The sequence below is a fragment of the Epinephelus lanceolatus genome, chromosome 8 (assembly GCF_041903045.1).
Source record: "Epinephelus lanceolatus isolate andai-2023 chromosome 8, ASM4190304v1, whole genome shotgun sequence".
Taxonomy (NCBI): Eukaryota; Metazoa; Chordata; class Actinopteri; order Perciformes; family Serranidae; genus Epinephelus; species Epinephelus lanceolatus.
The window spans coordinates 1,440,824-1,559,007 of NC_135741.1; the positions used below are offsets into that span (position 1 = coordinate 1,440,824).

Sequence of the window (118,184 nt, forward strand, 5' to 3'; positions counted from 1 at the left end):
GAACAGGAAGCACTAACATGCTAAATCATTTCCAGGTTTAAGGACCTGTTCCTGGTGCAGTCGATGACACCTCTGGCTGCGGCTGTCGCCATGCCGACGCATAATAAAACAAAATCATTTCAAACTTGTTCATGTTTGCAGGAGCCGAAGCTTCTGATGACAAACCTGCCAGTTCATCAACAAACAACAGTTGTCTCCATGGAGATGACCAACAACACTTTTCTCATGGCCTCTGAAATTATTTAATTGCAACCTCTTTTTTCAGTGTGGCCACGACTTAATGATCTCATTCTCACTCACTGTCAATGTGTGTCGACACATTTATGATTACAGATGTCACCAGGCGTGCTGGCTGTTCTCAGTCAGAGACTTTGAATGAAAGAACATGAATGAGTTTGTTGCTTCGCCGTGTCACCTGAAGGTTCCTCCTCTCAGCGGTGAGAACGACGCTTAAACGCTCTGCTCGCTTTGAAGAAGAATCTCATTCATCTCCCGTCAGCTCCAGTCGGCTCTCAGGTGTTTCCTAGAAGACTACAGATCTTTGATGTGAAAGACTACAACTCCCAGAGGAGTCAGTGAGTCAGTGTTTGTTGTGTCTGTGAGCAGTGAGTGATGTGTTTGAGACGAGAGCTGCGAGGCTGGAGGTGAAGCGACTCTGTCTGCCGCTGACAGCTCGTTCCTCTGGGACACATTACTGAGAGCGCTGTAAAATATCTCAAACACACTTCCTGTTTCTCATCAGTGTCGATAACCTGCGTCTAAAACTGACGCCTGATTACAGCTCGGACACACTGTCTGACCCGCTGAGATTTATGTAGTTTGTTTCCAGATTATATTTTACATTCATGCTAATTTTCATGGACGTTTGACCTTCCTCAGTGATGATCTGTTGGTTGTAACTAAGTACAGTTACTCAACTGCTGGACTGAAAGGTTCTGTGTGTTCAGGACTCATAGTTCTCTACAGTCAGTTTGTTGTGTCTTGACTTTAAGATTAAAGAGATTTAGTGGCGTCTAACAGTGAGGATTACAGATTACAGATTACAGATTACAACCATCTGAAACTTCTCCTGGTTAGAATTCCTTCAGTGTTGATTGTTGAGGAGCTGAATTATACTCAGAGGTCTGTTCCTCTCAGAAACACACACACCAGCTGATTTACACCTGGAAACTACGTTTCATGTGAAAAAAAACTGTGTTTTTCACATCCTCACTGTGACCTCGTCACATGTCCACGTTTGGTCATGGACTTTCCACGTCCACATATGACGTCCAAGGTACCCTGGGTGTGTTGGTTGTTGACGTTCTGGGACACCGTGTCAACTTCAGCCTGTTACATGCATTGTCTGTTTTCAAAATACACTTCTGTTTTCACAGGAAATGTACAGTTTGCATACAGTCTCTTTCAAAATAAAAGCACTACATCGCTACAACACCACCAACTGATGTTTTTTTCCTTCAACAACACACACACGTGGTTACGTTTAGCCAACACACACACATGGTTACGTTTAGCCAACACACACACGTGGTTACGTTTAGCCGACACACACACGTGGTTACGTTTAGCCGACACACACACGTGGTAGCGTTTAGCTGTCACACACACGTGGTAACGTTTAGCTGTCACACACACGTGGTTACGTTTAGCCAACAAACACACATGTAGTTACGTTTAGCCAACACACACACATGGTAACGTTTAGCCGACACACACACGTGGTTACGTTTAGCCAACACACACACGTGGTTACGTTTAGCCGACACACACACGTGGTTACGTTTAGCCGACACACACACGTGGTAACGTTTAGCTGTCACACACACGTGGTTACGTTTAGCTGACACACACACATGGTAACGTTTAGCTGTCACACACACGTGGTTACGTTTAGCCAACAAACACACATGTAGTTACGTTTAGCCAACACACACACGTGGTTACGTTTAGCCAACACACACACACGTGGTTACGTTTAGCCAACACACACACGTGGTTACGTTTAGCCGACACACACACGTGGTTACGTTTAGCCGACACACACACGTGGTAACGTTTAGCTGTCACACACACGTGGTTACGTTTAGCCAACACACACACATGGTAACGTTTAGCCGACACACACACGGTTGGGTTTAGGAAAAAAGAACAGGGTTTGGCTTTACAGTTTTACAGGAAGTGAACACCAGCCTCCTGGGTGAAAGTTGATGGTTGTTGGACCCATCCACCGCCCCTCCGACCCATCCTACTCGGACTTCTACCACCTTAACTAACATTGTTGAATGTATATGTTCATGTGTACAATAAGTTCCACCTCGGCCGACAGAGAAACGTCGTCCGTGCAGCTCTGTGACAGCAGAGTAACTGGACTGGTTCCACCCAGTGACTCCGCCCTCTGGATTCAAGATTCAAGAAGTTTATTGCACAGTAAAAACTCAGTGGTTTACACCCTACAATGAAATTCTTAAGTGCCCCCAATAAATCTGTAAATATCTGTGATGCTGAACTCCACATTGTCTTTAATAATAATTAGTTTTCTCTGTTTTCTGTCTGAATGTCTTTGGGTTCTGATCGAGACATGTGACGACATCAAGTTGGCCTTTTTGTGACTAAACATTTAAAAGAACCTTCAGATTAATAAATGATAAACTGATCCTCAGCTGCAGTGTTTGTGTTCTCTCTGACGCAGCGTTCAGACTTCTTTGCTCTCATATTTCTGTGTTCAGCTCCACGGGGTCAGAGGTCACTGCAGCCTGACAGGAGAGGAGCGTGATGATGATAATGATGAAGATGATGGAGGAGGAAGAGTAGGATGAAGAGGAGGAGGAGCAGCTCTGTGAGTTGTTGTTTCCTGTCTGGTGACTGTGAGCCTCTCTGACAGCAGCTGTCAGTCTGAATCTCTGCAGACACACAGTGAGCAGCCGCCGATGACATCATCACCACACAGGACAGAGCCTACTATGATGTCATCAGCAGGGAGACGAGCGTTGAACCCTGCTCTGCCAGGGGTCAAAGGTCGAGGTAACGATGATATGTTGGTACACTTCCTCCTGTTTGTCTTTATAAAGTCAGTCAAATGTTTGGAGTGACGTCACCTCGATGACACGAACACTGATTTTATTCACTGAGTCAGTTTTAAGTCAGTTTTACTGTGAAGTTTGAGTTTAATAGAGATCGAGTGTTTTAATCGAAGAATGAAAACAAAATTATTTTCTGTTTGAAATGTCAGAAAATAATGAAAAATGTCTCCGGTGTTGTTTTGTCAAATCAACATATGACCACATGTCATTTATTCCTCTTGTCTAAAATGAACCACAACAGTGTTTCAGAAATTAGCGCCCAAAATGATGTCACAAGATCATCACATCCTCGTACGTAAACAACAGAGGAGCTCGTATACAACCGTCAACTGTTGCAATTTTAAAAACGTGGTTATATTTAGGAAAGGATCCTTCTGTGGGTTAAAATACAGATGTTTGTTAACAGAAATTATGTATGTGAGTCAAAATAAAGGCTCATTTATCCAGAGCCGTGACTTTTTGGACGGACCAAATGTACAGAGCTGTAAAGTTGTCCACCATGGTAGCAGTTAGCTGCTAGCTAACCGTAGCTAACTTGTTTGTCCATTGTTTGGTCTGTGACGTAATAGGTCAACAGGAAAAAGGTCCAATACTAACAAGCTGAAAGGGGGCATATCTCCACCTATCGTAGAGGAGTCGCACATACTTGGCTCAATAAATGGATTCCCCTCCCGTGCTTGTATACTGGGACAAGGACAGTAGGCCAGTTAGATGTCCTCGTCCAGCTGGGACTGTAGCTCCACTTCACTGTGACTGGAGACACACTGAGTGTGATTTGAGGCTTGAGCCAACATCAGCTACATAAATGAAAGCATGAAGCTGTGCACCATGAGGCTGAGGTTAGCAGAAGGCTAAACTGTTAGCCATTAAAACATGATCTAATATTATGATAAAAATAGCATTGAGTTGATATATTTCTTATTCACAGTAAACAAAGAGGCGACAGAAGGAAACAGCGTTGAAGCAGCAGGAGACTGACTCCAGATCAGCTGAGTCAGACTGCAGAGACTGAAGCTGCTGACAGATCAGATCCACTCCAGCTGATCTCAGAGCAGCTTCTGTCTGTCATCTATCCATCTGAATGATCCCACATCCTCCAAACTCTTCTTCTGTGGTTTCCTCCCTCATCCTTCACCTCCTTTCTCCTCCATTCTGCCTCCTTGTTCCCTTGTTTCCTCTTCTTCTCTCCTCCCTTCCTCTCCTTACAGTGAGAACACAGACCGATGCAGGTCTCTGAGCTTTCCTGGATAGAAGTTTGGTACAGTTGAGGTCACATGGTTGTAATCTGTGCTGCTGATTGGTCAGATGTTTGATCAGAGGTCAGAGGTCAGACGAGAGAACGGGACAAACTGAGGGAAACACAGAGGTCGTGCTGTTGACTGAAAACTGTCGTCTCTGATGTGTTTTCTTTATTGTGTGTGTGAAGTGGACCTGAGTCTGAGATGTCCCATAAAGGCCACCATACTATGATTTCATACTTTGGTGCAGACTGCAGATATTAGCCTGCAGTCAAACCTCTCAGTTAATTTTAGATTTCATTGTGTGTGGGGCCCACTGCAGGAGATTAAAAAGCAGCTGTTAGCAGTTAGCAGCTAGTTACACTGCATTAGCCTAGCGGCTAGCAGAGGGTTCCTCTGCTCATTTAAAACCAGGGACAACAGCAACATTTAACAAAGGTGACGTTACAAAATTCAGGTTCCTTACAACTCACAAGGTTCACTGACAAAACAACTGTCTGATGCTAAACATGTTTTCCATACAAATACAACCTGCTAACATTATTAGCACAAGCTAATTGTTACATCTCTGGGGAGTCGCACTGCATAGACGCATCTGCTGTAGCTGCAGCATTGAGCCAACACACATGTATAAATCCTGCTTTACATTCACTTCCTGTGCGCCGTATGCTGTCTGTCATCACACACTGGAGCGACATGATGCCGTTCCATGTAAAACTGTAAATGTGGCGTAGATACGGGACCTTGTAGCGTTTCTGTAGTTCCATAAACACTGTAACACGTAAGTCATATTGTGTTAAACAGTCACTGTTAGGTAAAGGCAACAAAACTGTTTAGTTGGATTTAGAAAAAGATCATGTTTTGGGTTAAAGTACGTACATTTGTTACGTCACAGTAATATAACATCAAGTAAATACATCAGAAGTTACGTTAAAACAGCTTTGTCACCTTGTTTCACACGAGACAAGAACTGTGATGAAAGTCCTGTGTTTGTTTGACTCACCGCCCCCCCGCCTGTCCCCGCCACCCCACGCCCACTTTCTCGCTCTTTATACGTCAGCTGACCTCAGCGCCAGGTGTTGCTGTGGATGGGTTTACACTGAACGCTTGGTGCATCTCATCTTTGTGTTAAAGCTCCTCAAGTTGTCAGTCATCGTCTGAACCCCGCCCCCACATCAGATAAACTGCTGTGATTGGTTGCCTATAAATCAGTGTGACCAATAGGAGGAGCAGACGCCAGTGCAGAGCTGCAGGTCGGTCTGGTTTCCATGGTAACAGTAGGTAAATATTCACTGATTATTCCTTTATTATTCTGCAGGTTTTGTTCCCAGCCGACCTGCTGAGCTCCGAGGATTAACTCAGCAATTAATATGAACGAATTAATGAAGTGAACTCATTCAACAGTGTCGTCGTTATGTCACCGTCGTCACAGCCCAACACTTTCTGCACTCTGTTTCCTGCTGACTGATCGACACCACGGCCTCACTCTGACTTTATTATATTTAATATGAGCATCCCGTTGGTATCAGAGTGTCTGAGTGTGTCAGCTGCTCTCACATCAGTTCGTCTGTTGTGTTGACTCTTTGGTCACATTCCTGTGTGAGTGTCTCTGCAGTGCGTTCACTGATCTGCTGGATAAATATGAACCTGAGGACGTCCACACCTTCCTGCTCTGAAACACACACACACACACACACACACACACACACACACACACACACACCTCAACTCTGTGACCAGGTTTTCCTCCACACTGAGAAATATACAATCAGACTGTGTCGTCCTTTCTACACAGAGATGGTGCTGTGGACTGAATCACAGTGTTTACATACTTATAACCTCCGGGTAGAAAATCCTCACGTCACCAGTGGTGTAGTGGAGGGTATACTCAGGTATACGGGGTATACCCACTTCTTTTTCTATCCAGTGACAGTATACCCACCTATCAGCTAAAAAGCCATTGTAATGTATAGGAGAGTATGCCTACCTCCTCATCGGTAACCTACCTATCTACCTAGCAGTACACCCACCTCATCAACTACCACTACACCACTGCACATCACGTACATAAAACTAAACGGCGCTGAGCAAACATTGCCTCAATCAGATTGTTTTTAACTAACTCAAAAAAGGCCCACCAAAGAAAACGTGTACACTATCCACCTTATTTTCAAACACGAAAGTAAATAGTGATCAACTTCCGTTTTTTTTTGTGCATGACTTCCGGTCAGCCGCTTTCCCTCATGCTTTCCCTTACCGGAGCTAACGGTGCAAGCTAATTTTTTTTTTCAATTTTCAGTTGTTTATGTTAGTCAATCAGTTAGTTAGTTAGTTAGTTAGTTAGTCTGTGTATTTTGTATAACGTTAGATAACTGTGCCCACGTTTCCGTTATAACGGAAATTTATTCCCTCTAAACGCGAATAAATCGCACGTCAATCATAAACTATGAACCAAAAAAGCACAATCTATCCCGAGTGAGACAAACTGCTTGATCCCCGTCTCCAGTGTACCAGCAGAGAACCTGCAGAACCGAATCAGTGAAAAAACACACCGGGCTACACAGCCTCTCTACCTGAGCAGCTGAAGCTGTGGCTCGCACCCTCGACACACAGACACACAGACGGTGCTTCTGCATGCCAGCCACACGTGTGCACAACTGTGAGAAATAAATATGTGAGGTGTACGCTGCTTTTCTATCTTTTTTCCCCTTTTCTTTCTGTCAGCGACACACACTCCTAACACAGGACGGGTTGTTTTAATTGACTGAGTTGATCATGAAGCCATAGTGATGCGCGGATCGGCTCTGATAGCACCTGAATCAGCATGTACGCATCAACCATCCAGCTGTTACAACATGATTGAGCTAGCAAAGCAGTTTTGTGTTGCTATGTATGGTATTTATTCAGTTTTGGGAAATCACGATGTCTAGAAAGCATCAGTGGCTGCAGCTGACAGGGACAGCTAACGTTAACACTAGCAGCAAAGCTAACATCAGGATCGTCATCCGTTAAAAGCCTCCCGTTGTCGAATACGACATGAAACTACTCCAGTTAGCTCAATCATGTTGTAACTAAGACATCCGCTGGAGAAAATAATTTTTTCACGGGCCACTTTGTGAGTTTAGTGAGTTATTACAGACACGGCTAACGGCTAACAGCTAACGGTTAGCCTAGCTAATCTACGATAACAATGTTATTAATTACACACAGAGAAAATACTAATGTTTTTTCAGTCATTGTGTTTATAGACTTTACAAACATCAGATTAGTCTAAACGGTGATATAGTGACGTGAAAAATGTGATATATACATATATATATAGCTAAACTCAGCAAGGTAAACAACAAGGCGATTCCCATTTACACAGTGGTAAGAGTGCTGGACCAGAAGTGTCGCACAAAAAAACGGAAGCTGGCTGCGTTCTGTTTTGCCTCCGTGTTTCCGTGAAAAATAAGGTGGATATTTAGAATATTTTTACCGTCAGACTGCTCTTTCTGACGGGGAACTGGAATCGTTATCTCAAGGCCAATAATGGTCTACTGCTGCCTTCCCCGGTTCGTGTGCAGTGTTGGGCTCATTACTCTAAAAATGTAATATATTACTCGTTACTCTGTTCAAGAATTATCAGTGTTGCCTGTACCATTATACTGAGGGGCCAATTCCAGCACGTGAATAGGCCATAGCACAACACAGCAGGATGTCAAGTGGGCCGAACCCGAGCACAATGTTTGATTTGGTATCTTTGTGACATGCCTGCACATCATGACCAAAATGAGTCCACTGTCTGTTGCATTGTAAGTCAGCAGTGACCTAAAAACAAAAGTAAGGTTGTAACCAGTTGTTTGGTTTTTGGGGAAACTGCGATTTTATTACTGACATTTATTAGCAATTAGCTGCTAACTGCTAACAGCTACTTTTCCAAATGTCCTGCAGTGGGTTGCACTCATAACACTTTGTCAAAACATCACGCCTGTCCCGTCCTGTCAGCTGTTCCTTTCACACAAACGTTGATTTGACCCTGTTACTCCCTCCTCTGAGGGGAGGTGGGATTATGGCGTGATTTTCCCGCCTTAAAGACGCAGAGTCAGAGGAGCTCCTGCTTCAGTCAGAGGAGATTTTTCACACGTCGCTGCTTCAGTTCAAGTTTCACTAAAAAGATTTTTTACTGAGATTTCATTCAGTGAACAGACTGATGCTCTGCAGACTTCTACTCCTCAACACCTCCTCCTCCTCCTTTATATATACACCTCCTCTTTGGTTAGAACAAACATCTCCTCAACAACAGCTCCTCCTCATAATACAACTATCTCTCAATAAACCTCTTCCTCCTCCTTAATAACACCTCCTCCTCCCCTATATGTACACCTCCTCCCTCATAATAAACCTCCTCACATTCTAAGTGGCCCTCATCCCCCTCCTCCTCCTCCTCCTCCTCCTCCTCATAATACACCTCTTCAGTGCAAATGAACAACTCCTCTTCTCTTCTCTTTCTATATATTTACTTCCTCACTCTTAATAAACCTCCTGTTCCTCCTCCTCCTCCCCTACTTCCTCTTCATTAAGAACAAACATCTTCTTCTCCTCAACATCTCCTCCTCTTCCTCCTCCTTAATAACACCCTCTCCTCTATATACACCTCCACTCTCTAAATATATGTCCCATTCTGTGTGACCCCCACCTTCTACTCCTCCTTCTCATAAAACACCTCCTCTTCAATAAGAATGAAGGACTTCACCTTAATAACACCTCGTCCTCCTCCTCTCATTCTGAGTGACCCTTACCTCCTCCCAAAGTACACCTCCTCATCTGTAAGAACAACTTGCACTCATGCACTCTCATTAACACACCTCCTCCTCCTCCTCTGTAACATACAGTCTGATTACTCCTCACTGTGTTACTTCCTCCTGATGATTCACCTCCTCTTTAATGAGAAATAACCGCACCACCTCCTTCTCAGCCTGCTCCTCACAACAGAACATGTGTAGATACATGCACTCCCATTATTACACCTTAACTGCACTTTACTCCTTACAGCACGTGAAGGAGGAGGTACATTTAGGAGCATGTATAGATGCATGCACTCCCATTATTGCACCTCCTCCTGCTCCTCAGTAACATAGTGTAGTCTATGTTTACTCCTCAGTTTGTGTTACTTGCTCCTGATGATTCACCTCCTCCTTCACAACCTGCTCCTCACAACAGAACATGTGTAGACATGCACTCTTGTTATTACACCTCCTCCTCCTCCTCTTCCTCTTCCTCCTCAACAATACCTCCTCCTCTATATGTACAACTCCTCTCTCTTTATAAACCTCCTCCCATTCTGAGTGACCCTCACCTCCTCCTCCCCTGCTCCTCCTCAGTAACATACAGTCTGTTTACTCCTCAGTTTGTGTTACTTCCTCCTGATGATTCACCTCCTCTTTAATGATAAAGTAACTCCACCTCCTCCTTCACATCCTGCTCCTCAGAATGAAACGTATGATTACACGCACTCTCATTATTACACCTTAACTCCATGTTACTCCTGAAAGCATCTCCTCCTTCACAGCCTGTAGGAGCATGTGTAGATACATGCACTTTCATTATTGCACCTCCTCCTCCTGCTCCTCCTCAGTGACATACAGTCTGTTTAGTCCTCACTGTATTACTTCCTCCTGATGATTCACCTCCTCCTTCACAACCTGCTCCTCACAACAGAACATGTGTAGACACATGCACTCCCATTACTGCACCTCCTCCTCCTGCTCCTCCTGCTCCTCAGTAACATAGTGTATGTTTACTCCTCACTGTTACCTCCTCCTGATGATTCACCTCCTCCTTCACAACCTGCTCCTCACAACAGAACATGTGTAGACACATGCACTCTCATTACTGCACCTCCTCCTCCTGCTCCTCCTGCTCCTCAGTAACATAGTGTATGTTTACTCCTCACTGTGTTACCTCCTCCTGATGATTCACCTCCTCCTTCACAACCTGCTCCTCACAACAGAACATGTGTAGACACATGCACTCTCATTACTGCACCTCCTCCTCCTGCTCCTCCTGCTCCTCAGTAACATAGTGTATGTTTACTCCTCACTGTGTTACTTCCTCCTGATGATTCACCTCCTCCTTCACAACCTGCTCCTCACGACAGAACATGTGTAGATACATGCACTCTCATTACTGCACCTCCTCCTCCTGCTCCTCCTGCTCCTCAGTAACATAGTGTATGTTTACTCCTCACTGTGTTACCTCCTCCTGATGATTCACCTCCTCTTTAGTAAGGAGTAACTCCACTTAATGCACCTCCTGCTCCTCACATGCACTCCCATTGTTGCACCTCCTCCTCTGCTTAATGCACCTCCATCAGTCAGTTCCTGTGTGAACCTCCTCCTGCTGCCATTCATTAGAACCGCTGAGAGCAGACAAAGAGCAGCTTCTATAGCACACACACACACCATGTAAACACACACACACACACACACACACACACGGTGTCACCTCACACTGATCCCAGAGCAGCTGGTAGTTTACAGTTGTGTTTTACACGGTGACAGATGAGACCTTCAGGTGCACACACACACACACACACACACACACACACACACACACACACACACACACACACAAACGGTGCACGGAGGGATGGATGGAGGATGTGACCGACAGCTCGCAGCTCGTGTGTCCGGGCAGCGGGCTGCATGTCTCGGCTCAATGTGCTGACAGCGCCGTTTTACCTGCACGAGCACAAACACTCCGACAAACCGGGTTTGTCGGTCAGAACGGCCAAGAACGCGCCCCGGAGCCTCGTGCCACACACAGGGTACAAACAAACCGGGATCCCGGTGTTCCGTTACCTTCATTGTTCCTGCCGTTTTCCTCCGGTTCCTCCAGCCCCGCGCGACGCGTCTCTTCTCCGCTCCCGTTAAAAATCCTCTCCGGGCTTTTAGTGTATTGATCGCTCCCTCGGTGCTGCTGCTGCTGCTGCGTGCATGCGCGAGCGTGCGCGGAAAGAGGGGGCGCGTGCACGCGTGACAGTGCGTGATGTCCACTGCAGGTAAAAACGCAAAGCGCTGAAAGGTGGAAGATCACACACACACACACACACACACACACACTCTGTGATTGTGTGTGTGTGTGTGTGTGTGTGTGTGTGTATGCGTGTGTATGTGTGTGTGAGGGCCGCAGCAGCTTTACTACAGAGAGAGAGAGAGCAATGACCAGTTAATGTCTCTCCACCATCCTCCTCCTCTCTCTGAGAGGCAATAAGGAAAGACAGAGTGATGATAGAGGAAGTGTGTGTGTGTGTGTGTGTGTGTGTGTGTGTGTGTGCGTGGAGGGGGGCGGGGCACCAGGAAGGAAAGAGGAAGGAAGTGAGAGAGAGGAAGCTCCGCCCCCAGAGGGAGGGGTCTGTGATGATGAGGAGGGTATTCAGGGTGATAGGCTGACATCAGCGTGTGTGTGTGTGTGTGTGTGTGTGTGTGTGTGTGTGTGTGTGTGTGCGTGTGTGTGTGTGTGTGTGTAGACAGGGCTGTAAACAGAGATCCTGACGTCAGGAGTCCGACCCCCCTCATCGTCAGATTTTGAAACCAGAATTAAAAATCTGTCCTGTTTTTATGCACATTTTCAATTTACCCATAAAAACCCTGCAAACCAGAGACACAGTACATGATGAAGAAGATGATGATGATGATGATTTGTTTTTATTTTGTGTCACACACACAAACGTGCCAAACCCTCATGGGTTAACAACTCAGGGTGATATGGCCAAAACTCAAATTTTTCATGACCATCCAATCCAAAGAAATCAACACAGACACAGGTCATGTGACTGTAAGGTGCGGCCCTCGTGTCTTCATATACAGTAAAACAAGAAATGACCCTCATTCTCAACTTCACTTTAATTACTCAACAAACAAATTATGTTTGCATGTTATTATGTAATGGAAGTATGTTTAAACAGCACTGTGGTTACTGTGTGATCAGGATTAGGTGCAAAAAACATTTGGTTATGTTTAGAAAAAGCAGTGACGTCTCTGTATCACTGTCCCAGCTGGGTAAACACCAGCTGTTCCAAAACAACCCAGACGCTCAAGAACTAACCCTGCAGTTCCTCTAATGTCCACTAGAGGCTGGCTCCAACAGTGAGTCAGTCCCCACAGACCTCCATGTTCACATGTAGAAATAAACATGTTTACAGCCTGGTACAAAACAGTTTGGTCTCTGGAGCTCATTTCAACATTCATGACGACTGTACAGACTGAGTTTATATAGAACTCACCTGTTTGTATTTTATTAAGGATTAAAGTTACAGTTAATGAAGGGGGCGGGGCCTCTTTGAGTGACAGGCTGTCAGATCCACCCCTCGCTCCTCCACAGCCCAAATATGGTCAACATTTTCTCCTGGTCCCTGCGTTATAGATTAGGGTTACAGTTTCCTGTTCTGAGGTCTGAAGGTTTCTGTCCGTCACAGTGAAGTCTGATCTTCTGTCTTTGGTTGTTTGTCTTGATCAGTGATGAAGATGATCCAGTGATGAAGATGGTCCAGTGATGAAGAAGACCAACCAGAAACATGAAGACTCAAATTCAGACCGCCAGAGGTTTGTGACACAGACGTGTGTATAAAGGTGGATTTATGTGTGCGGGCATGACATTTTACACATGAGCTTCTTCCTGTTTGTCTGTGGGACAGATGTGACAGATGTGACAGCTTTGCACTAATGTGATCAACTTCTCCATATTTATCACTGGGGATGCACTCGATTAGTCGTCCGCCCCCTCGCTAGTCGGCACCAGTTGGTTAGTTGGTTAAACCTATTAGTGTTTTATTCATGTACAAAGCTGCTTAACTGTCATGCAGCCGCCCACCACTAGTGGGTGTTACAGAGCTGTCAGACAGCAGTCCCCCTCCCCACAGTAATGCACTGAGGTTTTGAAACAGCATGGTGAGAAATAGGAGAGATGTCCTCTCACAAAACCAGCGTGGTTTGGCAGCACTTTGATCTAGAAAATGAAAACAAGATAGCATGTAGGCTGTGTCAGAAAATAAACTGACATATAATCACTCCACTGGAACAATGTGCAACCACATTCAACTCAAGCATTTCAATGTTAAGCTGCACAGAGTGGCGGTGCTCGCCACACTCAGACCAATTTGACATTGTTCACCCGGAGATGTTGTGATCCCGCCCAGTCTGAGAAGATAACGCAGTGACCTCGCGAGATATGCTTCCACTATGCAAGAAACATCTCATCGATGCACTGGGACGCATCCTCAGTGATGTATCCTGGGGTCATTGAGTGTTTCGGGTCTCGCAACATCAGACACCCTTACCCAGGCGATCCAGCCGGGTGTGATCAGGCCCCAACTTGCATCCCAGTAGCAACCCACGGGTCAGCCCTCTGCGGCTTCACTTGCAGATTGGATGATCCTCTTCTTGGCCGCCCCTGTGATGCCCAATTGGCTGAGGACTTTGCAGAGTGAGTATCCTGCAAAGCCTCTACAGCCAACTTCTATGGGCTCGTAGAATGTCCTCCAGCCCCTGCCCCTGCTGTAACGGGGTGTCATAGTATCCAAATGCAGCACTCAGAGAGGCAGGCAGACAGTTAGTAATGACTTTAATTAAGCTTGCAGCAGACAGGGAAATGGAGAGGAATAATCCAGCAGGTAAAAATCGACACAGCACAAACACAGAGACCAGTGTGGCAACACAGCAAGAGTCTCTGCTTAACAGGGAGTCACAGGTTGTAAGGACAAAACTCACACTGTTGCGACAAGGCAGGAAATCTCCAAGCAGCCACAGGAACAGGCAGACAGAAACCAGGAGGGCAAAAGCAGAACTCGTGGTCGGGCACAGAAAACCGGCAATTACCAGGATTCAGGCAAGGTTGGCTGGTCAAAGGCAGGCAACAGGAAATCAGTCTGCGAAGTAGTGCTGGAGAGTCTTGCATGCAAAGAGGTGAAGAACAATCTGGCAGTGAGTGTGTGGAGAGCAGGAGTCTTTATACTGAGCCAGTAAGTGATTGAAAGCAGGTGAGTGGAGTTGGGCTGATGAGGTGGCAGGCTGAGAAGAGCAGATGAGCAGAGTTCCCTTGATGAGATGGGTGTGGCTGGCAGTCAGCAGCGGAACAGGTGGGGTAAACGGAAAAGTACTGCATGAGGTGAGCAGAGGAGCAGAATTGTGACACCTGCACTCCTCCATCAGTTCCTGGTACTTTGCGCGTTTCCTCTCATTGGCTTCCTCAATCCACTCTTCCCAGGGCACTGTGAGTTCCAGCATGATCAGATGTTTTGAAGCCTCAGAGGTGATGATCATGTCTGGCCGGAGGGATGTTGTTGTAATGTGCTGGGGGAACTTCAGCTGCTTTCCCAGGTTGACCTACAGCTGCCAATCATTGGCTGTGTGGAGAAGGCCTGTTGTTGTCTGTGGACGCACTCGTGGTTTCTCTTCAGCTTTGATGAAGGGGATTGTCTTCTTAGGAGCATGATGGTGTTTGCTGGTGCTGACGCTATGCTCTCAGCAACTGCTTTGAGCACCTGGTCATGGCGCCAACGATAGCGGCCATCAGCCAGGGCCTTTGGGCAGCTGCTGAGGAGGTGTTCTAAGGAGCCTCTTCCAGAGCAAAGGAGGCAGGAAGGTGTCTCACTCTTCCACCCAGGGATGGAGGTTTGCGGGGCTTGGCAGAACATCACAGACTACTTGCACAAGGAACCGGACGTGATGGAAATCTGCCTGCATGATGTTAGACCAGGTGACCTTGCGCTGCAATGTGCTCTCCCACCTTGTCCATGACCCCTGCTGCCAGAATTCAACTGCCCTGCTCACTCGCTCTCCCTCCACGCCTGCCCAGAACTCTTCCTGGAGTAGCTGGTGTCATTCCATGCCCCAGGCCTTGCTGATCTGGGTCTTTGGGAAGTAGCCCAAGCCTGCTCTTCCTGTTGCCAAGGTCCCCACCAGTGCCTTTTGCCTGAAGCGTGACTCCACCACCTCCACTGCCTTCTCTGCCTTCCATTTCCTCCCTGTCCTCACCTTAATGCTGGCTAATGACACCTTACAGTCCCGGGAATCTCTGTACTGTAGGGCTTCTCTCGTGCATGCCACCATGAATTCTTCCGTGAGACCGCTGAAGGGTAAGTGCACAGTGTTACTCGTCCCGTACAGTGCAGCGCTGGTGAGGCTGCAGGGAAGTCCCAGCCCCTTCCGAAGAAAGCCACTGATCTTCCTTCTGAGGGATTCCACTGTTGTCACTGAGACTGCGTAGACGAGCAGAGCATTTACCAGGCAGACCAGACTTGTCCACCTTAGTGAGCCAAGCTCCAAGCTCTTCATTGGACTTCTGGATGGCAGCAGAGTCTTTTAGGCTAGAGTCGAAAATCTTCAGTCTCAGGCAGTCTTGACCACCATGTTCATCGCAAGGGCGAAGAGGGTAACAGAGATGGTGCAGCCTGCTATTATTCCTTTCCCAAGGTGATGCCAGTCTGATGTTTCTGACCCAGAAGTGACCCTGAGCCTGAAATTGTTGTAATAATCCAGGATCAGGTCCTTGATCTTGCTGGGAACATGGTGGAGGTGTAGAGCAACCAGTTTGTGTTGCATCGACTCGTAGGTGTTGGTCAGGTCCAACCACAACACAGCTTGGTTGCCTCTGTTCTCATGGGCCTCTCTGATGAGCTGTGTGATTATACCAGTGTGCTCTAGGCAGCTGGGAGCTCCAGGAATCCCGCCCTCTGCACTGAAGGGTCAATGTAGTTGTTCTTGAGGAGAAACTTGGTCAGTCTCCGGGAGACGCTGAAAAACACCTTCCCTTCAACACTCAGTAGTGAGATTGTCCGAAACTGGTTGATGTTCTTCGAGTTCTCCTCCTTGGGAATCCAAACTCCCTCATGCGCACCTCCACTGGTTGGCAACTCTTCCCCTTCGCCAAATCACCTTCAAGGTCTTCCACAGGTGCTTTCCATTCCATCTATTTCTTTGACCCATTTACTCCAGTTTCTTTTATATTCTTCTTCTGTATTTCTTAACTTAAAAGTGATTCTTTCCATTTCTTTAATCTCTTCAACTGTTGATTTCCAGGTATTAATTGATGGTGATTTAACGTCTAACCAGTTTCGTGTAATTTGTTTTAATGCTGCTATATGTAATATTGTGTACAAGTATTTATCTCCTTCTTTATCACTTTCTGAAGGGATAATACCTAAAAGAATATTAACTGGTTGTAATGGCTTCTTTAAATGAAAAATACTTTTAATTTTCTCCTGAACTACCCTCCAAAATTCCTTCAGCACTGGACAGAAATAGAAAATATGTGCATGGTTAGCTTCTTGCTCTTCACATTCCCTCCAGCATTTAGCACTTCTTGATGAGCTATATTTGGATTTGATTATTGGTGTTAGAAACAGCTTCATATTGATTTTCCAGGCAAATTCTTTCCAGTATTTTGATTGTGTTGTCTTAAATATTCTCTTACATGCTTCTTTCCACTCTTCTTCCGAGATTGTAATTGTCAGTTCCATTTCCCATTTTTCTTTAGTATTATCCACAGTCTCCTTTGTTTCCTCTAAGATTTTATACAATTTTGAGATTTTACTACAAAGACTATTTCTGTTTTTGTTTATGAATTCCATTAAACTGTGCGTTTGCTGACTCTGTTCTTCCCTCTGTTTCTTTATGAGATTGCTCCTTATTTGAAAATATTGGAATAAATCATTTTTACCTAAATTAAATTTATTTGCTATTGTTTCAAAAGAGTCCAGCACATTATTTGTAATCAATTGTGAATACAGTTATCATGATAATACATACAGTTATACAGTTATAAATCTCAGTAAAAGCTTCAGGGAGTTAATGCAATATGTTGAGCTTGAATGTTCATGTTCACATTCATAGCACACGGCGCAGTGTCTCGTACTTCAGCGGCATTTAAAAATGAGATTAAAAGCTTCAAAGGGCTCTTAATACACACAATATTTTTTGGGACAATGTTTCAAATACAAACAATAAACTGCGCTGCATTTTGACTGTTTCCCTATTTTAGAGTAGTCTTAATTAAATTTTTCGTTTAGTCGACTGGGAAATTAGGCGCCAGGAACAGACCTATTTATCACAGACTGATATATGTACTGAAGAAAGACAGATATCTGTGGGCTGTGTTTGGTTGGTCCTCATCACATGACATGTGGTGCGCACAGCTGCTTTCAAAAGTTAAACTCGGTGTCACCCTGGCGTCCCTCAGCTGTTTTAGCGCACCTGCTGGGCATCTATATTGAAAACAATGAATTTGAGGGCGCAGCGTGTGTACGGCCCCTAAATCTGCAGTCAAACAATGTTCCTCTGTTTTCTGTTCATGTCAAGTATGTTTTTGTTGTATCGATTTGATTCACAGCACAGACTGTTTAACCTGGGAACAACTGCAGCTGGCTCAAACGTGATTGGTCAATATCATGCAGACTACAAACAGCCTACAACCGGAAACCAGGGCTCTTCCACTCTTCTTCCAGAGACAAGATCTCCGGGGTTTACCTACAGACTCTACATTCACTGAATGTAGAGTCTGTATATAGAGACTAAACTCCAGTTATTACTGTGATTTAGTGGCGTACCTCTGTAAAATTACTACCTGCATGAATTTCGCAATAAAATTCCAAATATGGTTAAGTATCACAGTGAAAGCCTGTGTGTGTTAATAATGTGATTTATATGTGAAATATTAGTTACATGTTGTAACTTCCTGGAAATAATTTGCAGTTCAGACTTAATTTTAAATTGCAAGTTTTCCTTCTGGGCATTTAACTTATTCTGTAAATTTTCGGTTGAGTAAGACGTCAGCGAATTATTAAACTCTGATAATATTCCGTTTCTCAGCTGTCTTTGATCGTCATCTTTTCTGAGCTGAGTGTCGGGGACTGCTCAGTACATTATTTGATTGACATTAACGAAGCTTCTTAGCTGAAGATAAATGTTTTCTGTTGAGGTTATAATTATCTCATCAGCTCATCTAATGACATCATGATGTCTGAATCTGTCAAATAAATGTTTTGGATTATTTTGCAACCCTTAGTTTTAGATGTTGCATCTGCTCCTCCTGGTACAAAGAACTGATTGCCCCATATTGGACTTTACTGTGATGACACTTGGTTCATTTAAATATTTTCTTTACATCAAACAATATCTTTATCGTGTGTATTACACTTGGATTTTTAGTTTGTTCTGTAGTTTTTTGTCTTTAACAGTGTCTGAGCACATGTATGAGTGAAGAGGTCATGTTAGACCACAAGGGTCCATTTCAGCTCAGTGAGGAGCATCATTTGCTGAAACATAGAGCATTATAAATCTCAGCTGCACAGCCCAGTAATATTGTGATAGTACTGTTACTTCAGTAAAGTATTCGAGTACTTCCTCCACCACAGAGTCCTCTGAGCCTCATCAGAAACTACATATCAGTTTGTAGTTTAAATACTCTGAACTGTGGTACTTGTAGTTTCTACAGAGTGTTTACTCTCTCTGAGGGATTCTCTAATCAATAGATGTTAAGTTATTGTGGAAGCCACCAGGGAACACACACACACACACACACACACACACACACACACACACACACACACACACACACACACACACACTCTCTCAGGTCCATTAGCGTCTCTATCTGCAGGCTGTCATATGAACTCTAATGATCACTTTATCATCTGCTCTGTGTGTGTGTGTGTGTGTGTGTGTGTGTGTGTTCTTTCTGAGCACCAATTAGAGTTTCAGAAGTACTCAGACCCTTCATATCAGCAGAGAAGGAATAATAGAATATAATCAGTGTGTTTACTTTAGTGTGTATTCAGCTGAAAATAACAATGGTTGTGTTCTTGTTCCCTCAGAATGAGCTGTTTATATCTCCACAGGGAGCAGGTCCTCGTCTACACAGATCACCACGTTGCACCTCTAAACTAAAACCACGGCTAATAATTAAAGACAAACTGGATCTAATAATGACTGTGTCGAAAATCACTCTGTCACTATGTAGTGAGCTCACCATTTTGTAGTTCTCTTCGAATGTATAGTGGGAATATTATACCTTATATATCGGACTCACAGTATCCCACAATGCACCGTGACAAGTAATGTATGTATCCCATCATGCATTGCACCAAAGGAACAGACAGACTATATGGGACAGACACCATGATGGATGAGAGCAGAAAGAGCAGCTGGATCACAACCTGCTGTTCATGTTGAACTTCTGATGACACGTTGAAGTCAGTTTTTCTTTGTGCTGTAATAAAGTGTCAGTTTGATGTGTCGCAGGTCCTGAAGAGATCAAAATAAACCTGATCGTCTCTGACAGTCACTGTACAGAGGAGGGCTAATACAGTGAGCTAACATTAGCATGCTGGGTCCTATTTTGTGCTACAATGGTGTAAGGCATGGAGTTAATTTTATTTATGAATTTGTATGGAAAAATCTCAGCACACCCAAAAACAGCAGATGCGTAGGAGAGAGGCTGCAACCCCAAAATATATAAGAATCAAAAAGGCTTCCGCACACTGTCTCACTCTCTTATTTTCATTTTATTTAAGCAACGTTTCGGTCGGTGTGACTTTCATCAGGCATTTCATTGCCATCACAGCACATCGTGAGGAGAGGCATCTCTGTGCAAAGTTTCATGTCTCTACCACATACGGGGCATGAGATATGCCCATTCAAAGTTTGACATTTCAATGGGTTGCTATAGCGCCCCCCTTTGGCCAATTGATGTAATATTGCTTCATTGGCATCCTCCCATGACCCTCTACCACTGTGCCAAATTTCACATGGATTGACCAAGTCAGTGAGGAGAAAAACGTGGAACAGACACACACACACACACAGAGTTTTCATCATTATAATACATCAGTATTTATTATTGATTATATTTGGTATCAATAATCTGAATTGTTAAAATACAACAGAGCTAAAAGTGGAAAACCTCAAAGTACAGATACCTTAAAAATATCACCTGAGTAAATTTACTTAGTTGCTTTGTTTCAGTGTTTTTTAGCTCCATCTCCTCCTCTCCTTCAGCTCCTCCTGTGACTCCTGTTTCTCCTCCCTGCAGCCTGTGTCACCTCCTTCTGTCCTCCTCTACATGCTTATCTCCTATCCTTCTCTTGTTCATCCTCCTCTCCTTCACCTCCTCTTGTTATCCTCCTCCTCCTCTTCTACCTTCAGCCCCTTCTCCTATGACTCCCATTTCTCCTTTTTTATTTTTGCTGCAGCCTGTGTCACCTCCTTCTGTCCTCCTCTACATGCTCCTCTCCTATCCTTCCTCTTTTTCATCCTGTTCCTTCTGCTCCTCCACTCCAACATTCAACTCCTCCTCCTCCTCTCTGGGTGTAACACAGTGTTTGTCCAGCAGGAGGCAGCAGAGCGCTGTTTACTCTCTCAGGGATGACATCATCCAGAGAGGATTATGGGAGATGGATTTATTAAAACGAGATTCAGACACAAAGAGATGATTTTATGTTTCAGCAGAGGATTTTTTTTTTTTCATAAAGAATCAGGATGATCAGATGAAACTTTATTTAAACAGCAGTGATTTACATGTTTGTTGATTTTAAACAGAAAAACAAAACAGTTTGTTTTTACATATATGTCATGTGACACACAGTGACTCTGTGATACAAGAATATTTGTTTATAATACTGAGTCAGTTCTTTTCTAACTCAGCAACATGAATCACATTCACAGTCCTGATATTAAAATACTCTGTGTGAACCTGCAGCTCTGTCTGATGTCACAGACAGACTTTATTATAAATACAGTTAGTACTCTCTGAAGTTTAAGTATTGATACCACGGCACAAAAAGAGTCAGCCAACATTTTAAATGATCATTGTTATTGATGTATTAAAGGGATAGTGCAGGTCCTTTAAGTGGGTTGTATGAAGCACTCGTCCATAGACAGGATGTGAAACACAGTGTCTGTCACGCCCTCAGTTTGGAGACGCAGCTGGAGTCGGACCTGTGAGCTCAGCGATGTACAGCTGTGGAGGGTCAGTGACCAAATGTGTTTCATACACCTAAATAAATCTGTATCAGATCAAGTGTACGTTATATTGAGAGTGACCTCACTGTGACATCACTGTGACATCACTTCTCTTCAGAGTCAGACTGCATTTAAAAAAACAGTGATTTAACGTCAGTGCTGCGTCGACATCATCATTCTCGCTGTGACCTCGTCACATGTCCACGTTTGGTCATGGACTTTCCACGTCCACAAATGACGTCCAAGGTACCCTGGGTGTGACCTTGACTTCTGAGCCTCAAATTCTAATCAGTTTATTCTTCAGTCAAGGTGGACATTTGTGCCAAATTGGAAGAAATTCCCCCAAGGCATTCTTAAGATATTGCTTTAAGTTCACAGTGACCTTTGACCACCAAAATCTAATCAGATCATTGTTCAGTCCACGTGAACGTTTGTGTCAAATTTGACAAAATACGTCGGCTTTTCGGCCGATTGAGCATGTTGAATCAGCGGCAGAGCTTGACGGTGAGAGAGATCACTCTGATTGGCTGTTCAGCTGATTGGCTGTTCAGCTGTTCTTCCTCCTCAGGCTCCACTTCACTCAGCTGCCCCACAGACCCGCTGCTTCTTCACACTTTAACCTGAATAACAAACCGGAGCTAGCTGGGAGCAGCTAGTGGAGCGTTAGCCGCAGCATGACCGGAGGGAAGCACAGCCAGTTAGCCTCCGCTAGTCTCTGAGCTAGCCCCGGCTCTCCGTTTGGATCCAACCGGAGCACCGAGCCCTGGTTTGTTATTCAGGTTAAAGTGGGAAGAAGCAGCGGGTTGAAGTGGAGCCTGAGGAGGAAACACCGGGACCGTCTGGATGTAATAGTCCGTGGAGGTGCTGCGGTGCTCGGCTGCACAGATAGGAAACCCCTCGGCTGACAGGATGTACCACTCTCTCACTCCGCTCTCTCTCACGCAGGCGCAGAACGTACGTGCTACTTGGCCGTCGGATGTAGTCCGTGTAGTGTGTTCAAATGCAACTGACACAGGGCGACGTGAGGCGACGTAGACGACGCAACAGTTGGCTTTCGTCACCGCTAGTTCTTTGATGTCGGCACCTTAAGGATAATTACCTCATACAACCCCACATCAGAAACTCCACACTTTGCTTTAATATGTGAGCAGTAATTTTAATACTTCATATACTTTCGGTACTTTAATCTTCAACAATCATATTAATAAACCGATCAGATGTTCAGATATAAAATCATAATGTGAAACATTAGCTGTCAAATAAACACAGTGAAGTAAAGAGAACAGTGTTTCTCTCTGACACCTAGTTAGTAGATTAAGTTACATGAAATGGAAAGTAAAAGTACCTCAATGTAATCCTTAAGTAAATGTACTTACTTACTTTTTACCACTGGTTATCTCACATAGTGACTTGGGGAACATGTTTTACTTTTCTTTTCTTTAAAATCTGAAACCACATGCTCAGAGAGGAGCTCAAAGTTTACAGGAAGTGGATGAGTTTCTGACAGGAAACAGCTGACTTTTATTTTGTCATTTATTTTGTATTTTATTTTGACACAAACAACAAACGACAGAGAGAAAGAAGTAAATCCTCTCTGAGAGTCCAGCGGCGGGATTATGAACGGATTAATACAGGAGCTTAGTGACACACGCACACACACACACACACACACACACACACTCTCTCTCTCTCTCATCCTGTCATCTCTGATCTGATGGAGACAGATAGAGTTTTTATCTGATCGTCTATAAAACAGTTTCTGAACTGAAAGAGGAGGTGAAGAGGAGAACAGGAAGTAGAGAAGGAGGTGAAGAGGAGAACAGGAAGTAGAACAGAACATAGAGACAGAACATCACACTGAACACGACTTTACAGCCTCGTTGAGGTGACGTTGAGTCATGTGACCGTGCTGTCATTCATTAGTCTGACTTCTGGTGACTGAATTCATACTTCAAAAATCATAAAGTGATGTTCATGTGTAAAAAATGATCTCACTGAACAGAACCTGTCAGTATTATAAACATTTGTTTGTCTCAGACTTTATTTTCTGCAATAATCCAAAATCCAATGGAAACATTTCATTGGTGTTTTTTGACTTTTTGACTCATGTCCCTGTGTTTTACTGTCTCTCTTCAGCTCAGCTGCAGCGCTAACAGTGTGCAACAGTAGCTAACGTAGGCTGAGAAATGTTTGCTAACGTCACCAAATGACCCCCACATGCTGTGTTTCCACCACATGAAGCTCTATGTGCATGAGTTTGATGCTATAGTTGCATATAAGCCACTTCAGTGAATCCCAGTGTGTCCTGCCCTACACTGCCACCCACTGGCCAGGTGTTGTAAGTGCAACACAGATCTCTAAAAACCAAGATAGCCGACGGAACGCAAGAAATACTGAGGGACACTAACACTGCTGCTACAGAGACTGGATCACTTAATTGGCCTAAAAGGTTCTGCACTGAGCTGGTTTAAATCTTATTTATCTGATCGTTTTCAGTTTGTTGACGTTCATAATGAATCATCCTTACGTACTAAAGTTTGTTTTGGAGTTCCGCAAGGTTCTGTGCTCGGACCAATCCTATTTACTCTATATATGCTTCCTTTAGGTAACATCATTAGAAATCACTCTGTAAATTTCCATTGTTATGCGGATGATACACAGTTGTATTTATCTATGAAGCCAGAAGAAAGTAATCAATTAACTAAACTCCATAACTGCCTTAAAGACATAAAAAATTGGATGAGCACCAATTTCCTGATGTTAAATTCAGACAAAACTGAAGTTATTGTTCTTGGCCCCAAACAACTCAGAGACTCTTTATCTGATGACATAGTTTCTCTAGATGGCATTGCTCTGGCCTCTAGCACTACCGTAAGAAACCTCGGAGTAATATTTGATCAAGATTTGTCTTTTAATTCTCATTTAAAACAAACCTCACGGACTGCATTTTTTCATCTGCGTAATATTGTGAAAATTAGGCCTATCCTGACCCGAAAAGATGCAGAAAAATTGGTCCACGCTTTTGTTACCTCAAGGCTGGATTACTGTAACTCTCTATTATCAGGTAGCTCTAGTAAGTCCTTAAAAACTCTCCAGCTAATTCAGAATGCAGCAGCACGTGTACTAACAGGAACTAAGAAACGAGATCATATTTCTCCTGTTTTAGCTTCTCTGCACTGGCTCCCTGTAAAATCCAGAATTGAATTTAAAATCCTACTGTTAACTTATAAAGCTCTAAATGGTCAAGCTCCATCATATCTTAGAGAGCTCATAGTGCCATATTATCCCACCAGAACACTGCGCTCTGAGAACGCAGGGTTACTCGTGGTCCCTAAAGTCTCCAAAAGTAGATCAGGAGCCAGAGCCTTCAGCTATCAGGCTCCTCTCCTGTGGAATCATCTTCCTGTTACGGTCCGGGAGGCAGACACCGTCTCCACATTTAAGACTAGACTTAAGACTTTCCTCTTTGATAAAGCTTATAGTTAGGGCTGGCTCAGGCTTGCCCTGTACCAGCCCCTAGTTAGGCTGACTTAGGCCTAGTCTGCCGGAGGACCCCCCTATAATACACCGGGCACCTTCTCTCCTTCTCTCTCTCCCTCTCTCGTATTCTATTACTGCATCTTGCTAACTCGGCCATTCTGGATGTCACTAACTTGGCTTCTTCTCCGGAGCCTTTGTGCTCCACTGTCTCTCAGATTAACTCATATCACAGCGGTGCCTGGACAGCGTGACGTGTGTGGTTGTGCTGCTGCCGTGGTCCTGCCAGATGCCTCCTGCTGCTGCTGCCATCATTAGTCATTAGTCATACTTCTACTGTTATTATACACATATGACTATTGTCACACATGTATACTGCCAGATATTAATACATACTTTCAACATATTGTACCACAGTAGCCAGAACCAAAACTATAATATTATTACTTTCAATAATGTTGTTGTAAGCTACTGTCATTACCTGCATCTCTCTCTCTCTCTCTCTCTCTCTCTCTCTCTCTCTCTCTCTCTGTCTCATTGTGTCATACGGATTACTGTTAATTTATTATGCTGATCTGTTCTGTACGACATCTATTGCACGTCTGTCCGTCCTGGAAGAGGGATCCCTCCTCAGTTGCTCTTCCTGAGGTTTCTACTGGGTTTTTTTCCCCTGTTAAAGGGTTTTTTGGGGAGTTTTTCCTGATCAGCTGTGAGGGTCATAAGGACAGAGGGATGTCGTATGCTGTAAAGCCCTGTGAGGCAAATTGTGATTTGTGATATTGGGCTTTATAAATAAAATTGATTGATTGATTGATTGAACACTGAGGGACACTGAGGACATATTTCTGTTAATAACAATAAATAAATGGTGATTTTTATTCAGTCTGCGCCTTTAACTCTCAGCTGCCCTCCCCTTTAACACCGAGCTTTTTTTATATGTGTAATCCCAACTGAGAGAAAGACACACACACACACACACACACACACACACACACACACACACACAGATGAACAGAGAGATGAGGAGAGGGATGAACTGAGAGTCAGATTAGTGAAGCGGAGCTGGAAAAAGAAATTGTCTCCTCAGATTTCTGGATTTATTTTCTCACTTTTTTCCTCTGTCCGGATGTAAATCGATGAATCGATGAATTGATCAACAGCTGCAGGAGAAAAAGGAAACGAAGAAGAAAAAGAAAAAGAAGAAGAAGAGGGATTTAAGTGATGTGAATTTGTCCCAGTGATCCGGATTGAGATGCGGTGAAGTTGTGTGTATGTGTGTGTGTGTTTGTGTGTGTGTGGGAACCAGCTCCGGCTGCTGATGAGGATCAAACCGAGCGGAAACTGATCAAAGAGCGGATCGATTAAAGATGATTCTCGGTGTGTGGAGCTGAAAGCAGCGGAGATGTACGAGGAGAGACACAAAAGTAAGAAGCGGTTTGTTTCTTCATCAGATGAGTTCAAGTTCCAGTTTCATGAGTCAGAAACAGCTGATTTATTTTTATTGATTAACTGGATTTAAACAAACAGGGGGAGAAACATCAGCTCACGTGCTCTCAGACTAATCGATCAGTTAGATCATCAAACATGTAGAAGTTACAGTGAAATATAACAATAATAAGATGTATCTGTATGAAGTCTGTCAATATAAAGTAAATGTGAAAAATAATGAATATGATTAATTAATGTGGAGCTCAGGACATGAACATGACGTTTCATAAATGATAATAATCAATAAATAAACTATTCGTACAGCAGTTTTCAAAACAGTCACAAAGTGTTTACAGAGTATATTTAATATAAACACATCAGGCTGAGAGCTCTTCAGGTGAGCAGCTCTAATAACCATCTACACCTGTTTTGTCACGTGACACTGAGAGCTCGGAGTGTTTGACCTGACAGTGCAGGTGTGACATCATCAGCTGACTCACCTGCGTCACACTGAGCAGTTTTCTGTGAACTGGAGACTGAAACTGTACCATGTGACTGATGAAGGACGACACTCAGACGTTCATCCTTCATCAGTTCATCATTTCTTTACTGAACTCACTCAGTCCATTTCCATGGTAACAGTGAAGTGGAGCTCCAGTCCCAGCTGGACGAGGACATCTAACTGGCCTACTGTCCTTGTCCCAGTATACAAGCACGGGAGGGGAATCCATTTATTGAGCCAAGTATGTGCGACTCCTCTACGATAGGTGGAGATATGCCCCCTTTCAGCTTGTTAGTATTGGACCTTTTTCCTGTTGACCTATTACGTCACAGACCAAACAATGGACAAACAAGTTAGCTACGGTTAGCTAGCAGCTAACTGCTACCATGGTGGACAACTTTACAGCTCTGTACATTTGGTCCGTCCAAAAAGTCACGGCTCTGGATGTAGATTTCTCCATGTTGTTACCGGCTTCTTCTTCTCTTACACATTTAATGCTATTGGACTTCCGGGTCAAAGCCCGGGGCGGAAACTGTGGAGCATGCTCAGAGCGCCTCAGCCAGTTTGGGTCTGATTGACTGTATACATGCAGGAGTCACATGATCTGGGTGTGTTTGAACACTAGAATATTTTGTGTTGGCTTTCTTTATATGCACGATAATTTGCGTCATACGTGCACAAAATTGCTGAATCGACGAATGAACTTCCGCCGGCATCGTACGCCATCAGAGGGACTCAATGCTGATTGGCTATCGTGGCACAAATTGGTCGCTGAAGTTCAGATTTTTCAACTCAGGCGAATGAGCAAATGATGTGATATCGCGCTACTTGCTTAATTTGCGCATTTCACGTCAGTTGCATTGCGTCCATTGTGCTCATCACGCCGCTCGGCAGGAATTCGCGTCTAATTGTGTCTTTACATTGACTTCACATGTCACTTGCACAAATTGTTTTATGCGCGCCCGGTGTGAACACAACATCAGTCTGACTTTGAGAAATTCGATTTAGTATGATTTCAGTTGGACTAACATGCAGTTTAACACAATAAATCCATTTCCTCTGATGTCATGGAAACGAACTGAGTGAGTATTCAGTTTGTGAAGTTTGTCCAGAATGAAACAGACGTCGGCCTTCAGTGTGTCTGCAGATTAAAGACATTGACAGCTGGACCCTGTCGACTCTGCTGATGTTCATGTCGCAGCTCAGAGCTCCTCTGTGTCAGTAAAGATTCTCATTTGAACCAAAGTGTGATCTGATCTGTTGGTGTGAGAATGAAGCGTCCCTCTGAGCGCTCAGAGCCTGCAGGACGCCCTGAGGACAGAGAGACAGTTTATCATGTAGGAACAGAATGAATAGACACTGGCCGATTTGCTGGGGTCAAAGTTCAAAAGAAAATGGAGATTGTTGTCAGTTTTTATGATGACATCACATCCACTCAGTCAGCGCACCAAGCCAGTGTTTTAATTTGATGAACAGAATCTGATGACTTACAGTAGAAGTATGAAGCCACAAGGCGACACCTCCCCTCGCTTCATAATGCTCCGCTGCTCGTTTTTCTGGATGTGTGTTATAAGAAGTTCAAGCACAGATAAAGGATTTTTATTGGTCTGAAGAGGCGTTCAGTTACCCTGGGAAACAGGTGAATCTGCAGCTCTGCAGATGTGTCTCCTCCTCCTCCTCCTGTTCACACAGCTTTACCTGCTCACATCGGGCCCATCACAACCATTTTTCCAATATAGAGCGGGTCTCAGACGACATCTGACAACTTGCGGAGCCTCCACACTTTATGTAAAGTACACGATGACGTCCTTTTTGCCTTGTGCATGAATCTATCTTATTAATGAGGAGCCGCTGAAGCATTTTGGAAAACAACCAAGATGGCCTCAGCTGATGTGGAACTTCCTGTTTGAGCAGTATTTTCAGATTCATGCGTTGATGCTCCACCATCTCAGCTCATCTCTGCACGCTGTTGTCTGGTTACATCGCTCAGAACTACATCATGTGTTTTGTTGCTCTGATTGGTTGTAGGTCTGTCCAGTCACGGTTTCAGAGAGGTTTCAGACTGGCTCACATTAGATTTGCTGTGATGGTGTCAGCGTTCAGCATCGTTCAAGAAAAAAAAGCAAAAATTAAAGAAAAGTTCAGCAGTTACAGTGCAGAGTGGAAACAAGTGCAAATAGACTGAATAAGGTACAAAAACCAAGTATAAACATCCCATAATTAATCAGCTAGCTGACGGTGAGGATCATACACATGAACAACATTTATCTCAGGACCTCTGAGGGGTCCAGACTCTCAGGTTGGGAACCATGTTCCTGATTTAAAACCTGACTCTGAGTCTCTGACGTGAGCTGTAACTGACAGGACTGTCAAAATAAAAGCGTGGATGTTTAGTGAGTGTAACCTGAGCAGGTACGCAGCTGTGTGTCAGGACGGGGTTAACAGAGGTCACGACCTCCATCTTTCACAAAGTGACTCAGTTTAATCCTCCTGATCCTGATGGAGGATCAGACTTCCTGCTCTCTGCTCGCTGCATTAAGATGGCCCCTGCGGACCCTCAGATATGGTTGTCATGGAGATGAGCATTAACACGTGACATTATCACAATTCATTAATCCGCCCTTTTGTTCCGTCCATGAAATGAGGCTTATTTTAACTTTATCTAACCTCAGAGAAACCTTCAAAGTGAGCTGATACAGACAGGAAGTCCTTTATTCCAACTGATCCCGTGTTTTTATTGGTTCCTCAGGAGACAATCATCAAACATTGACACTGTAGTAATTAACTCTGTTGTTATTTTACATTAAAAAGGGTTCAGCTCAGATGTCTGAGTGTCCTTGAATGCAGCAGAAGGGAGATTTGCAAAATGTTCCTCTTTGCTGTCGGCTGGTTTATGACCCGCTGATAAAATGGATTAAAGTCTTCAAAGAAATGAAAAAGATCAGTGTAAAAACTCAGAAAATTATCATCAGGAAAGTTTATAAATTAACATTAATTAACTTCAACTTATTTTCGTAATGTGGACAGCAGTGTGTTCAGGTAAATGATGTGAAGTCTTCACCTCCAAACTGTAAACTGGGTGTTCCACAAGGCTCCATACTGGGTCCTCCACTCTTCTCATTATAAATATAAATATGAAAACACAATAAAATATACACTAAAGGTGAACACTGATCAGGGTTGGATTATCTGTTCATAAGTGTATTTTTATTGAATTAAAGTGAAACTAATGTCTGACTGACAACATATTGTACCACAGTAGCCAGAACTATAACTATAATATTATTACTTTCATTAATGTTGTTGTAAGCTACTGTCATTACCTGCATCTCTCTCTCTCTCTCTCTCTCTCTCTCTCTCTCTGTCTCATTGTGTCATATGGATTACTGTTAATTTATTATGCTGATCTGTTCTGTACGACATCTATTGCACGTCTGTCCGTCCTGGAAGAGGGATCCCTCCTCAGTTGCTCTTCCTGAGGTTTCTACCGTTTTTTTTTCCCCGTTAAAGGGGTTTTTTTTGGGGAGTTTTTCCTTATCCGCTGTGAGGGTCTTAAGGACAGAGGGATGTCGTATGCTGTAAAGCCCTGTGAGGCAAATTGTGATTTGTGATATTGGGCTTTATAAATAAAATTGAATTGAATTGAAACTGAAGGGAAGAAAATTTGAATAAAAGCTTTTAAAAGTCCCAAAAGTTTTTAGTTTTAAATCATTTGAGCTTCATTTTATTAACTTCATGTGTTACAGCCTCAATTTCACCAAAAAAACTGATTAAAAGAATATTTTTTGATGTTTTTTTTTTTTGAAAGTAACTTCTGAAAACAAAACTCTGACTAAATATTTTTGTCAATAATTATAAACTACACGATGATGTGAAAGGTCAAAGGAACGGACGAAAAAACAGCATCTTGCATTTAACGTTATGTCGCTGTCAGTAATGTGAGCTAATGTAGCTAACAATCATGGAAGTAAAAAAGAAAGACATTCATCTACGATCTGAAACCACAAGAAGCAACAAAACAGCTGAGACGAACCAGAAAACATTTAATGGTACATTTAAGTAACGTTGTCATGTTAACGTCACTTTGAGTCAACATTAGTCTCAGTTTCTGTCTTCGTTGTGGGAGATTTAAATCTTCCTCCAGATCAGTGTTTCCCAACTGATGGGTCCTGGTCCAAAAGTGGATCACAGGTCTATTTGAATGGACTGAAAGTGACTCGCAAACAAGTCAAGTTTATTTTGGAGTACAGTGAATTTCTGGCACAGAGCTTACGCAGGTTGATTTTAGTCAAAGCATACAGTTTGAAAACGAGGCGCGGCTCCAACTAGAAAACAATGTTTTGATGCATTGGATGTGCTGAATGTGCATATTAAGGCAGTACAGGAGGAGGTGCACATTAATAATCCTCCAGGACTGTAACATGCTCATGTTTAACCCAAACAATGTGTCATGTGACTGCAGTTGCTTCACATCCAGGTCGGAACACCTTCTCACCACAAACCAACCGCACCAGAGTTCCTTTGGAACCGGACTGAGACCACCTCTTCAAGAAGGTCTCAGTCTGGTTGTTTTGGTGTGTTCACACCTGCACAAATGAACCGCACTGAGTTTAATTGAACTGAACCAAACAGGGCAGGTGTGAACACAGCCTTACTTAACAGAGATGGCAAACAAGCTCAACGACATGGCCAAACAGAAGTATGACACTGAATATATTAGACTGTGTGGACACTGATCTAATGACTAAGGAGAAACCTGTTGGGAACCACAGCTCCAGGTGTTTGTTAAAGAAATATCTGTGGTGTTTAATCAGCTGATCCGACCTGAGTACAGTGGAGAGACAAACACAGACATCACTGAACAGGAAGTTAGAAGTTTAAAATCAGCCGGTGGGATGAGACATTCAGGAGTTAAAATCCACTGTAGTTTGTTTCAGTGTTTAGGTCGGGGGGTAAGAGGGGCGAAACAGACCTGAGGTCAGCTGTGGTGAATGATGGAGCTGCTGTAATGACAGAGTGTTTGGATGTAATTAGTTCAGTTAGTGACTGTGTGGGAGACAGAAAGGCTCAGTGACTGTGAGCTGATGAACCAGACGGACATTTAACACATCGTCTTTGTCTCTGGAGTCTCCTCTCTTATAACATCATAATGACACGTGTATTTGTGACACTCGTACACTCGTTTTTTAATCTGAGGTAAAGAAATCGCTGCACTTGAAATCTTGCTTGGATTCACACAGATGACGAGACTTCAACAGGACGAACTGGTTCACCTTCATCTGATAAACTGCAGCACAGAACACTTTCTGTCCTGAAGAGCTGAGGAGATCAAACCAAACTGAGGAGACCACTCAGTGTTTAGTGGCCCGTGGTCAGTTAAACATGCAGTCTCCTCTCTCCATGTGCCACTGTTGCTCATTTTGACTGCAGCCCGACAGAACTGTCTGCGACTGGTCCAAAAGTCGACCTGAATATTCTGAGATAAAAAGTGGATAAACATCAAAATTATGACAAAAAGTAGAAATTATAAGATAAAGAGACAAAATTATGGGATTGAAATTAAAAATGATCACAGACAACGTGTTATTGTCCCGCCTGCGTCTCTACACCTACTAACATGCTTCACCTTTATTGTGACTGAGACTGAGGTTCAGCTTTTTGCTCCACGGAGGTTTCAAACCTGAAACTTTGGTTCAGATTAAACAATTAATATTGAGTCCAGATGATGAACTTTATACAGCACTTCTCAAAAACAAGTTTACAAAGTAGTTTACAGACATAAAACAAAATACAAAGTGCAAGTACAAAACTAGTGTCAGGTCAGTGTCACTTAAAACAGAAACAAATAAGAGACAATAAATAAAAATGTGAGAATAAGCAAATTAATAAAAACATAAAACAAACAGACAAACTCTAATCTCATTTATAGAAATTAGTTTTTAAAGAGTGTTGACAGAGGACAGTGAGGTGACTCGTCTGTGGGAGGCTGTTCCACAGTCATGGAGTCGTCTCAAACCACTCAATGATTTGTGAACAATCAATAAGATTTTAAAATCAGTTCTGACACCACAGGTGCAGTGAGGCAACAACAGGGACGTGTGTTCATATATTTAAGCTCTTGCAAAAACCACAGCTGCAGTATTTTGGACCAGTTGGAGGCAGTTGATTGATTTTTGTGGCAAATGATGAGTTAGAAGTCCAAACAAACACGCTCAACCCTCAGAAGTATGAATGGGTGCTGAATCCTCAATGAAAAATGTAAAAAATGTGTACAAAAGGTACAGGACAGCACTCCAGTTATAATGTTTATTGCCACACGTTTGTGTGTTGTGTGGCAATAAACATTATAATTGGAGTGCTGTCCTGTACCTTTTGTACACATTTTTTAAATGATGAGTTAGAGTCATTGAGACGACTGGAGACAAAAGCATGGCTGAGGATTTGTGCATCGCAAAGAAATATGAGAAAAAATTAGAATAAAATGTCACAAACGAAAAACTAAAACATGTAAAACTGACGAGACGTCAGGTCTGATGTTTTATTGATCCAGCTTCAGTTTAAAAAGCAGCTCTGCAGCTGCTGCGAGTGTGAGTCAGTGAAGAAGAAGAAACACTGCCCCAACATTCACTAAATGAACTGATGACCTTCCAGCTGGACCAGGCTGCAGGGCAGCGTGACACACACACACACACACACACAGAGTTAGAAACAAGGCAGTGAAAAGTAGAAAGTTAACAAGGCGGATGCAGGGTTGTGTGCGAGTGATGGGATGACCCGCTACACACACACACACACACACACACACACACACACACAGTGTGTTGTCATGCTGATGTGAGTTGACTCGGGATAATTCGGGGATAATTAGTCGGTTCTCGTCGTCCTGCGGGTGAAGCAGCAGCAGCAGCTCCTCCACAGGAAGAAACAACGTGACCCACAGTCATGTGACCTGCACCGTCCAAACCTCAGCTGCTCATTGGACGGATGACAAACCTGCTGGGACGCTGCCAGCTCCGAGTTCAGGGGAGGAAAGACTGTAAAGGGCCATTCTGCTGTTTTTAGAACATGTGAACTCTCAGACCGTTTTCAGACTGGAGTCGTCCAATCAGCCGTCAGAGAGAGAATCCATGTTCACAGCTCCATTACCTCGCCTGTCTCTCTGTGTGTCTGTCCTCCTGTCCTCCTGTCTCTCTGTCCTCCTACCTGTCTGTCTGCAGTATGTGGCCCACTAAATATGTGCATGTGTTTGTCCCACTGGCCCCGCCCACAAGTTCCTGCTTGGCTCATAGACTTTATACTGTGATGACGTCACAGATTTTTAAATCTCTTTTCTCAGCTTGAGGAAAGTTTTACAAATATAAACCCTCCATGAATCAAAACTTCAGAATACAAAGAGTCATAATTGACCTTGTTTGCAGTCGGAGGTGTCCTGTCACAGTTTTACAGACGTCTCTTTTATAATTGTGTCTGTGAGGAAAATTATTTTTGGGAATTTTTTCACCAGGCTACCGCGAGAGGCCACTGGGACAGGTTTGCTGCAAGGTTGAGCAGCGCTCCTGGAGGCCTGGGAAGAACCCATTAAATTTTGCGGCATATCCGAATCATGGGAAGAATCCACAAGATATTTTTTACCTATCGACTTGCAGTTTTCACGTGTGGCTCTCACCTCGGACGTCAGTAGCAAACATAGAGTTGGTGAGCTGAAAAGGTGGTAGGTAGCAGTTAGCGCCTAACTTTGGTGAATTTTAGTGAACGCCAGAATATTTTTTGTTGACCCTCGTCATACGTGTGTGAAATTGCTGAAACAATGAATGAACTTTCACTGCTATGTCCTTGGCGTCATATGTTCCCAGAGGATGTCAATGCTGATTGGCTGGTGTGGCGCAAATTGGTCGCTGAAGTTCAGATCAAAATCACACTACTTGCTTCATTCGGGCTACTTAATTTGCATATTTCGCATCACAGTAATATGCAGGTATAACTACTGTAAGATCACAGTGTACAGCTGTCAGCTCACGGTAATTTACTGTAAAAAATGATACAGTAATTTTTTAGTAATAAATTGTAAATGTACAGTCAGATATTTTACAGTGTGATATAAACATGTAGTGAAACAGTGAGTAAAATAAAGTCATCACATCTCCTGAACTCTGAACTCTGAACCAGAATCACTGAGAGGAAAATATAAACGTGTGACGTTCTCATAAACTTGTTTATTTCCCACCGACTGTGAACGTCTCCTCGGTGAGCTCTACCTCTGCACACCTGCATGTGCAAAAACAGCTGGACACAACAGCAAAGCATTCTGGGTAACAGGAAATCTAGGAAACCACTCAACGGGAGAGAGATGATCATCTAATCTCACTGTGCCGTCCAGCACTGGGTTTATCTGTGTGTGTGTGTGTGTTCAGGGTCCTCAGGTACTAACACATAAATCACGGCCCAGATCACACACACACACACACACACACACACTCACACACACACACTGATCTAGGTCACAGCTGTTCACTACAATATTTCTGTTTTCACTTCCTCTGGAAACAGTCACATTTCTCCTTCTCTTCCTCTCGCCGTTCATTTCACCTCCTCCTTTCTCTCTGTCCTCCTGGTCTCCTACTTCTCCTCCTCCTCCTGTCTCCTCCTCTGCGACCTCAATGGAAAAGGTCAAGGAGATAAGTGCAGGAGGAAGAAACCGGCTCTGACACCTCAGTTAGGAACAGTTCAGATAAAAAAAGACAATATTTCTCCACTGTCAGACACAAAGTTCCTCCAAAACACCAGCGTGGAGATTCTCTACAGGAAACACTTTTAAACAATAAAAACAAAACTGAAACGAGCAAATGCTCTGGAAAATTACTGAAACTGAACTGAACTCAAAACAAAACTTAAAAGACAAAGTAAAAAATATATAAATAAAAAACTAATATAATACAATCATTGTTGAGAAGTAACTGGTTACATGTAAATTACATTACAAAATAAATGTTATATTTGTCTTATTATATAATTATAATTAGTTACAGTTACTGAGAAAAAATATGTAATTTAATTACAGTTACTTAACTAATTATTGGTGATTACAGAGACGTTATATCTGAAACCTTATATGAAGGAAATAAAAACATTCTGTTGCTCTGCATCTTTTCGTCGTGCTGGACAGGTCGCTTGTTGAAACACGTGTTAGCAAAGCTGTCGGGACAAATTTCAATGCAACATTTAAGCACTTATGTTCAGGAAGTCTGGGGGTTTGGCTGGATTTTGTAGTTACAGTAATTTTACTGCCTATTTTCACCAGAACAGAACGAGACTGAACCAGGAAGTTTTGTCACGACACAGAACAGATATCCAAATGTTCAACTTAAGTCAAAAGCGATTAGCCTCTGTAAGGCAGTATAGTTATATAACTTCAGTTTTTTGTCTATTGTTTCAAATAATTTTCATGTATTTTTATATCTTACTATATAATGATGAACCTCTGTGTGTGTGTGTGTGTGTGTGTGTGTGTTCCACGTTTTTCTCCTCACTGACTTGGTCAATCCATGTGAAATTTGGCACAGTGGTAGAGGGTCATGGGAGGATGCCAATGAAGCAATATTACATCAATTGGCCAAAGGGGGGCGCTATAGCAACCCATTGAAATGTCAAACTTTGAATGGGCATATCTCATGCCCCGTATGTGGTAGAGACATGAAACTTTGCACAGAGATGCCTCTCCTCATGAGGAACACATTTGCCTCAAGAACCCATAACTTCCGCTTATATAGATTTTCCGCCATTTTGAATTTTTTGAAAAACACTTCAAATGGATCTCTTCCTAGGAAGTTTGAGCGATCTGCATGAAACTGGGTGAACATAATCTAGGGACCAATATCTAAAGTTCCCTCTTGGCAAAAGTTGGAAAACTTACTAAAACTGAGCTTCTATAAGGCAATGAATATTGCGGAGGGCGTGGCTCATCACATAAAGGTGTATAACATCTCAAGGGTTTCACCCATCACCACGCAACTTTGTAGGCATATGACCACACATAATCTGAGGGGACCCCTCCATTATTGACCCCATCAAACAAAATGGGGGCGCTAGAGAGCTCATTTCTTATCTAGGCCTAACCGCCATATGGATTTTTACTAAACTTGGTAGATATGTAGAACAGGACGCCTCAAGGTGACTGGAGAAATTTAACTCTAATTGGCAACTGGGTGGCGCTATAACAACAGAAAAATGCTTCAAAATGGCTAAAATGCGACCGATCGCTGTGGCTCCCCCTGTGGACCAATGTTGGTGTTGTTTTCTAATGTTTGGTATGACTAAGTTATGGTATGGTATGCTGTACATAATGAGTATGGACTAGTTGTCTTGTATTTCCTTTATGTCCTGTCTTAAAGTCATTGAACGTCTCATGTAGCACACTGATTTTTTTTAATTTTTTATTTCACGGTGCTTGTTTAGTTAGAACTTTTGGCTGTTCATCACCTGGTAACCTATAGCAACTGCTCAGTAGCTCCTTAGCAACCACCTAGTAACACAGGTGGTTTCCTAAAAACACCATAGTTAGTTGTAAACCTAACACACCCAGCAACCACCTGATAACACATCAGTTTCCATGCAGATGATACCCTGATGTATGTCTCTGTCTGTCTGTCTGCCTCCAGGTGCTGGTCGTAATGGCTACACCAAAGCAGTGGATGGGGAAGAGGGAGGGGGTGAGGGTGAGGAAGAGGAGGAGGGAGGAGAGGGGGATGGAGGGGGAGAAGGAGAGGGACACGAGAGGGATGCAGACTGGGACGCAGAGCTGGATGGAGAGGACGAAGGAGGAGTGAGGATGACGAGAACCGACACGCTTCATTCAACGACAAGTTCAACGGGGACACAGAGGAAGAGAGGACAACACGCTAAGAAACAGGTGAGACAGAAACACGCTAAGAAACAGGTGAGACAACATGCTAATGAAGCAGAGTCCTGCACGGGTCCAGTTTTCAAGATCCGCCCCGACCCGACCCGACCCGACCCGACCCGACCCAGCGACGTACAAACCCGCACCCGAACCGCAAACCCGCGCATCAGGCCAATTAGTACCGCAACCCGGTCCGACCTGTTGAAACACGACCCGCAGCCTGACCCGTAACCCGGATTTAAAGTAATCATTTTGGGTCACGTTGGCTGAATATTGAACAGCATATCACCACAGTTAAGGTGCCAGTGAGTAAACAACGACCTGAATGAAGCAGCTCTCACAATAAAAACCTGACTTCAGCTCCATCATCAACCCTCTGTGTTCTTCTCCCATACGAGTGTAAAAGAACTCATTTGTTACGTTTAATGCTTTTAAACTTTTAATCTATGTTAAGGAACTTTACATGTGTAATAATAGACATACTTTCGACGTTCAGCAGTTACGAGCTGTCACGTGTTTTTAGAATCCATCGAGGAGAGAAGTAATCCATCAGGGAAACACTTCAGAAACATTATAAAGTGATAGTTGTACGTTTTATCCACTTATTTCTCAAATACCTAAATAATTATTTACTGTTTTGGAAGCGGCGCTTGTTAGACGGTGGCAGCCATGTTGATTCTGTCGTCCAATCACAAATTGTGTTATTAGATGGTGAAACATATGTAAACAGCTGAACCAATGACCAAGATAGTTATCTGTAGTTTACCGAACTAATGACTGATGTGTTTATCTAAAACCTGCGATCTGACCCGCATGTTATTTTTTCCACCCAGATCCGAACCTGGGAAAAAATGTTTTTTTAAAAACCATTCGCAAATCAGCTGTTTTTGCGGGTACCCGACCCGACCCAGTGCAGGACTCTGTAATGAACGGCAGAAACAACAAGCTAACAAATAGGTGAAAAACATGCTAACAAACAGGTGAGACAGACAACACACTAAGAAGCTGAAACTGATGATGATGATGATGGCAATGATGATGATGATGATGATGTCACTCCTCTTCCTCAGGTCCAGGGAAGTAATCAGGTCCAACGAGCTCCCAGAGCATTATACTGTCTAAAACTCAACAATCCAATCAGACGAGCCGCTCTCTCCATCGTCGAGTGGAAGTATCCTTTACTCCGACCAATCAGCTGTCAGCTTTACACCAGATCAATTTTCATCTGCCGACAGGCTCTTTAATGAGTCATCAGTTAAAATCTCCACAGAGCCCAGGATGTAGCTAAGACTAAAAATAATGTTACACGGTCTTGATGTCATTGTGCTTTTTCTTGTTTTGTCCCTGCTGAGCATCCTTACATCTCTCAGACCCTTTGATATCTTCATCCTGTTAGCCATCTTTGCCAACTGTGTGGCTCTGGGAGTTTCCAAACCGTTTCCTGAGGACGACTCCAACTCCACCAACCACGACCTGGTGAGATCAACAAATACACACTTATAGAACATTACATTAAGAGCAGCTGAAGGAGCTGAGGAGGAGTGTGAGAGTGTCTGAGGTGAACAGACTCAGCTGTTGTTAAGATCTGAGCCTGAGGTCAGTGTTCCTCTGTCAGGTGTGTCTAATGTTAGATCACATTGTTAAATGTTAAACTACATTCAGCTGAAACATGAAGCGTTGGAGTTGCTGGAAAATTTTTCTCTTGGTTTCAGTCTCAGAAATAAAGGTTCTTCCTGAGCAGCTAGGGTTCTACCCAGAACCACTGGCCTCTGCAGAAACCTTTATCGATTCAAGAAAGGGTTCTTTGAGGGGTTTTTGTCAGTCTGAAGGCCCTGACACACCAAGCCGACGGTCGGCTGTCGGTGAGCATCTGTCGGCCTAGTTTTTGCGGTGTGTCCCGCACCGTCTGCACTTTGGCGTCGGCGGCTTTTCGGCCGATTAAGCATGTTGAATTGGGAGCGGAGCTTGTCGGTGAGAGAGATCACTCTGATTGGCTGTTCAGGTTTTATTTCCTCGCCCCTGTAGCGAGTGAATCTGCCTGTAGTGAAACCGGGGCTAACCGGTGCTTCCTCCTCAGGCTCCACTTCACTCAGCTGCCCCACAGACCCGCTGCTTCTTCACACTTTAACCTGAATAACAAACCGGAGCTAGCTGGGAGCAGCTAGCGGAGCGTTAGCCGCAGCGTGACCGGAGGGAAGCACAGCCAGTTAGCCTCCGCTAGTCTCTGAGCTAGCCCCGGCTCTCCGTTTGGATCCAACCGGAGCACCGAGCCCTGGTTTGTTATTCAGGTTAAAGTGGGAAGAAGCAGCGGGTTTATCGGGCAGCTGAGTGAAGTGGAGCCTGCGGAGGAAACACCGGGACCGTCTGGATGTAATAGTCTGTGGAGGTGCTGCGGTGCTCAGCTGCACAGATAGGAAACCCCTCGGCTGACAGGATGTACCACTCTCTCACTCCGCTCTCTCTCACGCAGGCGCAGAACGTACGTGCTACTTGGCCGTCGGATGTAGTCCGTGTAGTGTGTTCAAATGCAACTGACACAGGGCGACGTGAGGCGACGTAGACGACGCAACAGTTGGCTTTCGTCGCCACTAGTTCTTTGATGTCAGCTAAGAACCTTTTATGAAAGAAAGAGATCTTTAATGATTGTTGAAAGCATAGGTGTTAAAGAACCCCCACCCTCAGTTATTCAGTTTACCCATGTGGGTTCCAGGTGAAACCCCTGTAATATAAAAGGGTTTTCAGTAGAAGTCCCGGTTGTGTTCTTGTTAGCACCCTTAGAAGATGGAAGGGTTGTGGATAGAACCTCCAGGGAGGGTTCTGTGTGGAAGCATTACACCAAAGAGTAGTATGTTAAACCTCGTATAGGGGCTCCAGGTGGAGCCTTTCACAGATGGTCCTCGGTATAACCCTTTGTGTTCTTGGTAGAACCTCCTGAAAGGAAACCAGGTGGAAACTTGAGGTTCTGCAAGGAACCAAAAAGGTTCTCTTATGGGGAAAAGCTGGAGAATCCTATATGGTTCTAGTTAGAGCTGCTGTTTTTCTGGATAAAAAGAACTATAACGTTTATATTTCTCAGCTGACTGCAATGACTCATTTTTATATTTATGGTTTTAAGATCTACATGTGATAAAAAAAAAAAAACAGTCAAGATACTCAGAATTAAATTGTCTTGTTTTGCTGTTGGATGTCAGAACAGGAACTCAAGCTGCTGAGCGCGCTGTTTGAAGCTAAACAAATTGTTATTGTTGTGAGAATTTGATGTGACCAAAAAATCTATTTATTGTTGACATATATAATTCACAGAACCAACAGCTGCAGCATGAAATAATATTTTGGTCTATATTTAAATCCACCTGGCGGCAGCAGTGTTGATATCATTCTGAAACACATTAAATAATGAAAATACGTTCACACTGACGGAGCCATGACGTGCAGCTTGTTGTTCGTGTCTGATGTAGCCTGGGTTTATGTTGTTGTCGCTGGCTGTGCAGCACAGGAAGGTGTTAACAAGCCTTTCAATAACTCGTCTGGACAGACAGAAATCAGTCTAAACACACATTATGCAACATGAACACAGAACGTGTTTTCTTTCTAAAATGAGCAGCGATGAAAATGACGACATTCTGTTACGATCAAAGAGTTGATAAAGCAGACAGCGTTAGCTAGCGCACTGCTTAGCTGAAAAGTTATGTAGCATTACTTCTGTATTAAATTATATTATATCGGGACATCCAAGAAAAATAAACCAAATTCATCTTTGACAAAGGTGATTTTATAATTTCTCATGACAATGAATTATCTTCCAGCACGTCAGTAATTCAGTTCCTGTCAGTCTGACACTCCTCTGCTGAGCGTCCAGCAGTGATTACAGACTAAATATCAACATTCTGGTTAAATGGAGACAAACTTTTTTCCACTACATGTCGACCACAAACACCTCGACATACCATAATTTTTTTTATCCAGAAAAACTGCAGCTCTTCTGTTTACTGTCATTTATTTACAGCTGAGTTTTGCTTCCTTCAGTGTGATTGCAGCATTGACGTATCGCTGCAACGGGCTGACACAGTCACTGCAGCGTCCACGTATACGTGTCTAAGGCATGACTCACCCTACTCTCCCTCTGATTGGCCGGGACTCGTTGCCTTCATTAGTTGGATTGGTACAGTTTAGGTGTGAGACAGGTGAGACAGGTGAGACAGGTCAGCGTGAGAATACCAGGGTGAGCTCAGGTGTGTTTGTCCGACATGTGAACAGGAAGTGTTTTCCTTCAGTCAGCTGATCTGAACCTCCTCACTGCTGTAAAGGTCAGAGGTCGTGGAGACGTACAGTAGATGAGTGGCAGGTCTGAGATCAGATCTGATCAGCTGAGACTCTGAGAGGTTTCTGCTCTGATGGTTCTCTCTCTGTGTCCTCTGTACGTCTCTGTCTCTTTACCTTCAGTTACACTCCGACTGTACACACTGCTGATGGAGTCATGTTTATCGAAGTGACGGCGCAGCAGCACGCTGCCTCGCTGCCTCGCTGCCTCGCTGTTGTTCTTTGTGGCGTTTCATTCTCACATGATCACACAAAAGACGACAACGACTGCAGATCTGCAGCTGAAGAAGTGTTTAGATTTACTTCAGTTACACTGTAAAAATACTGCCGTCACAATCTGACTCAGGAAAGAAGAAACGTATCAACATGGAAATATAAAGTTCTAAAAGTAAAATAATAATACACAGTTGTATTATATTATAATTATGGTTCATCACTGTAATGTTGCAGTTGGTAAATGTGGAGCTCATGTTAATGACTTTAAATTGTGGTTTCATCTAAAATAATACATCAATATTTATTATTGATCTATTATTATCTGTAAAGTAACTGAAGCTGTCAGATAAATGTAGTGCAGTAATAAGTACAATATTTGCCTCTGAGATGTGGAGAAGTATAAAGTTGTGTACATTGGCAATACTCAAGTACAAGTACGTCATGTTTATGGGCCACTTACATGCAGTATTTCAGTAAATGAACTTTCCAGCACTGCTGCAGATAACCGAGTGGAAGAAAAGATGAAGTGGAAACAGAAGAATAATCTCTGAGTTTTCAACAGTGAACAACAAAAAAATGTAAATTACGAAATGATTTCTGTTCGTAGTTTTTAAAGATGTAAAGCATCAGGTCTTCATGATGTCACACCCAACATTTTGGCTGTTATTGTTTATAATTGATGCTTTTAGCATTAAAACAATAACTTTGGCATTTTTCAACCTGGACTCTATTTCCTCGCGTAAATTAATTGAAGAGACTGATGTGAGCAACAGTTTTCCACAGTATTGTCCATGATAAATCCATGATATTCAAAATCTTTTAGACAACACTAAAATACATTTTCTATAAGCTACTCTGGTTATTACACACTCTCCAGATCTCAAACACACGTCTCGTGACATTTCATAACGTATCAGAGCGAGGCGTCTGCTTAACGAGGCGATAACAAACAGACTGGATCAAGTGAAAGGTGAAGAAATGCTTTGGACACTTTTAATAACAATAACTACTTCTAATGGACATACAGCGACGATGTTGAGTTGCTCCGTGTGCCTCCATTGCAGCTCCTTCCACAGCTGCCATCTCGCTCAGTACTGGACCAATTTGAAAAACTGTTGTTCACATCAGTGTCTTCGATCAGTTTAGCCAGGGGAATGGGGTCCAGGTTGAAAAATGCCGAAGTTATCCTTTAATCCCAGCTGTTACAGCAGCTCAGAGCAAAAGGACCATGATAATAATAAATACTTATCAACAGTAACTGAAATACCATTTTGCTGTGCTTACATTACATCTGTGAGGTGGATACAGTGTAAACCTGCTAAACATCAGCAGGTTAGCATCTACACTGTTAGCATGCTAACCTGCTGATGTTTGCAGTTAGCTTAAAGCTGTTAGCATGACGACAGACTTTCCAACAGTCAGTCAGTGAACTTAAATTCAGTAATTTCCTGCCAGTGTAACAAAAACTGAGGACAGAGAGTGTGTACATGTCCTGTGTCTCTGTGAGGTCCAGTTTGAGTTTCAGCCTGCAGTGAGGACAGTTTGCGACGTGAGACCGGTCCCCACGTTGTCTCACAGGTCTGTGTGGAGTTCACATCTGAAGGTGCAGGCGTCGGACATTCAGTTGTGATGGTTCATGGTTGGGGGCAGGGAATGTATGACATCAGCGAGAGTCCTCACAAGTACAGAAAGGCCAGTGTGTGTGTGTGTGTGTGTGTGTGTGCTTGTGGAGCAGGGATGATGACAGATTGGTAATCCTCTGAAATGCTCACAAATTCTCCACATGCATGTTTACCAGGTCACACACACACACACACACACACACACACAGTTTTATTGTGTAAAACCTTATAAACGCCCTCCAGCGTTCAGACCTCCTCTCAGACAGCAGTAAAGGTTCAGTTCACCCATTTAACAGTGAACAGAGCTCAGTCGGGGCGAAGCACCAAGGTCTGTGTCCTGTGTGTAAACTGTCTCTGTTGATGAAGATGAAAAAGTCTCAGTTTTTCACTCTTTTCATGCAAACAGTTTATTTTTGGACAAATTCTAAATGAGATGTAGAACAAAGTGATTTTATTGAAATATCTATATTTTAAGATCAGATCTGGTTATTTGTTTTTGTTCTGACAGAAGTGTTTGTGGCACATGATGTGTTCAAGGACTGTTGGAAATTTGATCAAACAATAATTTCTGTTTTTTTTTAGTTTCTGGTTTATAGATGGTGTCATTCTGGCAATTTAAAAAAAACGTGGTAAAATAAATAGTAAAAACAGTATTGCCAAAATTTTAAAAATAACAACATAAAAAGACACATTTTAAAACAAAACAAACAAAAAATTCCAAATATATGAAAAGAAAAACAAATTGCCAAAAGTTTCCAAAGAAAACATGCCCTCCCAACATTTGCTTTAAGTATCATGTAAAATGTTGAAAGTTTTAAGAAAAATGTTTTAAGAAAAAAATTGCAAAAATTGTTTTAAGAAAGAAAAAAATTCAAAAAAATGTTTTAAGAAAAAAAAATTCAAAAAAATGTTTTAAGAAAAAAAGAATTGCAAAAACTGTTTTAACAAAAAAAATTAAAAAAAATTAAGAAAATAAAATTGCAAAAAATGTTTTAAGGAAAAAAAATGCAACAAAAGGTTTTAAAAAATGCACAAAATGTTTTATGAAAAAAAAATTGCAAAAAAATAATTTAAGAAAAAAAAATGCAAAAAATGTTTTAAGAAGGACTGTTACTCATAGTGGATCATTCTCAGTGTGGTTTTAGGACTAACATCTACGTTCTGTGTGATGTTCCCATCTACAGTGTTTGATGGTGGAGCATGTTCTCTGTCTGTTTCAGGAACAAGTGGAGTACGTCTTCCTCATCATCTTCACCGTAGAGACCTTCCTGAAGATCCTGGCCTACGGTCTGGTGATGCACCCCAGCTCCTACATACGCAACGGCTGGAACCTGCTCGACTTCGTCATCGTCATCGTTGGGTGAGAAAACACAAGAACTGGTTTTCTCTCTTCAGACTGTGGTTCTGTCTTTAGATGCTGGATCTGTTTTGAGACACTGGTTCTTCCTGTTAACACTCTGGTTCTGTCTTCAGGTCTCTGCAGATACATTCAGGTTCTCCTCTCAGAGCTTTGTCCTCATTAGACAATTGTGCAGTCATGAGATGATGGTCTCAACAGGAAGGAAGAGATGGTTCTTCCTGTTGACACTCTGGTTCTCCTTTTAGATCCAGGTTCTTTTTCTTTACCCTGTGTCTTTGTTTATACTCTGGCTGTCTCCACAGCTCCTGTTTCTCTCTGTTTATCCTGGTTCTTTTCAATCCTGGTCCTCTCTTAAAACTCTGGTCCTTGGTTTGGACTCTGCTTCTACATCCATGGTTCCGTGTCCTCGTCCTGAGCTTAGTTCTCTCTTCAGACCCTGCTTTGTGTTTTTGTCCGGAGCTCGCTTTTGTCTTTAGATCCCTGGCTCTGTGTTCTGTGTTCTGGTCCTGGTCCTCTCTGTAGATCCTGGTTCTGCGTTGTGTGTTCTCGCCCTGAGCTGCCCTCAGTGTGTGGTTGAAGCAGTAAATGGGATGTGACTGCAGTAAACTCAGCAGCGTCCTGTTGTGTGGTCAGTGGAGGAGGAACCCAGGAACCCTGCAGCGACGCCACAATTTATCTCATTTTAGTGTTTCTGTGTTGAGTGTATGTGACGGCTGACTGTGATCACTGCTCACTGCAACCAAACTCTGCTCCACACACACACACACACACACACACACACACACACTTAACTCCAGCTCTGAGTCACGGCAGGGAACCGGAGAGTTTAACTCTCAGCTCGGTGCTGAGGATGCTGCTGCTCTGGTTCTCAGGTGGGCCGGTTCTCCTCAGGATCCTGACAGAGAACAGGACGTCTGTAGATGTGAGCTGCTGCTGTGTTGTGTAGAAATGTTCTATTGCAATCAAGACTCTGATGATCACAGATACACACCTGATGAAGGAGATCTGACTGATTTCAGGCCTATATTTTATCTCCAAGTGCACGTCACACACTGAGCGAGCCGCCTGTTAATGACGCTGTGGGCTAATGGGCATGTAGCTACTTCCATGTTTCAGATGATACGTCATGTTTGTAGTCGACCAATGAAGATGAGTTTACATATCACCTTGGGTTCGTCCTTCACCTTCTCAAAATGATCCCACACTTTGGATTTCCTGCCCGACATGTTATTAACTAGCCTGTGGAATAACCACAGGTACCAGCCCTGGAGATTAACCTGACTCCTGTCTGACTGCTGAGTGTGGACACTTCCTGTGTCTGTCCTTTCAAAGTAAAGTCACACATGCTCCAGTCATATAGGTTTGGATTTATTTTGACAAGGTGCAGCTCCTCATAGAGTTTTTTGTTTTGTTTTTCTGTGACTAAGCGACCAGTGAAATCTTGACTAATGACCTTTGTGGTCGACTAGCATTTGGTGGACTGTCAGAGAGCAGCCCTAGATTTCAGATGGTTCTTTAAGGAGAGGTTCACACAGTGTTAGTCGGACGCTGATGATTATATTTTGAGGTTCAGTGTAGAAAACAGTTCAGAAGAGAAAATCTGTCCTCATGTTCCGTCTTTGAACAGAGTGCAAACACTGAGAGAACCTTTGATACGGTCCAACATCTGTCTGAAGCAGTGAAAACAGAACAGGGAGGATTCTGTCATTGAGCCACTGGGAGGCTTTTAATGTGAAATATCTGCAGGAAGTGTCGACTTTTATTGACAGAAAGTTGAAGGAGAAGCGAGTTGAGTTCCTGTGGACGGTGGATAAAGCCGGAGAGCAGGCGTGTTCTCACTGAGACGTCATCAGATATAAAATAGAACAAAGTTCTTTCAGTCACCTGCTGAGGTCACGATGAGTCCTGCAGGTCCCCGGCGTCGTCCTCCGCGCCGGTTAATGCCCTCGCTGCAGGGTGGTGACGCGACTCGGGATGACCTCAGGGCGGTGATGATGAAGCCTGTTGTCATGGTAACGCCGCCCGAGGATGCTCCGTTCCACTTTCCAGTCAGAGATGATAACAGTGAGAGGCTGCTGAATCTGGGACACAGAGGATTTCTTTGAGGAGTTTTTGTCTTTGTGTTGGAGAATTTGTCTTTTGGAGAAATGTCCACACGTCTGTTTGCTGAAGGACGCTGGGATCTGTCCCATAACCCTGCACCGCCTGCTCTGAGCCCAACGCTACAGTTCATAACAATCCATCAGACAGGTGTTGGATTAAAGCACTTTAACAGGTGCACACAGGACTCTGTGAGGATCTTAAGGGTTAATTTTTACACAGAAACAGAGCAAACAAACACAAAGGTGCAGGAAACGGGTCAGACTGCAGACAGACGACATAACAAACATTTAACAAGCTTTGCTCAGCCTGCTGCCCCCGAGACCTGGCCTCGGACAAGTGAAGGAAAATGGATGGATGGATGGATGGATGGATGGATGGATGGATGGATGGATGGACCTTTGACAAACAGGAGACAGCAGCTCAGGGGCGTAAATATAGGCAGCGCAGCTGAAAATGGCGTGCGCCCAAAAATATGAGACACTGTCCACAATCAGGCCTCCACCTCACCGTCTCCAAAATGTTGGTAAGCACGGGTCACAGTTTGTCCCAACAGGAAGTGGCGTACGCCTCTTTCGGGCCGTGTTTTGGAGTCCAAAGTGTTAATGAGCCAGCTGTGATGGTTGTATCTTGAAATATTCAGCATTAATGGCATCACGAGGAGTGAAGCTATCCAACGATATGTCGTCTGAGTAAAACACTGAAACAACAACTCATACAGCGGCTGTTTTACAAATCACAATCATCAGAAATCCTCTGAGGGGCCCACGGACGGGCCGTCGGATTCAAATTGTTTTAAACTGCAGTTTATATCTGACGATCTGGATCTTAAACTTCCTGTTGTTATTGTTTCCACAGGTTGTTCAGCGTCGTCTTGGAGACAATGACTCATAAATCTGGTGAGGTGGCGACGTCTCATCATGTGCCGGGGAAACCTGGAGGTCTGGACGTCAAAGCTCTGAGAGCCTTCAGAGTCCTGAGGCCCCTCAGACTGGTCTCTGGAGTCCCCAGTGAGTCTACTGGACGGGAGGCAGAGTGTGTGTCTGTGTCTGTGTGTCCTGTATGATCGTACGTGTGTAACACTGTGTGTGCGTGTGTGTGTGTGTGTGTGTGTGTGTCAGGTCTGCAGATTGTGTTGAACTCCATCATGAAGGCGATGGTTCCTCTGCTCCACATCGCTCTGCTGGTTCTCTTCGTCATCATCATCTACGCCATCATCGGTCTGGAGCTCTTCATAGGACGCATGCACAGGACCTGCTACTACATAGGAACAGGTACACACACACACACACACACACACTGCGTTCATGTGTTGTGGTAAAGATGAAGCTCAGTTTAATGATACTGAGTAGATTCATCTGTAATAATAATCATTTATTACTGATTATTAATAATCTGAATCTGTAAAGTAACTGCAGCTGGCAGATAAATGTAGTGCAGACATGTAGAAGGAGTAAAAGGAGAAGGTAGCACTAAATGAAAGTACTCGAGTACTCAGGTAAATGTACTTTGTTACTGTATCAAATTCCAGATAATTACGTGGAGGACGACCCGGTGCCGTGTGCGTTTGCCGGTCACGGTCGTCAGTGCATGGTTAACGGCACCGAATGTCGGGGGAGGTGGGACGGTCCCAACGGAGGCATCACCAACTTCGACAACTTCTTCTTCGCCATGTTGACGGTGTTCCAGTGCATCACCATGGAGGGGTGGACCGACGTCCTCTACTGGGTAAACACAGCGTGGACAGGCTGCTGTACAGATCGAAGAACGCGTCGATGTCGTCTCTCTGTGACGTTTCCTTTGTGTGTGCAGATGAACGACGCCATCGGGTTTGAGCTGCCCTGGGTTTATTTCGTCAGTCTGGTGATTTTCGGGTCGTTCTTCGTTCTCAACCTGGTTCTGGGAGTCCTCAGCGGGTCCGTCGTCTCTCTCTCTACAGAAACACGCACGTTCTCACAGTGTTTGGGTTCCACAGGTCTGCGTGTTTGTCTGAGGTTTAAATGTTGTGTGAACGTTGCAGAGAGTTCAGTAAGGAGAGGGAGAAGGCGAAGGCTCGGGGAGATTTCCAGAAGCTGAGGGAGAAGCAGCAGATGGAGGAAGATCTGTGTGGATACATGGACTGGATCACTCAGGCTGAGGACATGGACGAACTGGACGAGGACGGAAACCCACGTAAGACCCAGAGACACAGTGTGTGTGTGTGTGTTGGTGTGTGTGTGTGTGTGTGCATCATGTCAAACATGAGCACAGAACACGTTTATTTATTCACAGTTAATTAAAAAGTCATTTACTGACGAGTTAATGAACGTCACTGAATGAAGATAATTAACCTTAATTGGCTCATTAGTTAATTGACATCAGTGAAGCCAATTAAAACAAATGAGTCAGTCAGTGAAGCTGATGAGGCAGAAACACTGTTACTAACCAGCAGTGGAAAGAAACTTGGTACATTTACTAAGGCTGCGTTCACTCCTGCCCTGTTTGGTTCAGTTCAGTTGAACTCAGTGCGGTTCATTTGTGCAGGTGTGAACACACCAAAACAACCGGACTGAGACCTTCTTGAAGAGGTGGTCTCAGTCCGGTTCCAAAGGAACTCTGGTGCGGTTGGTTTGTGGTGAGAAGGTGTTCCGACCTGGATGTGAAGCAACTGCAGTCACATGACACATTGTTTGGGTTAAACATGAGCATGTTACAGTCCTGGAGGATTATTAATGTGCACCTCCTCCTGTACTGCCTTAATATGCACATTCAGCACATCCAATGCATCAAAACATTGTTTTCTAGTTGGAGCCGCGCCTCGTTTTCAAACTGTATGCTTTGACTAAAATGAACAATGACAGCAATATAGTCCACGATGAGCAGCGCTAAAATCAACCTGCGTAGTTGTCCCTCCATTGTGACATTAGAAAGTGTCACATTTATCTTGCAAGTGTACTCTTCTTCAACGTTTGCTTTACTTCCTGGATTTTTCCCACATGGAAATTCTGACCAATCAAGAGCAGCTTTCTCACACAAGGCGTTTGATCTGGTCTTCTTGTAAATGCTGCTGTGAGAACACCAACAAACAGTAAATGATACCAATATGTACAGTATCAGTACAAACAACAGTAGACACAGTGGAATTATACCAATATGCACATGTAAACAGTCCCCATTCTAGAATAAACGCTACCGTATGGAAACCATGCGGCCGGTTGGAGCTCAAATTGAATGGGAAACAAAGTCCAGTGTTCACTTAGCTGGGCGTAACTTAGCTGGGCGATGTCCGTGGATAGCTGCCTCCGTGAGAAGAGAACAGAAGGAAGGGAGGGGGGTATCACTGTCCGAGGGCTGCCGTAGAATGGCAACCAGGATGTCAGCCGACCAACACTCGCTACCCGCTCCCTGGTTGCGGCGATTTGCGATGCTGACCAGCTAGGAATGAACTAGCAGCCAGTACAGTACAGTCCTCTCTGGTCTAGCTAACATTTAGCCGTGTTACTTACTGATCCATTAGAAAGAAAGCTAGCTGGACATGGGTTTTGAAGCCTCTTTGGTCACGGAGCTCCCTCCATCTCTTGAACGCCTGACTGAGGTTTACTCTTGTTTTTCCTCTTCTTTTATCACTCTCCTTTTTGCTCTTCTTTGCCTCCTCACACAGAGGAGCTCCTTTTCTTTTGCTAGGCCGTTTTTCACTTGTCTCCAAACTTTGTCCGTCTGCCATTGTGCTCGTGACTCAACTATCTCATGCCCAACTCCTCATAAGGACCAGCTCCAGTCCCTGATTGGCTGACCGACCAGTTTCACAATACATGACGCTTTTCCTGCCGTAAAGCAGATTTTTTCCGCGAAATTTCAGCACTGGTGGCAGAAGCTTATTGCACAGATTGCAAAGCCACTAAGTAACCTATGTAAACACTGATAGTGTGATTTTACTGTGGACACTACCCTGTGCAACCCACATTATTTTCATCATGATATATTTAGGAAAAGATGCTGTCTGTTGCCTCTTTAATGCTGTGTGATATTTTCATATGAGGGCAAAAACCACTGTTCAAACAAACAAGTGACGGCTCATAACAGTGGTAACTTTAGATGGTCCTGAATAACGAACTAATATCCAACCAGGACTTTGATTCTCACAGTAAACCTCTGCTAATGAAGTGAATTAATGAGGAAATAAAACAGTGTGTGTGGATGTGTCAGAGGGAGGACACAGACACAGACTCAGGGTTTGTAGAAGAAAACCTGCCAGTGAGCAGCTTCAGTTCAGAGTTGAAGTTGCTTCTTTCTGAAACAGAAAACTCTTCTGTCATCTCCATGTGAACTAACTCTCAGGACCCTGTTGTTGTTTAGTTCTTGTTGTTTCCTCAGTGAATGAATGAGACGTGTCGCTGCCGACCTGCTGATCATGTGAAACACTTCCTGTGTGTGTCTCAGGTCCGTCTCTGGGAGATCTGTCGGATAAGAAGAGAGGGAAGTTCGGATGGTTCAGTCACTCCAATGAAACACACGGTGAAACCTCCGTCTTTATTTATCTGCTTTACACACATGGAGAGTGTGTTTCAGATGTGTGTGTGTGTGTGTGTGTGTGTGTGTGTGTGTGTGTGTGTGTGTTTCAGTCTAAATGTAGAAAGATGATCTGGGTCTCTGTGTGACCCCGTTTCTCGTCTCTCTCTCAGTTATTAATTTACTGCCTCAAACATCACTTCAGTCCACAGTGTATCACATTTATCATCTGTATGTTATGTATTTAATTCACTGTGGACTAAAATACCAACTTATTGATGTGACATTAAGTGGCGACCTGTCTGTCTGTCTGTCTGTCTGACTCTCAGCAAGTCTTCCTGCCAGTGAAACAGCGTCTGAAAACACTGAAAACATCGATGAGGAACACACCAACTGCTGCCAGGCCTGCTGGTAACACACACACACACACACACACACACACACACACACACACACACACACACCATGTCTAAAACACCAGGAAAGTGTCTGAACTAACTCGAGTCTCGTTTCAGCTCTCGGATGATGAAGATCGGCTGCTGGTGAGTTCACTGACTGTTGGTAAACCCTTTAACATTTAATCAGAGCATTTAAAGCAGTCGTAGATTCAACAGTCACTTTTGGACTTGTTATCGCTCCATAATTTAATTTTGCGTAGCAGCAATTCTAAGCAAAGAATTCAATTAATTTCTCACCAGTTAAAATGTCAATTCTTGAGTCAGTAATTCATTTCTTTCTAGTGGAAATGTTCCTTGTAGATATCTGTAACTTAATTACAACTGGTCACCTTTTACCATTGACTTCCATTCAAACTACAGAGAGTAGTCGCAGCAGTAGAGAGTCACAGATATCTTAAATGAACATTTTAACTCGTCCACAAGTGAAACCTGAAGTGTTTCCAGTCAGCCTCACCGATTACACTGATCACACACTTCACTAACGACCGTTCTCTTCTCCGTCAGTCGGACGCTGCGTCGGTGGAATCGAGTCTGTCGCAGGAACTGTCGCACTGCCGTCAAATCGGTGACGTTCTATTGGCTGGTTCTGCTGCTCGTCTTCCTCAACACCTCCCTCAGTGCCTCTGAGCACTACAACCAACCTGATTGGCTGACACAAGTGCAAGGTAACACACACACACACACACACACACACACACTGTTTGGATATTAACAGTGTTTCATTAAAGGTTCACTATGAGACATTCAGAGTATTAATATAATATAATACAACAGCAAACAGCTGCTGTCTGTGTAAAGATACAGAGGGAGTAATGTCATTACTCCCTCTGTGAGTATGTGTGTGTGTGTGTGTATGTGTGTGTGTGTGTGTGTGTGTGTTTGAGCTTCCAGACTTAGACTTAGACTTGCTTTATTGTCATTCAACAAATACACCATCAGTGTACATATTAAACGAGATTTTGTTACTTTGGCTCATGAGTAGACGCGTACATAGTGTAACTTACAATAAAATAAAATATAAAACACTGGTATGACTTAAAAAAAGTTAAAATTTCAAATAGTTAAAATTAAAATTAAAATTACAGTGCATCACAGTACACCCTGGGGTTTGTTGTGGGGGTTTTTACACCTAATTTAAATTTAGTCTTGAAACAAAAACGTTTATTAGCTTTAGTCACATTTTAGTCATTTTTATCCTTCTTAGTTTTAGTTGATAAAAATTCAAAATGTTCTAGCTGATGAAATTTCAAAATATTTTAGTCGGCAAAAACTAAAACTTTTAGAAGATGAAATTCAAAACAGTCTAGTTGGTGAAAATTCGAAATGTAGTCTATGAAAATTCAAAACATTTCAGTCAACAAAAATGCAAAATGTTTTAATCAGCAAAAATTCAAAATGTTTTAATCTATAAAAATTCAAAATATTTTAGTCAACAAAAATTCAAAATCTTTTAATTAGCAAAAATTCAAAATATTTTAATTGGCAGAAATTCAAAATATTTTAATCAGCAGAAATTCAAAATATTTTAATCAGCAGAAATTCAAAATATTTTAGTCAACAAAAATGCAAAATGTTTTAATCAGCAAAAATTCAAAATGTTTTAATCGGTAAAAATTCAAAATGCTTTAGTCAACAAAAATTCAAAATATTTTAATCGGTAATTCAAAATATTTTAGTCAACAAAAATTCAAAATGTTTTAATCAGCAAAAATTCTAAATGTTTTAACTGGTAAAAATTCAAAATATTTTAATCTATAAAAATTCAAACTATTTTAGTCAACAAAAATGCAAAATGTTTTAATCAGCAAAAATTCAAAATGTTTTAATCTATAAAAATTCAAAATATTTTAGGCAACAAAAATTCAAAATGTTTTAATCAGCAAAAATTCAAAATGTTTTCACTGGTAAAAATTCAAAATATTTTAATCGGCAGAAATTCAAAATATTTTAGTCAACAAAAATGCAAAATGTTTTAATCAGAAAAAATTCAAAATGTTTTAATCGGTAAAAATGCAAAATATTTTAATTGGCAGAAATTCAAAATATTTTAATCGGCAGAAATTCAAAATATTTTAATCGTCAGAAATTCAAAATATTTTAGTCAACAAAAATGCAAAATGTTTTAATCAGCAAAAATTCAAAATGTTTTAATCTATAAAAATTCAAAATATTTTAGTTAACAAAAATTCAAAATGTTTTAATCAGCAAAAATTCAAAATGTTTTCACTGGTAAAAAATTCTAAATATTTTAATCGGCAGAAATTCAAAATATTTTAGTCAACAAAAATTCAAAATGTTTTAGTCAACAAAAATTCAAAATGTTTTGATCGGTAAAAATTCAAAATATTTTAGTCAACAAAAATTCAAAACATTCTCGTTGACAAAAAGTCAAAATTTTAGATGCCAAAAAATTTAAACTTTTACTCGACAAAAATTTAAGAAGTTAAAAGTAAAAGTCATTAAATGTTGGTAAAAATACAAAAGCATCGGTATTAAAATAAACTTAAAATACCAAAAGTAAAATGACTCATTCAGCAGAGTATGAGATGACTGTGTTGTGATTATTGATGCATTCATGTGTTCATCAGTTTAATGTTGTTTAATGTTGGAGCTCATTGTTCTCATTCATTACCACAGACATCGCCAACAAGGTGCTGCTGTCTCTGTTCACGGTGGAGATGCTGCTGAAGATGTACAGTTTGGGTTTGGCTCATTACTTCGTGGCGTTCTTTAACCGCTTCGACTGTTTCGTGGTGTGCGGCGGCATCATGGAGACCATCCTGGTGGAGCTGGAGATCATGCCTCCTCTGGGGATCTCGGTGCTGCGCTGCGTCCGCCTGCTGAGGATCTTCAAGGTCACACGGTGAGAAAACACACCTGATGCAGCTCGTACTGCTCCTCGCTGAGCCCGCCTCTGACATCACTCTGTGTCCGCTCAGCCATTGGACGGCTCTGTCCAACCTGGTGGCGTCTCTGCTGAACTCCATGAAGTCCATCGCCTCCCTGCTGCTGCTGCTCTTCCTCTTCCTCATCATCTTCGCTCTGCTCGGCATGCAGCTGTTCGGAGGGAAGTTCAACTTTGACGAGACGCAGACCAAACGTAGCACCTTCGACGCCTTCCCGCAGGCGCTGCTCACCTGCTTCCAGGTAACACAGCTAAGTTAAGTTAAGATTTTCCTAAAGTCCTCGTTAAAGTTTCCTCAGATTAAAATCAGTTGTACCAAACACCCTTAAGTCTTCTCATTAAGGTTTCCTTAAGATCAATCACTTTCAATCAATTCTGTGTATAAAGCCAAATGTGCTGCCTGCCTCCTCAAGGTGAGTATAAGCTCTGTGCAGCAGGAAGATGATGGCGTGTGGGGCTGAAGGCAAACTGCAGGGCTCCAGTGATGATTACTGAGCGGAGGTTCTTCAGGACCAGCCTCTCCAGTGACATGACAAATTTCTTTTAACGCAGTAAATGAGTCAGCGTTTTTCCTTAACTTTTTAGGGATTCTGTGCAGCTGTGTAAGTCCCTCAGCTAAGGAGGAATTAAGCCTTGAGTGTCATATTCAAGGAGACAACTTAAGATGTTTTGCACAGCCAGTCTCAGGTCTTTAGTTTCACTCCACACAGTCTTCCTCGTGTCATCCTGATGTCGACTGTGTGCAGATTCTGACCGGTGAGGACTGGAACGTGGTCATGTACGACGGCATCATGGCGTACGGAGGGCCGGTGTTTCCAGGGATGATCGTCTGCGTTTACTTTGTCATCCTCTTCATCTGTGGTAACTGTATCCTTCACCTGCAGCCTGACAACAGGTGCATTATGATGTAACTCTCTCAGTGAGGCCTTCACTGACATCCAGAACAAAAGCGGGTGTTCTCATCCACATGGGAACATTTCCTCTCTGTAATCATGTCAAAGTTTCAGCCTGTGACGGCGTTTAATAAATTACAGACTCATCTTCAGCAGATATTTTCAGATGATCTGACCTTCACCAGTGTTGTTCCTCATGTCCAGCCCTTCAGTTGGTCATGTGACTTATTGATCACCAAAATAAGCTGAGGTCAGACAGTTGGATGTTGGGTGTTCTTAACGTGTATCAGACATCCTGTTGAACGTCTTCTTGGCCATCGCCGTGGACAACCTGGCAGGAGGAGACGGAGACGACAAGAAGAAAGAGTGAGTGATGAGGAATGAAGGGAGGGAGAGTAAGAGGAGACATAAAACAGGGATGGGAGGGAGGAGAAAGAGGAGTAAATGGAGGCGATAAAAGACGGAGAACACGGTGGTCTCTTATTTCCTGTTCCTACAGGAAGAAGACGGAGGGAGCGGAGGAGGGGGAGGCTGGAGTAGAAGAAGGAGAAGAAGAGGAAGCGAAGGTGAAGATGGAGCTCTGACTTTAATCTGTAATCGTAAATGTAGTCTGTCCGTCTGACGGCTGTTTGTCTCTGCAGGTGGACATCGATGAAGACACCGAGTACGAGGAGGAGGAGGAGCTTCCTGAAGGAGAAGACGGTCAGTTAGTGAAAGAGTTATTAAACTGTGTGAAGATGAGCTGAACGATCTGAGACAGAGACAACACACTGATGCCTAAATGATTTAGTTCAAATTAAACTTATAAGTAATGAGTTCTTTCTCCTCCTGTCTCCTCCTCTCCTCCTGTCTCCTCCTCTCCTCCTGTCAGATGGAGGAGTCCAGTTGAAGATGGCCGACCTGGCTCCTCCTAAAGAGAAGGTTCTTCCAATCCCAGAAGGCAGTGCGTTTTTCTGCCTCAGCAAAACAAACCCGTGAGTCTGAAGACGCCCAGCAGTAATCCTCATCTGTAAAGTAACTAAAGATGTCAGATAATATTAGTGGAATAAAAAGTACAGTATTTCCCTCTGCAGTGTGGTGGAGAAGTAAAAAGTGGTGTGAGATTAAAATACTCCAGTAAAGTAAAAGCACCTCAGATTTTTACTTAAATTTAGTGAAAATGTACTTAGTTACATTCCAGCAGTAATCAGCAGAGGGACACTCAGGAACTGGGATTACTGCAACTGGGAGAAATGTAATAATCCAGTCAGTATAATGACGTCCCAGCAGCTGCCACCGTACTTAGAGAATGATGTTTGGTTGAATTTAAGTTATGACATCAGATAATGGACGCCAACAAAAATAAGATGAAGTCTGTCTGTCAGCACAAACAGGTCTGCAGTAACACCTCAACACCTCTTCTCTCTGTCCGTCTGTCTGTCTGTCTGCAGCATCCGTGTGGCCTGTCACACTCTGATCCACCACCACATCTTCACCAACCTCATCCTCGTCTTCATCATCCTCAGCAGCTGCTCATTGGCTGCCGAGGATCCAATCAGAGCGCACTCCTTCAGGAACAACGTGAGTCCACAAACATTGTGTGTGTGAGCGTTAGCTTAGCTGCTGTTAGCTGTTAGCAGGATCAGCTGTGGGAGGTGGGATCTGATCGAACTGATGACGGTGACATCACACAAAAGTGACATCACTCAAAAGTGACATCACAGAACCATTAGAATGAAATGTAGCATTGTGGCTAAGCTAAGGAGCGATGCTTGTGATAGACTCCTGTTTCAAACTCAGAGCCAATCAGCGAGGTCTCATCGCGATTATGTCGTTGATGATGTCGTCCACACACCTCTGTGGTTTGAGCTGGGGGCGGGGCTTCAGCAGATTACACAGCAGAAGTGGGTCAGTGACTAACCGGGTTAAAGAGGGAAACACATGGAGAGAAAATCACCAGTTTACTGTCTGATCCTGAGAAAACTGTACACACACACACACACACACACACACACACACACACACACACACACTTGCTGTGCAGCAGCTGGCTTCATGCAAGACGTAGCAATTAGCAGCAGCTGAGAAAAGAAATGACTGCTAACATACAATCAGCACACACATACTGTATGTACACACACACACACACACACACACACACACATGCAGGATGTTAACCTTTTATTAGCCGCATCTGTTCTGGATAAAAACCTGCGTATTGATGTCAAGTTCATCGTTGGTGTCTTTCATCGTTTCTACCAGTAAAACTAACAGCTGAGATCAGTGAACATGATGACATCATGATGACATCACTAAAACACAGTCTGAGTCATGTAATCAGTTTATTCTCATAGAACGGTTCATAAGATATTCTATGAATTTGTGCCCCACGAATGATGTCACGTCCTTAATACAGTTACATAATTAACGTAACGTTATGAACACGGTGACGATGTTCCTTCAAATGACTCAAAGTTCACCCAGATCTGAACACGGGGAAACGCCTAGGCGAAGCTTGGGATGCTTCCTTGTTTACTGCCATCAGTGCATTGGTCACATGATCACAGCCTTTCAAAATACGTGGAAAAAACATGTGAGAGCCTGAATCAGACTAACCTTTTAACTTAAACCTCATATTAATGTCTCAGCTGATCTGTTTGGTTCCTGTGACAGCGGGCGGAAGTGTGAACTCGAGTCACGTGACTTGGAGTCTGAATCCAACTTTGGCTTAAATCAGAATGTGATTTTTTTAACACTGATGACTCGTCAGCCTGTTGAGTTGAAATGACTCGATGACTTTGTGTGAAAATGAAGTTAAAGTCAGAACCTGACTCTGTTTTCTGTCTCTGTGTTTGTGTGTGCAGATTCTGGGTTATGCAGACTACGCCTTCACCTCCATCTTCACCGTGGAGATTCTGTTAAAGGTAAAAAAAAAAACATCACCGTAAATGAGGAAGAAACGAAGGTTACGATATTATAACCCCAGTTCTATTAGCGCAGGCAGAGCCCTCTGCTCAGGCCCCTCTACTCTACTACTTTTTCCCAGTGGCCACTCGCAGTATTGCAGCCCAAAAATCATTTTCCCCGCAGACCAGCATTATAAAAGAGACGTCTGTGAAACTGTCGACACCTCCAACTGTGAACATGGACAATTATGACTCTTTTTTATTCTGAATTTTGAATCCATAGAGGTTTTATATTTGTAAACTTTCCTCAATCCGATAAAAAATGATTTGAAAATCTGTGATGTCATCACAATGTAAAGTCTACGAGCTGAGCGGGAACTCGTGGGCGGGGCCAGCAGGAGAAACACCATATCATGGACGTAAACCCGGAAACTAGAAAACTTTACTGGCGTATGCTCCAGGCGAACAGCTCCATTAGAATGAATAGGCGCCATCTTGGCTTCTATGTCTTCACTGGATTCTATGAGTAACACTCTCCTCCCACCACGAGCAGGCACCCCCCACCATGATTTGAACAGGACATGCTGACCCAAATATGTGCAGAGCCCAGAGTATATTTCAAAGCTGTATGATGGTGTCTGCCATCCTGCACCCAGTGACAAGATTACTGGGTCGAGGGCTCTGCCTGTGTTTATAGAACTAGGGTTACAATGTTGTAACCTTCATTATATCTCACACAGGCTCCGCCCTCTACCACTCTATGCATAAAGTGGGTGGAGCCTGTTGAGTGAACGCCTTGTTGCGATATAACATTGACCCAGCCACACTGATCCTGCCGGGTAACGGTTAGTTGCCGCAGCCCGCCTGCTTCTTTATGACCTCTGCAGCTGAGTCGTAGGGAGCACCAGCCAACCACGGTGGGGAGCAGCCAAACTGGGCGGAGCCATGGCCTCACCCTGCAGGGGTCAAAAGACAAGGAATAGACACTCTGCACACCTTATTTCCCAGGTCGTCCTGGAGCATTTTCCCCGCAGACCAGCATTAGTTGCATCAGGGGGAGTCGAGTTCATCTCAGCTCATCAGTGGGCAGTCAGGATGCTGTCATTCCTGTCCTATAGATACTGTGGGTGCACACGTATTCAGGAAGACACATCCTGATTGGCTGGCTACATTTATGCAGATTTCAGCGGCAAATGCTCACTTGTGATCAGAGGAGAGAATTACCCAGGGAGTCCAGTAGGGGGCGGAGCCTGTGTGAGGTAGACCAACTCTTTCTCTTCTTCTCTTGTTTTTGAAACATCATCATCTTTGTCTGTGTGACAGATGACGGTCCACGGAGCGTTCCTCCATCAGGGCTCCTTCTGTAGGAACTGGTTCAACCTGCTGGATCTGCTGGTCGTCAGCGTGTCTCTGGTCTCCTTCTTCCTGCAGTCAGTATCACATCATCATCAGCAGCAGCCATGTTACACACACACAAACAGCTGGAAGGATTCTTCAACAGCTGGAGGCAGGAAGTCTTCACCTGCTGTATCGTTACATATTTTCTTTTTAACAGATAAAAACATCAGGATGGTTTATGTTGAGATTATACATATGGATATGTGTATGTACATATATATATATATATATATATATGTATATATGTGTACACACACACACACACTCACCAGCCACTTTATTAGGTACACCTGTTCAACTGCTTGTTAATGCAAAGAGCTAATCAGCCAATCACATGGCAGCAACTCAGTACATTTAGACATGTAGACAGAAAAACATCAGTGCAAACACAGACTCAGGAACTGATCAGCAGAGATGTGAGAAACATTTTGGAGTCAAACATGAAGCTCTGATCCTTCACAGTTCAGTATTAATGTGTGTGTGTGTGGCGCGCTCTGCTGGTAGAAAACAGCAGCTACATCTCTGAATGTACTGAATCCTTACATGTGATGTAAACAGTCGACTGACTCAGTGTGTGTGTCTGTGTGTGTGTGTCTGTGTGTGTGTGTGTGTGTGTGTCTGCAGCTCCAGTGCCATCTCTGTAGTGAAGATCCTCCGAGTCCTGCGAGTGCTCCGACCTCTGAGAGCCATCAACAGAGCCAAAGGACTGAAGGTAACCACACACTGACTGTGTGTGTGTGTGTGTGTGTGTGTGTGTTAAAAATGTGATCAGAGGATACCAGGAGGACAGACCCTGCAGAGATCTGTTAATGTGACCTGTGAATCTGGATGTTTGAGGAGTTTAAAATTAATGTACAGTAATTAGATTAAATCAAACTTCAAACAAGGCAGTCGGCAGTTAGTGTGGACCAATAGTTTGTGTGGACCAATAGTTAGTGTGGACCAATAGTTTGTGTGGACCAATAGTAAGTGTGGACCAATAGTTTGTGGAGACCAATAGTTAGTGTGGACCAGTAGTTTGTGGGGACCAATAGTTAGTGTGGACTAGTAGTTAGTGTGGACCAGTAGTTAGTGTGGACCAGTAGTTTGTGGGGACCAATAGTTAGTGTGGACCAGTAGTTTGTGGGGACCAATAGTTAGTGTGGACCAATACTAAGTGTGGACCAATAGTTTGTGGGGACCAATAGTTAGTGTGGACCAATAGTTAGTGTGGACCAGTAGTTTGTGGGGACCAATAGTTAGTGTGGACCAGTAGTTTGTGGGGACCAATAGTTAGTGTGGACCAATAGTTTGTGGGGACCAATAGTTTGTGGGGACCAATAGTTAGTGTGGACCAGTAGTTTGTGGGGACCAATAGTTAGTGTGGACCAATACTAAGTGGGGACCAATAGTTAGTGTGGACCAATAGTGTGTGGAGACCAATAGTTTGTGGGGACCAATAGTTAGTGTGGACCAGTAGTTTGTGGGGACCAATAGTTAGTGTGGACCAATACTAAGTGTGGACCAATAGTTTGTGGGGACCAATAGTTAATGTGGACCAATAGTTTGTGGAGACCAATAGTTTGTGGGGACCAATAGTTAGTGTGGACCAGTAGTTTGTGGGGACCAATAGTTAGTGTGGACCAATACTAAGTGGGGACCAATAGTTAGTGTGGACCAATAGTGTGTGGAGACCAATAGTTTGTGGGGACCAATACTAAGTGTGGACCAGTAGTTTGTGGGGACCAATAGTTAGTGTGGACCAATAGTTTGTGGGGACCAATAGTTTGTGGGGACCAATAGTTAGTGTGGACCAGTGGTTTGTGGGGACCAATAGTTAGTGTGGACCAATACTAAGTGGGGACCAATAGTTAGTGTGGACCAATAGTGTGTGGAGACCAATAGTTTGTGGGGACCAATAGTTAGTGTGGACCAGTAGTTTGTGGGGACCAATAGTTAGTGTGGACCAATACTAAGTGTGGACCAATAGTTTGTGGGGACCAATAGTTAGTGTGGACCAATAGTTAGTGTGGACCAATAGTGTGTGGAGACCAATAGTTTGTGGGGACCAATAGTTTGTGTGGACCAATAGTTAGTGTGGACCAATAGTTAGTGTGGACCAATAGTTTGTGGAGACCAGTAGTTTGTGGGGACCAATAGTTAGTGTGGACCAATAGTTAGTGTGGACCAATACTAAGTGTGGACCAGTAGTTTGTGGGGACCAATAGTTAGTGTGGACCAGTAGTTTGTGGGGACCAATAGTTAGTGTGGACCAGTAGTTTGTGTGGACCAATAGTTTGTGGGGACCAATAGTTAGTGTGGACCAGTAGTTTGTGGGGACCAATAGTTTGTGGGGACCAATAGTTAGTGTGGACCAGTAGTTTGTGGGGACCAATAGTTAGTGTGGACCAATAGTTAGTGTGGACCAATAGTTTGTGGAGACCAATAGTTTGTGGGGACCAATAGTTAGTGTGGACCAGTAGTTTGTGGGGACCAATAGTTAGTGTGGACCAATACTAAGTGTGGACCAATAGTTAGTGTGGACCAATAGTTAGTGTGGACCAATAGTTTGTGGAGACCAATAGTTTGTGGGGACCAATAGTTAGTGTGGACCAGTAGTTTGTGGGGACCAATAGTTAGTGTGGACCAATAGTTTGTGTGGACCAATACTAAGTGTGGACCAGCTGTTAGCGGGGGCCGATGTGGAGCCTCCTGATCCTGATCAGAGTTCATAATGTGCTGACACCTATTTAATGTGTGTTGTTGTGTGTTTTGTGTGTTGCAGCATGTGGTGCAGTGTGTGTTTGTGGCGATCAGGACGATCGGGAACATCATGATTGTCACGACGCTGCTTCAGTTCATGTTTGCCTGCATCGGAGTCCAACTCTTCAAGGTGAGACAGTTTATATATTCCTTGTGTTTGTTGTTAACGAACTGTGAGCTCACGTCTTTATGGACGGACTGTGAACACTGAGTGTGACGACACAGAGCTGGAGACACTGGGACGTCTAACTACAGACTGTGAACAGGAAGTACTGTATACTCACTGTTAGTCTGTCATTCATGTTAATGTCAAACATCTGGCCAATCAGACCTGTTATCTACAAGTAACTTATATATAACTGCACCATCTGTAAATCCTAAACATGTGACAGTGATCAGCTTCAACAGAACAGGATTCATCACTTTTATTATCCGTAGCTTTCTCTTGCTGGAAGACGTCAAATGTTTGTTCAGTTTGTTTCTACACTCAAAAATCAGGTTCTACTATTTCTGACCTGTTTTATAGAAACTGAGTCCGTCTGTCCAAATCTCTGAGGACGAGGACGTCCTCCTCTGAGACAGGCTTATTTTCAGACGTTTCCACAGGAGCTGATATCTGTCACACACATTCTGTTAAAACAAGTAGAGCTGTTTGTCCACATCAACATGTGTTCTATAATATCATGAGATCTTTGTTTTGTATGCCTCTGCGCTGGGATCGCCATGGCGGGATTATGTTTTTGGTGGTGGGTCCATCCATACGTCCATACGTATGTTCCTACGTACATCCTCACATTCGTACATCCGTTGGTGCGTACGCACATCCGTCTCATCCTTGTGAAGATGATATCTCGAGAACGTCTTAAGTGAAACTCTTTGAATTTGGCACAAACGTCCACCTGGACTGAAGAATAATCTGATTAGAATTTTATGGTTGAAGGTCAAAGGTCACTGTGACCTCAGAAAACATGTTTTTGCCGTAACTGAAGAATTCATTCACTAATTCTGACCAAACTTGACACAAATGTCTAACAGGATAAAATAATGAAGGTCAAAATGTCAAAGGTCAGCTTGACTGTGACATCATCATGTTTTAACGTCATATCTTGGGAACAGAAGGGGAGACATTTGGTCAGATACTGAATTGATGACTTTGGTGGGTGGAGTCATACAACTAGGGGGTGGGGCTTTTAGTTTATATATCAGCCCCCATCAGAGTGGAGATGTACAGATATTATTGTCACTTGTCTTCTTCGAGAAGAATTTTCAAAACCAACATAACAAAAAATTCCACGTCACTTGTTCCATATTAATGTTGTATTAAATGTGTGACAGTGTTTTCTGATGTGATTTGATATTAAAAGCTAAATATTAAAATCAGTTTTAGTCTTCAGACTGATATAAGTTTCATTTTATGACGTCACTTCTTGAGACACAAAAATCACTGTAAGTGTTTCTAACCTCTGACTGCTGACTTCCTGTGTGTGACCAGCTTTATTGATATTTGTTTATATTTGTTTACAGTCTGACTGATGTCATGAGTCACGTCTGTTTGTGTTTCAGGGCAAATTTTATCGCTGCACAGACGAAGCCAAACACACTCCTGAACAGTGCAAGTATGTTTTTATTCAGCTCGGAGACAGGCTTTAGTTTAAACACTGAGATATGACATCACTGAGTGTGTGTGTGTGTGTGTGTGTGCGCGCACAGAGGGACCTTCGTGGTGTATAAAGACGGAGACGTGAACCTGCCGATGGTCAGAGAGAGGATCTGGCAGAACAGTGACTTTAACTTTGATAACGTGTTGATGGGGATGATGGCGCTCTTCACCGTCTCCACTTTCGAGGGCTGGCCCGCGTGAGTCTGCAATTCAGACTTTATTAACTTTAACCAACCGAACAGAAACAGTCTGATGCTCTGGTGAAGTGCTCAGATCCTGTAGCACTGATAAGACACAGTATCATTAATAAATGTTCCCTCAGTAACAGTCTGTCAGTTTGATTCATTTTATTATTAATAAATTACAGTTGTTAAAAATACAACACTACAATACAACACTCTTACCAGTACCTCACAATGATTAACACTGATCAATGCACTCATCAATTAAAGGACTGATGGTTTCATCTGGACCTGTATAAACATTTAATAACCAAACATCAGATCTTATAAATGTTATAAATGTATTAACGTGTCCCTGAGTCTGTCATGTCACATGTCACATGTGGTGCAGCAGTGGCTGATGGGAGATATTATTCCTCTCCAGGCTGCTGTATAAAGCCATCGATGCTAACGGGGAGAACTCTGGTCCCATCTACAACTACCGGGTGGAGATCTCCATCTTCTTCATCGTCTACATCATCATCATCGCCTTCTTCATGATGAACATCTTCGTGGGTTTTGTCATCATCACATTCAGAGAGCAGGGAGAGCAGGAGTACAAGAACTGTGAGCTGGACAAGAACCAGGTAAGAGCACACACACACACACACACACACACACACACATCTTCATCCTCCTCTTCATCACTCAGTCAAATGATCTTCATCCTCCTCTTCATCACTCAGTGAAACATGAACACAGTCATGTAACACATGTTGATATAATTCACTGTGACATCTCATCATCTTTGATGTCTGTCCAGAACAAACGTCCATCAATATACTTACAAATCATAACAAATGTTACGTTACCTTATGTGCGGTGCAAACGTGGTATTTCGGTATAATGATGCCGTCATTTCCTCATAACGGCTGCAGGAGATGGTTGTTTGCACAATCCTGAATACATCTATTTAAAATAAGAACCATAACAGCCAGAACCTTCATTCTTTTAGCAGCAGAAAGCCGAGGCTTCTGATTAAAAACTGCCTTGGCATGTCAAAATGTTTAAAGGGATAGTGCACCCAAAACTGAAAATTCAGCCATTATCTACTCACCCATATGTCGAGGGAGGCTCAGGTGAAGTTTTAGAGTCCTCACATCACTTGCAGAGATCCAAGGGGAGAGGAGGTAGCAACACAACTCCACCTAATGGAGGCTGATGGCGCCCCAGATTCAAACGTCCAAAAACACATCATTGAAACCACAAAATATCTCCATACTGCTCGTCCGTAGTGATCCAAGTGTCCTGAAGCCCCGACATAAAAAGTTGTTTGGAAAAACCTCATTTGAACTCTGTTTTTAGCCTCATTGTAGCCTGTAGCTCTGACTGCCTCTCTGGACACTGCGCTCACGTGTGCGTAGATAATGGCTGAATTTTCATTTTTGGGTGCACTATCCCTTTAAAGAAAGATTTTGAAAAACTTTTTTTTAAAGAAAGATTTAAAAAGTGTTTTTAAAGATCGATTTTTTAATTAAGATTTTAGAGAGAACCTGTCTTGTCATGCCAAAATGTTGAAAGAAAGATTTTTTGCTTAAAGCAGCTATGCGGAACTTTTTACCATTAATAACACTGTCCCCAGTTCGTATCACCCCCCCCCTTGAAGATCCACCCTACAACGACAAACAGCCTTTCTCTATATGACTATTTAGCGTAGCCTCGGTCGGGTCGGACACAGCGGAAGTCAGCAAACCAGAATACGGCACCCGGAGGCGGAAGTAAGTCTGCATGCCCGCAGTGGCTCGCAGCCATTAAACCACAGAAGAAGAAGGAGCCGTGTTTACAAGTAGGATTTAAGAAACAGGCTAAATGACATGTAGTAGGGAGTAGTCTCTTGTACAGTAGGTGGTGGTATGCACCTGGAAGTTGTTTGCGATCCGCCAATAAATTGAGAGAAGAAGAAGAAGAGCCGTGTTTACAGAGAGTGTTCTTCGAGTGTGTGGCATTGCTGAACACATAACAGTTTTACCAGATGTATCTATAAGGACTTGGTTGTACTTTTGATGTCATGGTGGATAAAGAAGGAGCACCATCTAAAAGAAAAAGAACAGAAGAACAGAAGAAGGCTAAACGGGACAGTGACAGGACTCGAGCCCAAACACGTGTAAACCTCGGTCGGACATTCACCAAGTGGAGAGAGCTGAGAGATTTGAAAGGTTTTTAAACTGATCCCGAGTTGGCCCCTCTCCTTATTGACAGGTATGTCATTTTTGTTTTTATTCAGAGAATATACTGCAACTTGTTAGACGTTGTTTCACTTCAATATATGATGACATGGAAGTTATAAGCAAGCTAAATGTAACGTTAGCTGATGTGAAGCGCTTTTGTTTAGTAACGTTACAACAAACGCCACAAAATTATCTGTGACTGTGACCATGAACACAAATACATAGCAGGCAGTTGTCCTCAGTTTATAAGAAATTCAGAGCTACACCAGAACATTTATGATCTTCCTCTCGCTCTCCAAAACAAATGCATGCGGTAATTGCCGGCTGCAGTCGAGATTTTATGAATGAAGCCGAATGCCGGCTGCAGTCGGAATTTTACGACACCAGGCTGTGGGTGTCATCCCGCTTTGACCAAAGGGGGCACTATAATTAACGAAAACGTAAAGTTCCGCACAGCTGCTTTAAATATCTGCATTGAAATAAGTACAAACTACAGCATTTAAATGTGTATGCCCCGCCCCTAAGACAAAATTAAAAAAAAAAACATAAGCTCCTCCCCTGCACTTTAAAAATTATTTGACATGTCTCCCCCTTTTGTGTGGAGTACGCTCTGTTAGTACAGCGGTACACATTAACTCTTTCCTGTGTGCAGCGTCAGTGTGTGGAGTACGCTCTGAAGGCTCAGCCACTGAAACTTTACATCCCAAAGAACCCGGTTCAGTATAAGTTCTGGTCCATCATCAACTCCACAGGATTTGAGTACGTCATGTTCGTCCTCATCCTGCTCAACACCGTTACACTGGCTGTCCAGGTATGTAACACACACACACACACACACATACACACACTGATGAACACAGACTGATCGCTGGATGTTCGACACACTCAGCCTGGTGTGTCTCATGTCCTAAAATCCTTGTTTGTGTGTTGCAGCACTACGAACAGTCTAAAACCTTCAGCTACATCATGGACATCCTCAACATGGTGTTCACCGGACTCTTCACGGTGGAGATGCTGCTGAAGCTGCTCGCTCTCAGACTCAGGGTGAGAAAAACAAACGCACCTGCAAAATAACACATACAGTGATGAATCCTGTTCTTCCTCTGTGGTTGTTAAACACACATCAGTGACACACACTTCACCATGAACACACACACTGTGGTTCATTTCACACTGTTGACACCAATACTCACCACAGCACCATATGTGGATTAATCCGCCAGTGAAAATAGTCCCAGTGAGCAGCTGTTTGATGACATCACTGATCAAACTATAGATTTGTGTTGTAAAGATTGACCTATTTCAATCTGACGTTAAAGTCTGATGACCCGGAGGTTATGACATCACTTTATAAACGTCTCTTTTCCCGCAGCATTACTTTGTGGACGCCTGGAACTCGTTTGACGCTCTGATCGTGGTCGGCAGCGTCGTTGACATCGTGGTCACTGAGTTCAGCGTGAGTACTCAGACAGGTGGAGGTGCTGTGGTTTGTCTCAGGTGATGACACAGACCGTGTGATCTCTTTAGTGGAGCACGCTGCCCTCTGCTGTGACTGACAGGAACAACCTCACAGACACCATGAAGACGCATCATCTGACTTCAGTGTTCAGGTTTATAACTGGGTAAATAAAATGATTTTCATTCAAATGACTCTCTGTCCCTCTCTGTCTGTCTTTCTGTCCCTCTCTGTCTGTCTCTCAGAGTGGGGAGGACAGCTCTCGGGTGTCGATCACCTTCTTCCGTCTCTTTCGAGTGATGCGATTGGTCAAGCTGCTGAGTAAAGGAGAGGGGATTCGGACGCTGCTTTGGACATTCATCAAGTCGCTGCAGGTGAGGGGCGGGGCTATGTGTAGGAGGCGGGGCTAACAGGGAGCTGCCTCGTTGCAGGGCAGCAGTCTGACCTCCTCTCTGTCCGTCTGCAGGCTCTGCCGTATGTCGCTCTGCTCATCGCCATGATCTTCTTCATCTACGCCGTCATCGGGATGCAGGTGAGCTCATGCAGAGGTGATCCCGCAGGTGGCGCTCTGACCTGACGCACAACCACAATCCAGACTCCTCCCTGAGACAGGTCCAGACTATGACACAGTTTAGAGCTCATAGAGTTCAGTGCAGATTTCATCCTCGTTCAGTCGTCTGCGAAAAGAAAACATAAACATAACTTAAAATCTGTAAAACAAACTTTAGATCAGTTTCATGTCAGAATGTGTCGTCCATGTTATCTATGATGTTCATTAGATACTACAGAGCATTGTGTCACATCCTCCATCATCCATCATAGGAACAGGGCTCAACTGATGAAGGAGACAGTTCTCTAACCTGTCTGTCTGTCTGTCTGTCTGTCTGTGTGTCTGTCAGACCTTTGGGAAGGTAGCGATGCAGGATCACACTCAGATCAACAGAAACAACAACTTCCAGACGTTTCCTCAGGCTGTTCTCCTTCTCTTCAGGTCAGATTCTCCTCTTCCTCCTCCTCTTCCTCCTCCTCCTCCTCGTATGAGACTCATAAATGAGTTGCTCTAATCTCTCCCGTCCTCTCGGACAGACTCTGCTGACTCTTAATTACATTTTTGTTTCTCTGGTGAATAAATGTATGGTGATGGTCCAGGTGCATTATGGGAACTGTAGTCAGGATAACTCCATCTCTGCTGCTCATGTTTCTGTTCTTCATCTGTCGCAAGTATTCTGTAGTAGCGTAGTGGATAGTGCTGGCGCCCCATATACAGAGGCATTGCCTTGCTGCAGTGGCCACAGGCTCGAATCCGGCTCGTGGCTCTTTGCTGCATGTCAGTCGCCACTCTCTCTCTCTGTCTCCCCATTTCACTCTCTGTCCTGTCATTAAAGGCAAAAAGCCCAAAATATAATCTTAAAAAAAAAATACAGTGTGTGTGTGTGTGTGTGTGTTGCAGGTGTGCCACAGGTGAGGCGTGGCAGGAGATCATGTTGGCCAGTCTCCCAGGTAAACGCTGTGACCCCGAGTCAGACTACGAACCAGGAGAAGAGTTCAGCTGCGGCAGCAACTTCGCCATCGTTTATTTTATCAGCTTCTTCATGCTGTGTGCTTTCCTGGTCAGAACACACACACGCACGCACGCACGCACGCACGCATGCACGCACACACACTGACTGTTTGTGTCTCCTTCAGATCATTAACCTGTTTGTCGCTGTCATCATGGACAACTTTGACTATCTGACACGTGATTGGTCGATTCTGGGACCGCATCATCTGGACGAATTTAAGAGGATCTGGTCTGAATACGATCCAGAGGCCAAGTATGTTTGTTCTGTCTCCTCACACCGTTAGCCTAGCTTAGCACAAAGACTGGAAGCAGGGGTAACTACTGAGACTAATAGAGGCTACTCTGCATTAAGAGGACTTTTAAACTGAATACTTTAAGTTGTTACTAATTCTTCTACATATAAAATTTGGACTTTACTTGTAATAGAGTATTTTTGTAGAGTGCTATTGCGTCTTGTACGTAAGGACTTGAATCCACCAGTTTTGTATTGTAATGTTCTCTGCTGTCCTGTCTCAGTGGATGTATTATATTTTATTGTATATGAAAGTATTGTACTGTATCGTACTGTCTTCTCTCAGGGGTCGTATAAAGCACCTGGACGTCGTGGCTCTGCTCAGGAGGATTCAGCCTCCTCTGGGTTTTGGGAAACTGTGTCCTCACAGAGTGGCCTGTAAGGTAAATTATACAGCACTGTATACTGGAGTTATCACACAGACTCGTAAATGTAATGTAGGAACAATCTTATTTAAACTTAATGAATACTGACCCCTGTGGAGTCCCTCAGGGCTCTGATGTGGGTCCTCTGCTGCTGTTTGTTAATGCGTCTGTTATTCAATCCAAGTATCAAAGTACAAATACCTTAAATTTGTACTTAGGTACGATATCTGAGTTCATTCAGAGGTGTAAAGATGCACTGACATCCCATAATATGAGTGCATGCTCCAGTCTACATCTGCTCCTCTTCCTCCCTCTCAGCGCCTCGTAGCGATGAACATGCCTCTGAACAGTGACGGGATGGTGACCTTTAACGCCACGCTCTTCGCTCTGGTTCGCACCGCCCTCAAGATCAAGACTGAAGGTATCTGATTGGTCCACAGAGCTGTCCGTCTGTTCACGTCATCAGGAATGTTGTATGATTATAAAATACTGCACTGTGACGATATCACGCCATGTTTAAGGTTAATACATGTCTGAGGGGAGGCGTCCATGTTTGTTTGGTTTTATTCAGCCAGTCAGAGCTTCTCTCGAGAATCATAACTCAGCTGTTGATGTGAACACAGCGCGCACATCGGAAACTCATAATCATGATAATTGTGATATGACATAAACGCAGCATTATCGTAATTTGTATTTGGCCTCGCCCACGCTGTGTTGTTGCTAGGTAACCCCGACCAGGAGAACGAGGAGCTGAGGGGGATCATCAAGAAGATCTGGAAGAGGATGAAACCAAAACTCCTGGATGAAGTGATACCACCACATGAAGGTACTAATACTACTGATACAACAAATACTACAAACACTACAACAATCAATACGAGTACTACAGCAGACACTACAAATATAACTACAGTCACTACAAACACTGCTGATACTAACAGAGACGATACAAATACCACAAACATCATCACACAACTGTAAACACCACAAACTCTCTAATACCACAGTAAATACTGCTGCTGACTGCTCTGTGTCGTCCTGCAGAGGAGGAAGTGACAGTCGGGAAGTTTTATGCGACCTTCCTGATTCAGGATTACTTCAGGAAGTTCAGGAAGAGGAAAGAGAAAGGAAATCTGACGGGAGAGCCAGACGCTACCAACCCGTCTGCTGTCCAGGTCTGTCTGTCTGTCTCTGTGTATACTGTATGAACAAGCTTATATATATTTTCTACTATTCTGAAATGACATAATATATCTTGATATGAAATACTGATTGATTAAGATCTGTTTTTTAAGGTTGGTGTGTTGCAGAGTCTCTTTTATTGTTGGTTTCCCAGCAGTCTCTTTGGGTCTGTTGGACACGACACACACAATTATCACGATAATGGAAAATTCATCACCATCAACTGATTGTCAATATTATTTTCTCACGATCTGCAAAAGAGTTGTTCATCATCCCGTCTGTCGTCTGGACTTCATGGTTATAACAACTTTGCTAAACTGTGTATGTGTGTGTGTGTGTGTGTGTGTGTGTGTGTGTGCGTGTGTGTGTTTGCAGCTGTGTAAAGCTGGTCTGAAGACTCTGCAGGATCTCGGTCCAGAGATGCGTCTGGCTCTGAACGAGGACCTGGAGGAAGAGGATGAGGCCATGATGGAGGATGAAGAGATGGAGGAGGACGCTGCGTATGAGGTCTGTTTTTAAACAAGTAATGAGAGTCATGTGACTCATGTGTATAAACAGCTGATCCGTAAACAGCTGATCTATCTATCTGTCCGTCTGTCTGTCTGTCTGCAGGGTGAAAATGGCTTCGGACCAGAGAAAGATCGCCGAGGCTCCATACTGACCACGCCCACTGGTAAACAACAACATTACATCATGTGACCTTATCATGTTACTGTGGTTACATTTGGTTAGTTAACAGACGTTAGACAACAAAACAACAACACGCAGCATTAGATATTACGTTTTATGAAACAAAATATTATGTATTTATTATTTAACATTTATTTTGATTTGGGACAAAAATCTTGAAGATCATTGTGTCAGTAAAAGAAAAAACCCGTCTGGCTGCAGGTCCTGGCGGTGTGGTGGGCGATGGCGGCGTGTCTAATGGACGTCTGGTTCACCGGGTCGGCTCTCTCACCAAGATGCCAAATGGCAGCGAACGTGATGAACATATTCGCCGTGGAGACAACATGAGGTCATCCATCAATCATCACCATCAGCGCCGCCCATCAGTGAGGAACGGCCTGCTGGACCACAAGAGACCGTCGTACCACAAATACGCAAGGTACTGCAGAACATGTAGTACTGTAGTGTGATCCGTTCACTTCCTGTAACGCCCACTAGACGCTGCAGTGTCAGGTGATGAATTGTCTCAGCCAATCACAGTGTGTTCTTGTGCAGGAGGGACTCGAGGGACAGGTACTGGAGGAACGGAGACATGGAGGCGTACGGAGAGCAGGGTTACTACAGCAGAGAGGAGGACAACGACAGCATCACCTCCAGAGACAGGTGAGACAGGTGGACAGGTAGTCTACTGACAGACAGACAGACAGACAGACAGACAGACCTGTGTGTATGTGTGTGTGTGTTATTCAGTGTGTGTCTGTGTGTCCTTACAGACATTACCCTGAAGAGCCTCCTCTGTACAGAGACCACTACGATGGCCACGCCCCCTACACCAACAGTAGCTATGGTAACGGATACAACGAGGGCAGGAGGACCACCAGGAGACGCCTTCTTCCTGCCACGCCCACAGGTGACCCTTTGTCCTAGCTGAGAACCATCAGGATCTCTGGGTTCTGTTTTATGTAACAGACTCAGATGGTTCTGAGGTGACGGTGACGCTGCGTCTCGTTTCAGTTCAGACACCATCAGTGTGTTCATCTGCATACATCACTGTACTGTTTTTGCTTGATCTGATACTGATACAAGATCACTTATGGATATAGAATAAAGGAGAGGTCCCAGACTACGACCCTGAGGAACCCCGCTCTGTCCCTGTTTACTCCTGGACAGGTGTCCCTCCTTCCAGGACACATCAGTGAATCCCAGACCAAAGCATCTGACTTTACCAATGATCAATAATTATCAATAACATCAAATGCAGGGTTGAAGGGATGAAGGGAAGACGGTCAAGGCATGTGGGAAGGAGGGATGAGGGTCTAGAGATGAAAGGATGAGGAGATGAAGGGATGGGGGAACGAAGGTGAAGGGGTCGCAGACAGGTGGAGGATGGTATCAGGTGTGCTTAAATAGTCTTGCAGCAGAAACAGGATGTGATGGCGGCGTGGTCTTTGTTCCTGAACTCTTTGAGCAGCTGCAGTGACTCACCTCATTTTGAACTGTTCTGAACCAAACACACCTGTGACATCATCACTGACAGTGTGACATCATCACTGAGCAGTTTGTTTTAATGTCATCTGTCAGGTCGGAAGCCATCATTCAACATCCAGTGTCTGAGGAGGCAGGGCAGCAGTGACGACCTGCCCATCCCTGGGACGTACCACCCCACCTCCCCTCCACGCCGCACACGCACACAGGTAACACACACACATATGCACACACACACACACACACACACACAGAGTGTGTAACCCTCCGCTCCTCTTCCTCAGCAGACCTTCAGCAGTTACGAGTCTCGTCACTCCTCCGGTCGCTCCTCAGCAGCCTCCTCGGCGTCCTGGGCAAACCCGTGTCCGCGGCGTGGTCGCCTCCTCTACGCTCCGCTCATCCTGGTGGAGGAGGAAGGCAGCCCAACTTGGGGGGGAGGAGGAGGAGGAGGAGGAGGAGGAGGAGGAGGAGGAGGAGGCGGAGGAGAGGTGAAGAAGGGAGGAGCAGGAAGAGGTGAGGAGACTCCAACTGAAATGTTTTATGTCTCAGAGGAAGCAGCGATGACACATTAGCAAACATTACAGTGGTTCAGTAACAGCAGGCTGTATGCTAGCGGTGATCTGTAAACATGAACTTTAACCTTTCAGGTGTCAGTGTGACGGGTGCAGCACCCAGACCGGCCTGGTACGGAGGCCCTGCAGGGACATCAGGTAAGAACACACACAAAATCACCTTTGACATGGACCAGACCTGCATTACATCATCAACGGTCAAGGCCACGCCCCCTTTTTGGGGAAAGAACAGTGCTGTGACTTCGGGACAGGAACAGGAAATCTTTAACTGAGGCTTTGACACTGAGACCTGAGGCTCAGGGGACACGTGAATGTTCACTGTCAGTGTGTTCATGTTACGTTAGCTAACTCCACACAGCTGGTTGTTTACAGACAATAATACTCGGTCTGATGATTCCTGGTGATGTCATGATCAGACTCACTCATCAGCAAATGTTTGTTTAACAAGAAGTAAGGGCACAGACGTGTCAGAATAATAATCCACACACATGTCAAATATCACTGATGTCTATCTGCAGGATCATTTTCTATCCAACATAAACAGTGGTCTGTAGTTTTAAACATGAGTGTGTTCTCGTGTCATGTGACTGTGGTTGCAGCTCCTCCTCCGTACAGAGCGTACACCACCCTCAGAGTCCCCTCGCAGCTCGGCGCTCAGCTCACAGAGAAACGAGGCTCAGCCGACAGTCTGGTGGAGGCGGTGAGGAGACATTGATCGATCACTGATATTGATCAGTAACTTAGAACCCGCAGCCGCTCAGTGACTCTTCGTTCTGCTCTCTGCAGGTTCTGATCTCCGAGGGTCTCGGTCTGTACGCCCGGGATCCAAAGTTCGTGGCGTTTGCAAAGCGGGAGATAGCAGATGCCTGTCACATGACGGTGGACGAGATGGAGTCTGCTGCCAGCGACCTGCTCGGCACCGGGAGCCACAGTTTCCTTAGCAGCGTTGCCGCTGACCCCGCCGCACTCTACAGTGATGAGGAGCCAATCAGGACAGGCCGTGACGAGGATGAGCTGGCCGACGAAATGACCTGTGTGACATCATTTTGATGGCCTCTGGACCAATGACAGATGAGACTGAGATTAGCATCAGTGATTGACAAGACATTTGACCAATCAGGTGATAAGACAGAGAGGAGGGCGGGGTTTAATCAGAGTAATACTGACTGACGAGATTGGTGGAAGAGCGATGGAAGATGGCGGTCAGCAGAGTGTGACTCAGCGCTGTCAAGTCATTGTGACGTGTATCGTCAGCGTGTTGCTGTGGTGAAGCTGCACAGAATCACACTTTACCCACAATGCACTGCTGCTAGTTTTACAGGTTGTGTTGTTTTATAAGAAGGTAAACACAGTTACAGCTACCCAGCTAAAGGTTAGCGCTGTGCTGCAGCCAGTTAGCTTAAAGAGGGAATAGCTACACCCACGCCAACAAAGTATCGACCACCAGCAGCTGTGCGGCGTTAGCACGCTCAGAGTTACTGCACAGACCACAGACTGTATGTCAAGATGGCCGACGCGCCTCCACATCCTCCCACTGTACAAAAGTTAAGCCAAAATATCCAGATATGTCCTCTGTCATCTTAGACTGGTGACGTCATTAAGAGCTAGAGTCTGTGCAGTAACGATCCCTGCTGTGTCGAGTTCCTGCCTGTACACCTGTCTGACCCAATCACAAGCAGTGCGATTGGTGGAGGAGCACACTGATTGGCTCACACAGCTGTCAGTCATGACATCAAATTTATATAGCATCAAATAACTAATTAAACCAAACTTATCAGAAAACAGAAACTTGAACAAACGGCAGCGTGATTAAAAATGACCTAAATAAACAGTTTGGCCCATGACCCATCTGCTAACATAGAGGGGGCGGGGTTTATGACCTATACTGCAGCCATCAGGTGTGATCCAGATGTTTTGGCTTCACTTTTGGGGAGCTGTCACGTCGTTCATCTTTATACACAGTCTGTGGCAGGGACCAAACACTGCTGGCTAAACAGGAATGAATCCTACAACCCGGAAATCAGTTAGCATTCAGTGTGCTGTAGGTTAGATGTCTGAAATAAGGTTTGTTTTTGACACGAGCTGAAGAGACTTTCACGTTTTGTTCTACAACATAAAATACATCAGTAAATTCCCCACTGTGAATCTAGAAGCTTTTATAAGTCTTAAAAAAGATGGTTGCTAACAAGTGGCTCAGTGAGACTACAGAACATTGTCACGCCGAACACGGCATTACAGCCTTGTGGTGGTGACGCTGAAGTTGTGACAGTGGTGTAGTTTGTAGCAAAACACTTTTTACCTTCAGCGACTGCATTTATGCTTCAAAAATCATGAAGGTGGTGTTCATGTGTGAAGATTATCTTTCTGAACAAAACCTGTAAATATCACAAACATTTCTTTGTCACAGAGTTTATTTTCTGCAATAATCCAATGGAAAACTACCACCGGCCTATTGACAGGGAAACAGGACGACGCTAACCTCAGGGTTGGCTCACAGGAAAATGTCCTCCCAGCAGGGTTCTGTACAGAGGGACCCATATAAAATGCTTATGGTTGTGATGTTTTAAAGGTCTACAGCACTTTCAACAAGCTAGCCAAACATTAGTCTCGCCACCAGACAATCAGAGATCTCCGCCTTCTGATAGTCTGGGGACACTCCTTTCTAAAGTGTGTTTAACACACCGGAGAAAACGGCCGGCAACAAAGCAACGCCTCCTGCATTTTTGAAAAGGACACACCTTCTCGGAAATGTGAGCTCCCCCTTTTCTCGTCCGCAAGGAAACAAACACACAGAGAGCTTGAAAATGGATGCCGAGAGATTTAACTCCTTTTATCAAACGTGTGCTCAGTCCACAAGATTGTGGAAATGAAGGACTTACAGCGACTTTGTTCAAAACTTTTAACACAGTCGGACTATGTTTACGAGCACAAGAGTTCAGCGAGCCACCGAAGGACCGCCCTGCAGATTTACTATTGGTTCTGCAAAGTAGGGAGTTTTTTTAAACTCTGAAATTGTATCCGCCCATCTAAACACAAAATCAGGGAGAAAGACATCAGTCTTTAGTTAAGCAAAGCGTCTAAAGACTGACTTGTGAGTCTAGCCAAACATTAGCCACTCACACAGCAGTGTTAGCTTGTGTAGCAGCATTTATCCAGTCCCAGAGAAAGCGTGCCGGGCTTTGAAGCCAGTGTTCCCAGTGGCCAAACAGTGGTACTGCAACTTCCAGGGTCCAAGACTTTTTACCATCAACACACATGGCAAAGAGTCTTATGTTAATCAGTGGATGAATTTTTTGGAGGGGCATACAGCCCTCGAAAAGACTCGTTTCACCATCAAGAATTGATCTATTCGGTCTGACATTTAATTCCCATTCAAGTTAGTGGAGAGCCACACCAGAGGTCAGCTGTTCAGCCAGGGGAGGTATGACACTCTGCCACACTTGGTCACGCTCAGTTGCACTCGGCCGTGACCCTGAAGGGCCGTACTGTACACATGCTGCATTTTTTGCGTCCTTAAATTCATTGTTTTCAATGTAGTTGTACAGCAGGCACACTCAAACACCAGAGCGACACCGTCGAGGCACACGTGTTTACAAGTGCCTATTTTTCAAGGAGCGACGACTGTGCCCTGAGTTCGACTTCTGGAACGCAGCAGTGCGCCCCGCATGTCATGTGACAAGAGCCAACCAATCACAGCTGACAGATATCTTTCCTTCTTCAGTAAATATCAGTGTGTGATAAATATGGAGGAGAAGTTGATCATGTTAGTGCAGAGCTGTCAGAGCGTCATATCTGTCCCACAGACACACAGGAAGTAGATCAACTCTGCTCTCAGGGTTGATATGGTTGCTTAGCAACCTCAGATGCAAACTGCAACTGCGCACTTGAAAGTTGGCACAAAAAAGGCACAAGAGCAGCACCCAGTGCCTGACCTTGTGTTTTCCAGGCGGTTAAAGATGCAGCATGTGCACAGGCCTTATGTCTCTAGTGCGCCTGCGCTCTGGGCCACACAGTGTTTATCAGCCCCGGGTCATCTGGGTAATGTTATATGCTGCAACTAAAACATTTTGGCTTCATGTGCCACTGAGAAACTTTAATGGGAATGACCACAGCCCCGTGTTTAACGCTGTATCCTGTTCCCCTGATAGATCCGTGCTCTGATGTCAGTTTTGACCAAACGGTTGAATTAAAACCTCCTGGTTCATCATGTGATGTCACTGAGCCCAAAAAGACTTTTTTTACATTGACTTACTTTGAGAGAGACGTTTGTAAATCAGTGGAAACATTTTACCATCACAACTATTGAAAAAGATTCGAACCATTCGGTCTGGTAACATTTTAGCCAAGACAGACAAATGGACGAAACAAAGGGAAAAAAAATTGAAAAGTATAAGTTTTTCTATTCTGAAGTTTTGAGGATTTATATTTGTAAAACTTTCCTAGAAAAGAGATTTAAAAATCTCGTGGGCGGGACCAGCAGGAGAAACACTACTGCACATATTCAGTGGGCCGCATACTGTGGAGGTAAACCAGGAAGCTAGAAACTCTATTGTGTATGCAGCATGCGAGCAGCTCCACTGGAATGAATAGGCGCCATCTTGGCATCTGCAATCTAGTTATTATCTAAATCTATGCCTCAACTGGATCCTTTGAGTAACACGCTCCTCCAACCATGAGCAGGCATCCCCCCACTGAAATTTGCATGAACATAGCCAGCCAATCAGGACGTGCCTACCCAGAGCCCAGAGTTTATACAGGAGCTGTATGATCTATCTATCTACCTATCCTAAACCCTCTTCAGTGAGCGGCGTGGGAGCGACAGGATCCCTGGAAAGAGGGCTCTGCCTGTGCTGACAGAACTAGGCGAGCAGCTCCATTGGAGTGAAAGACGCCATCTTGTAGTCCATCTCGTTATTATTAAAATCTGTGGTTTCCTGATGAACAGTAATCTTTGACCACAAGAAAAAAAAAGCTTTGGAAAGAGTTTAGAAACAAGTTCACAGAGTCGACTGACGTTAAACTCCACAAGGAAAATACAACAATAAGTAACATCTTTCTGCTGTGAAATCAGGATGAAAGTCAGCAGTTAATTCTGTTTCCTGTTTGATGGCAGCCTGAGAGGCGTTCAGTGTGATTCTGTCCTTCTCATGTTTGTGTTCTAAAGGTTTTCTATATCAGGATCTCTGATGTATTTTAATGCTGATGTTCTTCCTGCTCTGCCGCTCGCAGTGCAGCGTGGAGGATTATAGTTCTCATATTTTAATAACGTGTATTTTTATTCTCATAAATGAAGGCGTTCAGACTTAAGTTGTTTTTTTATTGGACGGGAGAACCTGAGTGTGTGTTCAGTGTGTTTTCTTTTTTAAATGTTTGACGATATTTTTTATTCTGACAGAGAGAACTGGATTTCTGTTGGTTTCACACTGGACAGCAGACGCTCCACTGGTGTTTATGTCTTGTCTGAATTTTTGTGTTTCCGTCATCTTTGAGTTTTTCTCTCCGACAGTTTCCCAGCAGTTAAGGGCTTTCAACTCCACGCCTGGACTCCCCCGAAAATCCTCCTCAGATTTTGAGATCTGCCGCGTTCAGCTGAGACACAGCTCTGCCTGAACCCTCGTTTACCTCAAATAAAGACTGACGATAAGCTGCTGTCTGTCTCCGCCATGTTCTTTAAAACCACACTGGTTTTTATTTTTGGTTCAGTCTGTTAAACAAATAAAGTTACATTTTGAACAAAGGCTCATTTTGCCTCCCACGCCAGCGATCGCTGTAGGTGGGGGTGTCATGTTTTCAGGTTGTCAAATTTGGCCCAACGATAAAGTGATTAGATTCTGCTGGTCACAGGTCAAAGTCACTGTGACCTCAATTGTCTCATTGTCATGAACCTGATATCTTGAGGAGACCTGGAGGAAATGTTTTCAGATTTGGCACAAACATCATCTTTGTCGTCATATGTCTAGGTCACTGTGACCTTGCATTTGTCGTGTTCTGGTGAACATAATATCTCAAGAACAACGTGAGGAAACTTCTTCAGATTTGGCACAAATGTCTACTTTGAGTCAAGGATGAACTTGTTTGAATTTGGTGGTCAATGTCAAGGTCACTGTGACCCTGTCCATTGCATTCTCATGAATGCAATATCTCTAGAAGACCTTGTGGGATTTTTTTCCCAATTTGGCACAAATGTCCACTTGGACTGAAGAATGAACTGATTAGAGTTTGGTGGTCAGGGGTCAAGGTTAATGTGACCTTGTCTGTCTCATTCTCGTGGGCGCAATATCTCAAAACACTTTGAGGGAATTTCTTCAAATTTGGCACAAACGCCCAGTGGACTGAAGAATAAACTGATGAGAATTTTGTGGTGGAAGGTCAAAGGTCACTGTGACCTTGAAAAATATGGCATTGTTGGGGAGTAACCAGAAATGTAACTGTAATCAGTTACTGAGAGAAGAATATGTACTTAAAAAGTTATAAATCAAAATATTGGTGAAAATCATCGTCTTAAAATAAATAATCATCTGCGGAAGTTTCATGGTGAAATCTATAAAATAAAAGTTTTACTCTGTTAACCTATAGTGTCTCCCTTTAAATGGGAACACCACCTAAAATACGAATTTCAATATTTTACGTCCGTGTCCTCGGAAAGTTCAGTCAACATCAGTGAAGACGACTCTGTCAGAGCCAGAAACCAGAGAGAGACGTCTCTAACTTGTGTCGTCATAGGGTATAAAGTCTGGAGCTGCTCCATAGACAGTGAGTGGGAGACTATGATCTTTATTCTACTGTAGAGTTCTCAGCTGTGAAACAGAAAATGTTCCCATATACTCAGAACGTTTCCCTGGCTGCTCTCAGTGTCATCTAGAGCAGTGGTTCCCATCTGCTGGGTCAGGGTCCACTCTGAATGGACCAAAAGTGACTCGCGAATGTGTCAAGTTTGCAAAAAACACACTTTATTTTGAAGTACGGTTAATTTCTAGCGCAGAGCTACTGGACAGAGACAGCAAACTAGCTGGACGTTGAGTATATATTACACTGTGTGGACCATGAACTCATGACTAAGTAAGAATCTGGACCTGTGGCTGCACCAGTTGGGAACCACAAACCTAGAACATCTTTCACTGTTCATTCTCTGTGGAGCAGCTCCAGACTTTACATCCTGTGACATCTCAGATTTTTAGCGTTCTTTTTGGAGTTTTAGCACTCTATGCTTTTGGAAGGAGTCGTTCTTGTTTACTGATATTTTTTGACTGTCTAAGTTGGAGTAACATGCATGAATTTTTTAAGAGCAGAACAGAGTCGCTAACGATCAGATTGCGTATGAAAGTTTTCATACTTTCACACTCTCACATACATATACGTGTCAGCATGTTTGAAAGTTTGTATAAAGCATGTCTGCAAGTCTGTAGTCATCCTGCTGTTCTTCTTCTACTGTAGCAGAGATAACAAAAAAAAACCAATATAATTCAGACACCAAATGTATTTTAACATCTGAAAAGAAGCAGAATGAAATGAGCGGACGTCTCCACAGTGTCTCATGACAGCAGAGGATACTGTGTGAACTTGGATGTTGGATTTGATTTCAGTGACCCTCAATCATTATATTGATTAAGTCCTCTGCAGTCGACTCAGTGACTGAGAAGGGTAATAATGTTAGTAAAAACTTAGGAGATTCGAATGACAATAGTTATTGTGTTTTAGAAAACAATATATGACAGGATTTAGATAGATGGAGGTCAACACCATGTGAAATAATACAAAATGATGACTCCACATCTGTTATTCCTGTTCCAAACATTACCAATTCAAATATATGGAATAAGATGATTTCAAATGTTATAAAGAATAAGTGAATGACACTTAAAACAAATGCAAAATGGATCCATACAGAAAAGAAAATGGCAACAATATCAGTTCGTACCCTACCATTTATTGGAGGAGCAACACTGACAAAAAATGTAGGACAGTGGGAGTGTGTGCAGACACAAACTTCAGTTGGAAACATTTCTGCAAAACTAAAAAAAAAAAGTTTGTTTTATGATCAGCTGATATTCCAACATTACCAGACCCAGACTAACCTCCTGTTTCTATTGTCAACTTAGAAGGACAAATACAAAGTATGTAAAAATATAAAAATGAAATATGTACAGTGTGCTACAGTGTTAACACCAATATGTAGAATATCTAAAATATGAAATATGTATATTGTGCTGAGAATATAAAGTGTGTAAACATAAAAATATGTGCCTTATGCTACAATACGATGTTAAAATGAATATGTAAACTTCGAAATATAAAGATATGTGTATAATGTTAGAGTATAAAACACTGTATATACACAAGTAGAAATAAGAATAAGAAATGTTTACAAGACAACATGTACATGCCTTTACTTAGTAATTTTTTTCCATTAATTTAATATTTAAGAATTATTTCTTTGTTCGTCAATATTTTGTTATCTCAGTCAATATTTTGTTATCTTGTGTATTTTATAACTACATTTGATGAGATTTGTTTGACTAAACTTATATTTTAGATTTAACCCTTAAATCTGTTTGTCATTAGTTTTTTATTTCAGTCCATATTTAGTTGTTTTAATGTATTTTCATTATTATATTTGTTTAATTAATTTAATATTTTCACTCTGGATGTTTTACATCAAGTATTAACGGTCGGTGGAGCTTCAGATTCTTTGTTTATTATTTTTACGGATTTTTTGGAGCGTGTCCCTGAACGTCTCAGTGTGACCGATGAGAGTTCACATCTCGCGGGACTACACCGCCCCTGCGCTTGCGTTGACCTCATCTACGCGCAGATCTCGCGATGTTCGGAGGGGGCGGGGTGCAGCAGGAGGGAGCAGAGATGTTTGAAGGCTTTTTTTTTAATATAAAATTATTTATTTAAATAAAAATGGCCGCCGTGGAGAGCGGAGAGGAAAGACTGTAAGTGGGGTCTTTTACATTTTATCCTCCGTTAAAGCGCCGCTGCCGCCGCCGCCGCCGACCGTTTTGTGTCGTGTGTTTTATTGAAGTAAAAGTGCGTTGATTTTTACCCCGGCCTGTCTCGGCGGAGCGGGGTTAGCGGGAATACGTCACCAACTTACTGCTCAGTCCGTACTTTAGCTGCCGCTGTAGCCGGAGCGGAGGCACGGAGCTCGGCTTTAGCTTTAGCCCGCGTGCCCGTGAGCCGCCGGGCCGCTCTGACTTCCACACAACTCCCCGGGAAGTGAGGCCGGGGGTCGGCGATGGTGTGTCCGGGGCTCGGCGGTGTGTCCGCCCGCCTCCGTCAGACAGGCAGGGAGCTAACAGGCTGCTAGCTCGTTAGCAAACACTGAGAGTGTGTTTTCATCAGGCTGAGTGTTTAGACTGCTGTACCCGGGTTAACCCCCCGTTACACACACACACACACACACACACACACACACACACACACACACATCCCGTTATCTGCCCCCGCCCCCTGTCAGACAGTTTAATCAGATTATTACCCTCATCATCATCATCATCATCATAATTAGCAGGCAGCTGCCTCAGTGCTGCTGAGCCAGGCAGTTGTGTGTGTGTGACTCTGTGTGTGTGTGTCCAGGCTGGAGTCGAACCCGCGGCTGTTTATGTACCGGACGCTCCGCGGGGGGAGGGGAGGGCTCACTTCCTGTTCTGCTCTGCTTCACCTCCACCTGCAGCTTCATCATCACCACACAGAGGGGTTCCCAACCTGAGGGTCGGGACCCCAACAAGAGGTCATGTGATCAGAGTGAGGGGTCAGCAGCAGACATGACGACATGATCATGTGATTGTTAGAAGGCATTCTTCTTCGTCTTTAATTAATTAATACGGTGGTGTACGTCCTCAGGCCTGCAGGAGGAAACAGCTGGTCACAACCAGTTAGGGGCTGTTCTTTACTAATAAGGGGGAGGCATATCAAATAGTTCTAAAGCACTGTGGAGTGACTTATGTTTTTCACTGTGGCTGAGGGGAGGGCCATACAAATATAAACACAGGGTTCCCGTGGTCATGGAAAACCTGGAAAAATTGTGGAATTTCACGCTCACATTTTCTTGCCCCATTTTCTTTGCATTTTTAAACACATTAGAAACAGACTCTATTCAGACATAATTTAAAGTAGCGAGTAAACATTACAAGAGAGACGAACCCACAGAGAAAATAACGCAACGTATGTGATGTAAACAAAATGTTATCACACGTTGACGCATGTTAGAGCTACGTCATGTCAACAGCCACAGAAAATTAATTTGTTGTTATCTTACGTTAGGTGTACGATGAACTACAGAAGATACAATTTCATTACACACAATAAAACCTGACAAAAAAAATTTGACTATGAAATTCAAAAGTCATGGAATTATTAAAAATACTTGAATGTGTTGGAAAGGTCGGGGAGTTTTATTGAGTATAATGAAATTGTTACAATAATCCTCTGTAGTTCACCTTACATGTAAAGTTACGTAAAGACGTGGAAGATGTAACGTAGCTCTAATGTGTGTCAGTGTGTGATAATGTTTTTTTACCATCACTTACGTTTCATCATTTTCTTCGTGGGTTCGTCTGTCCCGTCATGTTCAGCCAGCTGAAATTATGTTTGAATCTGATATTTTTAAAATTGCCGAGCATATATGGCGAAAAAAAAAAAATAGTTATTACGGGTTCCTGAAAAGTCACGGAAAAGTTTGGAAATTTTGTCCATAAAAATTTGTGGGAACCCTGTACATGGTTGTAATTAGTGTTTATTGTACGCTGATTTTTGAAGAAATTATTCAGGTTTGTTGCGCAGGTTTTACTTCAAAATTGCCAAAATGACCCCATTTATCATCCAGGGACTGTAAAACGTAAATTATTGCTTGATTTTCAAATTTCCAGCGGTCCTTGGACACATCATGTGCAAAAAACGCTTGCGTCAGATAAAATAATAAATAACAAAATCTGAGTTTAAAATAGTGACATTTCATTAAAATCACTTTATTCTACATCTCTTTTCAAATTTGTCCAAAAATTAACCGTTTGAACTCTGGGTGGGCTGCGATTTTGAACATGTTACGATATGCTGAGTATCGTGATAACATATTGTTTTTACCTTTTTTTTAACTGCAGATTCTGTCAGCAAAAAACAACGATCGGTATCTGGTGATGACGTGAACAGTTTCTTATTATAACAAGATGTTTTTCACATTTTTACAAGAATTGTTTTTACGTTATAACAAGAAAAGTTTATTTTCTATACAAGAACAGTTTCATGTTATAACATGAAAACATCTTGTTATAACAAAAATGATTTGTTACAACATGAAAAATAATAATTTTTCACATTATTATTACTTGATACTGATTGTTTTGTTTTTGTTTTTTGTTTTTTTCTGGCGTGGCATCGATACGTTTCTGTACCCAGAGGAAAACATCTGTTTGATCTAATAAGATAAAGTTTTCAGTCGTTCATCTCACTTTAGACTTTTATTATTGCACAAAATTGTTTCTTGTGAACTGAAAAATCAACTGATTATATCTTTCTAGTAAGTGACCAAAAGTTTAATCTCTATTTGTAATGTTAGTAATTTACACACATCTCACAGAGCATAAAGACGTTTCACGCTAAAAATCAGTGTTTCTCCGACGCTCCGACGCACAGCCGGGGCTGGAGCCGAGCAACAGCTAACGTTAGCTCAGCTTGTTTCTCTGATAATTTAAGACTCGGACATCTGATGCAAGCGGCGACTTGGGGGCTGAAAAATGAAGCTAGAACCTGCAGTTCGTCTAATGTCCACTAGAGGCTGGCTCCAACAGTGAGTCAGTCCCCACAGACCTCCATGTTAACGTGTAGAAATACACATGTTTACAGCATGGTACTAAAAACAGTTTTACGCAGCGTTCACACTGGACGCGGAGGCACGCCGGTTTTCTTCGGAGCACTGTCCGCTTGCTTTCGGTGCCTGTGTTAACCAATTGGGCTGTTCACACTGGCGGCGGCGCGGTGCCGAGCGCCCTGCAGTTATAGTTTCGGCGTCTGGTCTATTTCTCATGCGAGCTGCGAGTCACACAAACACACTGGAAATCTCTACTAAACATTATAAAGGTTAAATTAGATAATTAGATGATAAATGACAGAAATGTATCCCATGATTCCATGTGTTTGTCAATTGTGTCTAAACAGAGATGAGCAGAGACACACACACACACAAACACACACACACACACACGCAGACATAACGAGCAGGATGTAAAAAGTGTAACAATGAGGCTTCTAACTGTTGAACCACAGACTGTGTATAAAGATGGATGACGCGTCTCCACTTCCTCCCACTGTACAAAAATGAAGCCGAAATGTCTGGATGTGGTCACTGCCATCTTACGCAGGTGACATAATATGGAGCATTCCCGCCCATACACCCTTTGGCCCAATCACAAGCGGCACCATTGATAGCGAGCATACTGATTGGTTCAAACAGCTGTCAATCATGTCCTCAAACCCGCCTCTTATAGCATTAAATAACTGATTAAAGCAAACTGATCAGAAAACACGTGAACAAACAGCAGCCTGATAAGAACGGCTTTAAACTACAGAAACCGCTTTTGGGAAAAATTTGAAGGACGCATAGTTTTAGTTTGGCCCGTGTCCCATCGGCTAACATGGAGGGGGCGGGGTTTATGACCTGTACTGCAGCCAGGGGACGATCCAGATGTTTTATCATCTGGCCGAGGGCCTCTCAGGTTGGGGGCCTCTGAGGTCTGGCCTCTGGCACAAAGAGGACAGGTTTATTTATCCTCTTCTTATTAATTTTCACATCCATTAATCCATTTCTTAAAATCTGTTTTGATTTGTTTCTTGATGAACTGCTTCGTCTGTAAAATGTCAGGAAATGTTTAAGTTTTAAAGGTTTTGTCTTTAAACTTTGGACCAACAGAAACAGATTCAGTTTACTGAGACAGAAAAACAGAGAAGCATCAACGTCTTCATCTTTTCTGCTCGAAAATATAATTAATACTTAAATTTTAAGATGAAGTTTCTTTGTACTGATTAAAGATGATTTGAGAAGTTGACACAGCGTAGGGAGAAACATGTGACTGACCACAGATCGGGACTTTGTGTCTGTAGTTTGTTGGTCCTGCAGGGTGATGGACTGATCTGGGATCTGTGTTGTCATGTCGTGGGTCGAGTAAAGATGGTGCCCAGTTTAACGTCACTTCCTCTTCTAAACATCTGGATGTTAAAATCATCTGTCAGCTGCAGCATGAGGCAGATTTCAACAGTTCAAGTCTTCTTCTTGTCCTCAAATTAAAGACTGATGGTTCAGAAGTAAATGAATGAAGTCTGTAAACATTTGGCTTTTTTTTTTTTTGCTTTCAAACACAGATTAAAACACTCAAGATGATTAAGACTAGTATGATCAGCTGTTAATGATTAATAAAATTTTGAGGAGCATTTTTATTTGACACAAGATGAATTTAATAATTAGCAAACTAATCAGACTGATCGATAAATATAATGCGCAGAACAGAAATAAGACAAAAGAGCTCATAAAAAAAGCAGACAGAAAGCAGACAGTCAGAAAAAAAACAAACTTTTTGTTTGTGAATGTGAAATCATAAAGGAGAAACAGGACATCAGAACATCACTTCCTGTTAATCACAACCTGGAGCACGCTCAGTGTGAAAACGCTGTGCACTGTTTTGCTCCGGCCTCCAGGTTGAGCGACGGTGTGAAACAGGCTTTAGGGTACGTTTCCTCTTGTTTGGTGGGTGTGTCAGAGATGTTACCCAATCAGCAGCCATGTTTATGTAAACCAAATTCTGGTATTGCTGGCGATAGCCGTGGCCGGACGCGTTACGTGTTTGGGTCGTCTGTCCGTCTTATTCTGGTGAACTCGATATCTCAAGAACGCTCTGAGGGAATTATTTCAAACTTGGGTCAACAGTCCTCTTGGAGTCAGGGATGAGCTGATTAGATTTTGGTGGTCAAAGGTTAAATGTCACTTTGACCTCACAACTTGTTTTTGGCCAAACCCAAGAATTCATGCACTAATTAGGGCTGGGCGATATGACCTCAAATGAATATCACGATTAATTGAGCATTTGGCCTCGATAGCATTAATGAATGATTGTTTTGTTTTTGCCGTCAGAGTTCACTGACAAGGTTTAAATATGCTCAACTATTAAAGCTGGGATTTTTTTTCTTATCAAAGAGTGAATCTTCTGATTTTAAATATAACTGAAGGAAACACACAGATGAACTATTGTCTTGAATGTGTTTCAGAGTGTGTGACCTTTGTAAATGCTGTGTTACGGAGAGCTGCTGTGTGGAGGTGTCTGTCAGTCGAGCTGTGTACTGTTCATATTCGGTACGATTGCTGATGTCACCTTTCTGAAACAGTTTTTCCGCAGTGTTTACATTTGATTTCTTTTTATTCAGTGTTGTTTTCATGAAAGCCAAAATGTGTCCAAACAACGGACACAGCGTTTCTCTTTGGTACGAGCTGCTCCTGTTGGCTTGTTGTTCGAGTTCTCCTCCACGTTGCTTCCAGGGCGATGACTGGACGAGGCAGAGTCACGTGACTACACACGCAGTAGTACATTTTTAAGGGGACAGTACATGAACACACACACACACACACACACACACACTGGGGAAAGTATTAACAGAATAAAAAAAAATTACCCACAAGGTCCAGATTACGTCAGTTAGAAGTACTGAATGTTGGTTTTGATTCATTTCCAGCCCGAACACCAGTTATAACAAAACTTGACACAAATGTCAAACAGGATAAAATAATGAAGGTCAAAAGGTCAAAGGTCAGCTTGACTGTGACATCATCATGTTTTAACGTCATATCTCAGGAACAGAAGGGGAGACATTTGGTCAGATACTGAATTGGTGACTCTAATCTTGAAACTGTGCTGATTGTATAGAATCCTTCTCCTCACATAACCAGATGTGGTCAGGGTCACGTCAGGTCATCTACACTTGTCTTCTCTTACACATTTAATGCTATTGGACTTCCGGGTCAAAGCCCGGGGCGGAAACTGTGGAGCATGCTCAGAGCGCCTCGGCCAGTTTGGGTCTGATTGACTGTATACATGCAGGAGTCACATGACCTGAGTGTGTTAGTCCCACTGTGACAAATTCACTGCAGGAACATTTCACTCACACTGACATGTTCACAGGGATTTTAAAAGACTGGTTTAATAAATCCATTTTCTCTGTTGTCATGGAAACAGATTGAGTGACAGGAGGAAATAGTGACAGTGATAATTTTACGAAAGAGAGGAAGAATGAAGGAACAGTGTTGTTTGTCTGTGTCCCTGGACATCTGTAGCTCTTCCTCCTGAACCTGAACGAACTTCAGTGAAAAATCTCAAGCGGGGCCGCCTGGTGGCCGAGTGGTTAGGAGGCTTACCCTGTAATCACATCACTGGTTCAATTCCAGTTCCTGTGTCTCTGTGACTATCAAATGAATCCAGAACAGTTCAGTTAGGATGAGGTGCCACTGGATTCTGGCTGCGTCCAGGTGTCTTTGTGGTCTCTGTACGATAGATCGTTGACACGTGACATCAGAGCGCACATTCAGGAGGACAGTCACAGTGTTTCACTAAGTTTACATGAAAAGGACAGGAAAAAAAAACAAGCTGAGAAACTCCGCCCACTTTCACACCTGCACACACCTGACCAATCACTGTGTGAGCTAGTTGTCAGATTTGGAGTCTTGACCTCGGGAAATGCTGTGCAGCTGTGATGTCATGGGTGATCTAATGTTAACAGGCATGATGTCATCTCTTTCACAGAGAGGAGGGTCAGGAGGGGGAGGAGGGACCTGTCGACCCCCAGCCTCCCTCCAGAGAGAGAGACAGGTCCCACAGTAAGACCAAGAAGGCCCGCAAGGAGCGTCACCATGCTGAGCGGGGGGCGGAGACCACAGCCTCAGTGCTTCAGCCACAGGCGGGGGCGGAGCCACAGACCCAGGTAAAGACAGGTGGTGTAACAGCAGGGGTCAGAGGTCGGCCAGCTACCAAACAATGTAAACCTGGTTTCATGTCCTTCCTGCAGGCGTCGGAGCCGGTGGCGGGCCCCTCAGAGCCAGGTTCAGAGTCGGCGGCCGGCAGTGAGTCTGCAGGTTCTCCCAGGCAGCGGCGCTCCGTCATCCGGGACCGCGGGCCACTGTACGACGACCCGTCGCTGCCTGAAGGCTGGACCCGCAAACTCAAACAGAGGAAGTCTGGACGATCAGCGGGCAAGTTTGATGTCTACCTGATCAAGTAAGCCACGCCCACCCCTGATGATGATGAGACGGAGTGAATGAACGATATCGGAGATGATGTTTGTTGTTTCTGTCTCGTTTTTCAGCTCGGAGGGAAAAGCGTTTCGTTCCAAGGTGGAACTTATCGCCTACTTCCAGAAGGTCGGCGACACGACCACCGACCCCAACGATTTTGATTTCACTGTCACCGGTCGCGGTAGCCCCTCCCGCCGCGAGAAGCGTCCCCCCAAAAAACCCAAGGTGGTGAAACCATCAGGGCGAGGCCGGGGGCGGCCCAAAGGTACTCCAGCACTCACATTAAAGATGAAACTGAAGTTATTGAACTGAACGCGGCGGGATTCATATGTGTTCTCTGTCCTATGTGTTTACTCGTCTCTGTGGTCGTGTAGGCAGTGGGAAAATGCGGCAGGCGACAGAGGGCGTGGCCATGAAACGTGTGGTTGAGAAAACTCCGGGCAAACTGCTGGTCAAGATGCCCTTCGGCAAGGCAGAGTCCTCCATTGGCACCACCTCCACTGCCTCAAAGGTACACTCACTCTGTCACCCATAATCCATATATGTCTTCTGTTTTTTATACACCACTGCGCCGGCGAGAGCCGTGACTGGAGCGATTATGTTTTCAGGCTGTACGTCCGCCTGTTCTTATGTTCGTCCGTCCCATCCGTGTCAGCGCGATATCTCAAGAATGCCTCAAGAGAATTTCTTTAAAATTTGGACAATGAACAGATAAGTTTTGTATTTTCAAAGCTCAAGGTCACTGCGACCTTGTCTGTCTCATTTTCTTTTAAGTGATATCTCAAGAACAGCTTAAGAGCAATTCTTTAAATTTGACACAAACGTCCACTTGGAATAAAGAATAAACTGATTAGAATTTGGTGGTCAAAGGTCAGTGTGACGTCACAAAACATGTTTTTGTCCATAACTGAAGAATTCATTCACTAATTCTGACCAAACTTGACCCAAATGTCAAACAGGATAAAATAATGAAGGTCAAAAGGTCAAAGGTCAGCTTGACTGTGACATCATCATGTTTTAACGTCATATCTCAGGAACAGAAGGGGAGACATTTGGTCAGATACTGAATTGGTGACTCTAATCTTGAAACTGTGCTGATTGTATAGATCTTCTGTGTGTGAAGCATCCATGTTTTCACTGACATGGATGGAGACTGTCAGAGACACTGGACTGGTGGGCGGAGTCATACAACCACAGGGTGGACTGGTGGGCGGAGTCATACAACCACAGGGTGGACTGGTGGGCGGAGTCATACAATCACAGAGTGGACTGGTGGGCGGAGTCATACAACCACAGGGTGGACTGGTGGGCGGAGTCATACAATCACAGGGTGGACTGGTGGGCGGAGTCATACAACCACGGGGCGGTGGTTCTAGTCCTATTTCTAGAAATTTTTATTTTTCACTTTGTAAAACAATCAGTGAACACCAATTCCAAATACAATTTAAATCCTCCCTCCCAACCCGCTGTAACACCCAGAACACGAGTGAGAAACAATAAGTACATCAATAATGTGGCTTCAAAAAAATAAAATCTATGTAAAATAAATAAAAAAATAACAAATACATTAATCCTTAGTACAGGTGAGGATTTACAAGAACATAAAAACATAAAATCCACCTGACAGCACTTGTGATTAAAGTGCTTCCACCTTACCCTCACTCCTGTGCTCTTAAAAAAGCAATATACCTTCCCCACTTTACTTTTCTGCATCATTTCCTTTACGACATCCTTTCATACGCTGCAACCTTTTTCATTTCAGTTTCTGAGAGGCAGGTGTTCCAGGTTCTTTACAGTCTCTAAGAATAATCTGTAATCCATACATTTTTGAGATGTATATATTTTAAGGATGAGAGCAACTAAACAAATATACTTTTCTCAAGCAAATTCCTCCAGTCCTTCCACCTGGGAATTCTGGGAGAAATACGTTTTCAAGCAGCAAAACAAAACTCTTAGTGAAAGGGTGCCGAACTCTCTAAAAATTAACCTTTGACCCACGTATGTAGATTTTTTTCCCCACATGATGCTATAGAGCTGCTGTGATGTCCTTTCTGTACGCCGCCTTTGCGTTTTTACAACAAACTAAACAACGGTGGCATCATGTCGCTCCAGTGTGTGATTTTAAGACTGTGAGAGTTTATTGCAGCTACACTGTGCCACATGGATCTAATAAACTTGGGTACAAGAAAAAAAAGTCAATCATTCACCTTGTAAAATCGTGTTCTGTGCTAAAGTATAAATGAATGAATCCTTCGTTGCCCTAACAGGATATTTGCTTTGCACAACTGAGCATTAAGTAATATCAAAGAACACATCAACAACAGCACATAACATAAAACAAACATCATTAAACAGCATTAAAAGTATCATCACTGGGAAATTGATAAAGGGCATCAAGTTTAAGAAGTGCTGTTTCCAGACCAGGTGATCAGAGCTTGTTAAGCAGCTGAAGGCTGCGTGGGACAAATTTTGTGATTCCTGGGCATGCTGTTCAATAAAATTCAATTCACAAATCACAATTTGCCTCAAAGGGTTTGCAACATACAATATCCCTCTGTCCACAGACCCTCACTGCAGAAAAGTTAAAACTCCCCAAAAAACCTTTTATGGGGGAAAAAAATGGTAGAAACCTCAGAAAGAGAAGATCCCTCTTTTAGGATGGACAGACGTGCAATAGATGTCGTGTGTATAGAACAGATCAACATAATAAAATTACAGTAATCTATATTAGGAAATGATTCATTGAGGACGACAGACAGAGAGACAGATGCACAGCAGATACAATGATGGCCAAAGCAACTATAACAATAGTAAAATAAATATGAATAATAATTGTACTGTTATAATAGCGTAATGTATGTTTTATGTCTAAATTAATTTATAATAGTATATGTATGTGACAATAATGAACATATGTGTATAATAACAGTAGAAGTATGACTAATAATAACAGCAGCAGGAGGCATCTGGCAGGACCACAGCAGCAGCACAACCACGTCACACCATCCAGATGCAACCTCGATCCAACGGAATCTGTGACACAAGGGAGCGCAAAGGTTCCGAGGGAGAAGCCAAGTTAGCGATATGCATTAATGGGACGTGAATGTTTGCAAATGGAGATAGAGAGAAGACTAAGGAGACAGAAGGCCTAACTAGGGGCTGGTGCAAGGCAGTCTGAGCCAGCCCTAACTATAAGCTTTATCAAAGAGGAAAGTCTTAAGTCTAGTCTTAAATGTGGAGACGGTGTCTGCCTCCCGGACCGTAACAGGAAGATGATTCCACAGGAGAGGAGCCTGATAGCTGAAGGCTCTGGCTCCTGATCTACTTTTGGAGACTTTAGGGACCACGAGTAACCCTGCGTTCTCAGAGCGCAGTGTTCTGGTGGGATAATATGGCACTATGAGCTCTCTAAGATATGACGGAGCTTGACCATTTAGAGCTTTATAAGTTAACAGTAGGATTTTAAATTCAATTCTGGATTTTACAGGGAGCCAGTGCAGAGAAGCTAAAACAGGAGAAATATGATCAGAATTAGCTGGAGAGTTTTTAAAGACTTGTTGGAGCAACATGATAATAAGGAATAACAGTAATCCAGCCTATAAGTAACACATGCATGGATCAGTTTGCATGTTTTTGAGACAGAATGGGCTTAATTTTGGCAATATTACGCAGGTGAAGGAACACGGTCTGTGAAGTTTGTTTTATATGGGAGTTACAGGACATATCTTGATCAAATATTACACAGAGGGTCCTTACACTGGTGCTGGGGATCAGGGCAATGCCATCTAGAGAAACTATATCTTCAGATAGAGAGTTTCTGAGGTGTTTGGGGCCAAGAACAATAACTTTACTTCTGTCTGAGTTTAACATCAGGAAACTGTAGCTCACCCCGGTTTTTAGGTCCATAAGACATGCTTGTAGTTTAGTAAGCTGATTGGTTTCTTGATCGATAGATATAATTGTGTATCATCTGCATAGCAATGAAACTTTATGGAGTGATTTCTAATTTAATTGCCCAAGGGAAGCATGTATAAAATGTATAGAATTGTTCCAAATGAAGAACCTTGTGGAACTCTGTCACAAACTTTAGCATGCATGGAGGATTCATCATTAACATGAGAACTCAATGATCAGGTTGATCATAAGGTGGTTCAAAAGTGAACCTGGTACCAGCAACCCTTATTGATGAACAAGAGAACAAGAGTTACCAACTGATATACAGCTGGTAGTCTGTTAAATTATTTGGCAGGGGCGGCAAAGCAGATCCAGAAAATCCAAACTTGTAGTTAGAGTGAACTGAGAACGTGTGGCTGATGAGCCTGTCTCCAAGGTCTTCAACTTCCACCTTCAGAAAGACTTTCATTACATCCCATGTAAGGATGTGGACGCAGAATCTATGTAGGTCTTCAGGTGCCTGCTCAGAGTTGTCACCTGAAAGTTGTTGGGGCCTGTTGTGGTGGCAACCCAAAAAGTAGTGCACGCCACAAAATGGACTTTAGGGGTCCAAAGAACTCATAATTCAGCATTGAAAGGACTTTCAGTAGGCCTCAGAAAGGTTTCAGCTCAGGAGACAGGACTTTGCCCAAAGCTTTAGATGAACTGCTTACATGACTGGGGATATCCAGTCTCAGAAACTCTTGATTCTACTAGCAGGATCCTTGGGGGTTACTCGAGTTTGGGCAGTCCAGGGTTGAAGACCTCAGACCTTGTCCTTAAGGATGTATTGTAGTGGGTGTTGCGGCCAAGGCTGTGCGATTATGTTTATGATTTTCATGGTCAGGATTTTAATGCATTGCCTAGAGCAGACCCAACACAGGTGGATGACATGTACATGGACAAAGTAAAGTTTGTGCTTTAGGACCTTATTCTAACAGTTTATAAAAATGTAGTGACAATGTTGATGCTAATGCTACCTGTTGATGTGGTAATTCCCTGCAGGTGGTGTCTCCTGCCCTGGTGCCCAAGTCCCGTCCCGGCAGAAAGAGGAAATCAGAACAAGAACTTCCAGCCCCACCACAGACCGCTCCGAAGAAGCGGGGCAGGAAACCAGCCTCAGCCTCAGCAGCGTCATCGGTCGCCACAGCATCCAGCTCCACGGCATCAACCTCTGGTAGCTCAACACCTGGAAGCTACGCTGCAGCTGCCATTTTAGCTGCAGAGGCCAAACGGAGAGCAGCCAAGGAGTCTTCCACCAAACCTGTCGTCCAGGAAACAGCCCTGCCAATCAAAAAACGCAAAACGAGAGAGACAGTGGAGGAGAGGGAGAGCGTTCAGACTCCAACCACTACAACAACTGAGACTGAAAAAAGGGTCTCTGTAGAGGGGGAGACAGGTAAAGGGGAGGGAGCAGCAACCTCAGAACCTCAGCCCGCCTCTTCTGAGCAGAGTCCGTCACAATCACAGAAGCAGTCCGCTGGTTCAGATGAAAGCCAACCACATGGACACAAGGCGCATAAAGGGAGGAAGCACAAGGAGAAAACGGGAACAGCAGCAGGAGAAGGAAGAAGCAGAGGAGAGGAAGTAGATGAAGATGTAGGTGATAAGGGAGGAGAGGGAGGAGGTGGAGGAAGGAGTAGCAGCAGCAGCAGTAGCATTAGCCCATCAAAAAGCCACAAAAGGAAGGAGCGACCACCTCACAAACACCACCACCATCACCACCACCACCACCACCATCATCATCATCGCCACCAACATTCCTCTGCCTCCACATTGGATCAGCCTCCTCCTCCTCCTCCAGCCTCTGGACACCCAGCACCCTCCAGTCAGTCCAGGCCTGAAGTCAAGCCCCAGACTGTGCCTCAGCTCACCACTCAACAACTGCAGCACACTCAGCAAGCTCTTCCCAGACCACAATCCAAGTCTGCCCCTCAGTCCCCACCTGAACCTCGGCATCCTCCTCCTCAGCCGCGGCATCAGCCTCAACCGCGTTTCCAGCAGCATCCTCAGACCCAGTCTCCCAGCCAGCCCCAAGTCCAGCCTCGATACCCAGCATCCCAGCCCTCTCCTACCAGGCATGTCTCGCCCCAGTCAAGGTCCCAACAACCCCCACCCCAAACCCACAGTCAGACCCCAGCTTCCCCTCAAAAATCCCAGTCACAGCCTGTCCACTCCCCAGCCCAGCATCAAATCCAGCCTCAGGCTCAGCATGCTCCACCTCAGTCACACCCTCCTCAGTCCACATCCATTCTGCACGTTCATCCACCCCAAACAAGGCATCCACATCCACAAACCCAGTCTCCCACAATACTCCAACCTCAAACCCAACCCAGGCACCCTCCTCAACCCCAAACCCAGCTCAAACAACAATCTCAACCCCAGCCCCGGCAATCACTGCAGCCTCAACTCCAACCCCAGGCTAGGACCACCGCCCAACTTCAGACTCAACTGCAGCTCAGAACCCCTGGCCAAATGCAGCCTCAAACCCAGTCTAGGGCCCCAGCCCAAACTCAGCATCAACCTCAGTCCAGGCCCCCAGTCCAAATTCCGCCTCAACCCCAGTCCAGGACCCCAACCCAAACTTCGCCGCAACCTCAGTCCAGGATTGCAGCCCAAACTCCGCCTCAACCCCAGTCCAGGACCCCAACCCAAACTCCGCCTCAACCCCAGTCCAGGACCCCAGCCCAGACTCCGCCTCAACCCCAGTCCAGAACCCAGGCCCAAACTCAGCCTCAACCACAGTCCAGGACCCCGGCCCAAACTCAGCCTCAACCCCAGTCCAGGACCTCAGTCCAAACTCAACCTCACCTGCAACCTCGGCATCAAGCGCAACCCCAACAGCAGACGAGGCATCCATCACAACACCAACTCCAGACTCAATACAGACCGCAACCCCGACAGTCTCTCTCCCAGCCTAGGCCACCCCAGTCCCAAGCACAACCACACTTTCAGCGGATTCAAACACAGCCACGCCCCCAACCCCACCCTCAGCTCACCAGGGCCCATGTGCAGCACCTTGCATCCCACCGACCGTCACCCAGTCTAACCAGAACCAACCTGGTCCCTTCTCAGCAGAACCAGAGCGAACAGCCCCAAGATCTGAGCACCACGCGACCTGGCCGAGGAAGTCTGCTGCCGAGCCGAGAGGTCAGTGTGGAACGCGTCAGGGCAGAGGGGAGAGGGGAGTCGGCCATGGCATCAGAAAGCAGAGAGGTTTTAGGTGGAGAAAGAGGGTCAAACAGCACCTCGAGGCCTCCCAGCTCCATGCCTTCTGGACCTCCAGGAGTCGCCGGGGCCGGGGTCGGTCTTGTTCCTGGGGGAGACAGTAGGGCTAGGCTCCGGGCGGAGCCAGATGCAGCAGGTGAGGGCAGGGAGCTCAGAGACATCGTCCCCCAGTCCGCCGTCCCCTGTCCCAGCCGAGAAGAAACGGTAGAGTCACGGACTGCCGTCAGCGAAAGAGTCAGCTGATTGATCGGGCTGATTGATCGGTAGACTGATGGACTGAGTCAGCACCAGTTGGAAGAGGAGTGTGACTGGGCTGGTCATGGACGTGTAATGATTTTACACTGTTTTCAGATAGAAGGATAACGTCACACAGAGCTGGTAGGACTGTCGCAGCTTCTACTCCGTCTGATTCTGTCTGGAGACTCTGTAAAGTTCTGGATCTGAGAACCAACCTGGCGCTGAGGGACAGCTGGAGAGGAGAACAGATAGTGTCTTTTTCTAGGAAAAACAAACAAAGAGGAAAAACCGATAAAAAAGTGTGTGTGTATATATAATCAAAAGGCAGCTGTTGTGTCCCGCTAGTCTCCGAGGGGAGGGGGGGAGTAGTTTGGAACTAAAAACCAACGCTTAACAACACATTACTCTGAACGAAACGTTGCTTCCGGAATATAACCTGTTTTCTTTTGTTTTGTTTTTTTATTTCGTATTTTGATAGTTTATTGTTTTGTCTCTGTTATACAGCTTTAAACTCTGATATTATTGACTGACGGTCCCTTAACTCATCGCCGTGCTGCTGACTGACAGTCCCTTATTTAAAGTCCCGTCTCTCGCTAAGACTCCTCCTACTGACTGACAGTCCCAAACTGAAACTAGTCCACGACTGAAAGCCTCAGAGGTGATGTGGGGCGGTGGTTTGCACCTTTAACTGGTTTCTTGGAAATCTCACTTTTCTTTTCCTCCCCATTTTACATCAAGTTCACAATAAACACAAAGGGGCGTCTGTAACGTTTTCCATCCAATTCCAGACCGCCCCCTACAGGTAGCGATGTATGAGTATTCATGTTTATGACTCTACACAGACCTCATTCTGAACTGAGTCTGTAAAACCCATTTTAAATATTGTTTGAAATGTTTGAACAGCTCGAGGCGTTCTTGTTTCCTCCTGTCAGACGCCACAACGGCCTCAGAAACAGTCGAGTCGGTGGTTTGATAGGAAAATCTCAAGCGCTCCTCGTTCGTTTTTCAAGTATTTCAAACGCAGCAAGTTGTTCTTCCAGGTTAGAGATTCTTCCATACTGGTCTTCATGGAATCTGTTTGTTTCGGTAGTGTTTTTGTTTCCAAAGGAAGCGCTTTTAATATCAAACCAAACCCACTTTTACAGTAGCTTTATTTTAGTTTGTAGTCTTAATGAAAGAGTGGGAAATGGACTCATTTTTATTGTGTCTTCGTGTTGAATGTCTGGAACAGTTTGCACTCCTCCAGTTTGTACAATCAACCGCCTGCATGTCGCTCGGAGACCCTGCAGGCCTTCAACCGGAGCCGCACGTACACAGAGGTCGACCTCGCGGGAGGTTTACTGTCGGTCATGTTGGCGGTGTGAGGGAGGACGTTTTGCAGAAGTAAAACCCTGAACGAGGTCTGGTTCAGCTTCACGTGGAGTCACAACACACAACAATTCAGTGAGCACAAGTTTGAGTCTGTACGTCCAGATCCGGGAGCGTGAAGGAGAGAGCAGAGCAAGTTCAGCAATGAAACAACCTGCAGGACCTCTGCTGATGGTCTGAACTGAAATAAACATTCAGCAGAAACAAGTTATTCAGTTTCAACAAAACAGACTCAGATATTTTAGAGTTTCTACAGTTATATGCTGAGTTTACCCTTCATGATCTGAGCTCTGATTTTCACCAACAGTTTTTGGAGCTTGGTGACAGAGTTCCAGATCAGAGAGAGATCGGCGCTCCCATGAGCAACAATCGCTATCTGTGAATTTTGAGGTATATATCTGGAACTCCCTGTGAGTCCAAATCCTGCAGTGTGAAATTAGTTTTGACGGCAAATACAGCAGCGACAAACTCAAGCCAATATGAGCAAAAGGTACAGGGCGAGGGAAACACCAGGGGGGAGGAGTCTTAACACCTGCAACAGAACTCCTTGTTTTTGACTGCAAATCAGCGCACAAGCAGTTGGGATGGCTTCTTGAGTGCATCCATTTTTGGACCTTTTCCTGTATCATTCCTCGTGTGTTTTGACTACAGACTTGTCAGGTTTCCTCCTGGCTAAAGTGTGGCCGCCGGTCGCCAATCACTTGTGTAATGTGCAAACCCCAACGCCTTGATGTGATTTTGCCACATAGGACATGCTCCTGGATCAACATCCCACACTGCGCTTCTGGACCAGCATTGCAATCAACCAGTCACAGCCCTCTGACATCATCAGTGTGCTGCTCCTGCGCCTCTCTCAAAATTCCTAATTTTCCAAACTGAAGGTTGTGCAATTGAACAAAATCCTCAGAAACATGAACAAAATCCTTATAAGCTGCTACAGGTTTAGCGAGTTAGCTTGCTAACTAGGATGGCTATGCTAACAAGTAAGCTTGCCAATAGGCTAGAATAATGTTCGCTAACATTAAAAGCTAATATCATTTTGCAGTTGTGATTGACACATTTTTCCTCCTTTTTCCACAGCCAATTTAGACCCTTTTTTTTTTTTTTTTTTTGGTGACAAGATTGCTGTGCAATACGTTGATCCAGGACCATCACCGCTATGTTGATCCTGGATAATTTGTTGATCTTGAGTAGAATTGCTTAAGTTGATCCAGGCCCATTACTGCTTTGTTGATGTCGACAAACACAAATTATCCAGAATCAACGTAGTGATGATGGTTCTGGATCAACAAATTATCCACGGTCAACACGAGCACTCTGATCTTGGAAAAACCAAAATAAAAACTTTTTTAGTAGGCTGTAAAAAAGGAGAAAAAATGTGTTATTCACAGCTATTTACAATTGAAAGATAATATTATCTGAAGTCTTTGTAAACAATAATCTAGCCTACCTAGTTAGCAGCTAACTCGCTAACCCTGCAATAGTTTATATGGATTTTGTTCAGTGTCTCTGAGCATTTTGTTGAATTGTACCAACTTCAATTTAGAAAACTAGCTTAGCTCAGAAGAAGGACAAAAGAATTTTTAAAGAAGCGCAGGAGCAGCACACTGGTGATGTCAGAGGGCTGTGATTGATTAATTGATTGATTGATTGATTGCAATGTTGATCCAGGAGCATGTCCTACTTGGCTAAAATCACGTTGTGCAGCCTATGATAGCTCATGAAAGTTGTACAGTGTTAGTTGCCATTAGACGCAGTAACAGAATCACAAACTCCTGCATTTGATTTTTTTAAGAACCTCTTGTGTGATCAGATCGGCCAGTTTATCTCCAGCGGGGTTTGACCCGAACGTCACCTTTTGGGCCTTGTCAGCCTTGTCATCAGTCTACATGACTTTAAGGCCCCGGCTACACCTATACAGATATTTCAGAAAACAAATACTTTCCCTCCCATTTTAAAAAATAATGTTGTTGTGGTTTTACAGAACATCGGCGTCCACACAAGAACACAAAAACAACTCCAAACTCTGGCCGCCATTATGTTCCCTCAGTGGCCTCTCGTCGTCTCAAAGGTAGTAAAGTGTACAGGCTGATGTGACCTTTTTCAACACACCATAATTTCATCAATGTTGATTCCTGTTTAATGTGAGGATTAAGGAGATCACACAGTCCCATTCTGGAGAGCGTCCTACCGTCTGCAGGTTCGACCGGTCTGATCTATAACAGTCGTTTCTCACAGACTTTAAACAGTGGACGCTGAGGTGGAGCAACAGCACTGGGCACAGCAGACGCCTCTGTTTGTCCGTGTAGTGGTGCAGCAACAGTAGGTTTAAGTGTAAAGTTGTCATCAGACCAAGCAGTGCAAACCATATGTAAACAAACAGGTAGTGTGCACAAATTGAGGAGATGACGTCACTGTTTCTCAAGCGCTTTGTTTTACATCCACACGGATAAACAGGGACTAGAGTTTTAAAAATATGCAGCTTAGAAGGTGTCTTAAAAAAATCTCAGATTTAGTGACCTGAAACTCTGTGTGTGTGTACGAGAGGCCAAATGTAGAGAAAATATCTGGTGATGAAAATATCTGCTTACATGTAGACGGGGCCAAACGTCTGGCAGTGAGATGTGGGCGTGTCCTGTTGAATCATGGATGTGTTGTAAGAACTGGATATCAAAAATGCCATCACTTGAATGAAAATGGCTCACTGGACACCCAAACCAAAAATGTTTTCTACCTTCTGGCTTTGCTCCCGTGTTGTGCGGCTCACTGCACACGCTCAGTAGAGTTTTACTCCCTGTAAACAGAAGCAGGTTCACTGATGAAATTTTATAAACAAACAGTCATCGAGTCAGTAAAAATATAATCTGCAAACTGTAAAATCATTTTTCTCAGCAGCTTGAGCGCGCTGATAATGCGAAGCTCTGTGATTGGCTGTTGGTGAAATGCATCCTGGGAGTTGTAGTTTTTGTGTCTGCAGGTTTGTTGTAGCCGTTTATCAAAGAAGCTTCTGTTGTGTTGTTCCTGCAGGAAGCTGAATGACTCCAGAGAGTCTCCTGAGCTCTCAGATCTGAACGTACAGACGCTGTTTGAATGTCGATGCTCTCTCAGTAGATAAAGTTTTGCACCTTAGTGTCCAGCGGACTCTGTGGCGAAGGCTCCCGCACTTTAACTATGATGTTAAAAAATTGAGCTTTTCACCCGTCGACCAGAAAACATCCAATAACTGAATGTCTTCATCCTGGATCCAATAAATGTGCCTCTAAAGTCCATGTCCTCTCACCTGAGGCTGCGGTCGCATCATCGTGACCTCACACAGGTGACACTGTGTGTGTGTGTGTGTGTGTGTGTGTGTGTGTATCCACCTGAGGCTGAAGCGGCCTCACCTCTGCGTACCTGGCGCTCCGCCTGCCGCCCAGTCCACCTGTTAGCATGCAGTCTCTCACGCAGCTGCAGAAATCAAACGTCCCTCTGTGATCGGACTCACTCCACAGGACTCGACCCGGCACAAACTACAGTAACCAGCCACCATATTGCATGTTCCAGAGTTTAGTGCCTATAATATTGTGCGTCTTGCCAGAAGCCACCATGTCAGCCAAGCCATGTTGTGTTTCTAGACTTAGTAGTGATGTGTGTGGTGACTTCATAGTTGCTAATATTGAGGATGAATATTCTGCTTTTACTCTGGTTGGAATTCAGTGGAAACTCCAATACACTGTCGCTGTAGACAAAACTAGTTTTTACCTGTTTTCTTATTTTTATTTCTAACTAAAAGCGTTTGTTGTCCCCTGATCTGTGGTCGTCTCACTGATTGTAGCTCAACTCAAACTAGACCAGGAAGCAAGTGCATTTACTCAACTACTCTCACATCCAAGGTACTTTTACTTTGAGTATTTCCACTTCCTGCTCCCTTCTCCTCCGTCTCAGAGGTAAATCTTGGACTTTTTACTGCTGACAACTTCAGTTACTTCCTGTCCAGTGAAAACCATGTATCTCCAGATGTGTTGATGTTGAATGTTTGTGATAAACTGAATGTGTTGAGAAAATTCTCAGACTTCTTAAAGCTAAATAAACTCTTTAAAAACCCTCTTGGATCAGCGGGACAGTGCATCGTCACAAAACTAAAAACAGGCTGTTCTTCTGACACCTTTTAGAGATACGTGGTTCTCACAGGACAGTCATACAACGGAGTTAAACTGAGCACAAACTTTAACACTCAAAGCGTGTCTCAAATCTCACGCTTCAGTCTAGTACACTACGTACTTCCAGTGTGGTGCACCAACTTCAGGAGGGTAGGACTGCCGTTTTGCACTTACTGCAACTGACGACGGCTTTTTCTAACTGCCTCTTCTTCTTCTGCATCTTCTTACTAAATGACACGTTGCAAACAGACAGTGGAGCATTATCACCAACATTTGACCGCTGTCTCCACCCACACATAAACCAAACTTACACCACGTCACTGCTGATTAGTATGTGCAGCCGTAGGTAGAAGTTAGCTAGCTAGCGAGGCTAAAGTTAGCTAGCAAGCATTATTGTTGGTGGTAACAAATTATTACAGACCTAACAACAAAAACTTTCGACACAGCGTCTGTGTTGATTAAAATGTGCTGCCATGGCTATATATATCCAAATGTTAATTCCAAACCTTTTCCAGGCCTGGAAATCACTTTCACACTGTTTTCCTCCTGAATATTGTTGAATTTCCCAACCTCAGCAGCCAGAGGATCTTATCTGGTTTGTTTAATCTGAACGGAGTGTTCATACAGATCGTGAGACTTTTTTAGTTTTTGGGAGACGACCTCTCCTTTTTCTTATCATGATGTCAATCTGAACATGTATCCATCTAGAGATATGCTAACGCTAGCTAACAAGCTAACGTTAGCACTTGCATTATTGTTGGCCGTACTGACGGCTTCTGTTTGACAACAGTTTTGGTACTAATGCAAAAAACATGTAGAACTAACGGCTCCTTGTTTTCTCCAGCTGCCATGTCAAAAGATGAAAAGTTTGCTACATCACAAAGATGGCGACCGTTGAGGATGAGAAGTGTCCGTCACTCCACACTCAGCTTTTGAGAGCGACAGCAGTACACTGCATTTTCCCGTACTATGCAGTGTGAACGTACTTAACACACTCAAAATATGACATGTTTAGTACAGAAGTCTGAGATCTGAGACACACTGTAACTTCAGTGAGGTTTTGAATTCAGGACTTTTACTTGTAGTGAAGTATTTTCACAGTGTGTATTAGTCCCAGGGTTCCTGTGCAAACAGCATGAGCTGACAAGACACCATAAAGCTAAAAACAATCCAGGACCAGAGTAGATCATCAAGGAATTTATCGTGTAGAGCTGAAAAAAAATCATAATAATTAATAATGAAACAAACTTTCTCGCCGTCTATTTTTCTGACAAAAATGTCAAACTTAAACATCAAATTAAACAACCGTTCAAGCCTTTGGTTGTCTGAGCAGCAGAACATGTCAGAGTGTAGACGAGTCATTTCATGGATCATTAACTCTCTTAAATCATCAGAGTTTATGTGGTATAAAAGAAAATGGGACTCACGTCACACTCAAATCACAAAACTCACACACTCCAGGGTTCACACACAGCGACAGCCGTGACCGGAGGCATTATGTTTTCGGTTTGTCTGTTTGTCCCATCCATGTGGAGATGAAATCTCAAGAGCGCTTCAAGGAAATTTCTTTAATTTTGACACAAACGTCCACTTAGACTGAAGAATAAACTGATGAGAATTTGGTGGTCAAAGGTCAAAGGTCAGTGTGACCTCATAACATAAGTTTTTGGCCATAACTGAAGAATTCATTCACTAATTCTGACCAAACTTGACCCAAATGTCTAACAGGATGAAATAATGAAGGTCAAAAGGTCAAAGGTCAGCTTGACTGTGACATCATCATGTTTTAACGTCATATCTCAGGAACAGAAGGGGAGACATTTGGTCAGATACTGAATTGGTGACTCTAATCTTGAAACTGCTGATTGTATAGATCTTCTGTGTGTGAAGCATCCATGTTCTCACTGACATGGATGGAGACTGTCAGAGACACTGGACTGGTGGGCGGAGTCATACAACCACAGGGTGGACTGGTGGGTGGAGTCATACAACCACAGGGTGGACTGGTGGGCGGAGTCATACAACCACGGGGCGGTGATTGTAAAGTTACCAATGGATTTTCAAGACTTTTCCACTAATTTTTTTTACCACATTGCCATGACTGTATAAACAGTTTAAAATGAGCAGGTTTAAGTAACGATCAAGTCATACATTATTTAACACTTCCCAGGTGTTTGTAGATCATCAAGCTGATAGCACTTAGTGACGTTACTCACTCGTTCGATATTCCAGCTGCCAACCGGCTGCACGGCTCACTGCCTATAGACCAAACCGGCACATGTGGGTTCCTCACAAAACATCAAGGCTGCACTGTTTTTGGAGAAACTGAAGACATGTTTGGATTAAAAACAGCTGTTCGATGACCCGGCCTGAACCTGAGCATTTGGTTAATAAATGAAGACAGATTACTGTCATGTCCCTTCAGGCCACCCGTCCATGTGGATCGGTGTCCCAGGTCTGGTCCTAGTGTGTCACATTATAGTAGTGACGTTTCAACAGTCACACAGTGCAGTATTTTAAATTAGTAACACAAGAAACAAGGGATGCACAACAACATCAGCACGTCATCGATATTTGCCAATAATGGCTTTGAAACATTTTTCAGACCGACGGAACCACTGATGTAAATACGCCTGAGCAGCAACGCCTCAACCCAACCGCCTAAAGAAATGTTCAAATTTTCGGTTTCTGTAAACCACAGATCACATTTGTACCAAATTATGTAGCAAACTTTATGTTTCAACAATGTTGTGGTTTAGGGCAAAAAAAAACAAAACAACAACAACACTTGATTAGTGAGAGTATTAAAGTGAACAGAATCAGCCAAAGTGTTTTATCCTGTTTATCACAATGAATGAATATCACAGACACTGAACAGTGTTTGATGTCTCCACCTGCTGTTGGGCCGTCACCATCACAGTCTGTGTGTATAATATGATGTTAATTCACTACAGAAGCATTCTCGGAACCCATCGGCTGTATCGCCGTCTGACTTGCGGCAGACGGCGATACAGCCTCTGGGGGCAGATTTTTTGGCATTCTGGTTTGATTTGGGCGAAGGAGGCGAATTTCCGTTTCTGACTTCCGTTTATATAGTAAGTAGTAGTAGTATAAGTAAATATGCTGAACCATTGCGATGGATTCAGAGTTTGCAGTGACGCCAATTACGTTCCGCCTCGTTAGTTCACCGCACGGATCGTTTAACCTGGCAACAACTGCAGCCGGCTCAAACGTGATTGGTTGATATCACACAGATTACAAACAGCCTACAACCGGAAACCAGGGCTCATCCGCTCTTCTTCCAGAGGCAAGATCTCCAGGGTTTGCCTACAGACTCTACATTCACTGAATGTAGAGTCTGTATATAGAGACTAATACAGAAGAGACTTGATAAAGTGGATATATCGATATCTGTTATCGGTCAAATGAGTTGCTACATATCGGCATATTGGATGGCAGCAGAAAATCCAAAATCATGCATCCCCACAAGAAACAATTACATAATAACAAACATATTTTAAACAACAGCCAAAACAACATATGTTCAAACTTATCCAAACCTTTCAGTTAATTCCAAACCTCTTCCAGGCCTGGAAATCACTTTTACTTTCTCATAACTGTTTTCCTCCTGAATACTGTTGACTCACCTGACCTCAGAGGCCAGAGGATTATAACATCTGAACGGAGCGTTCACACACATCATGAGACTTCGTTTAACTTTTGGGAGACGACGTCTCATGTTTATTATCGTGGTGTCTGAACATGAAACCAACGAGACACAGAATCAGCTCACAGACATGTTGAACTTCCTGTAACTCACCGTGTGTTACAGCACACAGGTACTCATGATGTCACATCACTGATTATTGATCACTGATCACAGTGTGACGCTCCATCAGGTCACATCAGACTGGGACCGCACCTCCCATGATGCATTGCTGCCACCTGCTGCCTGAGTGACGTCATGATATTAATGATCAGAGCTTTAATGAGCTTCAGTTTTTATCTCATTAAACTCTGGTTTGTTTTTAGTAAATATTATTTAAATGACGTCATTCATATTAAATCGTTTCATGCATACAGTTCGAACAAATCGTGACCTCTCGGTGACCTCTGACCTGCTCAAAATCTGGCTCTCTGATTGGCTGAGCAGACTGACAGGTGAAGATGGCGGCCCAGGTGTACGCCGTGCTGCTGCTGCTGCTGCTCGGACTCTCGGCGGGTCCGGGTCTCTCCTCCTCCTCCTCCTCCTCCTCCTCCTCCTCCTCCTCCTCCTCCTCCGATCCCGGTGCGGACTCTGAACGCGGCAGGATGCAGCTGCGGCGCGTGCAGGGCCTCGCCGCTCAGCCCAGGTACGGAGGATGTTGGGCGCGAGCTCTGGAGCACCTGGACACGCGCTGCAGGGACATGACGTCAGAGAGCCAGAGCCGGATCGCGCTGAGCTTCACCTTCTGTCACCTGAGCAGGTAAATCAGTCACAGCGAGGAGCTGCTGAGCTGCTTCATGTGTACACAGAGGACACGGGAGTACTCATGAGGAGTATTGTACTCGAGTATTTCTCTCTGTGTGTCAGTGTGTGGCCCTCTGAGTGCGTTTCCTTTGGATAAATAGTTCTTGCAGACATTCATTTATCCTGCTGGTGTTTGAGCTTGTTTCCAGTGACGTGTTACTGCAGTTAATGATCAGCTCCTCACCGAACACCACGTGACCTTTCAGGTTATTGATTTCTGTAATGGTTAATAAAAGTAATAATCATCATAACAATTATTGATTCATTACACACACTAAATAAGTTTATCATCAACTTAATTTTATTTCACTGAAAACGGTCAAATCCAGTTTTAAACATCAGAATCATGTTTAATATAAATGTTAAATTAAGATCAGTCAGAAAAACGTGTTGAAGACCTGGTTACGGTTACCGCACTGATGACGTCATGAATTTGACAGGTAGAAGGAAACAAACAGTTTGAAGTAAATCTGAATTCAGATGAAAATTTTATTAAATTAAAAACAGAATCTTGTTTTTAATCATGAATTAATGATTTGTGATTATTTCTATAAAAAAATCAAAGAAAAACGAGAAAATCTCTCCTGTATGTGTGTGTGTGTGTGTCTGTGTCTGTGTCTGTGTGTGTCTGTCTGTCTGTGTGTATGTGTCTGTCTGTCTGTCAGCTCAGGCAGAGATTTCCCATCATGCCCTGAGGGGTCAGAGGTCAACAGGTGTACAGGTGTGATGGACGCTGTGGCCTTTAACACCTACACAGAGTTCTTCACCCACACACACTCCATCTGTCACTTCCTGCAGTCTGACGCCTGGCAGGGCCGAGCTGAGGACACCATGCACAGGTGAGACACACACAGGTAGCACCTGGCCAGGTAACACACACAGGATATACAGGTAACAGGTGTGTGTGTGTGTGTGTGTGTGTCAGGTTAACAGAGAGTTCAGCAGGTGTAGCTGAGCAGCTTCAGTCCACCAGGCAGATGGCTGAGGACCTGATTGATGCCCAGACCGCTGCCTTACAGGCACAGCAGGAGATCCTGAACAATGGAGAAGAGCTGAGAGTCACCCTGAGAGACTCCACCCAGGGTAAACCAACAAGATGACAGACAGCCTGAGGTACATTACTCTGGGTATAAAACACACAGAGACACATAACCTTAGAGTCTGTCTGTCTGTCTGTCTGTCTGTCTGTCTCTCCCTCTCCACCCGTCTGTCAGGTCTGCGGTCGGTGTTCTCGGAGCTCAGCAGTGTCTCCAGGGAGCAGCAGGTGGCGCTGTCCGAACTCTTCAACAGAGTTTCCTTCCTGCAGAGTTTCCTGCTGATGGAGGCTCACAGTCTGAGCTCCTGCTGCTACAACGCTGCTGCTCTCTGCACCGCCTTCCTCATCACCTCCACCCAACGCTCCTCCAGAGCCAGGTAACTCCTCCTCCTCACCTCCTCCCTCAGCCTCCTCATAGGGAACTGGGCTGTCAGTCTTTGAGTCACTTAATTATTCAGTTTTGTGCTTAATTGTGTGTGTGTGTGTGTGTGTGTGTGTGTGTGTTTAGGCTGGTGTTGTTGAGTTTGGTGTGTTTAAACTTCTATCTGGAGAGGAAGATCTACCACTTTGTGATAAACTCTGATCATCCTGAACACAAACACATGGTCAGTATGTTACACCTGACACACACTCTACACCTGACACACACTCTACACCTGACACACACTCTGCACCTGACACACTCTACACCTGACACACACTCTACACCTGACACACATTCTACACCTGACACACATTCTACACCTGACACACACTCTACACCTGACACACACTCTACACCTGACACACATTCTACACCTGACACACACTCTACACCTGACACACACTCTACACCTGACACACTTTACACCTGACACACATTCTACACCTGACACACACTCTACACCTGACACACACTCTACACCTGACACACACTCTGCACCTGACACACTCTACACCTGACACACATTCTACACCTGACACACATTCTACACCTGACACACACTCTACACCTGACACACATTCTACACCTGACACACTCTACACCTGACACACATTCTACACCTGACACACTCTACACCTGACACACATTCTACACCTGACACACATTCTACACCTGACACACTCTACACCTGACACACACTCTACACCTGACACACATTCTACACCTGACACACTCTACACCTGACACACATTCTACACCTGACACACATTCTACACCTGACACACACTCTGCACCTGACACACATTCTACACCTGACACACACTCTGCACCTGACACACATTCTACACCTGACACACACTCTACACCTGACACACATTCTACACCTGACACACACTCTACACCTGACACACACTCTACACCTGACACACTCTACACCTGACACACATTCTACACCTGACACACACTCTACACCTGACACACACTCTACACCTGACACACATTCTACACCTGACACACACTCTACACCTGACACACTCTACACCTGACACACACTCTACACCTGACACACACTCTACACCTGACACACATTCTACACCTGACACACACTCTACACCTGACACACATTCTACACCTGACACACACTCTACACCTGACACACTCTACACCTGACACACATTCTACACCTGACACACATTCTACACCTGACACACACTCTACACCTGACACACATTCTACACCTGACACACATTCTACACCTGACACACATTCTACACCTGACACACACTCTACACCTGACACACATTCTACACCTGACACACACTCTACACCTGACACACTCTACACCTGACACACACTCTACACCTGACACACACTCTACACCTGACACACATTCTACACCTGACACACACTCTGCACCTGACACACATTCTACACCTGACACACACTCTACACCTGACACACACTCTACACCTGACACACACTCTACACCTGACACACATTCTACACCTGACACACACTCTGCACCTGACACACATTCTACACCTGACACACACTCTACACCTGACACACATTCTACACCTGACACACACTCTGCACCTGACACACATTCTACACCTGACACACACTCTGCACCTGACACACTCTACACCTGACACACACTCTACACCTGACACACACTCTACACCTGACACACATTCTACACCTGACACACACTCTGCACCTGACACACATTCTACACCTGACACACACTCTACACCTGACACACACTCTACACCTGACACACACTCTACACCTGACACACACTCTACACCTGACACACATTCTACACCTGACACACACTCTGCACCTGACACACATTCTACACCTGACACACACTCTACACCTGACACACATTCTACACCTGACACACATTCTACACCTGACACACACTCTGCACCTGACACACATTCTACACCTGACACACACTCTGCACCTGACACACACTCTGCACCTGACACACACTCTACACCTGACACACACTCTACACCTGACACACATTCTACACCTGACACACACTCTGCACCTGACACACATTCTACACCTGACACACACTCTACACCTGACACACATTCTACACCTGACACACTCTACACCTGACACACACTCTACACCTGACACACATTCTACACCTGACACACACTCTACACCTGACACACATTCTACACCTGACACACATTCTACACCTGACACACACTCTACACCTGACACACACTCTACACCTGACACACACTCTGCACCTGACACACACTCTACACCTGACACACATTCTACACCTGACACACACTCTACACCTGACACACATTCTACACCTGACACACACTCTACACCTGACACACACTCTACACCTGACACACATTCTACACCTGACACACACTCTGCACCTGACACACATTCTACACCTGACACACACTCTACACCTGACACACATTCTACACCTGACACACATTCTACACCTGACACACACTCTGCACCTGACACACATTCTACACCTGACACACACTCTGCACCTGACACACATTCTACACCTGACACACACTCTACACCTGACACACACTCTACACCTGACAAACACTCTACACCTGACACACATTCTACACCTGACACACACTCTGCACCTGACACACATTCTACACCTGACACACACTCTACACCTGACACACATTCTACACCTGACACACTCTACACCTGACACACATTCTACACCTGACACACTCTACACCTGACACACACTCTACACCTGACACACATTCTACACCTGACACACACTCTACACCTGACACACATTCTACACCTGACACACATTCTACACCTGACACACACTCTACACCTGACACACATTCTACACCTGACACACACTCTACACCTGACACACACTCTACACCTGACACACATTCTACACCTGACACACACTCTACACCTGACACACATTCTACACCTGACACACACTCTACACCTGACACACACTCTACACCTGACAAACACTCTACACCTGACACACATTCTACACCTGACACACATTCTACATCTGACACACACTCTGCACCTGACACACATTCTACACCTGACACACACTCTACACCTGACACACATTCTACACCTGACACACTCTACACCTGACACACACTCTACACCTGACACACATTCTACACCTGACACACACTCTACACCTGACACACATTCTACACCTGACACACATTCTACACCTGACACACACTCTACACCTGACACACACTCTACACCTGACACACACTCTACACCTGACACACATTCTACACCTGACACACACTCTGCACCTGACACACATTCTACACCTGACACACACTCTGCACCTGACACACATTCTACACCTGACACACATTCTACACCTGACACACACTCTGCACCTGACACACATTCTACACCTGACACACACTCTACACCTGACACACACTCTACACCTGACAAACACTCTACACCTGACACACATTCTACACCTGACACACACTCTACACCTGACACACATTCTACACCTGACACACACTCTACACCTGACACACATTCTACACCTGACACACTCTACACCTGACACACACTCTACACCTGACACACATTCTACACCTGACACACACTCTACACCTGACACACATTCTACACCTGACACACACTCTACACCTGACACACACTCTACACCTGACACACACTCTGCACCTGACACACACTCTACACCTGACACACACTCTGCACCTGACACACACTCTACACCTGACACACATTCTACACCTGACACACATTCTACACCTGACACACACTCTACACCTGACACACACTCTGCACCTGACACACACTCTACACCTGACACACACTCTACACCTGACACACATTCTACACCTGACACACACTCTACACCTGACACACTCTACACCTGACACACACTCTACACCTGACACACACTCTACACCTGACACACACTCTGCACCTGACACACACTCTACACCTGACACACATTCTACACCTGACACACTCTACACCTGACACACATTCTACACCTGACACACACTCTACACCTGACACACTCTACACCTGACACACACTCTACACCTGACACACATTCTACACCTGACACACACTCTACACCTGACACACACTCTACACCTGACACACATTCTACACCTGACACACACTCTACACCTGACACACATTCTACACCTGACACACACTCTACACCTGACACACACTCTACACCTGACACACTCTACACCTGACACACATTCTACACCTGACACACATTCTACACCTGACACACACTCTACACCTGACACACACTCTACACCTGACACACACTCTACACCTGACACACTCTACACCTGACACACATTCTACACCTGACACACATTCTACACCTGACACACTCTACACCTGACACACATTCTACACCTGACACACTCTACACCTGACACACATTCTACACCTGACACACATTCTACACCTGACACACACTCTACACCTGACACACATTCTACACCTGACACACATTCTACACCTGACACACACTCTACACCTGACACACATTCTACACCTGACACACATTCTACACCTGACACACTCTACACCTGACACACATTCTACACCTGACACACATTCTACACCTGACACACATTTTACACCTGACACACACTCTACACCTGACACACATTCTACACCTGACACACATTCTACACCTGACACACACTCTACACCTGACACACACTCTACACCTGACACACACTCTACACTCTAGTTTTGCTCAAGTGCTTGTCAATACAAATCTGTCCTTTCATTAGTGTCCGAGCCCCATTTTAACATCACATTTTGTATCCCCATGTGCTCTGCAGTGCCAAAAAGCTAGCATAGCACCAGCTAACTAGCTACATAACACAATACCACAGCTAGAAAACAACATGTATGATTGGTTGGAGCTTCACTGTGTTATTAGAGCCCTAAAAAAGTCAAATTTGTAGCGCATTATGTCTGACGAGTCAGTCTGTAGCTTTATTTAAAAATGACTTGTAGCCTGTTGCTGTGTCACCTGTAGTGTGATCACAGCTTCACACCTGTCAGGTGAGCTTGTGAAGTGTCCTGCAGTCACTGTGTGTCGTTATAACCTGTTTGTGTGTGTGTGTGTGTGTGTGTGTGTGGGTGTGTGTGTGCAGGAGCTGGTCAGTGGGTATGTGAGTGTGTTGCGGCGCTTCATGGTGTGTGTTGGAGTGTGTGTCCTGCTGTGTGTGTGTGTTAGGTACAGAGACCCCCTGCAGCAGAGTCTGCAGGTGCTGCAGCAGCTCAGAGAGACACAGAGGAGCCTGCAGGAGGCGCTGCAGCACGCAGGTGAGTCCAGATCAACACAGACACTTCAACACAGTGTGAGCGCAGCTGCACCTGGTGGACAGTAGAGGAACTGCAGCTCTGATTGAGTCTGTCTGTCTGTCTGTCTGTCCGCAGAGAGTTTGAGGAATCAACCGAAGAATCAGCCGCAACTGAAGGTGAGAACAGAAGTGATGTCACAGAGCAGAGAGGTTACTTCCTGTAACATCAGCCTGACCAATCACATCTCTTCCAGAGGAGGTCAGAGGGCAGCAGAAGAGAGGAGGCGCTAAGGAGGAGAGAGGAGATCAAAAGAGGAGAAAAAGAAGTGGAGGAGGAGTGCAGCACACTGGTGTCTCCGCCCACAGACGACTCAGACCTGTCTCACCTCACACACATCGGTCGGTACCTGTCTCACCTCTGTGTCCACATACTTTCAGCCATGTTGGCGTGAACATAGTGAGTGTGTTTGTCCTGCAGGTTGGAGCACCGACAGTTTTCTCAGCAGCACAGTGAACAGCTCCGCAGCTGACGTCACCCAGAAGCCGTACGTTACCCACAATGCCTCAGTGCTCAGTCCCACGACCCAGAAGGCCTCAGTGAGTCCAGGCAGGCGTCCTCGTCGCTCCTCTTCCTCCCGCCTCCCGTCCACCTCCTCCTCCTCCTCCCCTCTGGTCTACAGCATCCTAGTGGAGGATAAACAGGTACCTCTGATCTGATTATTGATTATTGATGATGTCAAACAGCGATACTGCGCTTCACTGTTAATGTGTTCAGCTCTGACATCACAGTGGTGGGCGGGGCTTCAGAGATGTCTGACATGTATCACATCACAGTGTGTCATTTTAAACATTCAGACCTTTTATTATACAGATCTTCTTAGCGTCACCGTGGTAACCACAGGTGTCACCAATCAGGACTTAAATCTGGAGAAAAAGAGATGTAATGTCTTCATGACCTCTGACCTCTGCTCTTCTCTTCTGTCCTGTGTTTATCCTCATCTTCCTCCTGATTGGTCAGCCTCGTTACAGCCTGAGGAGCCGACGCTCAGAGACACACTGAAGGAACGTCACACTTTGTTCTTTCTCTGCTGTAAATTTTAAACAGATGTTTTTTCTGAATTTAAATAAAAACTGAATTTTAGATTTTGAACAGACACGTGTGAAACTGGTGTTCAGACACGAGACAAATTTAATTGAGTGGAAGCTGCAGCTTCAGTTAGAGAAGATGACATCATCTCATCTCAGTGATAATGCACAGAAATATTTAACCCTTAAAGATCGCCTGCAGCAGGTGACTGATAGAAACACTTCAGTTTTGTTTGTTACTGAAGGAATGATGAGATGTAAAAGTTACATCATCTTTATTGTGTCTGGGAGAGAGGACAGTTACACACTGAGTCTGATATTATAACAATAATAATCACTGCAGGTGTTTAGTACAAACCTTTTTCTTCAATGAGTCAAAATGAACCTGAACAGAAGAGAACTGAAGAAGAAGAGTTAAGTCCAAGAAACTTTATTACCATTTGCAGTATTTTATTTGGCGGCGTGGCTCTGTTCTGGGGCCTCTCTGCCCTTCCATGAGCCTACATGGAAAGCCTAAGGCAGAGAGAGCAGCAGCAAAGACCTCACGAGAACAGAACAGAACAGAACAGAACAGCAGCAATGACAAACAGAAATGACATTGATAAGTCAGACACAGCATGAAAAGGAGGAGCTGGGGTGGAGACAGGGTGCGAAGCAGCAACAGTAGGCAGCCCAGAGCAGTTTAAATAGGGCGCCCTGAATGAGATTTGCCAGTTGACCTATGGCTAAGTCCCGCCCTCAAACGCGATGAGCCAATCACAGCTTTTTCTGAGATTTGAAGTCTAAAAATGGTCAAACGGTGTGCATGGGGTACATGCAACTCTGACACAAGGTATCCTGAGAGGCTGGGCGACCACGTGTATTTTTTACACTTTAAACCACATCTCAAGCGAGAAAAGTGTCTCCTTTGGATAAAGTTGTGTGGTAACGTTAGACCACAACATCAACTCAACGTGAATAAGATTAACAATGATGTCTACATCTGTTCTAAGGTAAGTCAACATTGTGTTTGAGGCAACATATTGTCACTTTGCTGGAAAGAAATATAAAGTTATCTTTAACATCTCTAGCTAACGTTAGCTAAAGTTAGCCTAACATTAGCTCCTAGCTGCGTTGTTCATCATGTCACCTTGTTTGCTGGGAGTTCATTAGCCTATTTTGTTCTAGTTTTGTACTTTGGTGATGGTACATCATTGTTAGCTGTTGTCCAAAGGGCTCTAGTTAAGCTAACGTTAACTTCTGGAGCTTAGCTTCATTAACTTATCTGTAATGGCAGAGATAACAAAGGTTGGCAAACGTTATGCTGAATGATTCAGTGTAAATACTGTAGCACCAAACTAACGGAGAGACACTCTTGGTAAAGATGGTAAAAAGGCCGTTATCCTTTTCTCATATTCTGAGCCAAAAACCTTAACTTCAGTGGCACTTTAACTTGTTGTCTTTGATGGTGACGGCAACCAGATGCGGTTCACAAGCGTACACTGTGACCTGTAAATTTTGGCTTGTAATTTAAGCTTTTCATCGACCTTCTCAACAATAAAATGATGAATATATCCCTCCAATGCGTAGTTTAGGCCCTTTTGGTTACTTCTCAATGACATCTGATCGTTATGTCTCCAAAAATCATCAGTTGCCTCCTGTGAAATGCCGTGTACTGTGACACCTGCCATAGCGCCGCTCACTGAATGTTGATAGTTTGTCCGAGGGAGTGGAGGGGGCGTGGCTTAGCCATAGGTCAATTGGTTTCATAGAAAGGAATCATGTGATCGATCAGCTGACTCCCTCCATCAATCAGCTGATCCATCAGTTGATTGTGCTGCTTGAGATCAGCTGATGTAGCTGGGATGTGAGCTGAGTTTGACGTCATGTCCTGCCTGAACTAACGCTGTGCTCAATAAGATGACGTCACAGTAAATTTATGACTCAGATTCTTGACAAACATAAAAAACAATACAG

The 118,184-nt window shown here is 44.0% G+C and overlaps 4 protein-coding genes across 4 annotated transcripts in view; 3 read left to right on the plus strand and 1 right to left on the minus strand.

Moving 5' to 3' along the window:
- magixa (MAGI family member, X-linked a) overlaps window positions 1–11,634 on the minus strand; it is a 66,872-nt gene extending 55,238 nt beyond the window's left edge. Inside the window, exon 1 of the mRNA XM_033629693.2 lies at window positions 11,161–11,634. The gene's annotated coding sequence lies outside the window, so the exon portion shown is untranslated. The remainder of the gene's footprint in view (window positions 1–11,160) is intronic.
- Window positions 11,635–25,769: 14,135 nt separating this feature from the next.
- cacna1fb (calcium channel, voltage-dependent, L type, alpha 1F subunit) lies at window positions 25,770–80,283 on the plus strand. Its single transcript, XM_078169701.1, has 51 exons — window positions 25,770–26,216; window positions 37,378–37,628; window positions 38,690–38,790; window positions 38,990–39,095; window positions 44,998–45,137; window positions 48,096–48,247; window positions 48,359–48,511; window positions 48,769–48,965; window positions 49,050–49,153; window positions 49,258–49,409; window positions 51,657–51,731; window positions 52,055–52,136; window positions 52,241–52,267; window positions 52,688–52,848; window positions 54,821–55,046; window positions 55,123–55,330; window positions 55,835–55,955; window positions 56,272–56,347; window positions 56,481–56,547; window positions 56,623–56,683; window positions 56,853–56,955; window positions 57,412–57,541; window positions 58,825–58,884; window positions 60,190–60,296; window positions 60,889–60,976; window positions 63,029–63,136; window positions 64,570–64,622; window positions 64,717–64,863; window positions 65,273–65,474; window positions 67,708–67,866; window positions 67,989–68,099; window positions 68,428–68,511; window positions 68,757–68,885; window positions 68,978–69,043; window positions 69,411–69,502; window positions 69,962–70,121; window positions 70,198–70,325; window positions 70,651–70,747; window positions 71,048–71,150; window positions 71,454–71,555; window positions 71,774–71,904; window positions 72,287–72,418; window positions 72,524–72,584; window positions 72,803–73,019; window positions 73,136–73,243; window positions 73,354–73,490; window positions 74,162–74,274; window positions 74,353–74,600; window positions 74,720–74,775; window positions 75,237–75,337; window positions 75,424–80,283. Exons 1-51 carry the CDS (start codon window positions 26,195–26,197, stop codon window positions 75,685–75,687), a joined length of 6,279 nt encoding a protein of 2,092 aa, XP_078025827.1. The 5' UTR covers window positions 25,770–26,194; the 3' UTR covers window positions 75,688–80,283.
- Window positions 80,284–83,473: 3,190 nt separating this feature from the next.
- Window positions 83,474–103,760, plus strand: mecp2 (methyl CpG binding protein 2). The gene is made up of 6 exons (XM_033629527.2): window positions 83,474–83,576; window positions 90,423–90,600; window positions 90,685–90,893; window positions 90,982–91,175; window positions 91,285–91,421; window positions 95,849–103,760. The coding sequence occupies exons 1-6, from the start codon at window positions 83,545–83,547 to the stop codon at window positions 98,312–98,314; spliced, it is 3,216 nt and encodes a 1,071-aa protein (XP_033485418.1). The 5' UTR covers window positions 83,474–83,544; the 3' UTR covers window positions 98,315–103,760.
- Window positions 103,761–106,825: 3,065 nt separating this feature from the next.
- LOC117258800 (uncharacterized) lies at window positions 106,826–116,296 on the plus strand. The gene is made up of 10 exons (XM_033629940.2): window positions 106,826–108,281; window positions 108,991–109,164; window positions 109,251–109,408; window positions 109,540–109,738; window positions 109,870–109,966; window positions 114,993–115,164; window positions 115,279–115,319; window positions 115,397–115,541; window positions 115,621–115,844; window positions 116,161–116,296. Exons 1-10 carry the CDS (start codon window positions 107,983–107,985, stop codon window positions 116,200–116,202), a joined length of 1,551 nt encoding a protein of 516 aa, XP_033485831.2. The 5' UTR covers window positions 106,826–107,982; the 3' UTR covers window positions 116,203–116,296.
- Window positions 116,297–118,184: the final 1,888 nt, after the last annotated feature.

Excerpts from the sequence above, each read along its gene's own strand:
- LOC117258800 (XM_033629940.2), top strand. The coding sequence starts at position 107,983 with ATGGCGGCCCAGGTGTACGCCGTGCTGCTGCTGCTGCTGCTCGGACTC. Across the intron at positions 108,282-108,990 it reads ACCTTCTGTCACCTGAGCAG|CTCAGGCAGAGATTTCCCAT; the intron begins GTAAATCAGTCA and ends TCTGTCTGTCAG. Across the intron at positions 109,409-109,539 it reads CCTGAGAGACTCCACCCAGG|GTCTGCGGTCGGTGTTCTCG; the intron begins GTAAACCAACAA and ends CCCGTCTGTCAG.
- mecp2 (XM_033629527.2), top strand. The coding sequence starts at position 83,545 with ATGGCCGCCGTGGAGAGCGGAGAGGAAAGACT. Across the intron at positions 90,601-90,684 it reads GGGCGGAGCCACAGACCCAG|GCGTCGGAGCCGGTGGCGGG; the intron begins GTAAAGACAGGT and ends TCCTTCCTGCAG. Across the intron at positions 91,422-95,848 it reads CCACCTCCACTGCCTCAAAG|GTGGTGTCTCCTGCCCTGGT; the intron begins GTACACTCACTC and ends AATTCCCTGCAG.
- cacna1fb (XM_078169701.1), top strand. The coding sequence starts at position 26,195 with ATGTACGAGGAGAGACACAAAA. Across the intron at positions 37,629-38,689 it reads GACAACACGCTAAGAAACAG|GTCCAGGGAAGTAATCAGGT; the intron begins GTGAGACAGAAA and ends CCTCTTCCTCAG. Across the intron at positions 70,326-70,650 it reads GAATACGATCCAGAGGCCAA|GGGTCGTATAAAGCACCTGG; the intron begins GTATGTTTGTTC and ends GTCTTCTCTCAG.